The sequence below is a fragment of the Lytechinus pictus genome, chromosome 7, assembly GCF_037042905.1.
Source record: "Lytechinus pictus isolate F3 Inbred chromosome 7, Lp3.0, whole genome shotgun sequence".
Lineage (NCBI taxonomy): Eukaryota > Metazoa > Echinodermata > Echinoidea > Temnopleuroida > Toxopneustidae > Lytechinus > Lytechinus pictus.
This window is the reverse complement of record NC_087251.1, coordinates 8320433-8464611: the sequence shown is the minus strand read 5'-3', so window position 1 is coordinate 8464611 and position 144179 is coordinate 8320433. Positions and strand designations below refer to the sequence as shown.

Sequence of the window (144179 nt, the reverse complement as noted above, 5' to 3'; positions counted from 1 at the left end):
TTATGATGTAATAGGCCTACCACTTTTTAAAGGACAAGTCTCCACCCCAACAAAAAAGTTGATTTGAATAAAAAAAGAAAAATCCAACAGGCATAACAATGAAAATTTCATCAAAATCGGATGTAAAATAAGAAAGTTATAACATTTTTAACCGTTTCGCTTAAATTCACAAAACAGTTACATGCATAATCCTGGCTGGTATGCAAATGATGGGACTGATGACATCACTCACTCACCATTTCTTTTGTATTTTATTACATGAAATATGAAATATTCTAATTTTCTCCTCATTGTCCTGTGAAACATTCCTCCCTGAACATGTGGCATTACCATTGTTATAATATTTTATAGTTCAGTTACGTTGGTCCTTGATGTCAAATTGGTAAAAATTGAAATATTGTCTAATTCAAACAATAAAAAAAAAGAAATAGTGAGTGAGGGACATCATCAACTCTTTCATTTGCATGTGACTAAATTGTGCATATAACTATATTTTGTGAAAAATAAGCGAAACTTTAAAATGTTATGACTTTCTTATTTTACATCCGATTTTAATGAAAATTTCAGCATAACGTTTGTCTGATTTTTCTTTATTGATTCAAATCAACTATTTGAGGTGGACTTGAACTTTAATGAAGGCGTGAACAAAAAATGTTAAATTCATTGATTTTGGTCACTTGGACCATGGGCGGAAATCCCAGGGGGGACAGGGGGGACGTGTCCCCCTACTCAAAATAGTAGGGGGGGCCACAATATCAAATTTCCCCCTACTATTTGTGGTCTTTTATGATGGTAAGAAATACATCATTGAAAAACGAAATAAAACATGTATTTTAGGACGAGATGACCTTACTTTTGGGATGATAACCATTTTTTTTTGCTTGTCAAATTTATTTTCGTCGAAATGACTTTAAATTTGGGGTAATAACCTTTTTTTTTTTTTTTTTTTGCTTGTCAAATTTTCCAGCCCCTTGTCCCCCCCTTAGTACCTTTTGGGAGAGATTTCCGCCCCTGACTTGGACCAAAATTAGGCTCGCTGTATTGTCTGATTTTTGTTAAAAATCAAACTTTAAAATTCCAGGGAATTTCTATGAATGTCGGGAAATTTGGGATTCAGTTTCGTGAAATTTGTTTTGGATATGTGGAAATCGGGGTGGAAATACTGTGATGTTGACACCCAAACCGGCCTTGAAACAGTGAAACGGGTCTTTGAAATTAGACTAGAGATTGTTGAGCACAACTGCACAACAATGCCGAACCTTCTTCACGGGAGTAAAAAAAAAATATATATGTTGAAGAGTTTTTACAAAATTACTGCTGTCATTCAAATCTTTTCATATTTTTAATATTCATATTACAATTTTAATTATTAGATTGAATGACTTTTGACCATTAGATGATTAATATTAAGCAATATTTCTTTCCAAGATTGACCCACCTGTTCTTGTGATAAGGCTAAAGTGGGTCTGACCACGCCCATTCTTCGCGTCTGTCGTTCATTTTGTCAACAAACAACTGGAATGCTCGGATCACACAGCCAGGAAATTGCCCGGGCCGAGAAAGTTGCATTTCTATCTATATTAGTAGGATGGAATCATTTTAAGAGGTAGTTTACAATATGATGTATGATCAAGTGGGCATGCCAATTAAGTATCTGTTTTTTATGAAAAGATAGTTTAAAAAACGTGATGAATGCAGCCGCGTGACCGACCGTGTTTGACTTTGAGTCGTCAGGCCAGGGCTGCAGCTGTGCGAATCCCCGTCTGTGTAGTGCTTGTGCGTGTGCATATTTAATGACCATTTAATTTTAAATGTGTGTTTGCATTTCTGCGGCGGAACACTATGGAACTCTAATATTTTAGATTTAAGAGACGATAGACTGGTTATATGCTACTCTTTTGCGAGTCTAACTCTTGTCCTTTGCATGTGAATTTTGAAGAAATTACACATTCCTCAATATTTTTTCTCCTGTATGCGTACGTGAAGCAATTAAGCCTTGGCATTTTGGCAAAGGGTGGCTTTTGTTTTGCACCCTCGGCCTCCTCCATTACTCCTAAATTTTTCTTTTTGATGGGGTAAAAGGGAAGAAATAATAAAGATGAATTACCACCTTTCTGAAAAATATGCCGGAAAATAGCAAATTTTGATGACAAACAGATAAGGATCAGCCAGGTTCTACTTCGATCGCCGTCAGCGCAGCTACAGCTGAGCGGAAGAACGTGCCAGCCAATCCACTGGCGCCTCCGTTCGCTCAGCTGTAGCTGACGGCAATTAAAGAAGAATCTGGCTGATCCCGATCTGTTTGTTATCAACATACGTTATTTTCCAGCATATTTTTCAGAAAGGTGGTAAGCTGATTGTATTTGATATAAATTTATATTATTTCTTCCTTTTTCCCCTGTCAAAAAGCAAAATTTAGGAGTAATCGAGGAGGTTGCAAAAGTGCACCCTTTCTCCATTGACGCTGTAGTTCAGCGGCGGTTGTTTGCTCCACCATTATGAGGCCAATGGCCGTCATCCGTCTGTGTAGGAGGAGGAAAAAAAAATCAGAAAACTCCTGAAACAGCGGATTTATCAGACTACATGTAGTGTAGACTAGTCTTCACATGGGTCGACATGTAGAGGGCCCGGGGGGGGGGGGGGGGGGGGGGGGGGGCACTCAGTACATAATGCATAGTGGGTATGTGCCGCGGAGGGGACCCCCGTTTTTACACTCAAATTTCCGTTCCAAGGCATAGCATTTTTGTCTTATTGAGAAAAAGAACAAAGAAAGCCGCCCCAAAGCATAGCATTTTCTTCTTATCGAGAAAAAAGAAGAGAGAAATCCGCTCCAAAGCTTCGCAAATTTTCCGTTACGCCGTTCCAGCCGTATTGATCTGCTTCAATGAGCCGCAATTTTGGTGAAAAGCGGCCGCAGAGCGCTGTCCGTCCATCGCATCTGCTTTAGCGCACCCGGCGCCCGTGCCGCCGGGCTAGCTGCATGCACGTATGCCCGTTCCATAGGGATGAAAACGCACTCATTCACAGGCGACCCGTTCCAAGGACCCCCGTTTTCACAAATATTTGTAGTTCCGAAGCCCGTTCCGAGGACCCTCCTTTTTACAATATGCCCGCTCCAAGGCCCCCGTTTTTTGTCTCGCCCGCGGCACATACCCACTACTTTATTGGTCGAGTGCCCCCCCCCCCCCCGGGGTAGAGGGAGGTCTACAAAATATGGGGGTTGGGTGCTCTGACACTAGAAATTAGTGAGGCATCCTCTTTTATATTTGGATTTAACAAAAACTATGAATTGAAATGTTGTAATCATCATCGGTACCTGTACAATTTAACTTTCCCATGTTTAAGAAGATTTATTTTTGACTGTTTCACTTTCCAAAACTTATCATTCAATTGTTTCAGAATACTACGTTCTTATTGAGCATGAATAACATTTAGAGGGTTATTGATAATAGGCATACTCTATTTTTTTTCTTTCACAGTTTTGTATCACCAACAAGTTGATCGTGTTGACTTCAAGTGCATATTCTGTTGGGACATTTTTCAGATCATTCATTATGGATTGCCAAAGAAGTGAGCAACACTTAACTACATCCACCAACTTTCTACAGACTCTTCCGCCAGAGCTAAGCCTATATATCCTTTCCATTGTAGATGTGGAGAGTCTTTGTGCTGCTTCCAAAACATGTAAAAAGTGGAATGATATAATAGAGAACACTGACTACCTGTGGAAACTTCTTTGTCAGGTCCACTGTGAGGACTGGAGAGATGTTGTGGAGGATAGGGCAAGTGGTTTTTCGTGGAAGGTTAGAATAGAATTATCTGATTATTTTCATGGATTCAAATTATTTTTTACCTTTTAGTTAAAGGGGAATCCAGCCTTGGTCATAAAATGTTGTGTTGGGAAGAAGAAAAATAAATTAAACAGAATGGTGAAAGTTTGAAAGAAATCGGACAAGCAATAAGAAAGTTATAGCTGCTTTAAAATTGAGATCACTAATAGTATGTAGATTTCAAATTGGCAACTGGGCCGGGTAAGTAAACTATGACAAGGGGCAAGGACAACTTTCCCATAGGCCATGCACTTTATTATCAGGGATTTGTGGTTTTCTCCTAAGTACCCATTCCCCTTGGGCAGTAATCTAAATATAACCAAGGTAGTATATTGTTTTATGTCATGAAAGAAAATTATAATTTGAAATGAAACTTTTGGGGAAAATGACATTTAGCCATAATATGTATTGGAGTACATGGAAAAGTAGTCATTGCCTTACATCACTATGACATCCCATATGCGGCCAATTTGAAGTCTCCATGGGTATATTGATTACCAATATTTACAACTTTTAAAAAATCATAACTTTCTTGTTGTTTGTCCAATATTGTTCAAACTTTCACCTATCAACTTGTCTGATTTTTCTTTTTCTTATAAAAACAAGTTTTTATGTGGGTTGGATTCCCCTTTAAATAGTTGAAATTAAATCAAAGTCTATACATGTGCATTCATGAGTTATACATAGTCAATTTACAGATTTGTCTGTTTTTTTTGGGGACATATTCTTTATAGATTTCTGTCACTTACATATGTAAAGGAGAAATCATATAAAAGAGACAAATCACAGAAACAGATCAATGAAAGTTTGAGAAAGATTACAGTATGAATAATTAGAAATTTATGAGCTTTTGAGTATTGAGATCACTAATGCCATGTAGGTCCTCCCACTGCAATGTGACCAAGATCTGTGATGTCACACCCATTACTTTCGACAGTATTATATCATGGATTATTGTTTGTCATATTAGAATCAGTAAGAAGAGAAATTTTTTAAATGTAATATGCTGTTTTTAAATAAGTGTGCCCCCCCCCCCTTCGAAAGTCACAACATACATAATGTACAAGTGAGGACTTTTTTTTCTATTAAAAAAGTTTATGTGAGTGAAATACATGTATCCTTCAATTTTAGGTGAAACCCCCTTTTTTTTTGCTTCTCAAATTTTTCTTGGAAAAATACCAGCCCCCCCCCCCCTTTGGAAAATTCTGGATCTGCCCCTGGTTTGGGGGTATATTTCCAGTGTCCAAGTGGGAGAGTTGTACATTTGCAACATCACAGTTCTTATTTGCATTTCCAAAGGGAGGATTTCCATAGCATTAGTGATTACGACATTCAAATGCTGATAACACTCTTATTTCTTGTCCAATTATACTCATACTTTTCACAATCTAAATGTAACCTAACTTCCTCACATTAAGGGTTTCATTCTCCTTTAAGTTGCTACAAGCTATAAAATACAAGTATTTGGAATTTGATGAAGTCCCAAATAGGATTCTGATGTAGATGAGATGCACAGAAGGAAAAATCAAAACAGAAAAAAAGTATTTTGCACAGTGTTCCAGGATGCACGACTTCTTGTCATCAAGATACATGTTGCATTTGTGATTTTTCTATTGTCATATTCTTATTTCTCAACACTCAAGAAAATGAACTTAAAACTTGTACTGACCTAATAATTAATTTATTTCAATGTTTTTGTTATGTGCAGGAAACTTTGCAGCGAAATTTTAAGCATCATGCTATTAGGAGGAAATGGTTGAGAGGGGATTTCAGTAACTTCAAATCCTACGGAGACTTGCCTCCACGAATTATGTGCATCATGGATAAACACCAATGGGGAGAGATATTCGAACTTGAGCTAAAAAGATAATCATCTAGATAATCTGGACATTGTAGAAACCTGTAGTCAATTGCTGCATCAATATCATGTTCAGTGTTCATTGTGATGTCTTATTTTTTTTATATGGATGAGTTATCTATGCCATAACAAACAATCTTGACAGAAGCTCTCAAACAAACAATCTTGACAGAAGCTCTCATTGATACTCATACATGGAAAGATTGTAGTGTATCACTGCTGTTATGATACATGAGTGTATTTTCATTGCTTTATGATGTGTGGAAACTTTAAATAAAACATGCAAATTAGAATTGTATTTAGTAGCCTATCTGTAGTTATGCCTTGAGCAAGCACTGGATTTCCCCTACTCCTGATCCCCTCAAAATAAAGATTTAAGAAATCACAGGTGAGTCGGGGGGAGGGGGAGGGGGGGGGACCCGGGAGCCGTAAATGTCTGATTGTGGGCTGTTAAAACCTTACATCTCAAAACTTAGATATTTCAAGGACAGGTCAGATATTATGTAATGATGGCAGTATCATACACTGTATTGACTGAAAGCAGTCTCCTAATTCATATAAAGAACCCTCTAAGTAAAAGAAGGTTCCCACTTATGTCATAATAAATTCTAAGAAACAGTTTTTTTTTCTGAAATGGCCTCAAAATTTTTAATTTTATGTCATAATAAATTCTAATAAAAAGTTTTTTCTGAAATGGCCTCAAAATTTTTAATTTTGAGATACAGGGTTTTAATAGCCCACCAACAATATGTCAACCTAGTAAAACATAATTTCTGTGGTCTTAAGAGATTTGTCATGCAGATCCACCTACATTTTGGACATACTTCTTGATATATGTATTTTTTGTTCCCACTGTAAAAGATGCATCTTCTGGTCTTATGCTTTTGTTCATGCCCCCCCCCCCTCATGCCACTAAATGTATGTGTTTTATGGATTGCAGATTTTCCAGGCATCGAATGCTTAGGTTTTATGAAGATTGTCAGTGACACAATATTTTATCCTGTAGATATTTTATCTACATGTATGTACTTCCTACTCTCAATTTTATTTGAGTTATTCATGTCTCATATTTTTTAATGTCTTGTTTTTAATTACAGTGTATATTCATATATTTTTTAAAAACTATTTTAACAAAGCATGTTTAACTTGTTTGATAGATATAAAGCCACTTGATATATTTACAATATAATATAAATTATATATATTTAACAATGTGCAATTATTAAAATTATTTTGAACAAAGATATATCATTAATGCTAGCTGATATATATGTCTCTTTTTTTGCCAGTGCTGTTGGCAATTTGATATTTTTTTCTGAATTAAAAACTCAGATTTTACTATGTTGTTTTCTTTTAAATATTAATTATTATAAATTCATGACAATTGACAACTTTAATTGAGATGATATAATAGCAACTTCTTTAAGATATTTCACTTACATGGTGGTGCAAAATCATTTAGTAAAATGGCAGAGAAATTGTTGCCCTGTGATTTTAGCATGTTAGGAGAATTTTGTAGTCACCATTTTAAAGTCAAATTTACACATTTCTTATTAGACTTATAAATATCAATTTGATTAGTTTCATACTTTCATTTCCATTTTGCATGACTACCCCCGCTTGCCATATACATATTTTTCATCCTATTTACACAAATTATTGTTGTTATTTTTTTTTAGGTAAAGGAACTTGTTGTTGTAGTTGCGTTTTGTTCTGAATCATACAAATGTGGGGGTAATCTTGGTATAGAAGGGAGGATGATATTACCCATCTCAATCATGTACCATAAAGGCAGTAAAAACTTCTCTACATGTCATCAATTATGTAAATAGACAATATAAATACATATGGCACAATAAGGTATGTCATATTAGGGAACACTAGAATACAAATAAAATAACATACCTTTTGTTAAGAAAAAGTGTATGTTTCAGGATAGAATGGTACATGTACATTATGTTTGCAGAGTGAACTTATTCACTTGATAGGGTGTTTTTTCCTCATATTTGTGTGGACATTCGTGTGATCAAACAATTTATGATGTCATTTTGCAAAGGGTTTACTCTTAACATATTTTGGGGATTATTTTACACTCAAAATATGTTGAAATACGTATAAATAGCGAATTCTATCGACCAATATTGAGACCGATTTATTTAGTGGTGTGGGTCTGTCATCTCTTCGAACGTGTAATGTTTTCAGGATCTTAAAGGAGAATGAAACCCTTGAAACCAGCTGAATCCATATCAAAGAGAAAAATCAAAGAAACATATTGTTAAAAGTTTGAGAAAGATTGAATAAATAATAAGAAAGTTATGAGCATTTGAATATTGAGATCACTAATGCCATGTAGATCCTCCCATTGGCAATGCGGCCAAGATCTGTGATGTCACACACGTACAACTCCCTCATGATTACTTTAGTACTTATTTCACTTATATTCTCACTTTTATAGAGTCTATCACAAGGTGAGGTGTTCTCTTTATGCATGTTATGAGAGGACAAGTACAGAGGTTTCACAACAATATATCATTGATGAATCGTTTGTCATATATGATTAGAATGAGCAAAAAGAGATGTTTTGGGGTATATTTTCAGTGTCCAAAAGGGGAGAGTTGTTCATCTGTGACATCATAGATCTTGGTCGCATTGCCAATGGGAGGATCTCCATAGCATTAGTGATCTCGACATTCAAATGCTCATAATTCTTCTATTGCTAGTCCTATTTTACTCAAACTTTTGTTGATCTTATTCTTTGATTTTTCTGCTTTCACAAAAGCTAACTTGCTCCAAGAGTTTCATTCTCCTTTAACTTACATGTATGAAAACCCCCCCCCCCCAAAAAAAAAAGGACACATGCATTTATCCATACATGATCCACCCAAAGTGTTGCTTTTGTAGCATCTTCAGAATGTAGTTTTGATTGACACTTTCAAAAAGATAGTCTTGATAAAATGTTTAGCACAAGTAACTCAGTGCATAATTCATGCAAAAAAAGCACCCTAAATTATGATGGTTTAACTCGAATAGAGTATGTAATTTGCAAATATGGGACATCTGCACAAAAATCCTTGTTTAGAGTGTGCAAATTTGGGACATCTGCACAAAAATCCTTGTTTAGAGTGTGCAAATTTGGGACATCTGCACAAGATCTGTGTTTAGAGTGCCCTAGCAGCCTGCCCTTGAATCCTCGTTTAGGGTGCTTTTTTCAGGTCGATACTCGCGGATGATGTCTCTTTAATGGCAGTAACCCTCCCCCTCCCTCCTGGTGTGTACATGTATTCAAATTCATAAAAGATTCAGTTTATAACCTTTTCACATTGGGTAATTCTGGTTCATCAATATTTCTTGTATTATTATCATTGCAACTGTTGATAGTTATGTCATGTTGGGTAATGTTTTGTTGTTTTGTTGGAATACTCCTTAAGTTTGTTATAAACACCAAAACATGTCAGTTGCATAAACCAGGATGTTTGTTACATATAGATATCATTTATCTAAAAAATAGGGATTGGTAATCTGAATTTTTTTTTTAAGTTGGTATTCTGGATGTTTGTAATCTGATAATGGAATGAGGTTACCTTATTTGAAAATGAAATACATTCCATTATTTTGAAGGTTTGATGGTCAGAAAATGAAATAAAGTTTGTCATTGCAAAAATATCTAATGAAACTGTAGGAACCTTACTTTATTTTCAGACTTTTGAACCTGTGGAATAACAAAGCTTTTTTTTCAGATTAATCAACCTTTGAAATATTGAACCACAAGAAATTTAAGAATATTAAACCTTCAAAGTATTGGAATCTTTAGAATAACGAACGTGGAATATCGAGCTGTAGCCGACATTTTACACTGTCATGTATTAATATTCTTCAATAAAATTATATTTTCCAAGTGACTTTAAACTGATGCAAGAATGTTGGCCTTTGATTTTTATTTGTTCAGAATGGTTAAGAATGAATGAATCAAGATTGAGACAATTACTAAGTGAGGAATAAGATGAGAAGTAATAACACACCCAAAAAGAGGGATATGGGAGCACATTTGCCACATGCTTTGTAACATTTTTTTTACCATTGGAATTATTCTTGACATGATGTTGCAAAATCTGTAGCATATAATTTCATGATTTGAAAAGCATAGTAATTTTTACAAATCTTGCAAAATAATTCAGATTTAAGATTTTTCACTCATGTACAGATCTTCAGTATATTATCTGAATTCGGATGTTTTATATCCCAAAATGCAAATTTGACAAAGTAAAGGGGGGTTTTGTCAGTAGGCAATTTATGGTGATGTATATATTTAAAGACAGTTGCTTTAATGCCAAAATATAAATTGCAATTTCTTACATGTAGGAGAACCAAATTTATGAAAAATTTGTTGGATATATTTCTTAGCATGTGTTTCTATATTCATTCAACACATGAATCACAATAATCATAATGCATGAAACATACAAAAATAAATGCTAGAATTACAAATTGGGGCAAAAACACATAGATATTAGCAATAACAAATAATCATGAATGGTATTAGGCCTAACTTTTTTGGGGGAGGGGGTGTTATTTAGTTTTCAAATTGCTTTTATATTCTAATGTCATCTTTGACAAAATTTGTAAGCTCTCATTGCCATGCAGCTTAAAAGTCCCAGTTGTAAGCTGATAAATATTACTCCCGAACAAACAAGAGTATACTATCAATCAGGGATAGAAAATAAGCAAAGTTTTGTTAATTTCATAAAGCAGTTGTCACATGGTGAAATGTAATGAAAGAGTGGATCCCTTAAATGGATACTGACATTTTATACGCTCAGGGATGGTGCTACAGGAGGGGAGGGGGGATCAAGAGAGGTTTTCATGTAGTGAAAACAAAGGTAAACAGAAAGGGAATTAGAAGGAAAACAAGTATGAATGAGACATCATTAGTTGTCTTTCCTCCCCCGCCATATCAACATATAGTGGTGCCATAATATGCAGATACACTTTTCATTTTTTTTTTATTAGTGTTTGCAATATTGAAACATTTACTTGTTTGTTATTGTAACTGCAGATTGTCAGTAAATATTTTTCAATTTTGGGCTTTTAAGCCCCAAAATTTATTAAAATATGTTACAATATTTTAACTTCAAATATTCAGTTAGTGTCATGTTTTACTCTTCTTTGGGATCGAAATATTTCAGATAATAAAATACAAAATAGATAGTGTCACATTTACTTGCATACTGCCTTACTAAGCTGTAGAATGCTATAACTTTCTTTCATAGTAGAGGGGAAATTTTCAGTGATATGCTTGTTTTTATTTTACCTTTTTATCCAGGGGCCGCGGAACGGTTTTCAAAGTGGGGGGGGGGGGCTGACCATGCAAAAAATCACAATCACATGGTAATTTTTACATTTTTGTACACGGTTTTGGAAAAAAGTGGGGGGGGGGGGCTGAAGCCCCCCCAGCCCCCCCCCCCCCCCCCGCTTCCGCGGCCCCTGTTATCACTGACTGGACTTTGCCTTGAAGCATAGAAGTGGATACTATATCAAAGATGAATCAAACGCATTAAAACATTTGTATCTAAAAACTTTATAATTTGTTTAAAAAGGCAAATGTCAGAAAATGAGAAATTCAATCGCACTGTTTTGTTGAAAGTTGAAGATTTTGGTATTGCGTCCTCTTTTGGTTCGAGATATGAGGGATTTTTGCTTCTGCTGACGATGTGTCGGCCAATAAGACGTTATTCAGAGGGTCACGTGATCAATCAGTAGGTCACAGAGAGAGCTCGGCTAGCAACCCAAACTCGCGATGGCCCTCGACTGATAGCGCTGGCGCTGTAACACATGCAAAGCCTATGCTGATTATGCGAACGACCCCGGATCTACGCTAGCTAGCTAGCTGCATGCATGCACTGTGTATACTGCGCTCTGCGGATCGGAGCTGTATGAACGAACGCCGATTGAGTCTGAGTTTTGCGACAGAGGATGTTTTTTTAGGACTATCTACCATCACTTCAGCCCATTTTGAAAGAAATATTTTCGAGGGAGAGCAATGATGGTAATAAGGAACGATTATACATCCCTTTGAGCTCTTTATTGGCGAATTTCCGCGAAAATCAGAGGACAGAAGTCGAGATTGGTGAGATCTTCCGCAATTTCATGCAGCTGAGCTGAACTTGAAGTCAAGACAAGATTTAATTAGACTGAAGTGAAGTCATTCAGACTCAGAACTTGTAACGTTAGGGGATCTGGAGTTTTTGGACATTTTATAAGTATAATAATTCATAAAAACAGCTTGATGAATATGTCATAGTGGATAGAAGTTTGGTAACTACAGTACAGGATTATTCATTTGTAAAATAGGCCTAACCTGCTAACCCTCAGTTAGACTGCCTGTGGAGAAAGAGAAAGAGAGAATGATTGTCATTGACACTTGACTTGACTTGATAGAAGTACATAATTTGAAGAATTATTAAATTGATGCTTGGACTTTCAATGGTCTGGGCAGGGTTTAGCCTCCGTAGTTCTGATGCTCGTTTGCCGAAAATTCAATTCAACTTTAAGGATAGAACTGATAACATTTCAGAAAAGGATTTTTAAATCATCAATGCATCACTTTTGTCCCTGATCTACAGCTGTGAACATTGTGCAATTTTATCATCTTGTTGGGCCACAATGTCATCTGGGTCAACAGCAGTGGACAAGATAGATCCCTTTGCCAAGAAATCTTTACGCAAGGGAAAGCAAAAGAAGTCACAAGGTTCTTCACAATATCGGCTGAGTAACAACACAGATATTCAGCAACTTAGTTTGCTGAAAGGTGAGATTGAATAAATGTATGGTAAGGTGTCCCAAGTCTGCGCAGTGCCCCTTGTCTGGGCAGTATCTTCACAGTTTAAGTTAAGAGAAAAGCCCTCAATTAATTTTTGTATTTAGTGTGGTAAGGTGCCTTGAGTCTGCACAGTGCCCCTTGTTCGCACATATATCTGTGCGATTCCAATAAATGAAGACACGTATGACGTAACGAGTTACTAACGACCACAAACTCTACACCTGCAAATAAAATGGTGGGAAAATATTGAATTTCAGGCATTTCATGTGACGGCCTCAAAATGCAGCCCTTTTTATCAAAATCCTTGAATCGTGTGTAAAGTGAATGGTTGCACAGACATGGGGCACCAAATTTTTATTTAGATTAAAAATGACTGGCCCGAATTTCCCCCCCCCCCCAAATGTTGTTTTTTTTTTTTTCTTACACTGTATATTGCTATTAGATTTTCACCAGATTTATAAAAATTATTTATAAAATTTTATAAAATTTCAGGTTATCAACTGAAATTTTTTGTGGAATAAAGATAAATTCATATTTAATCATACATGCATAGACATGGGGCCCCCTTCATACAGTCCTATGTAAGATTTTAGTACATAATTATTACAAAAGACTTTTTGTATTCATCTGGGCTTCTGGCAGTATAAAAAATGGGGAGCAAATTGAATTGTGATACAAGGAAAATAATTTCTTGACACGGGTCCTAAAGCTACACACACTCATGGTGCATTATAATTAATTGATGACAAAGTATGCACTCTATTGGAGATAACAAATTGACCAGTGTGATTTGAATGATAACTACACTATTGAAAATTTCCATATTAGGGCGTATAGTACATTCATTTGTAGGCTGTAATAATCACAAACACACAAAAAAAATAAGAGATTACCTACATGTACAACTGTTTACAGATTTTTACTTTCTAGTATTTTCCCCCTACAATATCTGAAAACTGAATAGATTAGAGAAATTGTGATATGTAGCAAACATGCTTTTCCCTGCATTACAAACTGATTGCATAGCATTAGGACCCCTTCAAAATCCAGTGGTGAAATCAAGAGGTGTTCAGATATTGTTGATTTTTTTAGTTTATTTTCTTCTTGGGTAGGTCTCATGATCTTAAGAATATTTACCACTACACAATTAAGTAAAACAATCTGAAGTGATGTAGGGGAAGTGAATATTCAAACTGTCATAGTGTTATAAAACAAAGTACAATGCTATATAGACCCCCCCCCCCACCAGCATATTCAATAGTGGGCATATTGGGCAAGGTAAAGAATTGAGGATGTCTGTGGATGCAGGTAATGGAATGGGGGGGGGGGGGGGGTTAGAGTCCAATGTTTGACCACATTTTTCTGACTGGCTGTGGGCATGGTCAGCTACATGTGCATTCTTGTATGTTTTCCTTAGCATCCATGATCATGATTTTCAAACATGCCTGAAAAATTGTATCAGTGTATTATGACAATCTGAACTGGCAATGTACATGTATGTGACTGTCCCTTTGGGTCACTATACCCTCTAATTAACCATTGTAACCATACATGTACGCTTGTGACAGCATCGTGCTGACCAAATAACATACATGTGTAGTGCTGTTACATGGACACAGTGTCCAAGTAGCACTGGTACATATGTACCTTTGGTCCGTAAAGCTTAATTATGGCAATTTAGGTTGACCAAATTGTACCTTTGTTTCTGGTGTCCACCAACCATCACATTTAGTAGATACCAGTATCATACAATTTTGTATTTTATTTTAAATAATAAAAACTATGCTTATTTAGCTGTAGGACTTCACAAGTAAGTGTGCATATTATATTGAATCTTTGTCAACTCAATTGCCATAATTAATTGACTTTTAGGATGTAATTACACATATTTCATACCAATGCTACATGTACATGTACTTGGACATTACATGTACAGTGTATATATATGTCCATTTAAAAAAAATCAACGACTGTTATAACTTATTCTTAATAACAACCTCATATAGAAATTAGTCTTAAATGGCACAAAATTTCCAGTAAAATGTGTGGTGAGCATATAGATTACTGTTTATACTACAGTGTATGTAATTAGTATTGAGTTGTGTTGTCACAATTTCTCTCCCAACTTTGTGGATAGACAGTTTTAGACACATGTAGGCCTACATGAATGGGTATTCACACAGTATAGTCGTGCAGTCACACAATTATTCAGTTACAGACATTGCAAGTGCCTAGCATCATCTTATGGTGCAAATGAAATATGTTCATTGATGTCGAGAATATTTACATTGCTTGCACAATGCAGTGTACTGTAGTGTGTATAGTACATCCAATGAAATGTCAATAATTTTTGAGTGGGCAAGTGAACCAGGTACATGTACATGTACATGCTCTAAATAAACAAGCACAATCTGTATTACATTGTTCTTGTTCACAAAGCTTGCTTTACTATCAGCATGTTTAATTTGCAAGACTGAATCATCAAGAGACAAGACAGTTGCTGAGACACAGAAATATTTGACCACAAGCTTTAAATGTTCAAGATTTGTAGCTTTTGGAGTAATTATAGGTACATGTAATGTACACAACACAGAGCTCCATACACAAAGCTCCATACTTTGGTAATACATGAACATACTGGGCCATTACTGGCCAGTTCTGGCCACCAAAACCGTATTATTTGATTTATGATGGCCTCCAAAATATTACATTAGAAATCAAAACATCAAAAATTAACTTATGATATATGAAAGACAATTGCAAAAAAATAATAGATAAAAATTGGATTAATTTATCTGATATTTCAGACATAGTCTTTTTTCAAGGAATGACAGAATTTGTATAGCATCAAGATAAAAACTAAAAGTAAAATGCCAATAAGATACACGTAAAAGTATGCCCCAAAAGAGACTTGAAGGGCTAGTGTACCCCAAGGAAAGTTGATTTGAATAAAGAAAAAAAACATCAAAGAAGTATAACATGTGGAGCGTTGTGGCCCAGTGGATTAGTCTCCGGACTTTGAAACAGAGGGTCGTGGGTTCGAATCCCAGCCATGGCGTAATTTCCTTCGGCAAGAAATTTATCAACATTGTGCTGCACTTGACCCAGGTGAGGTGAATGGGTAGCCGGTAGGATTTTTCCACTTTCCCTTTTTTTTCTGAATGGAAGACAATGAACCAGGGCGCGACAAACCCGCTTGCCTGGGGCAAGTGAAATGATGTGCAGGCAAGCATTTTTGAAAGGCAATTGCCTGATCAGGCAAGCATAGCAAGTGGTTGTTTTGAAAAAATAAAAATAAAATGAAAGTAAATTTCAACAACTTTTGGAGAAATCACAATTATCGACCAGTTATTTCTCATACAATGTCCCACCATTTAAAAACAGTGGAAACATGTAAAATCAGCACCAATTTACCGATAATTCATCGCCAGGTAACTCGTTCGAAGAACCCTATGGGGGCTGCCATCTTGCATTCTAAAATACATTGTGCACATGCGCTACTATCTTGTGCAACCAAAACCAAAACCCCAAAAGAGAAGCAATCTTATTGGAAAGAGTAAAATTAGAGGAACAATTAAAAAAAGTTTCATCAAAATCGGTTATGAAATAAGCAAGTTATGGGAGTTTGAAAACTCTTGTTGTACTTTCTATGGGGATCCTCAAATTGGCAAACGTGCTTCAAAACGACTGATTTTGTGGACAACTCTCCATTTGTTTTGTACACAAATTTTCATATTTTCCTTTCTTAATATTATCTTTCAAATTACCTCTTGCCTCCTTCTGAGCACAACATATGGCATGGAAAATATAATTCACATCAAATACATAAATGTCAAGGTCAGGAGGTGGTAATGTAAAATATAAGGGGAAATCTGAAAATTTGTGTACAAAACAAATGGAGAGTTGTCCACAAAATCAGCCATTTTTAAGCAGGTTTCCCAATTTACTCCATGTAGTAAATGTTCAGTGGTTGTACCAAATCAACTGAACTAGTTTTACTTCTAATAGAGCAGCAAAAAATAGTTTTTAATCAAGGGGCCTCATTTGCCCCACATCGATGGGGCAAATAAGGCCCCCTGACAACAATGTTAAATACTCATTAAAATTTAAAATGCAAATGAGATTGATTAGTTCTCATATTTCTATTGGGAAATGTACATGTAGGTCTGCTGGAGACCTAGTATTAGACATCCAAATCATACTTCTACTGCAATGCATTAAAAAGAATTTGATATGATTGGAATTATTAAAAAGGTGGCCTTAATTACCCCACTCTCCCCTATTGAACTGTACATGTCATTTTGAAAGTTAGAATGGTGGCTTAGAGGACTTAAATTCCACCATAAGCAAACTTAGCGAGCCTGATTAAGAGTTTGCTATTAGTTACAGTAAACACCTTTTCCATTTTAAAAGTATTTGGTTTGTTACAATAATATACAGTGCGTCCCAGAAAAAACGAAACCGAGATTAAGCGACGATTTATCATAACTTAATCACAAATAAAATAGACAAATGACCTACCAATGTAAAGCTTAGAATCTCCTCTTTCATCTGATATTACTTAGATTATTCCTCATTCACGCATGAGTGAGCAAAAACAATTTGAAGAAAGGATACCAAAAACTCATTTGGCGGGGGGTATCTGAATTTCAAAAAGAAAATCGCATGCCTAAAAAGTTCAATATCTGCTCTTTTATTTGACACCTTAATCACAAAAAATGGTCAAGAAGTAAAAAAGTTATGTTCACTCGAAACAATGCTTGTATTTCCATAATTTCATTAAATAAACGTGTTTTCACCGGTTTCCCACAGAAGCTATCGCATGGTTAACAAATGCATGGCTGATCGTCAACAAAACGGAGTGTCGAGTGAGTTTGAACGCTAGCCTGTAAAACCTCTTCATTTTATGAAATTATTGAAATTCAAGCCTTATTTCAAATAACCAGAACTTTTTTATTTCTTGACCATTTTCTGTAATTGAGGTATCAAATTAAAGAGCAGATATTGAACTTTAAAAAAATGTGGTTTTCTTTTTGAAACACAGATACAGCCCGCCAAATGAATTTTCGGTATCCCCTCTTCAAATTGTTTTTGCTCACTCATGCGTGAATGAGAAATAATCTAAGTAATTTCAGATGAAAGAGGAGATTCTAAGCTTTACAATGGTAGGTAATTTGTCTATTGTTTTTGTGATTAAGTCATGATAAATCATCGATAAATCTCGGTTTCGTTTTTTGTGGGACGCACTGTATTGGCAATAAGTTGGACCTACATGTACATGTAGTGGTCTTAAAGAAGCTGCATTCAAAGACAGCATGGAATTCATCACAAATACTGTCACTCCACAGCGTGCAAATATTGCACTATGCAATATCTTTCATCATAGCATGTGTTATTAAATCTTCCTACTACTACTACTGGAAGATGAGTATTAGCTAGTGTAAATCTGGTCAAATTAATGGCATTATTTCTTGCAGGATTAACAAATATTTTTTGAGAATGAACTTTTTTTTGAAGATTCGAAAATTGACACAAGCACTGGATGTTTCTATAGAAGAATACCAACTTTGAATGAATTGGTCATCTAATCTTTTCTTACCATTAGCTTTCAGCCAGAAAGGGTCATATGACTGAGATGACCATTCAAGTATCACTGAGCATCCTTTGCAATTTTCAGGTCACATGACCAAGGTCAACGAACTTCGGCCTTGGAGGTATTTGTTGAAATGCCGTCCTAACAAGTTTATCGATCTAGTTCATGAAACTTTAATAGACATAAATGTACATGTAAGAGTAATCAAGTATTATTGAACATCTTGTATGAGTTCCAGGTCACATGATCGAGGTCAGGGTCAATGAGCATAGTATTTAATTATGATATGAATTTTTTTGTGAATAATTATTAAATACATGTAGTTGTTTTTAAATTCAATCCCGCTGTTATATTAAAAATGCGTAATGCAGTTGAGACTACAAGATACATTCCACTTGTGAAACCGTTGATTTTTTATGACATCAATGCTTGTTCAATACCCAGGCCCTGGCCCTGAGCGGAAATTGACAATGCGTGCATAGCAGTAGGCTGTGCGATTTTCACTGACATTGATTTACATTTTGTACTCATGGGAATGGAAATAATATTTGTTGAGCAGTAGCATTATGAGATGATATTAAATAGACCTACTTTTTGTCTCGCCCACCAGAGGTGAAGGCGAGACTTAGGGATCCAAATGTCGTCCGTCCGTCACAAAAATAATGACACATAACTCCACAACCGTAAGTCGCTTTTCAACCAAACTTGGATGGTAGATGGACTTGGGGGACCTGCATGTTATGCTGCAGTCAGAGGTCACATGGTAAGGTCAAAGGTCATTTTCAGGTCAACGTTAAAGTTTACATGCAAGACTCTCTTATGACACCTAACTCCGCAACCGTAAGTCGCTTTTCAACCAAACTTGGATGGTAGATGGACTTAGGGGACCTGCATGTTATTGTTTGTTTGTTTGTTTGATCATTTATTTTCCATAATCATATAAAAACAGTTCATTACAATACAAATTAAATACATGCAATAATATACATTCATAAAAGTAAAATACATATAAACAGTTAATACAGAATGCCTTTCAATAAAAACAAGAAAGGGTAATACATGCTAAATCATTTGAAAATGAAAAAAAGGGAAACTAAAATAAGGCCATGTGGTCCTGTAAAATAAGTTCCCTTATATCTATATCTTATACAATAAAATATATTATGTGTTACTGAAAGACATGTTTACAAAAAAAAAAGAAACAAAAATGAAATGTGTCAGAGGAACATCGACAAAAAAAAAATATATATAACAATACATGCACAACTTGGGGTACATGTACATGTCAGTATTTTGATAAAAAGAATGTTTTCAAATGTTTTTTAAATGAGTTTTGGTTATTACAAAGAGAAATATAATTTGGTAATGAATTCCAAATGATTGGTATACTACATCGAGGACATTTTTCTTCATACATAAATAAAACTTTCCAACGATGAAAATTATATCGATTTCTTGTATTGTAATTGTGAACGTTAAGATTTGCAGAGAACATTGTGGAAATGTTATATGGAAGTAGATTGTGAAAATACAAGTAACCCAACACTGCTGTTTGATACTGATATAAATCAGTTATATTCAAAGTTTTGAGTTTTATAAAGAGAGGAGCAGAATGGGCAAGGTAATGGCTGTTGGTGCAAATTCGCAAAGCTTTTTTTTGTAATCTAAATAAGGTGTTTATTTTTAACTTAGTACAATTACCCCAAACGCTGACACAATATGATAAGTATGGTAATATAAGAGCATTATATAATGAAAACAAAGAATGATTTGAAAGATAGTATTTAAGCTTAAATAAAATACCAATACATCTGGATACTTTGCAAATAACATTGTTAACATGGGTATCCCATTTTAAATTACAGTCAATATAGATTCCAAGAAAATTTACAAAATTTACCCTCTTTAGAGGAATGGAGTCAATGGAAATGGTAATATCAGTCAATGTGTTTGAAATATCAGATAAGTTATGTAAAGAAAATATCATGAAATTGGTCTTCTTTTTGTTTATAAGGAGTCTATTAGCTTTAAACCAATTACACACTTTAGTCAATTCGAAATGCTGCAGTCGGAGTTCACATGGTAAGGTCAAAGGTCATTTTCAGGTCAACGTTAAAGTTTACATGCAAGACTCTCTTATGACACCTAACTCTGCAACCGTAAGTCGCTTTTCAACCAAACTTGGATGGTAGATGGACTTGGGGGGACCTGTATGTTATGCTGCAGTCGGAGGTCACATGATAAGGTCAAAGGTCATTTTTAGGTCAACGTTAAAGTTTACATGCAAGACCCTCTTACGACACCTAACTCCGCAACCGTAAGTCACTTTTCAACCAAACTTGGATGGTAGATGGACTTGGGGGACCTGCATGTTATGCTGCAGTCAGAGGTCACATGGTAAGGTCAAAGGACATTTTCAGGTCCACATTAAAGTTTATGTGCAAGGCTCATATGACAAGTGTTATTCCATCCCAGTCATTTCACAATGAAGTTTCGATACAATTCTGTTGCGTGCCCTCGCATATCACGATATTTCTGGTTATTTTCATATTAAAGTGGGCGAGACACAAAATCGCTTTTCCCTTGTGTTAGGATGCAATCTATTACGTCGTAAACTCTGAATAAGTAACAATTCTAACTTTACATGTACACGTACCTCGCACATTCCATTGCAATGCTCAGCAAAAATTACTACGACCAGATCTACATGTATGTCTAGGTCTATTTAGTTGTTTCTAAAGTTAGTCAGTTATTTTACACTGTTTGATATATTCTACATGATGGATTGACTGAAATCAAATTCTACCTTGGTGTAAAAAAATGTTTTATACGATGATCGATTGGGGCACGGTGACAATAAAATGTAATCGTGCACACAGATATTTTCAACTGTACTGTGCTCCAGATAGATGCACGTGCAGTGCAGTCTGGTTTACATCTAGCTACTATGCATGTTGTGGTTGATCTTTTACATCTGAAATATTTTATTGTCTCGCCCACCAGAGGTGAAGGCAAGACTTAGGGATCCAAATGTCGTCCGTCCGTCACAAACCTTATAAATGACACATAACTCCACAACCGTAAGTCACTTTTCAACCAAACTTGGATGGTAAATGGACTTGGGGGACCTGTATGTTATGCTGTAGTCGGAGGTCACATGGTAAGGTCAAAAGTCATTTTCAGGTCAACGTTAAAGTTTACATGCAAGACTCTCTTATGACACCGAACTCCGCAACCGTAAATCACTTTTCAACCAAACTTGGATGGTAGATGGACTTGGGGGACCTGCATGTTATGCTGTAGTCGGAGGTCACATGGTAAGGTCAAAGGTCATTTTCAGGTCAACGTTAAAGTTGACATGCAAGACTCACTTATGACATCGAACTCCACAACCGTAAGTCACTTTTCAACCAAACTTGGATGGTAGATAGACTTGGGGGACCTGCATGTTATGCTGCAGTGGGAGGTCACATGATAAGGTCAAAGGTCATTTTCAGGAAAACGTTAAAGTTCATGTGCAAGACTCTTATCACAAGTGTTATTCCATCCCAGTCATTTCACAATGAAGTTTTTATACAATTCTGTTGCGTGCCCTCACAAATCACGATATTTCTGGATATTTTCATAAGTGGGCGAGACACAAAATCGCTTTTGCCTTGTTAAACAAAATATTAATCGTTATAAGAAAAATTATTTTAATTGTAACTTTATTTTGTATGAAAAAAGAATTCCTCAAATTTTTTAATTTGTCAGAATAATGTGATAGAATTTCAGACAGAATGAGCGAGTCACAACTTTGTCGTTGGTGCATATCGTCTGCTGCTATTCCTGAGCCGATTTGAATTAAGAAATTATTTGGTTCAGACATATTATTTCCCTTGTTTGTTAGTACAGTGTAAGCATTATTTTCAATCTTTTCGTATTATATTTCGAAGTAAATTTGTTGAGTGAGTGAACAGACCCTGCCTGGAAGTGGTCGTGGATTTGATTTTCATTGATTTGGAGATGCAGTTGCATGCAGTTATATCATGCGAGTCGGTAGCAACTCTGCAAGTTCGTCCGACTCACCATCATTGGCGTATTCCGCTAACTATCCTTCATCCACGTCGCTTTGTTGTTCACTAGAGCTTAGGGCTGTTATCGATAACGTCTTTACCACTAGTTTTTATAATCGCTTGTTATTTGCCACTTAGCGATATAGATAAACTTTCATTGTCGATAATACCCGCTATTGTAGGAACACAGTGATTTTCCACGATTTCATGGAATTCACAGTAACAGCCTCTTGAAAGTGGCTTTTCAAACGGAAAATCACGGAAAACGTATTTTTCTTCAAACTGCTCAGAACAGCAACAGAGATTACTCCAAAGTAACAAAATACGAATACCTTCTAGTAGGCCCGTGTTTTACGGTCGTGTACACGTTGTAAACACTGAGAGCGAGTTGTGTTTTCAGTGTTTCCGACATTTCGACACGGACCCGCATCAACATGTCAATATAATATAAAAAGGGGTCTATGTAGCCGCGGTTTTAAAGCTTACCTGAGAAGTTAGAAGTATCAATCCACAAAAATTGGTGCAATTAAAAAGTTTACTCAGCTTAGCAGCGCATTAAATTAATAAAGAATGCAAAAAAAAATCAGTGCAGGGCCCTAGCTAGCGCCGACGTTCGTTGGATGCGCATTTTGCATACTGTACCGTACATGCATGCACAGATCGCTGCAGAATTAAGTGTAACTAAAGTTATCGATTGATTTTCATTATTTTATTGCCAATTTGAGGAGCGTTTCTTCGTAGGCTTGTAGCACATGTGTACGAGCGTATAACACGTAACTGTCGCAATTGGTGATTCTCAAATTGGCTCTGAGTGTGATTGAACAACGCTTTCGAGCTTTCGAGACCGGAGCAGACCCATTTCGTGGTACAAAAACTTAAGTCTCCAGAATGAATGTGGATTAAATTGGCGATTTGGAAGTAAACTCACTCTAGGTTAATTGAAATATATTGACGTATTAGTGATTAAAACATGTGCAGTGTCTGAGAACTAAGAATTAATGTGAGGCTGTGAGCTTATTCACTGACTTTACACTCCCATGCAAGCTTTATGCAGATGCTACCGTGTACACGGTGATGGAATTTAGTACACGTGCACTGACTTGACCATGCGTGTACACGTGTACCCGAAACAGGCCTACCTTCTAGTCACAAAACTCGATCTCACCCCCACTTCGCTATAATCATGACAATCCAAACATCGTGAGTTCGTGACCGCACTCGACTCCATTCAATCGAATGGAAAACATCACAAGCGCAAGTTCAAGTTAGTACCAACTAACGTACGTGTAGAAGGCAGCACAGCAATGTGTTGCTGCCCTCTGTGTTCGAAGATGTACAGCATGATATCAAAATGGCGGATAGGCAAAAGAAGTTCACTGTTTCAGAACGATGTCCAAAAAGCCCCAAAATTATCGATAAAACTTCATCTAACCCTAAAATAATGCTACATGTAATAACATGAAAAGGTGAGGATGTATTTATGCTGAATATGTTTGTTAAAAGATGTTATGTAATCATTTACATCCGATGATCGCGGATTTTAAAGCGTTCTTGGTACAGTGACAGATAAAAATTTTGACCAATTCGAGTATGTGACATCGCTATAATGGATAAAAAATGCGTATTGATTATGTTCTTTTGTTGATAGTTATCGATATCGGTGAGATATTTTTAGCGAGATATCGACAGCCCTAGTGGATGGACTTGATAAAAGTAAAAAAAAATTGTAATCTGGCTTTCATAAACTCTAATGAATTATATATCATAAGAAAAAGAAAAGTATAGTCTCTGTTTTCCATCTAGTTGCAAATTGTTATCGGTCAAGCATGAATGATTATAGTGTGATAATGCATATTTTCATATTTTTTGTGATCATTGAAGCGTAACTCGTAACGCTTCAATGATCATGAATTTTTTCTTATTTTTTGAGAGGACATGCTTTCGTTTCATATAAAATTCAGATCCTTTTCACCTGTTTTATTTATTTTGACAGGAAACGAAATTATAAAAATGAATCTAATTACACCCCTGTACAAAAGTCAATGGGGCAACAGCAGTCAGGCATCAATTCATTTGAAATCATTTATGAAATATGTAATACTGACTAAAATATTAAGAACTGTATATCAAATGAAAGCATAGCATCTCATTTTTCGGGGAAAAAAGGAAATAAGTCATGATCAATGAAGCGTTGCACGCTATGCTCCAATAATCACAGCAAGGTCTGAAAATATGCATTGTTCCATTTAACAATTCATAATGATTCATGTGCATGACTGATCACTATTTGGAAGTAGTTGCAAAATAAAGGCCATACTTTCTTTTCCATTTTTATATTCATTTTGACAGGAAATGAAATATGAAAAACGAATCTAATTACACCCATTTACAAAAGTCAATTAGGCAACACCAGTCTGACATCAATTTGTTTAAAATCATTTACAAACTCTGTAAAACCGACTGAAATATTAAGAATCGTATATCAAATGAAAGCATATCATCTCATCTCTTGGAAAAATAGGAAATAAGTCATGATAAATGAAGCGTGCAACGCTTCAATAATAGCAGCGAGGTGTGAAAATATGCATTATTGCTTTTCATAATTTATAATCGCTCATGCGTGACCGATCACAATTTCCAACTACATGTAGGTGCAAAACAATTCTCGCTTCCCCAAATAGCGTTTTCGCCGAGATCCGGGAAAAATCCCTGTTACGCGCATTGCATTATGGGATAGCTTTTCGGTATTACAACTTCCTGTTCGGAAGTCCAATGCGCTGTTTTGCCATTCAGATCAACAGTGCCGTCATCCACAACACAACGTCGCTTTCGCTCGGAAAGTTCGTGATCACAACCCTCTCTTTCACGATACAGTTTAACGGCCTTTTCTGCTAAAGTCACTAATTCTGCCCGACGCTTTCCATTGCACGGTATTCCTCTGTCAGTAAAGATTTTTTTAAGTTCCGAAACTGATTTTTTATCCATTTTGTGATCGACGAAAAATTGAACGGAATGAATGATGTAGTGTATATATTTAGCGTCTAGTCGAATACGATCGTGATGTCAGGCCGGTCGCTAAATGCAACATTTTAAGATATTCATTTTTTGTTTTATTTTTTTATAACCAAATAAAAACATGAATAAAAATTATTTTCACGTGAAATATATTTTCTATTTTTATTTATAATTCAAATGGAATCAAAACTGACCAAATTAGATAAAAAGTATTAAAATCTGTACATATTACGCTGATTGGCATCGATTTCAGCGTGGTGGAAAACTCAGTATCGCGAACCTCGCGCAAGCATGCATGACTCTGAACCGGAAGTGGTGATGACGACCCGACGGAGTGAAAATTATCCCGTCTCGCGCATTATGAGATTTTTGTTCTTATTTGGGGTAGCGAGAATTGGTATACTTCCCTCTTTATATAATTCATTATATTTTATGATGGCCAACTTAGGAATTTTTTGGTTCCAACATAGTTCATCTTCTCATTTTGCATTGCTGTATTGAGTGTTCAAATAATCCTTGTAGACACTGTAATATGTTGAAACAATTATTTTTAGTACATGTACATGAACTAAGAAAATGCCCAAATTGACAGGATTTTGCAAGATATCTTCAATTGTTTGTATTTGATGATGATTACTAGTTAAATATTACAGATATAGGTGAATACTGATCCCTCATTTATTATTCTTATTTAACCTGAGATAGTGCAATGATAATAGGAGTGGGCTATACATGGGTCAAAAATACTTTTTTTGTAATTTCAATATGACAACAGTTTTTTTTTATTCCTTGTAGTGTATCTCAACATGAAATGACAATATTTTTTGTCTCGGGTCCGAGAAAAAAGTGTGCCGGGCCAAAATCCAAAATGGCCGCCAAAACCCCCCAAAATCACAGTTTTGGCCACAACTTTTTTATTTGGTGGTCAATTTCTCTGGTTTTGGTGTCTATTCATATGTTTTGGGGGGCAGGCAATTTGTTTTTCCTATAATTAGTACTTTTAAACCATTATTTGTAGAGTTGAAAGGTAATTATACCTAAATTTTCCCATTTTTGTAGCCTTTGTTCAGCCAAAAAGTAGGTTTTATCATCTTGGGGTTCTGGGATATTAGATTGTACGAGGTCAACAATAGCAAGCAGCTTCATATAGCTATATTGCTTTTATTCCTCCACTTTGGGTTTTACGGATATTTGTGAAATATATCTTATTAAATAAAAAAATGTCAATTATCCATTCGGGCTATACAGTATACATATGTACAATGTACTGTACATACATACATACTGCACTGCATAAATGCATTGGACACCATGACAGATAACAAGGCTTGTATAAACTATAATGTCATAGAAATGAGCTCTCAGGTTTAGAATTAGATGCCTCAGAAATTGAAGATATGTTTTGTCTCAGAAATTGAGGACATGTTTTGTCAAATATGCTAATTCAGGGGGCGGAGAGAGGTAATTTACACTGTAGCTATTCTGGACCCTGTTGCATAAAAATTTACCATTATGTTAACTTAACTTAATGGTAACTTGCATGCAATCCTCTATTCTGATTGGCTGTTGATCAGCGTTACCATGATAGTAGACCTAGTAGTTACCTGACCCCATAAACATAGGCCAGTTAGACACCAGAACCAGGTTAAAAAAACCCCTCCAAATGAAGAAGATATGGCTAAAAATGTGATGTACGTATATATACATGTTTGTGATATTTACATGTAAGTGTAATTTACGTTGCTGGTTTCACCATGTACATCGGCTGACAAGGAATCAAATTCACAATCTAATTCTAAACCTTTGAAGCTCATTTCTATGACACTATAGTTTATATACAGGCCTTGTCATATGCCATGGTGGTCAATGCATGGATATATGCAGTGTAGTATGTACAGTGCATTGTACACCGTATAGCCCCTATGGATAAATGACATTTTCTTTTATTTGATAAGATATATTTCACAAATATCCGTAAAACCCAAAGTGGAGTAATAAAAGCAATATAGCTACATGAAGCTGCTTGCTATTGTTGACCTCGTACCATCTAATATCCCAGAACCCCAGGATGATAAAACCCACTTTTTGGCTGAAAAAAGGCTACAAAAATGGGGAAATTTAGGTAATATTACCTTTTAACTCTAAAAATAATGGTTTAAAAGTACTAATTATAGGAAAAACATATTGCCTGCCCCCCAAAACATATGAATAGACATCAAAACCAGAGAAATTGACCACCAAATAAAAAAGTTGTGGCCAAAACTGTGATTTTGGGGGGTTTTGGCGGCCATTTTGGATTTTGGCCCGGCACACTTTTTTCTCGGACCCGAGACAAAAAATATTGTCATTTCATGTTGAGATAAGGTAAAAGGAACACAAAAAAACTGTTCCCACAGTAAAACCAAAAATCACCCATTTATAGCCCACTCCTAATGATAATTACTAGTACTAACCAAGTTGACTGTACAGTACAGATAGGCTTTATTGTGTATTAACTGAGAGACATAGAGGACTATACTCTACAGATACAGTATACATTACATGTACATGTAGCTGAGAGAAGAGCAGTGCATATCCTGTGGTGTGCTTTCAGTGCTCCAAATCTCCATCTGATATGGTGTATGTTAATTAGGCACCTCATCGGAATGCACAATATTCATGTATGCTGTACACGTATAGACCTTATAGGAAAAGTAATCCTGTTTGAGAGCACACGTGTGGACTATATGTAGGCTACATAGTCCTTTAAAGAATGAATCTTAGGCCAGGAATATCCAACAATGTAATTCTTTTTCAATAAAACAATAACATGTTATTAATTTACACATGTAAATATCACATCTTCCTCTTCATCATCGGTTTTGCGTCCATGTGGTGCATACATGTACATCTGTACATGTAGCCTATAGTACATGTACATAGTAGCAGAATTCAAGATAACAGATTGGCAAAAAATGTGGAAATTCAAATGTTATTGGGTACACCGTCCTTACTGTAGATCGAAAAGTTGATTTGCCTAGAAAGAATAAAATGAAACATGCATACAATTGATACTGATACTGTGTTGATACTGTGTGCTGATGAGTATTGATGCAAGCGATACAAGCCCAATTTTTCTCTTATAGTTTATGAATTTCCTAATGTTTTCCTCTTTCGTCATCTGGATATTGATTTTCAGCTTTTTATTGTACCATCAGTATCTGCATGCAAAATTGAAGGGCCCTATGGCTTCACTCGATGATTTGTCTGAGGCTTTGCTAGGCATGCATTACATGTATGTGTAGTAGTTGCCAACAATCCATGTATCCACATCCATGCCAACTGTAGCCTATTTTTAGTTTGGTGCAGTATGCTCACTGTATATTGCAAATACACTAGGGAATTAAGTAGAATGCATACACTCCCCCTCAGAAAGTCTTGAAGGCCTCAGTTGTAATGAAATGTGTTCGTTTATTCTGAAACTTCATAATGCACAAATACATCTAGGCCAGTACAGTATACTGTACTCTGCAAGTGAATAAAAAAAAAAAAACATTTGTACATGTAGGCAAAGTCTTGACTAATTTAGGTTATTTGTTTTTTATCTACTTATGAACACACATTTACATTATACATTTACATGTATGCCTACAAGTACAGTACATACATGTACATGTAGGCTATAAAAGTGGTTATTGAATGCTTGTGAAAAAAGACTAGGACTGAATCGTAGAATTTGTTTTTGACTGATAACCGCCCATGATTTGATTGTTGTTTTCTGATATCTAATTTCATCCTGTACAAGGATAGGAAGTATGAAAATTAACTGAAATTCTGGACTCAAGTTCTATGACATTTCTTCCTTCTTTTTACTCAACAAACAATAAAAAAATTAAAATGGGCAGTAAATTGAACTATTCTTTTCTAATTTAATAAAAATATCACTCAGATTCATGGTCATTTGCAAATGTTCAGACAGTTTAACCAGGGAGTGGGTTACATGTAACTACGACACTTTCTTAGGGTTTCAGGTAAACTCTTGTTTACTTTAGAGCGATTTCGAGGTCACCCACAAAATGAAAATGGGCCTGTAAATTTTGCACTGCTCCACTACACCTGCGTATGTCCCGCCATTTGTCCCATAAAGGCGATAAACTTAGTTTTTCAGCTGATAAACTCGAGTTTTATCGCTGAATTTTATCGAGAGCAACTCAGTTTATCATCGAAAAACATTTTTTCATGAAAAACCTAGTTATCGCTTGAAAAACTAAGTTTATTGGTGATAAACTCAGTTTTTCGCCCAAAAACTCAGTTTATTGGTGTACATGTACATATAAAACTAGGTTTTTCAAGTGATAAACTTAGTTTTTTCAATTGAAAATATGAAAAACATAGTTTATTGAATGATAAACTGAGTTTTTTACTTGAAAAACAGAGTTATTTGATAAACAAGCGAATAACCTAGTTTGTCAAATTCGATTAAGTAAGTTTTTCGTACTCAGGATTTTTCCTTGGGGTAAGATGCATACAGATGTAAGAAGAAACTTGAAAGTGAGTGAGCAAAGTGACAGAGCTTGTCATGGGGCACTTCAGCATTTTCCAATATGAAATTAAAGGATTTCGTGCACAATTTTGGTATGTGCCCTTTAAAATTAGAAAATAATGAGTTATGAAAAACAAAACAATGAGACTTTTGTCTAAAATTTGTCAATTTTATAACTGAAAAGTTGAGAAATTTTCACCCCTCAAGGGGCACTACACTACACTTATCATTAGATTTCAAAGTACATTGTAAATGTAAATCCTATGGGAATTACGCTGCTCCTACAGAAACATAAGGGCTCAAATTGCAATTACCTTTCATTTAACAGACTGAAAGTTTTGAACGAACAAGAAAATAAAAGGGACACGTATCAGAAGTAGTGCCTAATCAGAAGTAAATAATGGCATTTAATTGGGGTACTTAATCAGAGATGAAAAGGGGCGCTCTGGAGAAGAATTTTATTTTGACAAAAAGGAGCTAAAAGGAGATAAATTTCTAAGTTTTGAAACCGCATGACACTTACTGACGAAAGTGCCTTCATTGTTAATTTTTCTCTTTGAATAATTAATTTTATTTTTGTCTCGCTTGCATAGCAGAGCGAGACTATAGGCACCTCTTTTCCAATGGCGGTGTCGTCATCAACATTGAAATCTTAACCAAGGTTAAGTTTTAGAAATATCATCATAACGTAGAAAAGATATGGACCTAGTTAATGAAACTTGGACATTAGGTTAATCAAGTATTACTGAAGATCCTGCTTGAGTTTCAAGTCACATGACCAAGGTCAAAGGTCACTTAGGGTCAATGAACTTTGGCCAAATTGGGGGTATCTGCTGAATTACCATCATAACTACATGTATGAAAGTTTATGGATCTGATTTTTAAATTTTGGACATCACATAAGAGTAATCAAGTATCACTGAACATCCTGTGCGAGTTTCAGGTCACATGATTAAGGTCAAAGGTCATTTAAGGTCAGTGAACTTTGGCCAAGTTGGGGGTATTTGTTGAATTACCATCATAACTTTGAAAGTTTACTGGTCTAGTTCTTAAAAATTAGACATGAGAGTAATCAAGTATCACTGAACATCCTGTGCGAATTTCAGGTCACATGATGAAGGTCAAAGGTCAATGAACTTAACCATAACGGGGGTATCTGTTGAATTACCATCATGACTTTGAAAGTTTATGGATCTGATTCATGAAACTTGGACATCACATAAGAGTAATCAAGTATCACTGAACATCCTGTGGGAGTTTCAGGTCACATGATCAAGGTCAAAGGTCATGTAAGGTCAATGAACTTTGGCCAAGTTAGGGGTGTTTGTTGAATCACCATCATAACTTTGATAGTGTTTATTGGTCTAGTTCATAAAAGTTGGACGTAAGAATAATCAAGTATCACTGAACATCCTGTGCTAATTTCAGGTCACATGACCAAGGTCAAAGGTCAATTAACCTTGGCTTTGTGGGGGGGGGGGTATCTGTTGAAATACCATCATAACTTTGAAAGTTTATGGATCTGATTCATGAAACTTGGACATGAGAGTAATCAAGTATCTCTGAACATCCCGTCCGAGTTTCAGGTCACATGACCAAGGTCAAAGGTCAATGGACTTTGGCCATGTGGGGGTATTATTACATTGCTGTCATAACTCTCAAAGTTTATAGATATAGTGTATAAAATGTGGATATAGGGGTAATCGAGTATCACTGACAAATTTTAGGTCACATGATCAAGGTCAAATGTCAAAATGTAGTATTGTATCATTATATGAATGGTGTTTTTTGTAAATAATTATTTTATAGTAGTTTTCAAAGTCAGCACTGCTGCTATATTGAATTGCGTGATGCAGGTGAGACTGCCAGAGGCATTCCACTTGTTTAAGCATTCAATTTCCATGATTTAGTAATTTGGGGGTAATATTAACTTTTCTATTGGAAATTCAGTAAAAAAATTGTAGTCATCTCTTACTCCAAAAATGTATTTAAATCATTAAGAGCTTAAATCATACTGTATGGTTTAATTGATTGACAGAAATTGCATAATTCGTTGAAAAAAAAAGTTTTTAAACAATAAAAAACGTCTTGTTTTTTTTAATTACTATCCTGGACACAAGGGTAATCAAGTATGAATGATTGTTTTGCACACATCTTAGGTCACGTGATCATGGTCAAAGGTCAATGGACATAGTATTTTATAATCATATGAGTGTTTTCTTTTGTGAATAATTGTTCAAGAGCTGTTTTCAAAGTCAGCACTGCTGCACATCGCATTGCGTAATGCAGGCAAGACTGCCAGAGGCGTTCGACTTGTTTGATAGAAAAACCGAGTTAATCGGTGATAAACTGAGTTTATCGCTTTTATGGGACAAATGGCGCGCCATACCTATGTACATACTGGGCAGTATGACCAGTGAAATGCTGGTATTGGTCAGCCTACATGTAGCCTTTTGTGTATGTACATGTACATGTCTACTGTAGATATTCCAAATTAACCTTAGTTTATTTGCTCGAACCAGGAAATGAATTCACTCTAATATATTCACAAAGTTCAAACCAGCCATAGTTACACATGTACTTGTATTTGTGTCTGTTATTGGATTTTTTATTTACGCATGCCAATCTTATAATATGTTTTGGTGGCACGATATTTAGTTCTTTTGCACTGTTTCATGGCCTAACATGCACAGTGAATACTTCTTCATGTATGAATGCATTAGTTTTATGACCATGTCATGCTAGATACATGTCTGTACCATACTACCAAGTCAAATACCAGCATAAATCGAGTGCTGTCATTGTTCACCTGTAACAAGTGCATGATCAGTTCTCAAACAAGCATAACCCTGGTTGTACAAGTATGTATCTCCAATAGCTGCCACTAGTTCTATCTATAGGAAAGCTGCAGTATTTCAAAATACATACAGGTAGCTGTAACATGAAGTACCAATATAGAACTGTAGTAGAAAAAAAAATTATTGGTAATATTTCTTAAAAGCATTGTGCACCTAACTCTCAGTCTATCTTAAAGGAAAATGAAAGGATAGATTTATTATCTGGACATAAGCCGATTACATTTCACTAATTAAAATAAAATTAAAATGAGGCAGAACGGTTTCCTATTTCCCATGATATGCCAAGTCAAAGTTATCAATATTTTGATATTCGAAAGACCCGTGGAGGTCGCCATTTTGCTCATACTCCCCATATCTCCGTGGGGGTTGTGACGTCAGCGACGAACAACTCGGTGTCCGACCCGGCTCGCGCCTGTGATTGCTAGCGTAAAACACATGGGCCAATGCTGATCAGGATGGTATACTGCCAGGCGTATGGCTGAAAAGGAGACAAAATGCAGCTAGCTTTTACCGAATTCACGATCCGCAGAAGAAGCCAGAAATCTCTCTCTAAAAAAAAATGGATAGCTGCTGCTGCTGACCATGCACCGACATGCCTCTACATGCTCTAGCTGTGCTCGTTGAGCGATTTCTTCGGCCGAGTATTGTGGCTCGAAGTCGTAGGCTCTCGGGCTTTCCATTTCAATAAAAACGTCCGCGATAAGTTTTGTTTTATTTAAAATCGACGGTAACCAATAATAAACAACGTTAGATATATAGAAATATAGCACAATCAACAATTTCCCGATATTCAATCAGGATAAATAATCAAACTTCCAACATATAACACGATCACTCGGTTCAGGGTATATGACTGTCCTTACAGTACGTACACAAAGTTAGCTTTGTCAAATTTGCCAATTTGGATATCGTAAATAAATGTGTAAATTTTTTTATCAAAACTCATCAATTTGTGTTTTTAAACCATAAAATTATTTAAATAACTTTTTAATATTTTCAAGTATTTTATATGTATATTTTATTTATTTCTGGTAAAAAAAAGTATCTTTATTATGCGAACTTGGGGGCGGTTTCAGCCCGGATAACTAGCTATGCATTATGCATATGGAAGTACCGGTACTACCGAGAGCAGTTGTTCGTCGCTGACGTCCCAATTTTGAACGAACCCCGCAACAGTGTCGATCTCCATTCAGAGACTTCGAACCTGAAGGAGCCCAACTTTAAAGAGGTAGTACTCAATACTAGAAAATCAGATTGGGGTATAAGTGGATTCATTTTGATTTTCATGTACTTATCAATGATATTTAATATTAAATCTTGGGTTTCATTCCCGGGGGGGGGGGGGCACTCAGTATATAATGCATGGTGGGTATGTGCCGCGGAGGGGACCCCCATTTTTACACTCAAATTTCCGTTCCAAGGCATAGCATTTTTGTCTTATAGAGAAAAAAGAAATCCGCTCCAAAGCTTCGCATATTTCCGTTACGACGTTCCAGCAGCCGTATTGATCTGCTACAATTTTAATGAGCCGCAATTTTGGTGAAAAGCGGCCGCCGCAGAGCGCTGTCTGACCATCGCATCTGCGTTAGCGCACCTGGGGCCTGTGCCGCCGGGCTAGCTGCATGCACATATGCCCGTTCCATAGGGATGAATACGCAATCACACGCAGGCGACCCGTTCCAAGGACCCCGTTTTCACAAACAATTGTCGTTCCGAAGCCCGCTCTGAGGACCCTCCTTTTTACAATAAGCCTGCTCCAAGGCCCCCGTTTTTTGTCTCGCCCGCGGCACATACCCACTACTTTTTTGGTCAAGTGCCCCCCCCCTCCGGGGTTTCATTCTCCTTTAAAGCGACCTTCCATTGACAAATCATGGGGAAATCAAGGCCAATCTAAGAACAGAGAAGGGATTAGAGTCTTTCGACTGCATGCCTGGGGGTGTTATGTAATAGACGCTGGCATGTCCGGGATGTCTAATGTAGGAGAGCAATAGTTAGTAGACTAACCATGGAGCGAGAAGTACACTGTTTTCACTTTGGAACATGTATTTTCACAGAGGATATTTATTTTGGTTTAGCAATCAAGAGACCTGCTAAGAGTCTAGGAATTGGGAATGTTGGAAACTAGAACTGCGACAATCAGAAGTAAATAACGATCACGAGTTAGGTCAAATTTGTGCTGTCCGAACCTTTATCGCATTAGTCCGACGTGCTGTCATGCATGATGGACGGATTATATTATGCAAGTCAATAGGCCTTTTGCAAATTTCGTATTGATTCAATTTCCCCATGATTTGTCAATGGCAGGCCGCTTTAACACAAGTATTTTACTTTTTTGTCTCACCTGCGAAGCAGAGTGATCCGCCCATCGCACGGGACGGACATGTATCATGGTATCACGTTTGGTGTCCGTCCGTTAACTTTTCCTTGTAAATGCGATAACTTCAGTTTAACTGAACCGAAGCTCATATAATTTGGTACGTATTATACTAGCATGGATTCCATGAAGCCTATAGATTTTGAGTTCAAAGGTCACAGTGACATGTTTCCATCTTACCCTTCTGCAGTCCTTGTAAACGTGATTACTTCAGTTTAGCTTAACCTAGGCTCATATAGTTTGGTGTGTATGATACTAGCATGGATTCCAGGAAGTCTATTGATTTTGAGGTCAAAAGGTCCAAGTTCAAGGTCATAGTAGGTGGTTTCAGACCCCCTCGAAGTTCGTCAGTTCCAGGTATTTTCTGATCGGGAAATTTACCCCGATCAGAAAATACCAGGTAATATTGGCAATGTGAAAGCAAATTACGCGTAATCTCCCCGAAAGAAAATACCCACTAAATAGTAGGTACTTGTCAAAATTAGGATAACTTTTCGCAGGTATTTTGGCAATGTGAAAGCAATTTACAGGAACTTTTAGCTCAGCGTGTAGTTGGGTGCGGGCGTCGTGGGTGGCTGCTGAGCTAGTGATTTTGAATCTTGCGCCTTGCTTGCTTATCAGACTATACTGCGCATGCTCGTAACTTCAGGAACTTATCCCAAAAGGCATGTTAACTACAGTTAACTACAATAATGCTGTGATGTTTAGATGAGCCAATACATGTGTGTTAAAAAGTTCATTACTGGCGAGGTGGCACTTGGAGAGAATAGCCAGATTAAGTCATCTCTGCAAATATCTTCCAAGTGATCAGACTACCACCTGCTAATTCCCTCAGTGAAATTGACTTTCATCAGTGTGCCCTGATTTAGAAACTGTATTATTAAGAGGACATGCTTGAGGTGTTGCCCTTTCCCAGGCACATAGCATACTGCAAACTGCCATCTATAACATCAGTTATACTTTGGCAGGCATGGTATTGTATGATATGGTCAAGCTCGTCTTGTGATCAGTTGCATTCTTCGTTCTACAAGTATGCAAAGTGTGAACGTCTGGAGTAGAAATACAGTTAATGTGACAGATCATGATTGTTTAAATCTGTTGGTGATATGCATTTAATGATATGTTCTAGGATGTTACATATAGATTTTCGGAAAAGTGCTACAGAGTCGGGAAGTACTATAACAATGGCAGTTGAAGGAATCTCTCAAATCATTTAAGTGCATTTGCCATTTCCCCTTTTAATAGTAACTCTCGTATCAATTTGTTGACAGTGTACATCAATACGCATGTATGTAAATGTAATGTATGTGTTATTATGGTTACATCTTATTCTGTATTTTATATTTTTCTCTGATCTCTTGTTACAGACACACCCCCTCCAGAACAGCAAGAATTGGTTGTCAAGAAGCTAGAACAGTGCTGCATGGTGTTTGACTTTATGGATGCTGTATCTGAGCTCAGAGGCAAAGAAATCAAAAGAGCAAGTCTCAATGAGCTAGTTGATTACATCACTACTGGGAGGGGAGTCCTCACAGAACCCCTGTATCCAGAGTGCATTCAAATGGTATGTATGAGCCTAAATCATTCAACTGTAGATACATCTTAATGACTAATAAATTGAGCATGTTCAAGATGCTCATGTATATTACTGTATGTGTAGCTTTTGCCCATTAAACTATAGTCACAGGTTCATAGGTCCATACGAATCTCACGGTTCATACAAATTCTCTAGTACGTAGAGATTTGCAGATGGGGCATAGATTCTTACGACCTTCTTCAGAACATGTCAAGACCTTAAGAAACAAAATGATTTTCCGTAATACAGTGGCCCTAGAATTTGTATGTTTTGTAAGAATGCCTTTAGTTATTCTTTCGTCAGACTTGCGGCTGTCTTACAATTTCTGGTGGATGTTTCATAAAGCTGTTCGTAAGATACGAATGACTTTACGCACAACTGGTGATCCTTTCTTGTGCTATGCGATATCCCTATGATGTAATTGAGTTATGACCTAAGAACAGGTTCCAGTCGTGCGTAAAAACGTTCATAACTTTACGAACAGCTTTATGAAACACCCGCCTGCTGTCATAAGATGGTTGTATGTGAAACTGAAGGCACTCTCAAGTTGATTTGTATAAAGATATTACTCAACAGTTGTACAAATTGTGTACCTATGCCTTACCGCCCCTTACGGGTCCCTTGTTAGTGCTTTACAAATGCCAAGAGTCGTTTGTAAGTGTGCTGTACGAATCTCTGTTTGTAAGGCATTCTTACGATCACCATCTCTTTGAATAAATTAAGGCGTTATTACAATAATAAGGATTTAAGGCTTCTAGAATTGTTGTGTCGAAATTTGAACTAAAATTGCTCTGACAGTTGCTCAATATACATGTACTACACATACAGGTACATGTACACTAAAATGTTTGCTCAAAAAAGCCTCCCACTAAGTCTGGTATGCTTACTATGACATGGTACCATTCACAATCAAAACCTATTTTAAACTGTGTACTTGGACACAAATCAAATAAATTAACATTTTTCATATATACATGTATAGGTCAGAAATTGCTCAAACAGAATGTAGTACAATTTCAATTTGCGAGAATTCCTAAATAGTTCATTTATTTTGTGTCATCATTGTTATCAACTAAAGAATGATAAAGATGAACTAAATTTGTAAAGAGACTCATTTCCTTTTCTAAATATATGAGGCTCATGTATGACGATCCTTGAGTAAAGTATGATTATTATTGCACACTTTCATTTGTCCTGGGTGCAACATGTTAAAGTTTTAGTTGAATTCATTAAAGCCTGTCATGAGCTACTTGTATTAACATTTGTTCATGCCTCTAGAGTAGCATTTTTCAAATGTTTTTTTAAGACCCATAAATGGTTCCCTGTGCACATTTTGGACTATGACTTCCTCGTTTTCAGTATTGTATTACATTATGTACAATACATGTACACTATACACCTATTTTGAATGGTAGTTCTGTCAAAAATCACCTAACCGTATTGTAATCAACAAAATGTGAAAAGCCAATCCTTCAGGATATACCAAAGATTATGAAAGTATATTTCGCTATCACTGAAAATGAGTTAAATTCTTATAGGTCTCTTTATACTGGCATTTAATGTATTTTATTGTGTATTATGTTTATTTTTAGATCTCATGTAATATCTTCAGAACATTGCCGCCCAGTGAAAACTCAGATTTCGATCCGGAAGAAGATGAACCAACACTAGAAGCATCATGGCCCCATTTACAGGTACATAAGAATGAAATAATGGTTATATGATATCATTATCTTTTAATAATAAAAAAAAATGTATTGCTAGGTATTTGCAATGCATAGTGTATATTGAAACACTATTCAATTTTAAAGCTCAATGTTATAGCTCTGAAAAGAAATACAGACTTTGGTAGTAGGATGTTTGTAAACCTGTTCAACAGTAACATGGTACACATTATGTCCCCAATTGACTAAAAAGTTTATTGTCTCTATTTTTTTGTTTCCAGGGCAAGCATATGCATACATCAAAATAGTGTGTTGATGGAAACCTCCATAAAATCTGCTAGACTTTGTTTACAACATTAATTATTACAAGTATTGCTTATTTTGATATTTGATTTTTGAGTTGCATTTTTGATATTGGTAATTGATTATGAATAAATTAAGAGTTGGCTACTAACCCCCCTCTCCCCCCAGAACATGGCACATAACAAACTTGACACATTGAAATTCACATATCAGATAATTTACACAAGAGGTACACATCTATACATCAAGTTGACTTTGAGAAATTCAGAAAATGAGAAAATAATGATGAATGACTGGATAAAATTCACTTAAAAACAAAAGACCTCTGACCTCTGCAAAGCAGCTGCTGCATACGGCATGTAAAGTATGAATAGAATAGTTTATGATAACTTAATATATTTTTGTCATGAAAGAGTGTATGAAGTGGTTTGATTGGTGATATATTGAATGCATACAGGTAAAACTGTAGTCAGTTTTTCAAGAAATGGCATTTTATCACAAAATCAAAATTTTATATTTTCACATGTTATTCTTATCAGGGTGCGTCATAAGTTCTTGCCTGATTGCCTACAGCAAGTAAATTCAGATTCAGATTCATTTATTGGTCCATATTAAAAAAACAGAATTTTGTACTCCACTGGCACTATATTATAATATGAAATACATACATAAACACTTATAAATACACATAAATAAACACTTACAAAAATGTTTGTGTTTTGAAATAAAGACAAAAACTACTTGCCCGAATCGGGCAAGCAAAATTCTCACATTGAAATGAAATTTTTTTGTAAAGTTTTCCAATATTTCACAAGCAAAATTACAGAAGAAAAAAAAAACGCACGTTAAAAACTTTCCATTTTAAATTGCAAGCCAGTTTGTGCCATTTTCTTAGATCTATGTACACCATACACACAAAGTCATCATACATAATGTAGCTGGTGGCCGGGCCTGTCGGAGTGGCAGGCAGCAGCTGATTGGTTTTCAGTTGCAGCCGCACTGGCACCTTCCCGATCAAACTCTGAATCAGAGTGAAGTGAACAGTCTCATATGAAAAATATTTTTTCCCAAAATAATCACAAAATCATGAAATTGTTATGATTATGGATTATCAAATTACAGATTTGCTGATGTGCAAAGGCACTCAGTGAAGCACCTTTTTGCCACTCAGCGATATCGATAACCTTTCTTTTGTTGTCGATAATACCCGCTATTATTTAGGGACATGACAGTGATTGTGGGAAACGGATGGCATTCGTGGAAACTGCCTTTTGAAAGTGGCTTTTCAAATGGAAAACCACGGAAAACATATTTTTCCTCAAAATGCACAGAACAGCAACAGAAATTGCTCTAAAATCTCAACAAAACATGAATACTCCCTAGCCACAAAATACGATCTCACTTAGCTATTTTAACCATGACAATCCAAACATCGTGACTGCACTCGACTCCATTCGATCGTATCGAAAAATTCACAAACGCAAGCTCAATTTTAGTGACAAAATAAAACCAAATACCAACTAACGTAGAAGGCAGCACATGGCCGTGTGTTGCTGCCCTCTACGTTCGAAGATGTACAGCAATATATCAAAATGGCGGATAGGCGAAAGTCGTTGACTGCTCAGAATGATGTCCAAAAAGCAACAAAATTATCAATAAAACTTCATCCAACCCTGAAATAATGCTAATACCGTGAAAGGTGAGGATGTATTTATGCTAAATATGTTTGTTAAAAGATGTTATGTAATTATTTACATTCGATGAACATGGATTTTAAAGCATTCTTGGTACAGTGGCAGATACAAATTTTGACCAATGCGAGTATTGTGGCATGGCTAATCAATGCATAAAAAATGTGTATTGATTATGATATCGGTAAGATATTTTTAGCAATATATCGACAGAATTTTCTTACCGATAACAGCACTAAAGTGGCAACAACAAAAAGTTAAGTTATCGTGTCACTGTCATTCATTGACTTTTATCTGATCCAATACAAGTTTATCAAGTATGTATTTTGCTATTTTCACACAACCTGCATTTTGTGTTATTCATTTTTCTGCATGTATTAAAACCAATTTTAATTTCTTTTAATAACTTCCCGTAAGATCCCAAATTTACTTTTTTTATTGTAATGTAAAGATTGCAATTTTTTTCCAGTAGTTAATTTCTCGATTTGCCATGATCATTTCAGTTTGGTTTCATTCTGAACTCAGGGCAGGTTGATAATTGGAAACGAGCAATAGCAAGAATATTGTAAGCAGTATTATTTCATTAAAAAAAATCATGTAAAATTAATGTGATAAAATTCTAAGAATAACTATTCCTAACTTATCTATGATTTTTTCTGCATTTATTTTGTAAATCTCAAACACAAAACAAGGCTTTCTTTTTTTTGTATTTATGTTTTATTGAGTCAAAGTGAAAAAAAAACAAATCAAACATAATATAATATTTACAAGAAATCATAACATCATTGAAAAAATACATATATATGTAATTAAAAATACCCCCCAGAAAAAGCGGAAAGTTTTATGCAATGACACAGAGACTTCTTTTCACAGCAACTTTGATGGCAAGTATTCATATGCTCATAAACAGTAAACAGGATACATACAATGATACACTTTAGACAAGAAGATAACACAAATTAAAATTGAAACTTTCATTTCTTAAAATGAGCCGATAGTCTGTGTCAAGGCTTTTTTAATTAAAGGTGTCCAGACTAAGCTTAGTCCAGTCATCCAACACTTGCATCCTACTAGAATATCTCCCTTTAAATCACATCACAAGATGGGGCAATGCACTTTTAGCCTCATTCTGTATTCTCTGTTTTGATGTTTAATCTATGAAAATTCTCCTTTAGGGGTAGTGTGATATATTGAAAATGTTTCTGTAGAGGCATTGCAGTGATTGCTTTGCCATAAACTAAAGTTCAAAGTTCAATGCACTCCATGTTTAAACTTAGTAAAGTACATCCTCAGATTACAGTTTGAGTGATTGGAAAATGGACTGGACATAAAATTATTCTTGTGAAATGCACAGGGTACTGTTTGATTCCAAACCACTGTGCATTGTGAGTGAATCTTGCATCATGATCAATAAACAATAATGAAATCACCATGCTACTAATTTGAATTATGATCCTACATTATAAATTTCTATATTGTGTTCAATTGTGTTATGCGCCTTGGGCACTCTGCCAAATGGATTTGGCGCATTACAAAGCCCATATATTATTATTATTAATAAATACATATGCCACTTTAAACTGTCATTGCTTAGTATTATCGGTCATGTGTACATTCTTTCCTTATAACCTTTATTTTATTTTCATTCTTTCTCACAGATTGTATACGAATTCTTCCTGAGATTTTTAGAGTCGCCAGAATTCCAACCCAGCATAGCCAAGAAGTACATCGATCAGAAATTTGTGATGCATGTAAGACATAAGTTTATTTATTTCAAAATCATTCTTTTAGTGTTTTTGTTTCTGGTATAGAAATGAAACCCACTTTGAATAAAACATATTTTAAGATGAAGTAATTAGCAATAGAGAAGTATAACAACTCTAGATGTAGGTGGCCAGAATGAATAACTAATTAAAAATGGAAAATAAAAAAGCAAATGAAAAAGCACATGCTTAGGGGGGGGGGGGGGCACCACACCACATCATGCCATTTGTGGCAAACTGCAATCTCAAATATTCAAGTTTATTTTGAAAATTTCACTTATTGATGTATTACATTTAAGAAGTAAGAACTACATATAAAACAAGCAGCCTAGGTACTACCATATAGGAAAGGGTACTACAGGCTTGAGTACCGGGGCCTGATACGGGATATATGTATTTCATTCCATTTTCCAAGCCCATTCAATGGGTCGTATAATTTGCATGGTTATGATGGCTACCCCCAGTATTTAAGGTGAAGCACACAAGTTCTGTCAAATGCAATTTTTGTTATGTTTTTTATTTTTATTTTAGGGGGACTATGTTTAACAAGTTTTTTAGCTTTCATTTTAGGATCCAAATTTATCATCAGATTACATCTTGATTGTTTCATGTTTTATATATTTTGTGTTTTTTATTGAAATAAATACAAATAACTTGAATTGAATGGCAGAATTAATTTTTCCAATAGGGGAGATTTGGGTTATATGGAACATTTTTGACAAAAATGGCTGTAAAATGCAAATAGATTTTATTCAAGAAACAATCAATATATCAGCTTAAAGCATATGTCTAAAGGGCTACAAATGTACCCCATAAAATTCTTTAAATCTATGATGGTTTCTGAAAAAAATCCACCTTGAACAAGACCATCTCAAGTGTTCCAACTTACCCCATACGGGGTAAGTTGGAACATGGTATGGGGTAAGTTGGAATACTGCGTGGTCAATTAAGAATTAAACCGGTACAAAAACTACTTATGGTTTTAGCTTCTTTGCTTATTTTTCAAGTTCAAAATATTGAAGGTGTGTATCCTGATTTGTTGAACTTTATGTTTTCTATTACACATGATATACAGCCACTCAGGCACGCCGACTGTGTAGTAGAATTCTGCATGTTTGTGTGCATTTGATTTTACAAGCAATTAAGTGTATCAGCAATTTCAAGTACTTCTGCATAAAATTTACATGTACATGACATTATTCAGATAATTATTTATACAATGTAGTTTTTGTCTCACCTGCATAGCAGAGTGAGACTATAGGCGCCGCTTTTCCGACGGCGGCGGCGGCGGCGTCAACACCAAATCTTAACCTGAGGTTAAGTTTTTGAAATGACAGCATAACTTAGAAAGTATATGGACCTAGTTCATGAAACTTGGCCATAAGGTTAATCAAGTATTACTGAACATCCTGCCTGAGTTTCATATCACATGATCAAGGTCAAAGGTCATTTAGGGTCAATGAACTTAGACCATGTTGGGGGAATCAACATCAAAATCTGAACCTAAGGTTAAGTTTTTGAAATGTCATCATAACTTAGAAAATATATGGGCCTAGTTCATGAAACTTATACATAAGGTTAATCAAGTATCACTGAACATCCTGCATGAGTTTCACGTCACATGACCAAGGTCAAAGGTCATTTAGGGTCAATGAACTTTGGCCGAATTGGGGGTATCTGTTGAATTACCATCATAACTTTGAAAGTTTATGGATCTGATTCATGAAACTTCGACATAATAGTAATCAAGTATTACTGAATATCCTGTGCAAGTTTCAGGTCACATGATCAAGGTCAAAGGTCATTTAGGGTCAATGAACTTTGGCCAAATTGGGGTATTTGTTGAATTACAGCCATAAATTTGAAAGTGTGTTGGTCTAGTTCATAAAACTTGGACATGAGAGTAATCAAGTATCACTGAACATCCTGTGCGAGTTTCAGGTCACATGATCAAGGTCAAAGGTCATGTAAGGTCAAAGAACTTTGGCCACGTTGGGGGTATTTGTTGAATTGCCATCATATCTCTATAAGTGTATTGGTCTAGTTCATAAAACGTGGAAATACGAGTAACCAAGTATCACTGAACATCTTGTGCGAGTTATAGTAGTTTTCAAAATCAGCACTGCTGCTATATTGAATCGCGTGATGCAGGTGAGAAGGCCAGAGGCATTCCACTTGTTTTTGTCTCACCTGCATAGCAGAGTGAGACTATAGGCGCCGCTTTTCCGACGGCGGCGACGGCGACGGCGGCGTCAACACCAAATCTTAACCTGAGGTTAAGTTTTTGAAATGACAGCATAACTTAGAAAGTATATGGACCTAGTTCATGAAACTTGGCCATAAGGTTAATCAAGTATTACTGAACATCCTGCCTGAGTTTCATGTCACATGACCAAGGTCAAAGGTCATTTAGGGTCAATGAACTTAGACCATGTTGGGGGAATCAACATCAAAATCTTAACCTAAGGTTAAGTTTTTGAAATGTCATCATAACTTAGAAAATATATGGACCTAGTTCATGAAACTTATACATAAGGTTAATCAAGTATCACTGAACATCCTGCATGAGTTTCACATCACATGACCAAGGTCAAAGGTCATTTAGGGTCAATGAACTTTGGCCGAATTGGGAGTATCTGTTGAATTACCATCATAACTTTGAAAGTTTATGGATCTGATTCATGAAACTTGGACATAATAGTAATCAAGTATTATTGAACATCCTGTGCAAGTTTCAGGTCACATGATCAAGGTCAAAGGTCATTTAGGGTCAATGAACTTTGGCCAAATTGGGGTATTTGTTGAATTACAGCCATAAATTTGAAAGTGTGTTGGTCTAGTTCATAAAACTTGGACATAAGAGTAATCAAGTATCACTGAACATCCTGTGCGAGTTTCAGGTCACATGATCAAGGTCAAAGGTCATGTAAGGTCAAAGAACTTTGGCCACGTTGGGGGTATTTGTTGAATTGCCATCATATCTCTATAAGTGTATTGGTCTAGTTCATAAAACGTGGAAATAAGAGTAACCAAGTATCACTGAACATCTTGTGCGAGTTATAGTAGTTTTCAAAATCAGCACTGCTGCTATATTGAATCGCGTGATGAAGGTGAGACGGCCAGAGGCATTCCACTTGTTTACTGTAACTCAGTAGTAAAATGGAAATGGGGGCTGACACTGTATGAAATATAAATAGTGGCTTTCATGACAAATGTATGATGCCAAAATCTCATTACTCATTAGGTAGGGGCAAAGTTGGGGATGATTATAGGAACAAACACCATTAACTGTACTATTTAACAGTACTATTTAACTAAACCAGGGCTGGACTATACTATACAATAAAAATTAAAGGTCAGAACTGAATAAATGAAAAGGTAAATTATGCTAAGAACTAATGAACATTGTTGTCAAACATGAGATACAAACGTGTGGTACCTTACCCAAAAATGCACCTAGCATGTAAACAAAAATACATTGGGTAATTAATTTGGCAACTAATTACTATTACATATATTGCAGATAAGATTTCAAACCAATACATTTGTTGTTCCAAATAGCCCTTTCAATTTTGTGTCAACTAACCCCAGAGGCCCATGTGACATTTATAAGCATTTATAAAAAGGGATTTTACCATGGCATAATATATTAATAACCTTATTTTTTGTAGCTTGGTACAAGTGTCTATTATACCCCCAAACTGGCCAACTTGATCTATAAACTTCTGAGATAAAACATTTCTGAAAGAAAAAAAAGAATTACTCAGAAGGTGAAAAAACAAACATACTTTTCTTACTTCACCAGGCTTGTTTCACATGTGTTGTCTGTAATATGGTAGATGGCTGATGCTAATGGCAATAAACAGAGGGCAGTATTGCATAAAGCCATTTATAGGTATTAAAGAAACTTACAATGTTTCAACTTACCCCGCGTTCCAACTAACCCCAATCTCCCCTACTTTGCAAAACCATTCAATGCTTATGATGGTTGTATCAAAAACCTTGTGGACTGAATATGTTGACAAACACAGCATGTCGTTATGAGGTTTTGATTATTTCACCATTTGGTCAAGAGAGAAGGTGGCGTCTTTCCTAATACCCTGATTTTAAACCCTTACCATTGATTTTAGACATTATGATAATCAAACCTGCTTGTTAACAAACACAAGAGCCAAGCACAAGCTTACTGGGTGGATGGACACATGATACATGCTAGTTTATGTTGTCAATGTAGAATAAAAAATGGCATGCATAAGCTTTTCATAAATGTGTAGTGCTGAGGAGAGTGGAAATTACTTGTGTGCATACATTGTTTCTGCGTTTATGCAAGGCTCCACATTAACTTTTTTTGGTGGTGGCCCGTTCGGGCCACCAAAACCATCAAATAAATTTTTTTTCGTGGCCCGATATTAAAGTTTGGTGGCCCGAAAAATATAAAGAAACACATTAAAAATTAATAAAACAAACTTCTGAAATATTAATTCTGCAGCCACTACCACTAAGTTACTTTCACTTTATCATCTTGTACCGTAAGTAACGGTGTATTAACCGCACCTTTTTCTCGGCGGGATATAAGCAAAAGTCGGGGGTGCGGTTTATACACGGTGACGGGTCTGAGCCCGCCCGCGTAACCCCTCCCGAACATGTAAGAAGTCTGCCAGTTCACAACGCATCGAGTGGCCGGGCGTAGCCGCCCAGTGCAATGTCGTTTAGAGGGGTATGAGCCGCGGGTAATGGGTAGCGATTATTATGATCTTATGATCAAATACTGTCGTAACAAATGCACCCACCTTCATGACACTAATTTCGACTTTATTCTCGATTCAAAGCAGCGGAGTTCCCTGGCTAAGTTCAAAGAGACGCCAAGCATTCTCGGTAATAATTTGTCACAGCTGAGCGCGCGAGAGCCAAGAGCTAGCTTGCGTTGTATTGTGGTTTTAGTGCGACTTAAGCTGGCGCTATTCATTTAATTATACCCCTCAAAAGTCCCGTTTCGAGCCAGCTTATTTTTTTCTTTCCCGTTTGCTTTTCATAAGATACCATGTACACCGTGCACCACGCACAAGATCTAGAGAGACGGCACGAAGCCGTCAAACAACTGGAAAAAATACCAATTTCTTTGTTTCTTGAACCTTCCTGTAATCCCGTATCCAAAATTCATGCTAAGACATCGAATGCTAGACAAATTCTGAAAGTGATTGTGAGGTTGTGATGCAAGAAATGTGAAAGACACAGATCACAATTTGAAAAGATGTACTGGTAGTGGTACCGTATCGAAGTTTGAAATGTACGTACCGGTACATGTACAAGAAAGGCAGTGCTGTGTGTGTGTACACTGTGACTGTGAGGTGAGTGAGTGTGTAAATTGCCAATATTGGCGGGACCTTTCTTTCTTGCTAACATTTGTAGATGAATTGATCAAGAACAGCAGATTTCTACATACTGGTAATCTCTTTGAATACTTTGAAATCTTTAACTTAGTTTTTGTTTCTTCGTACCTCAAACATGCATGTAAATGTGAGAAGGATTTTTTTTTTTTTTTTTTTTTTTTTTTTTTTTTATAGTCCAAAGTTGGGGGTGCGGTTTATACACGGGTGCGGTTAATACACCGTTACTTACGGTATGTAAACCTTGTTTGCTGTTATTTTACTTTGCTAATTGGCTTGTGGTAAAATATAGATTGTTTCTATCATTGTAAAAATGAAATGATTGAAAGAGAATAAATGAATTTTATTGTTCGCAGGTTGTGTGGACTTTTTTTTTAAATCTCCGTATAGACACACACTCATGATGGTAAAGTAAATAAATAGTGCATAGCAAACTCAGATAGATGTACAAAACAATGGTTTTTGTCTCACCTGCATAGCAGAGTGAGACTATAGGCGCCGCTTTTCCGACGGCGGCGGCGGCGGCGGCGGCGTCAACACCAAATCTTAACCTGAGGTTAAGTTTTTGAAATGACAGCATAACTTAGAAAGTATATGGACCTAGTTCATGAAACTTGGCCATAAGGTTAATCAAGTATTACTGAACATCCTGCCTGAGTTTCATGTCACATGACCAAGGTCAAAGGTCATTTAGGGTCAATGAACTTAGACCATGTTGGGGGAATCAACATCAAAATCTTAACCTAAGGTTAAGTTTTTGAAATGTCATCATAACTTAGAAAATATATGGACCTAGTTCATGAAACTTATACATAAGGTTAATCAAGTATCACTGAACATCCTGCATGAGTTTCACATCACATGACCAAGGTCAAAGGTCATTTAGGGTCAATGAACTTTGGCCGAATTGGGGGTATCTGTTGAATTACCATCATAAATTTGAAAGTGTGTTGGTCTAGTTCATAAAACTTGGACATAATAGTAATCAAGTATCACTGAACATCCTGTGCGAGTTTCAGGTCACATGATCAAGGTCAAAGGTCATGTAAGGTCAAAGAACTTTGGCCACGTTGGGGGTATTTGTTGAATTGCCATCATATCTCTATAAGTGTATTGGTCTAGTTCATAAAACGTGGAAATAAGAGTATCCAAGTATCACTGAACATCTTGTGCGAGTTATAGTAGTTTTCAAAATCAGCACTGCTGCTATATTGAATCGCGTGATGCAGGTGAGACGGCCAGAGGCATTCCACTTGTTCATTTCTTCCTCTTTGAATCCTAAAACCTAGATTATGCAGGCCCCAAATCCAGTTGATTTCTGTTTTCTCTTTTGCAGCATATTATAGCAGGAGAAAATCACAGAAAAATATGCTGCAAAATTAGAACAATGCATAAAAGGGGGAAACAAATGAAAATAATTTTCAAAAAGTATATTACAAAAAGAAAACAAAAATAATAAAAGAAATAAGTGAAATAAAACAAAAAAGAAAATGAAGAAAGAAAAAACAAAAAACAGGGAAAAAAAGAAAAGAAAAAATTTAGAGAGAAAAAAAAGAAAAGAAAGTGAAAGAAAAATGAATAAAACAAAATTAATATAAACATAGGGAAAAGGGGAAAATTAAGAAGCCATTACGAATATTTTTTAACAGCTGTGGCCACTCCTAGTACCAATGAGGTCCAACATTACATGTATGGACCTCATAGGGGCAATTCCATGGAAAATGTTCACTTTAGAGAAAAAATGAAGTTTCAGATTTCACTTAAGCAGTCAAATTTTCTTAAAAAGTAATCTATAAAGTCCCATTTTTCAATAGAAAAATCGCAATATTGATAAAATTTTGTAGTTTTTTCCATCATCAAAAAAAAAAAATAGTAAATTGCAAAATGTAAAAAATGTGGCTATTTTCAAACAATTCATGTTTCCTGTCTCTACTAAAAGCAAACAAGGTCCCAGAGGTCTATTTTAACTTTGAATAGTTGATTAATGTTTAAATCAACAGAAAATCATCGTTAGATTTTATGCCATTCATCAATTTTAGAGAAATCTGTCTTCAGATTTGTGTGATTTCTTTACCATTATCAGTGTCATGTCCGTTACGTTTTTCACTTAAAGTTTTCATAGTTTACAGGAAATTTGTCTAAAGTTACTGCAGATTCAGATTCTATGTTAGAATTAAACCCCCTACCATGTGTAGCAATCATCTTCCCTTACCACTTCTCATTTTCATAAAAATGGCGTAACGGACATGACAATTTGCGTAACGGACATGACGCCTTATATATGACAAAAGGCAGCATTTACAAAAACAAAATATTAGGCTCAGTGTCACAGACTAAGGTCAGTCTCAATTGCTTGAGGATAGCTGGATGTAATAACTCCCCAATAACTCCTAGAATCTGCATGTCATTCAAGCTATTTTTAGAAGTTGGTGAATGATGAAAGTTCAGCTCTTGTTCTGGTATATTTTTCTGAGAATTAACGGTATGCAACATAATATTAGGATAAGATGCAGCTAGCTCTGGCAACATACTCAGATCACAATCTGCATCATTTGTGTTTGAACAATACAATTGATTATCTTAGGTGTTTGCACTGACAGTTTGGAGCATGATAAAACTCCAACTTGTGAATTCATGAGATCATTGATGATATTGCTTCAAAGTATCTGACTTTCACCAACCTCTACTTCTTCAGTGATGGCACGGGCTCACATTTAAAAACAAGTTTGTATTCAGATATCTGTGATACATGATGTAGCACTATGAATCCATGAATCTACAGTGGCACTTCTTTGCAATATCACAAAGTAAAGGGGCTGTGAAAGGAATGTGGCGCGATCAATAAATTATGTCATCATAGTATTTTGGTCAGCCATAATCACGATTTGAATGATGTATCTTCATTTGTACACAAGCAGCGCGGACAATGCAACGAAATTAGATACAACCACATTTGTCAGCAAGCAAGATCGTAAGATTTAGAACATCCAAGATTTGATGAAAGGATGATTATACTCAGGATGATATTTATTTTGAATGAAAAAAAATCTCAGAAGCGATTTACAAAAATTCCGATTACCTTTCAACTCATACATCATCGATAATGAAAGACTTGTTTCCAGGTACTGCTATTAAATTCTAAAATACTTTTTAATATCATTTTTTTTTAATCTTAAAACTGACATTAATACTAGTACATATTCTTTATCATGAAATTCATTTCATAATATGTTCATCTTGGATTTATACAGGTCTGGTACATTCTGTTTTCTTCTCACAAAAAATAAGATTTGGTCTTCTCAGTGTGCCGTAGTGGTACGATAAACATTGTATTCTATATAAAATTATCATGTAGGCTATAGCTATTAAATTAATGATACCTGCCAATAATATCTACATATTTTTCTTAAGAATGTTAGTAAAGGTACTTTGCTGTTACATAATTACATTCATTATTCATATTTCTTTCATTTTGAAACTAAGAAGTGCTGATGAAGTTCACTTCGTAAGGGTGTCATGTCCGTTACGCTAGTGTATATTATCAAATAGTAAGCCATGAATAAAAAATAATCTTTTCAAACAACTTTTTCTCCTTTAATTAGGTGTGGCGGATGGTAGTAACTGGAAAATACTCATTATCTGTTGTTAACTGGTGTAAAAGAAATTTTTCTAAATATTTTTTGTTTTATAAATATTGTACGAAAAGACCCCCTCTCAAATTGCAAAATAATAGGAGATATTACAGATTACCAGTTATGATGTGTGTCTCTAACCTCTAGCCTTAACATGTAAACAATTAGACTTGTACCATATCTTGTAATAAAATAATTATATTTCCTTACAAAAAGTGGACGAAACTGTCATGTCCGTTACGCTTCGTGTGTCATGTCCGTTACGCTACATTTTGAGCTACGAATACAGAATGCACTGCAAAACTGTTGTTAAACACCATTTTATGGATAGAGCTTGATCTTAAGGTTAAATTAACACCAAAGTCAGGTGCATGCAATCTAAGAATTCACAGGAATTTTGATAAGCAATAGGAGGTAAAAATGCTTCGTCCATTTCGTGTCATGTCCGTTACGCTCACAAAGAGTGCAATTTCTCCGCAACTGTTCAATGAAACGATTTCAAATTTCATGTGTATGTAACTGATACTTAAAGGTGTCTGATAAGCTCAGTAAAAATTATCAAAAGACTGCTAATTCTACTGTATAAACCTTTGAATTACAAAAATTTGTCTGAACGTCATGTCCGTTACGCTGGAATTGACCATAGGCGACATCAGTAGTATTTTTGGTTAGAAATCTCTGAGAACAGGATATTTATATATTATATCACAAGTACAAGCTATATTCCTTTCTCTTATTTAAATTATAATTTTATAGTGTAAATGCATCGTTAGCAACAACAAAAAATGAAAGAAATGAAGGGGAACTTACATTTTCACGGCTTTTTCCTGATTTTCTGGGCAGCTGCTCTTCTCTTCTGACTCGCGATCGAAGCTGATATGAAGATCACGTGATTCGCGTTCTCGTCAGCTGATCGGTTGGTTATTCTTTTCGTCAGACGTTAATAATATATATTGTATAATGCTAGCATTCATCGCTAATTTAGGTGAAAGAGATTGAAGTTAAACAGCGCCAGGTCGGAATCATAATTATTTTGGAAGAGTGTATTTATACACTCGATGTCATACCTGACGTAGACGGCGCTATTCAACAAATGCACAATCTTCAATATAAAAAATAAAACAGAAAGAACGCCTTGAACACAGGCCAAAATGCCTAACGATTTCTCCACGGCATTAACAACTATCGTAAAGGGCGCTCCATTTATCAATAAAGATGGATGCTAAGCTGTCTATGGCGACAAAATTTGCCGCAAATATTTACGAAGAATTGTGAGAAATGGTCTGAAAATGCAACAAAAGAACCGGTGAGTACCGATTAAACATTATTAAAGTTGTAAATAGATTATACATACCTTGTAGATTTAGTTTTTAAGGTGATATTAGTGCTTAGTTCTAAGCTAGGGAGGCCCAAACGCGCGTGAGTGGAGTCCCAGTTTATTAGCACGGGTAAGTATTGGGGTGTCGCCTAGAGTGGCTGTGGCAACAGTCTATTCTGACTGGAATATAATTAAAAGCCAAGCAAATAATTTTCACTTACCTTCTGGGAATGACACATTTCTATTTTTATATCTTTAGTTTGTATTATTTTATTTTCAGTAGAAACATATTTTTTAATCAGGCATATTCAATGGGAAGGAGTATAAATGGTTTAACCACTGTAAATAAAAATGAAAGAAAAAAAAATAAGAAGAAAACGGCAAAAGTTATATCTGGAAAAAAAGTGAGAAAAGTCCTTCCCTATATTTGCCAAAATGTTGGAAAAATTCACATTTCATATCAATGAAATGCCTTCCCAAAGTATTTACTTTCTCAAGAGTGGTTTAAGAAGTCATTTATAAACAAGAAAGAAAGAAACTGTTTATTTTTTGGTTAGAAAAGACACAGCTTCGAAAGAAACCAAGTATCAACATACATACAAATGCACACGTGGGACTGTGATGTACTTGCCTATGTGTTTTGATGTGTATTAATTCATTTGGAAATCGGTCTTTTGTAGTCAAAAGAGAGGTCATAATTCCTCTTCTTAATGCTTGCAAATAATCAGGGTACACCAAATTTTCGTAATATAGACTGTAGAATGTCATTTCATTGGTGTAAAATGTGACTTTGACTCAGATTTTCAAAGTTTTGTGGAAGATTTCTTAGCAGCAACATTTTTTATCGCAGCTCCCGGAGTCTGAATAGGCTGAGCTAGATCTAGAGCACAGCTGTATGCAGTGGCTTCATGCAAAGCTCACGCCAGCCGGCCGGCCGGCACGGCTGGCTGGATAATAGCTACTGTATGCTATAGCTGTAGCCTAATATGCAAACTTTGTGTGTGTGTATTTGTGTGTAGATCAACAAAAAGGCGCATGACGAACTGGGTTGCAATTTGAACTGTAGAAAGTTGATAAATGCATGCAAATCGGGAGAAAAATTGCGCTACTTATTGAAAATTATTGGTTGCCCGATTCGGGCCACCAAAACTTAACATTTTATCAATAATGGTTGCCCGAGGTGAATTTCTGGTGGCCCCGGGCCACCGGGCCACTGCTAATGTCGAGCCTTGGTTTATGGATACAAATATTTGTCATAATGACTGTACCATCATAAACTAGATATCAAACACACAAAATAAGCAGAGATCAAAGTCTAGGTGAACCCCCCATTATCAGCTATGTCAATATAATCTCAGACGAATTGAATGAGAAATATTGAGGTTTCCCTATAAAGTGCACAGATGGCTTCTTGTATTAAAACTGAACGACCATGGAAGATTGTATGTGTGCATGCAGTATTTGTAGTTACTGCTATTTGGTATATATTGCAGGCTATGTCAGTCAGTACAATACAGGAATATAATGGCATATGAAGACGGTTACATTTCTCTTTAGTAGTGTGGCATCAGTTTATTGAATGCCAATTTTGTTTGTTCAGTCCAAATGTCATGCTAGAAAATCTAATGCCCAAAGCCATTTGTATGCAATACTTCTGCTGACCTTGATCTAGTCATTTTATTCTTCCTTTCTACTCTGACTGAGCTTACTATTGATGTAGTGATGTAGATACCACTTATGATTTTATAACATTGTCTTACATTTGAAGGGTGGGGGTCTTTATAGTTTTATTTAGAATATAAAATTAACAGGAAAATGTATGAATTAGGAATGACATAGATATGTATTGCATGTCATTGATTAGTAGTAACAGATATTTTTCCAACTGTTGATACTTTGTTCAAATTTTATCTTGCTTTTTAAGGCTATATTAAGCCTCCTCTCTCTCTCTTATCAATGTCAGTTATTTTCTTTTTGAAGGTCCGTTTTAAACCCTTAGAAATTTCATAATTAGGTGTACATTTCAGAAAGCTACAAAGATATCGGAAAATAGCATCTTTAAATATTTATCTTTCAAATAGAAACAAACTATGGTCGTTTTCATTTTGTTCGGTATCTTGGCCATCTATAGATTTTCAAGTATATATCATTTACACCTTAAATCCTAACAGTTTCATACACACTCCATGTAGTGACCAACTGCTCTGTGAGGTATAACATGAATTTTCATATTTGTTGCACTTTAGCTGCTGGAACTTTTTGACAGTGAAGATCCAAGGGAGAGAGACTTCCTCAAGACAGTGTTGCATCGAATCTATGGCAAGTTTCTAGGCCTCAGGGCGTTCATCAGAAAACAGATCAACCACATATTCCTCAGGTAAGAAGATAAATGCAAGTTTACTCTTTGTCTTTAAGAAAAAGATAATTAAATAACTTAAAAATTTGTTCCCTAAAGTGGATAACATATATTATGGAAACTGAAGTGAAGTCAACTTTATTAAAATGTTAAAAATTATAATGTACCTCATCCAAACAAAAATTGAAGAGACATGTATGTACATGGAGGAAACAGCATGTTACATGTAGGTGGTTGAGCAGGCGGTCAGACAGTCCATTGCGAATCTTGTGTATCAATTACTTTCACGGCTTTAACCAACTGCTAATGAGACTTGGCACCCATCACACTGGATTCTGGGTGAAGCTTTAATACACCTTCAGGAATATTTCAGGGTGCTCCTGTGTTGCCTTTACCAACACAGCAAATAAATAAATCAATTGAAAAATTCAATTCAGCGATAAATTCAAACATGATGTACTCACTGTCAAAAGACTGAAATTATTCATGTTCACAATTAGTCATCATCACACACACAAAAAAAAAAAAATCTTGCAGACCAGACTCTTTGCTCAGTTTTATGCTTAGTGCTCATGAGACTTGGTACACACATTTCTCTTGGAAGTGAAGTGGTGCATAAACTGTATTGCCATGGCAGGGAATAATTTTCCTGGTAACATATCAGTTTGCTCCACATTTCTTCTTGACTACTACTCAAAATTTCTTTTGTGCAGCAATTTTTTTAACATACGACTGTACATGTACAGAACATAGTTGAAAGTTTGTTTCTTACAAACAGAATTGCTATTTAAAGGACAAGTCCACCCCAACAAAAATTTAATTTGAATAAAAAGAGAAAAATCCAATAAGCAAAACACTGAAAATTTCATCAAAATCGGATGTAAAATAAGAAAGTTATGACATTTTAAAGTTTCGCTTAATTTCACAAAACAGTTATATGCACATCCTGGCTGGTATGCAAATGAGGAGACTGATGATGTCATCCACTCACTATTTCTTTTGTATTTTATTATTTAAAATATGAAATATTCTCATTTTCTCCTCATTGTCAAGTGATACAACGATTGATTCCTCCCTGAACATGTGGAATTAGCATTGTTTAATACTATATGGTTCAGTCAAGTTGGTCTTTATTGTCAAATCTATAAAAAATGAAATATTGTATAATTCAAACAATAAAAAACAAAAGAAATAGTGAGTGAGTGACATCATCGACTCTCTCATTTGGATGTGACTGGCTCGTTCATATAACTATTTTGTTAAAAATAAGCGAAACTTTGAAATGTCATAACTTTTTTATTTTACATCCGATTTTGATGAAATTTTCAGCACTATGCTAGTTCAATTTTTCTCTATTTATTCAAGTCAGCATTTTCCTGGGGTGGACTTGAGCTTTAAGGAGTAAAATGATGCCCTGCATGGTATTGGTTTATCTTGGTGTTGCCATTTTATGTCCACAAAAGACATTGTGATAGGGTGGGAGTACTGTTTTATTTATATTTTCTCCTCAATATATTGAATCCAACTTCACCATGCATAGGACAACGATGCGAGCCTACATGCACATGGACAAATTAATTCTTTATCAGCTTGATAAGCCACCTGCTTTTCAAAAGGGATCACTTTCATACATGTACATGTAGAATCATAGACCATCCTCATGGTAATGAACAACACAAAAAGTGAAATTCATTCATTGTTTTGGAGTGAAATGTTGCCAGTAGCAACCACGATATATATATCTCTGTAAAACTGAAATCCAGATCAATATTCTGGTTAAAAATGTATTTGATTGATAGAAGCAGCTGTTCTTTGATATTGATCATACACGTTATGTGTGTGTATCCATAGAAATGTGTTGTAAAAAAAAAAAAAACGTTTGCTGGGATTTCAGTTTCCATCATAAATATATATACTTGTTGAATAGATTTGTCTCAAACATTATGTCAATTTTGCAGATCTCTGTTTCAACAAAGCAAACAAATTGTCAAGTCAGTCTCCATACAGTCCGACCTCTCTTATCCTAACGCACACTTGCCGAGATTTTTTTTTTTAATTCAATAGTACGTGGGGAAATGAGATTTCAATCTAAACTCAATCCTACACAAACTCACTTTGATTACATATATTTTCCAATATAGTCTACCTACAACCACATTATTTTTCATGAAAATATCTCACCCAAATCACCGAAAGAACTTAGACAAACATTTCATCACGTTCTCTTTTTATTTCCCGGGGAAATAAACAACACATGTCTCGCTAGCTAGCGCTAGGCCTCAATACGGATAGCGCCATCTATCATGTTTGAGCCTACAGTTAGTATAACAATGGCTGACATTGCGAAGCTGCGATACCCGCTGTGATGATCTAATTGTAAAACTTAGTTTCATCGAGTCATTCTCTTTCTTTTGAGCTATGCTCGATGTATACCTCAGTCATTTTAGTAGGTAAATTACCCAAGAGTTTTGGACATCGATCAATTTTATTTCCGTAAAAATACCGCCTCTAAATTTGCACTGACACTGCAGTGAATACTGCCTGTATGCCCACTACAATAGATTACGTGTAGCTACGGCCGTTGGGGAGGCAGCTGCGTGTATTTAATATTGGGTCTTCCAGATCCAGATAAATTCCTAATCCGGATTGGTACTGGTCCCAACGTGTCCGGATAAGAGAGGTCGGACTGTACTTGTAATTGCAAAATGTCTGTGCAGGCAGATACAGCAAATGGCGTATGGGTCAGTATTGTCGGACCATATTAAGCAACCCAATTTCTAGCTAAAGAAAGTTACAAATGCAAGATGGAACTCCATATAAACAGATAACACAGAAAGGTGACCACTAAAGGAAAATGGTTCGAAAGGGGGGAAAGGAGTAGCATTCGTGACAGACAATGGTGTGTTTTAAAATAGATTGGTGACTAATAGCTTGAACAGCCATAAAGTTGTATCTAGAGAAGCTACATCTGATGAAAGAGTTGTTCACACTGAGAAAAAGGGAAAGAAAAAAAAGCTGAATAAAGAAACCAATTCTGAAGAGGTCAAATGGCATAACAGATGGCCAATCATCAGTACGTACAAGTAAACCATGTCCAGTAAAGGTTTGACATACTACATAGGATAAACATTGTTGAGAGATAATACAATATATTAAATATTTTAGTAGAAAAAGCCCCCTAACATGTATGTTTAGGCACATTTTAGGTTGATTATCTAGGTACATACATTTACAAGTAGTATGAACATGGTAGTAAAGAAGCTTTCTAACCCCAAAAGCTGATAAAATTTTAATAGAACATTAAAGAAATCACTCTTTATTGATCATCAAATATATTGGAAATATACTGCCTAACATTTGCAGTGGAAATTGTGACACTGCCAGAAATGGCTTTCAAACAGCTTCTCTTCTGAATGCACTTGATGAATGAAATGCCTGTGAGTGATGTATAGGGAACTTAATTTTTTCCACAGTGTCATTCTGTCAAGTGCCTCTTTTGTGCTTTTTAGAACATTTTGATTTTAGAGTGAGAAAAAGTGTCATTCCACACTTAGGGAATCTGATGTGCTGTTATTATTGAAAAGTAAATGGCTTTGCTAATTTGCTCGTGCAGGAGAAACTAAAAAAACTTGCATTAGAATTTTCTAGTGAAATACTCCCTACTCTCTCCCATTTCTACTAACTTTGCACCAGGGTAGGAATTATTTTTTTTTAGGGGCTACTTTTTTTTTACATTGAGGCTACCACTGAATATCTTAGGGCTATTTTCTAATTCATGGGGCTACTTTTTTTAATCGCATATCAGCAATTACCTTTTGACATTCCGAGACTCACTGTGATGCCTAAACGCTCAGAACATTTTTAACTGTAATTACTGTGTACATGTAAGTTTGCATTTTGGTTGAGGATTTGTTCAAATAGACTCAAGATCACATATATGATATTAACGAAAGGTGTTCACCATATATGAATGTCCAGGCTTGTTTATTCTTTAGTTTTGTCTCAACTTCTGGCACTGGCTCTGGCCGTTTGGCAGAGCCAGGTTGAACTCGAATTAGAAACTTATCCATCTCGCACTCCTACTCGACGATGTCGATAATCAGCGCTGTCACAATCACCAGCTGATCGCATACAATTCTATGCATGCCTAGTACACATAATATACCGTACGATGCATGTGGTCTCGTTACCAGCTGTGCAGTCTAATCGTGCACGCGTACAATACATAAGCCGTGCATCAACAATTCTAAAAAAACCCGTGCTAAAGACTATGCGTACTCCGCATCCCATATTGCATTGCTCGTTTATTTACAATCGCGAAGCTTCCGGTGTTACGGAAGGCTCGGATATTGCATCGACCGTTCAACTTAAAGCTGGCAAGGGCAATATAAAAGATGCGCTTGCTCCGCCGCCGGAGAACGTAATTATGTGAAGTATTTTTTACATTGTCGATGGTATTTTATTGGGGCGATTCTGAAATAAATAGTCGCCCCAAAGCATTGGGTTTTGATAATTTTTAGGGGCGATTTGGGCTGTCATGGGGGCGAAATCGCCCATCGCCCCCGTGTAATTCCGACACTGCTTTGCACATTAAAGGGGAAGTTCACTGTGACGATCAGTGTTTGAATAAAGACAAAATATTACGGTAATAAAAGTTTGACCAAAAAAAATCCATGAAAGAAGAGAGCTGTGAATAGTTTAAACTCTTTTGTATTTATCTTGTCATGATAGGAACAGCCCGGGGGGGGGGGGGGTACTCGAATTATAACATGATACCTATGTGCCGCACTAAAATAAAAAAATGGGGGCTCTGGAACTAAAAATTGGTCCGAAAACAAGGGACCTACGATTTGGAACTGACTACATAAAAAACGGAGGTCACCGGAAATCATTAGATCGGAGCCATAATTGGCAGAGGCTGTGTAAAAAAATGTGCACGTGTCTTGCTAAATTCATATCGGACTAGTGCAAGCTAGCTTCCGGTGCTGAAGCTTCGGCAGCCCAGCGCTATGGCTATGCGCTGATTGAGCTCGCCTCTCTGACCGGCTGAGTGAGTTCATGATAACTTGCACTGGAACGAGAAATCACAAATTTGAGGGTCTTCGGAACGGGGAAAAATAGGAATTTCTAAAGCTTTCTGAATTGGTGATGCTCTCGAACAGAAATTTTGGCTGAAAATGGGGGTCTCAACCGCCGCACATACGTATCATATATTTTTACTTTACCCCCCCCCCATATGCCATGCAGTATTCATTTTTTCTTCAATCCATACATGTAGAGTACAGTATGTTATATGTAGATTGTAAATGTATGTCTTAAAATTTCATGGCGCTGCGATCTTACTCCATACATACATACATTGGCATTAATATGTGAAAAATTTGACCAGAACAGTACCTGGGAGTCTTCCTTTTTGTTTGCTCTCTGTACCTGAGGAGATGCATTGCCATGTATCTCATTTCTAATGGATCAGGTGTGTGCGAGTGGTATTCAAAGTGAATTTGTCAGTATCCAAGGTAACGGCAAAGGCATCTTTGTTCTGTACCCTCCCTCGCTGGCAGCTATTAGTTTCCAAGACTTCTGCCCTATATGTAGGCCTACATGTAGTATGAGTGTCTGAATGGATTACATGTAGTTTGTATGCCAGGGTAACGACCAGTATTTTAATAGTACCGGTAACTTACAAATATTCATTGACAGCATAGAAATGACTCATATCATGTACAGTATGAAGATACATGTATATGCACAAAGGTTATCATGGTGGAATATCATTAGCTTTTTGTTGATTTGATACACAACTAAAATGTGTTCTTGTTTGCTACTTTTTAAATCAGATCCTCGATATTCCCATCAGATATATAGTTCATTCATCTTACATGTACATGTCGTTTTTAAGTTCAACAAATATTTGAATGATAATGTTTTATTTACCCAGGGTAGGCACTATATTTTAATATTAAACTATTTGTACCCTACTCCAATCTAAATGGTGAGTGCCAATCAAGAATGCAGAAGGTTCCATTTTTATAAATCTTTGGTATGACTCACCTGGGGATCAAACCCACGACTTTCTATTCATGAGGCAAATGCTTACAACTGAGCCACCATACAAAGTTTAGAATCTTTACTACTGAGCCACCGTACAAAGTTTATTGTCAAAATTTGATTAGGCTTAACTTGGATTTTCTCATTGAGCACAAGAAAGGGTCACCAGTCCTAAATTAAATTGTGTGTAACTTTTGTACAGTTTATAAAACAACCCCCAAACTTGTTTTTAAGTTGTTTTAAGGGGCCATTCCACATAGAGCAAGACCGCTGAAAGACCTTTCAAAGACCATGAATTTTGGTCGATCTTACAGAGGTCTCTCAATGAACCTACAATGGTCTTTGAGGTCTTACACGAGTCCTGACCAATCTTTCAGCGGTCTTCGTGGTCTTCATGGGCTCCAAAACTTTTTGAAACGGTTCAAAACAGTTTTACAACAGTCTTACAAGAAAATGGTCTTTCAGTGGTCTTTCAGCGGTCTTTCAGCAGTCTTTCGATGAACTTTCAAAGGTCTTAATAGTCTTTCAATGATCTTTCGGCAGTCTCTCAAGATTTTTGCGCAGATCACTGTAAGACTCCTGAGAGATCATTGAAAGATCATTGAAAGACCATTGAAAGACCAGGCAAAGTCCATGGAAAGAATTCTGAAAGATCACTTGTTGCATAAAAGATCTCTGAAAGACCATTGAAAGATCTCTATAAGACTACTCTAAGACCAGTAAGACAAGAAATATCCATCAGTCTTTCAGAGTTCTTTGAGGGGTCTTTCTGAGCCATTCCATAGAGATGACAAATTTCAGTGATCTTGAAGACCGCTGTAAGACCTCATCAATTTTAAGTCTTTCAATGGTCTTTCAACGGTCTCCGTTCTGTGGAATGGGGGCCTAAAGGTGTTCTTTGAGCTGAAAATAATTATATCTGAATAAACAGAGTAAAATTCACTGAGCAGAACGCTGAAATTTTCATCAAAATTTGATTACAAATAACAAAGTTATTGAATTTCAAACTTTAGCAATAGTAACAGTAACATGCATGCCATCATGAATATTCAATACATGTAGGTGGGCTGATGATGTCATGTCCCCACTTTGTTTTTTCTTATGTTATTACAGGAAATTATTATTTTCATACATGTGTATATATATTTCTTCATTGTTGCAACTTCATGATGGTCTTACACATTTTATCAGAATTTTGTCAATCTTTTTTAAAATTCTTTTAGGATAAAATTTGAATAAATATGTTTTCATATTGTAGATACAAAAGAATATGTGAGGATATGACATCAGTGCGCTCATTGCATATTTATGAACACATGCATGGAGGAGCCGTGGTGTGGTTCTGACTCTCGCCTTGTAAACAGAGCAGGGTGCGACATAAGCGCTTGCCCGATTGCCCGGGGCAAGTAAAAGTTAGAGTCGGGCAAGTGTTTTCAAGCAAAGACAAAAACTGATTGCCCGAATCGGGCAAGCAAAATTCTCCTATGGAAATTATATTTTAGAAAGATTCCCCATATTTCACCATCAAAATATAGAAAAGAAAAAGAGACAAAAAAAGCAATATCATTAATTTCTTCTCTCAAAAAAGTTTATAAGTCATGATTCGAATTGCAAAATTTGCGCCATTTTCTGCAATAAACACACAGCTCAGAGACGTACACACACACACAGAATCAATGGCAGTCTAGCATAGCTAGCTAGCGCCTAGTCCACGCAACCGATGCATCATGCATGTAGTCAAGTTTCTACGGAGTACGGTGCTGCACGAACAAAGTTTTTCTCTGGAAGAAATCTCCCACAGAACTGTCAAAATTCACATTTCTTACCAATGAAAATTCTTGTAATGTCCATATTTCCTAAAAGTTGGGCTAGCTCTGTCATTTGTAAGCAGTAAAAGGAGAAATTTTCACTTCTGTTATACTTCAAAAAGATCGAGTTTCGAATGATCGTCTGTATCGCACACACTGAAATACTTTGTTTGACAGTCCCACATATGCATTTGTGTGTATGTTGATAAACGTGGTTTCTGTCGTAACTATTTTTTTTTAGCCAAGGAAATTGATAAATTTTCTTCTTTATTTATGACTGGATAGTTTGAGCTTTTTTCCTCTCTCTTCTTTCTGCCTATCTTTCCTTTTCTTTTCAACCTTTCCTTCTTTTGAATCTCTTTATTTCTTTAAATTTCCTTCCTTCTTTTGCTCATTTTTTCTGTTACTATATAGCTGTCTTTCTTTTTGTAATTCTTTTCTTTCTTCCTTCCATCCAACCTTTGTTTACCTCTTTCTTTAATCCTTCCTTCTTTTTCCCCTTCCTTTCATTCTTTCTTACTCTCTTCCTTCCGACCATCCATTCTTAACCTTTTCTTCCGGTCTTTTTTTCTTCTACTTTCTTCATCCCTTTCATTCTTTCTTTATTTTTTTCCTTCATTCCTTCCTTTCTTTTGTCTTTCATTCTTTCTTTCTCCATCTTTCTTTCTGATTTTCTTTATTTCTGTCTTTCGTTCTTTTGAACTTTTTTTTTTTTGTCATCTTTCTTTTCTTCCTTATTTTTTCTTTCTGCCTTCCTTCATCTCTTTCCTTCACTCCTTCCCTCATTTCTTTCTGTCTTTCGTTCTATCTTTCTTTTATTTCTTTCTTTTTTTCCTTCCTTCCATCTATCATTATACCTTTTCTTTCTTCCTTCTTTCCTTTCTTTCCCTTTTCCTTCCTTCCATCAATCCTTTACCTTTTCTCTTTTCTTTCTTCCTTTCTTTCTTTTTACCTTTTTACCTTTTTTCTTTCATTTTCTTTTTTTATTCGTTCCTTTCTTTCCTTCCTTTCTCTTCCCCTCAGTTTTTTTTCTATTTTTTCTTTCTTTCTTTTTTCTTTCCATCCTTCTTTCCCTTCTTTCTTTCTTCCTTGCTTTCTTTCCATCTTTCTCTTCCCCGCAGCCATTCTCTCTCTCTTTCTTTCTTTTTTTTTCTTTCTTCCTTCCTTAATTTCTTTGTCCTTTCAGTCTTTCTTATTTTTTTTTCTTTCATTCTCTCCCCCTCTCTTAATTTTTTTTTTTTTTTCCTTTGGTTATTTTCAGTGATTTCCCTTTTTTTCATTGTGTGTCCTAGTCCCCTCCAAAATATATGGAAAATATATGAGATTAGGAAATCAATTAAAGAGCATATTGACCATATATTTTGTCATGATGTTCAAGATAAAAATCATAAAAAAATAGGAAATACAACTACAAGGTACATCAGTAGTCTTGTTGAAAAATGTATTTTTAAAGCCGTCAATGGTATGGTATGTAAAACCATAAGGCTACAACTTGTTTTGAAGCAATAAAACTTTGTTTTGTAGGATTTTTTTGGGCAAGTGAAATCTATATTCGGGCAAGTATTTTCCAACTATTTGAAAATTTACTTGCCCGACTGGGCAAGTGCTTCAAAAAAGTTATGTAGCACCCTGCAGAGGGTCGTGTGTTCAAATCCCACCGCGGTCTGGCGTCCTCTGGCAAGGCGTTAATCCAGTTTGCCACTCTCGACCCAGGTGCTAAATGGGTACCTGGTAGGATGTGAAAGTTATTGTAGCTTGTCCAGTACTGTATGCGCCTCACTGGTGACTGACTGGAATACTCCCCAGGGAGTGGAGGATGTGCATACATTGTGTGTCGGAATGACTGATTGAATTGGATGACCGGGGTAATAATATATCTGTAAAGCGCTTAGACACGTCGTTCCGATGTGTTAAGCGCTATATAAAGGCGGAATATTATTATATTCATAAAACTGTTTTACTGAAATAATGCAAAACTTTAAAATGTCTGAACATCAGTGTTCCGTGTGCGATTTTGATCAAATTTTCAGTGATTTGTTTGTCCAATTTTACTTTCTGTTCAAATCATAATTTTTTCATTCTGGAGTACCCCTTTAAAATGACTTTACCTGAAAATAGGTTTCTTAATCATTTTGATCACGTCACCTAAACCTGAAATGATTTTGATGTTCAATGTCGATTACAAGTATCTGTTGGTTGGTTTATACAGACTTCAAGATTATGTCTGAGAAAAAAAGGAAAGTTATGTAATTGGTCTTCAGAGTTTTGTGCCAAATTATGCACACTCATTGTCTTTACTGTATTGTTTTCTATCTTTTACAGATTTATATATGAAACAGAGCACTTTAATGGAGTTGGGGAATTATTAGAAATTCTTGGAAGGTAAGTTATTAGTGTGTATTAAAGACTGCTGTTAACATTCTTGGTGTTTTACATTTAAAAATCATTGCAGTAATAATGTGAATATTGTGTCTATTCAAATTCCCTATATGCATTGAATAAACATGCAAAACCTATATTGATTTGGGCTTTCAGAAAACGGAAAAGGGAAACAAAGAATTTTAAGATCAGTCATGCAAATATCATACATTCTTGTTTTCTTAGGGTTTTTACAACACATGGCTTCTTATTCAAGTTTGATAATTTACATATGTCAATATTTCTGTATTACTATTAAAATAAAACCCATCCTTAATGTGATGCTTATTAAAATCCTCTTTTTTATAATGAGACAGAGCTTTTCCATATTGTAAAAGGGTTCAGTGCTGTACGTTTATAGGACAGGTGCAAGGAAAGGGCAAAGGTTTAGTCTCATGAAGTAGACTTGTACTTTGCATCTATCCAGGGGCCCTGGGGCAGTTAAAGGCAGCTTGGCCGGGAAGGAGAATGGAGCAGCATTGCTGGTAGACAGTCCGATTTATCACATTGGAAAACGGACACCCATTACTTGGCTCATGCTTGTCGGTCGGTCGCATAATTGAATGAAGGCGAAGCCTCTCCTCTGTGTATGCATAGACCAAGCTTTGATTACTTGTCTTACTGTCATGTGTGCCCCTTGCACCGTCGTGACTTGTTGACCGTACAAGTGAGCTGGCTGCTCTCTGCACACCCCAACGTTTGACTTTATCCATCAGCATGCGTCTCAGTTAAATGATGATATATGCTTCTAGATTACTGGCAGTATTACGATTCCAATAGGATATGCTCAGACAAGCATTACGCACAACCTGCTTGAATGTATTACTTCTTACCACAGTGCAGTGGAAGTGTGCTCATTTATGGCGAAATTGCTGGGCCATTTAGATTTTATGCATGCTCTATCAAAATAATAGAGAGCGCTGATATATTATGCATTGATGTATACACTGAAAATCATTATGACCTCGGGAGACATAATATGGCAGTATGCACATACATTTATGTATGCTGTATGAAAAATATTGAATGAATTGTGTGATTATAAACATTTTCTCTGTACTGAAAGAGTGCATTTGAAAAAAAAAATTATCTATAAAATAGTTAGGACTATGTAATGAAATAAAAGCAGATCAAATTGCATAATAACTGCTAGTTGTTGCACTGCCATGTACATGTACACTGATAATATTTTCCTTGCAATAGAAAAAGATGTATATTTAATTTAATGAATCCACTCAGAACTCAGCGATTGAGTGACATTATAGTTAAAACTTAGCTCAATATTACAATACCTGTTCAAAATATGTGTCCTGCTTTCATACCTAATATATTCAACTGCACTGGTTAAAAGGCTATTTTTAAAACATATTTCATTAAGATAGATTCCGTCAACTGAACCAGTATTTATTTCAACTTTGAATGGAAGACATTTGGAAGATGAAGAGCTTTGTATGCAAGTATGTGCAGTTCTATTGGCAGGCTGTTTCAAAATTTTCTTTGTTAAGACTGATCAGTTTTGTGTTAAGTCTTCTTTCAAAAGTTATAAACATTCTTTAAAAGATTCTTCAAGATATACATGTAGTTCCTTACCCCTCTTTTAATGAATTTAAATTAAAAAATGAAAATGATTTTCATAGGGCAGTTACCTTGTAATTTTCATTGACTTTGATGTTTTTTTTTCTTCTATTTTTCTTATTCCTAAATAGTAATATACAATTTTATTTTCTTTTTGCATAGCATTATCAACGGGTTTGCATTACCACTGAAGACAGAACACAAGCAATTCCTTATCAAGGTTCTCATCCCATTACATAAAGTCAAATGTTTGGGTCTATACCATGCACAGGTAGGGATAATTTTTTTCTTATCTGTATTAAACTTAATACCATGGATATGATTTTGTATCTTTTTCCTCAGATTATGTGATTCTCCATTATCAATGGATATTGTTTGATTGTAAAGCGTTGATGGTTTTATATATAAATGATGAACTCTTTATATAAACGCATGAATTTAGAGATCAGGGCCCGGGAACACGAAGGTTAGCGATTAATTGCAAATTTGACAGAAAAATCCTGATTGGTTCCCAGTCAGTCTACTGAGCAAAATGCGCATACAACGATGATCTTGGTAGGCCATTTCATTTAGCGATTAATCGCTAACCTTTGTGTTGCGGAGCCCTTGTGCCCACTTCATAAACAGTTTACTGAAGATGGTTACATGACTTGGCAGTTAATCAAAGTCATGATTTCCATGAAAGTGGCTAGAGTTGTACGTCTTTTATGAAACAGCCCCCTGGCTCAAAGCTTTAGTTAAGTGCTGATAACTTAAAAACTATGATTTTCAAAGTTTGAATTCATTGTCATATGAATAAAAGTTTATCATGAAATGTGTGTTGTGTGAAAGATGCGATCTACAGTAACATCAAATATTTATAGGTAATTTATTATTATAACATAGAAATTGAAATAGGTTGGTCTCTGACAAATTTTTCTTTCTTCTAGGGCCATTAAACCACTTCTTATATATGAAATGAAACAAAATTTCTGGATACGATCTTCAATTTATAGCTTTTACAAAACTTTTCATTTAGAATGATATAATATTGTTCTCAGTAATGACCCTTTACCTGAGCTTTGGACATGCTTTAACTTTAAATACAAAATTGCATTATGGGTTCATATTCTTGTTAAATCTGTGCTTTACACTTAGGTAGTCATATATATGTCAAAACATGTTTTATACTGGACTAAATCCCCAATGTTTACTGGACTTCTCAGACTCCATGCTCATGCTTGAATGGTCAAGTAAACCATTGTACCTTGCATTTCCACATTTTCTGTTGTATATTAGAGTATAAAAACATGTAGGCCCCTATCAGATGCCTTTATTGAAATTTGTCACATTTGGTTCCCTGCAGTATATCAATTTTACAGATATAAACCATGGTTGAAATTTAAACCAGAGTTCAGAGTAGCAACCTCTGACATTAACACAGATAGGACTTTTCTACATAAAATCTACAGGGAAATACAAAAAACAAAAACAAGTCAAATAACCAAACGTTATGTAGTTTTATCATAAAGTATGTTACAATACAACACACACAATTTAAAGAAAGGTTTCAGAACCTTCCTTTTTTTTTCTGTATCTATCATAAAACTTACAAACGAAATATCATGGAATGGTGAAATGCTTTGGGTCTGGACTTGGGCATTCATTCAAGCATTGATTTTCCCCGTTCAATAACACCAGTATTTTGCTGATTTACTGACGTAATTGGATAATGTCTATAGTGGGTGTCAACCTGTCTTGTTTTTGAATATCATACGGCATGTACATTTTTATTCATATCATATATCTTAATTTGTGTTTGTGTCATGTGATTGATATTGTTATTTTTTAGAGAGAAGGCATAGTGTTCACATTTATTTGAATTGGCTTGTAAATTACTTCAATGGGAAAAGTACAAATGACAATACTCATAACTGCTGGTAGTGGATAAACTGCAAAACAATACTACATAGATTTGACATTATTTTAAACTCAGATATTGATATATTTATAGCTTGCTTGTTTATAAAAGTTTGTGTGATATTCTGAATACCAGTTAATATATTTATGATTTATATCAACAATAAATGACATCTTGAGTGGATAAACATTCTTTTGAGCTTGCAAAAAATGAATTTATGTGTACAGGTGTGTATCCTACAGTCATGATTTTATATTCATTAGAAGATGGAAAATAAATTTTGAATCCCTAGAATGATGAATCCCATATTACTTTTGATTATGTAATATTGATTATGTAATACCTTGAGTCCATGTTTGTTGCAATATTTCACCTGCGAAGATGGACCACAGGTATGAAATGTCATTTGAACTTGGTTTAGCTAATTGACCGCCAAAAATAAAGCCAAGTGCGTCATCCAGCAGCTTGAGTTTTCAATCAGGCGATGGGTTAGAACATTTAATTGCTCGCTTAAGATTCAGGGAATCTTACCAGATGTTTTCCCCATTGGCCCCTGCAGTACTGCTCGTGGTAGATCATTTTCTTTTCTATCCATGTCGCATTGATGTCTGTAAACATTAGCAAGGTGCGCATAGTCTTGTGAATGGTGCGTTCTCTCAGCCAGAGCAGTTGGTGTTTACTCTGCGAAGGAAGCCGCCTGACACGTGAGAGGCCTGCATTTGCGTGTGTGCAGAGAATGACATGTTATAGCGCCAGTGGGATGGGACTGGGGGAAGGAACAGTGAACTGTCGCTGTGCATATTTTGACATTTATCTGTGAGGACGCTTGGTGTATTGACAGTGCAAAATGGGAGACTGTTTCCCGGAGAAGTTCCTTGTAGTGCAGAGAACAAAAGAGCAATGGAATTGACCTCAGATGGTCAGCTTCCTTCCTGTACAAAATGAATGAATTATTTGAATTTGAGCTATTATTGGTGAAATTTGCTTCCATTGTTTCATTTTGATTAAAAGCAGGAGATACTGATGAGTGAGAGAGAGAGAAAGAGAGGGATAGTTGATGGTGATGATGATGATATGATGTGGTTACAGGTAACTGCATTTTATTGATTGCATAGCTTGCCTGTGAAGCATTGACACATCTCCAATTTGTCTCATAGTTGTAAAATTTATTATATACATGTCGATCACAGGAGAATGAGATGAAATATTACTATTTAATTACAGGGTCTTATATACGGTACTCACAATAGTTTCAATATTGAAAGTGTAATACCAGTAAGATATTTATAAAAAACAAGCAAAGTAGGTAACCAGGTGCCTTTCAGGGGTCCCTCATCTCTATGCTTCCTATGCTTTGATGTGCAGCCTTTAAACCACAGTGCTGTAAATAATACATCAAGCGATTGTCCCCATTATGTGGCTGGGTAATGCACACAGGGTATTTCTCTAGCATCTGGTTGATTAGACACGATCTAGGATGCTTGTACCCCAGGATGCATCCTAGAACGTGAGTGAACTGTGTGGTAGAATCGGGATGGATCTTTATCCATCCCATACACTATGCATCTTTAATATCACATGTCCTGTCTATCACTATTTTAAGTTGTGTATTACCATATGATTTATCTGGTTGTTTACAAAAAAAATCATCTTGAACGAAACCAACTTGCTCTCATTCAGAATAATGTAGATGTAATAGTAACTGCAAGAATTCTTTGACCTGGACACTTTCTTTCATACTGTAATCCATGATATTAATATCATTACTGTATGGAGCTCCAGGAGGCAAATGAATTAATCTGTAGGATTCATCTCCCTTCTTGTTTCAATCACACTTGATGTGTAAGAATGTAAATTTGCTGCTGATCATGGAGCATCCTGAGTGCTTCACATCAATTTACTATTCCACCCAATGAACAAGTGATGACAGTTGGCTGAAGATTCCATCCATTCACTCCCGTGGGACAATCCCATTGTTATCATTCCATCTTTACATGTGATGGTATAAATAGCATGTTCATGTTTGCCGTTTCCTCTTAGGCCTGTAGCTGATGGATGTTTGTATCTTGAAATTTTCTTTCAACTAAATTTTCTTGTATTAATGTTAATCCGGTGATCATACACAATTTTGAAGTTATCCTTTGAGACATGTTGTTTGAATGTTACGTATTATTTGATTGTCTCGTGCTTTGACCTTTGTAAAATGTCTTCTCTGCTCAAATTTTCTCCATGTAAAAATGCAACGTTGTAAAGAAGTATGTATGTATCACAAAAGTAATCTTTTCAACAAATGTTTTGTATGTTTATTTTGGTATGAAAAGTTGCTATCTCTTCCCCAAAAATATTGTTTCATATATTTCAGTGGTTTCTCATCAATATGTTTTCCAATGATTTTGTTTCTTTTTCAGTTGGCATACTGTGTGGTGCAATTCCTGGAGAAAGATTCAGCTCTTACAGAACAGGTATGGTGTCATTTTTAAATAACATTTTAGACCCCGTTTTCATCTACATCCTTAAACTAGTTTAGTGGCAACTAGTTTGACTTGTAATAGGAACACCCAAAGCAGTCTTGGAATCAATCTTAGACATTCTTCCAAACCAGTTTGGAAGACCATCTCACGATTTGGTTTTTAAGACCGCTTTGCTTCGTTAAACTGGTTTAAGCGTAGATGAGGTTGCGACCATTCTTCGAGAAGTGATCTTCGCATGAAAGTACGAGAGTGTGCATGTTTGGCACGCTACTCAGTACACACACTATGTAGAGTGCCTATGCTGCCGTTTCTAATTCCGTGCGAAACTTGTGACTCCACTGACCGAGAGTGCCCATAGCAACAAGACCACTTTGCGTGAAGTGGTTCTGGAAACCAGTTCTGGACATGGTGATGAGGACGCTAACAAAGTGATTTAAAACTGGATTTAAAGAAACCAGTTTAAGAACATAGATGAGAATGTGGTCTTTAGATTTATCGCTCATTGAATTATATGAGATTTTAATACAGATTACAAGCATATAATTACCATTTGTGAGGGTGACATGGCAACTATTTAATTGAGTTTTAATCTTCCCTACGTCAGTGAGTAAAAAGTCCTGTATATGTTTCAAACAGGGTCGTATTGTGGCACTTTTTTAAAGACGAAAACAATTTTCTACCCATGTAACCTATCTATCGGTGGGTTTGCGCATTCATATATAGAAATGTTTCAATAAGAAAAAATGAAATGAATTATTGAGAGTCTGCTGAGTTTTCCCAAAGCATGCTTCAAAGTTTTTTTTGGTAAACAGATCATGTTCTTGAGATATACTATTATGAATAGACAGGTATAAGATAAAAAAGATAGAGGAAACTATATACTGCATATTCATACCAGAAGCATCACCCAAGTCCTTATCAGATACTCTTTGCTCTTTTAATACAGTAGTGCCTGAATGCTGTTTGAGATCTGATACACAGAATCTTTAGATTTGTCTTCTTTCAAAGGAGATGAAAGGGTATATGCCCTTGTGGTATACTAGTATTTGTCTTTCATGGAAAGGTCATACATACAGAGATGGGGAGACCTAAGAGGGAGCAGAAAACGATAGATGTAAACAGGGCTCCATTTCCCTGCACATATTGTGGTTGAAATGTGAGTTTAATTACATTTGCCATGGCATCATGGAAGAGACCCCAAGAGGGTTTCTTGTCTGTCAGTAATTTGATCCATAATTCCAAGATGTAACTGGCACAGTCAACATAAATTATGCAAGGAGATATATGGCAAAGTGAAATAGTGATGAAATCACCTTCATTGCCTCACAAATAGACCTTGCATGACCAATTTTTAATAGATTGACCAGGGGCTAGATACACTTTTTTAAGGGTGAATAATTATACAATGCATCCCACAAAAGAGGAAACCTGTTTTCAGAGATAGATTTCATGATTATTAAATATGTTTTTACTATAAATTTGATACTCATGGAAAGAGTGGAATCTCATCTCTAATTTGAAACCAACAGCTTAGCAAATCGTTCGCGCAGGGCATATTACAAATAATAAATACTGAGGCATATCAGAAACAATTTGCACAGAAACTCACGGGTGAGTCTGAATCTGTTTTCATTTTAGGATCAGTGAGAGAATCTTAAAGAATACAAGAGAAATGCTAATTAGTCAATCATCGAATAAGCACGTTTGTCATATTACGAACCAATCTTGTCCAATTTTTCTGCGCAACCTGGTTTGACATTAACATTTCAAACTGGTTTTGCTCGTTAATACATGAAGTGTTCGTCTCATACTAGGTATCAAAATAAAGAGGAATAATTTAATTATATGATTATGTAAATTAGATGTCATTGTTCATTTGCCTTTGAAGAAAAGAAATGGATGGGAATCCTGGTTTCCTTTTTTCTTGGATGCTCTGTATTGAGGCCTGTGACTGAAATTACATATCAATTAATTGTTGAAAACTTCAGTACTAAAATGGGAGTATAATGTGAATCAAGTTGTTCTTCAAAATAACCTTTGTGTTTGGCATGTGTCTCAATACTATTGTTTAATGACAGACCATTGCTATTCCTTTGAGAAAACTTTAAAGGTCCCTGGCTAATTTGAAATTTCAGTGAAAATATCTCAGCATTTCAACAAAATTTATTACTCTTTACGTTCTATAGGGTACTTCACATAATGACGGCATTGTGACGTAAATGGCTATTACCATTCCTGAGATTTATGTGGCAGCTGAGAATCATGGAATGGTCACTACATTTTACTGCAAATATTTTCAACATGTTGCAGTCATTTGCATGTGTAAATTAATTATTGGTACATGTGGACTTTTGAAATATCACATATTTCTGTTCCTGGTAAAGATACCTAAAATGAAAAGGGGAAATTTACCCGTCATAAATGCCAACCAACCACACAGGCACTCTTATACACACCAGAATGGTGGCATCAGTGAGCTGAATGTCTCTATACACATTAGCTATCTCAGCTCCAAAGGGCTGCATGTAAAATGCACACCACACTGTAAATGCGTAGATGCATGCATGCATGCATCAAATGCTCAATGGTGCACATATGTATATGGTGCCGGAATCTGTGTGTCGGTCAAATTAGTGCCAACGTGCTACAGCTCGGCCTGTGTTATTGCATTCACAATTCAAGCGAGAATCAATACTGTTGCCAGAGGGGGAGATGTCATGTGCATCTCTTGTTGAGGCACAAGTTCTTACAGCTTTTTTTTTGTTGCTTATTTTTATTATGGCTGCAGTGAAATTGGTTCAATTTCATCTTGATTGAATACCATTATGAGGAAAGAAAATACAAAATGAATATCAATATCGAAGAATGCATTATTTACCCATAATACTGACCATCGTGTGATGAATGGAGGAAAAAACGTTGAATCTGCCTACCACCTTTGTGATGGTGGTGGGGGGGGGGGGAGGAGGTGCTGAAATGCATTAAACTTGATCTTACATAATAACTAATGATGTCATGTTGTTCTTATGAATCACTTGTGAAATCAAAATAGTAAAATCAAAAAGATAGTAAAAGGAAGCAGGCCAAAATTCCATTGACCCAGGATAATTTTTGTGGATCAGACTTCTTCCTCAGTTTTTAACCAATGCTCCTAAAATTTGGCACAAACAATGGTCTTAGGGTAAAGACATGCATGACCCATATTCCCAATGTGTTTGAAATGGGGGGGGGGGGGGGGATCTATCACCTTCAGTGATACTTCAAGTTAACACGATCATAGTTGTTGGGTTTTTTTTCCACCCAAAGCAGTGCTTATAATGAGTTGCAAACTGAAGTGCTCTGTCCAGCCTGTATGATCCCACCTTATAAAGGCATTTGACTTGATATGACAACTAGTCCATAAACCTATGGCTTTTAATAGGTGCTTAGCAACTAATAATGGACTGGCTATTGCCTCATTAGTGAATCCAGGAATCGACATTATTGTGCTATCCATTTGTTTGGAATTGAGTGACAATAATTTTCATGAAGTGTAACTCCTTAATTGACAAATCATGTATACAATTTATTTCCTTAATCTACTTTCAGATTCATATTCCATAATGTAATCACAGATATGTTCTCCTGTATTTAATTTGTGGAAATGGGCTCTATGTAAGAAAGTGTATAGTATACAGGAATTATTTTGACACTTTGCATTAATAGCAGTGTAAAAGAAGTGGGTTAACTTTGCATGAAGTCCGAAAATCCTAACCTGACTATCATAAAATCTCATGAATTTTATATCATATGAAAGAGAAAAGTATATATACTTGTTTATCACCTTGTTGCAAATTATGAACATTCATGCGTGAGTGATCATACATGTACCTGTGAGTGCGATAATGCATATTTTCAAAATTTTCTGTGATCAATAAAGCTAAACTTGCAATGCTGCGATTAATTATTTCATTTTTTTCGAGCGATGATATGATATGCTTTCAATTTATATACATTTCTTAGTATTTTAACCGTAAAAGGACTGGGGGGCCATGATGGCCCCCCCCCCCCCATCTCGACGCTTCGTGCGATATTTTCGAAACGCAAAAAGATAGCGCCGCAAAATTTTATGACTTTTCTTTGAAGTCTCGCTCAACTTTTGAGACCAAAATCGTGACATATGGGTATAGCATCGTGACGTCACATGACTTTTTACAAGACAATGTCATGCCAAAAATTGCTCATTTTTATACTTTGTGTACAAAGTCTATGGGAGATGAAATTCATAAAAGGGTAATTATTTTTCTTTCTAATTGGTCTGCTTAAATAATTTAGGGTTTAATTTAGTTGTTAAATGGTCTGTAATAATTTCCATTGAAAAAAAACAATGAAAAACAAAAGATGAAAAAACAAAGAAATACATAAGAAATTCTAAAAACAAAGAAATACATAAGGAAAAAATTGGCTATCGCAATTTTTCTTTGTGGAAACCTTTAAGTTAGATTGCAAAGATGAGATCTGCAAAAAAAAGAAGAAAATTGATATTGGTGTTTATATTGGCGACTAAAACTTATAAATTTTGTTGGTGAGTCTTACTAAATTTAATGAGTTTTTGTGACAGGAAAGTGGTGAATCAGTGTCCACGGATACCCGAACCCAAAAAATGAAAACCGTTATCCGTCCACGCGGGCAGAAACCGTTCGGATATCCGTTTGGTGGCAGCACTACTTTTCAAGGTCAAAAATATAAATAGGATTGGGTTCTATTGTAATCTACTTGCAGGAAAATAAACAAATCACCTGCATAGAATTTCATTGTATAGGTGAAATAAGATTGAATGTAGGGAGACAAGCCGAATTAGGAACATTTTGTCATGTATATTTTAAATATTTACATGTATGAGTATGACAAATGAATACTCTTTGTTTTGTAAAGAAAAAAAATTGGGGGCAAAATAGAGAATGAGATTATAGTTTACAGTCACAGGCAATTTGGAAATTTACCTCATAGGAATATTTCTAAATTTTGAATTTTATTAGTTCTCTCTGATCCTGTTCCTAATGTCAATAGATTACTATGAAAGACAAAGTACTGAAGATTTAAGATTATTCATTAAATTTTTTGCCATTTCCTTTGGTGATTGATTAAAAAATAAATAAAATAAAGCATGGTTAAGTTAGCTGAATCATGACTTTTAGCAAGAAATTTACATTTATATTGTTTAAGATAATTCATTGGCCCCTAAGCGTTTCTGAAAAAAAGAAGATTTTTTATAAATTTCCTATGGAATTTCATTTCACAATATAGTACAAAGTTCATTCTCATTGTATAAATTGGTGTCATTTCCTTTTATTGGAGTGCAGCAGTGTATGTAATGTGTATGGATACATAATTATATGAGAAGAAATGCTGTTTTGAATATGAAAGTCAGAAGATTGTTCCTAACATCGAATTGCAATAAAGCCTTAAGAATCAGTCAGAATAAATTGGTCACTGCCTATGTACAGTATAAATGGAAAATGAGTTGGGTTGGATCATTCTCTCTCTCTGTTTCTCTTTTATGAAATACTGTACAATACACATACTCTAGGTTTTGAAAAGTAAGCTTTATGAGGGGATTTTCCATAAAATTCCCTACTAGTCATTCCTTGTAGCTTCATATTTCATCTATGAAAGATCAAAGAAAGAAATTCATGATTAACCACAAGCAATCTTGATCATCTTTCCACTAAGTGCTTGATTGGACTTGATTATGAAGATGTGTGGCGTTCCTTTAAGTGGGTTTCTCCAGTTTTGTATGCAGTGAAACTTAATAGTCAACCCTCTAGAATCAGTCGCTAGCTTTTTTTATATTCATTGTCTTCAATTGAGCTCACTGCTGAGCACAGTTAGTCTCAGTTCAGAAACAGTGGTATTCAGAGAAATGCAAAGAAAGGAAGAGAGGGAAGGCAGCCATGAAATTCACTACTTCGGTCTGTCATTTCATATGTACACTGATGCCATCATAAGAATTAAAAGGAGTTTTTTTTTCTTTCATTGAAATCTTTTAATATGTATAATTATATGTTCTATTTGTATAGCACTTTTAGCAATTATTTGAAAGCTCTTTACTAGAATTAACACAAAATTATAATTACAAAATTAGTATACATGAATATTTACTTGTACGCAACGTCAAAATTATTAATTATATCTCCCATTTATACTTTAAAAAAATACATGAATCAATGCTCCTCTTTCTCATTTGCTCCCATTAAGTTACATGTATGTACTGATTGAATATCTCTTAGGCTGTTTCAAATCTATATCAATATTCCAGGGGGGTTTTGTCAGTGGTTCAGTGTATGAATAGGTACATTTCTTCACCATCTTTACATGATATATTTAAAAGCTCCCACCCAATTCTATTCTGTCTGTGTTTGTCTTCCTGCAGGTTGTAACTGGATTACTAAAATATTGGCCAAAGACATGTAGTGCAAAAGAGGTGAGTATACGTTTTTTAAAGTTTGCATGTAAATTCAATAAAAATTGTAGACTAAACCTAACTACCTTTAATCTTTGGTAGTTTTTGTCCCGCCTGCATAGCAGAGCGAGACTATAGGCGCCGCTTTTCCGTCTGCGACGGCGGCAGCGTCGTCAACATTAAAATCTTTACCAAGATTAAGTTTTTGAAATGTCATTATAACTTTGAAATTTTGTGGGTCTAGTTCATGAAACTTAGACATTAGAGCAATTAAGTATTCCTGAACATCCTGTGTGAGTTTCAGGTCACATGACCAAGGTCAAAGGTCATTTAGGGTCAATGAACTTTGATAATGTTGGGGGTATTTGTGGAATTGTCATAACTTTAAAAGTTTATGGATCTAGTTCATGAAACTTTAACATAAGAGTAACCATGTATCCTTGAATATCCTGTGTGCATTTTAGGTCACATGACCAAGATCAAAGGTCATTTAAGGTCAATGAACTTTGGTAGTGTTGAGAGTATTCGTTGAATTGGCATCATGACTTAGAAAGTTTAGGATCTACACATGTAGTTCATGAAACAGACATAAAGGGTTATCAAGTATGTTTTTCACACGTCTTAGGTCACATGATCATGGTCAAAGGTCATGTTGGGTCAATGGACATAGTATTTTATTCCATATGAGTGTTTCCTTTTGTGAATAATTAGTCAATAGCTGTTTTCAAAGTCAGCACTGTTGCTATATTGAATCGCGTAATGCAGACAAGACTGCCGGAGGCGTTCCACTTGTTTTTAAATGTAGTTTTGTAGAGAACAAACATGAATTAGATTGAATTCTTCATTTTATTTACAATGTAAATAAAATGAAGTATTCAATAAAATCCAACAATGTATAATGCATTGTTGGATTTTATGCACAACAGATGAGGGTTTCATTGATATCTTGTCAGTGATTTTACAAACAAAAATGTTCCCGGCCAATTAGTTGCAAGGATTTCAGTGGCCTATAAAACTTGTATAATATCACTGACAAATAACTTGAGGAGGATCCCAAGATATTACATTACAATAAGCCTAAGGACAGTTTCTGATATAGATCATTATGTGGAACAAGTTTAGTCCATTTAGGGTGATCGAAAAATAACACGACACATAGGATATACAAGGTACATGTATTTTAGTAGCTAAAGAAAAGTCGTATTTCGCTCGCTACTTTCAATCCGAGTCCATCGTGGTAAACTTGCCATGGGTGTTGATCCGCTCGCACTTTCTATTCATTATGGGGAGATGGCGCTTTGAATTATTACGTAATACCCCCCCCCCCCCCAGATGAATAGAACTTACTGCGGATCGACACCATTGCATGTTACCCTCTCCCGGTTTTACCCATAGGTATACTGTACAAAAACAGAGGGCAACATTGGCCATACTCCTGTCAGTGCACTTGCACAGTAGGAGCCGACTTTAATTGCTAATTTCAATATTCACAAAATCTGGTTGTGAAGCAACTCAATATAATTATGCACGATATAGCTCTTGGATCAAACTCATACACAAGCTTTTTACGCGTTAAGTGTATGTGCGCGCCATGCATGGTGCACGACTGTGCGGTAACCATTTATGTAACAATTACTTAGCCAGGATTAAATGTATTTTTTTTAAATCCTGAAATCAGAAGTAGTGACAAACAAACTGTCAAATATTAGCTTAAATCACAAATTATACAGCTGTAGGTAATAATGATATTGACTAGCTCCTTTTACGGGAACATCAAATATCTTGCCCTTAAAAGAACCATATTGCCCTCATCTAAAGACCCAGGCCAATATGATTCTGTTGCCGGCAATCTATTTGATGTTCCCCTGTAGGCCATTCGATATTATATAATTGTATAGAAAGACAATTATATCTGTTCTTGACATGTATGCAAATATCAATGAATGCATATCTTTTTATGAGTGGTAATTTTCAATGTTCAGCAATTTGCTAGAAGACTTTGAAAATAAAATTTAATTTGTACCCTGAGATCTAACATCAGGAGTCTAAAAAGTACCTGTTCTAATGATACACTGATGAATATAAATTCCAAATGCTAAATATTTGTTGTGCAAATTATACATGTAATATCAACTATTTACTTGAAGTATATTGTTACAATAATTTTAGGAATAGGTTTTTGTCTCGCCTGCATAGCAGAGCGAGACTGAAGGCGCCGCTTTTCCGACGGCGGCGGCGGCGTCAACATCAAATCTTAACCTAAGGTAAAGTTTTTGAAATGACATCATAACTTAGAAAGTCTATGGACCTAGTTCATGAAACTTGGACATAAGATTAATCAAGTATTACTGAACATCCTGCCTGAGTTTCAGGTCACATGACCAAGGTCAAAGGTCATTTAGGGTCAATGAACTTTGACCATGTTGGGAGAATTATTTTCAAAATCTTAACCGAAGGTTAAGTTTTTGAAATGACATCATAACTTAGAAAGTATATGGACCTAGTTCATGAAACTTGGGCATAAGGTTCATCAAGTAAAATTGAACATCCTGCTTGAGTTTCAGGTCACGTGACCAAGGTCAAAGGTCATTTAGGGTCAATGAACTTTGGTCAAGTTGGGGGTATTTGTTGAATTACCATCATAACTTTGAAAATTTATGGATCTAGTTCATGAAACTTGGACATTAGGTTAATTAAGTACCACTGAATATCCTGTGCGAGTTTCAGGTCACATGACCATGGTCAATGGTCATTTAAGGTCAATGAACTTTGGCCGTGTTGGGGGTATTTGTTAAATTACCATCCTAACTCTGAAAGTTTATGGATCTAGTTCATAAAACTTGGGATATAAGAGTAATCAAGTATCACTGAACATCCCCTGTGAGTTTCAGGTCACAAAACCAAGGTCAAAGGTCAGTTAAGGTCAATAAACTTAGGCAATGTTGGGGTAATTGTTGAATTGCCATCATAACTTTGAAATGTAAAAAGATAGAGTGAATGAAATGTGGACATGGGTGTAGTTGACAAGTCTTAAGTCACCGTTCAAATGTCATTTATGGTCAATGAACATGGTATTATGTCATTATATGAATGGTATTTTTGTGAATGATTATTTTATAGTAGTTTTCAAAGTTAGCACTGCTGCTATATTAAATCGCGTAATGCAGGCGAGACTGCCAGAGGCGTTCCACTTGTTATCCTAGGATTTTATAATTATCTTTAGCTAATCTGGTACATATAGGGGAAGCTGTGGTCGCATTTAAGTGTAAGTAATATTTATTTACGTCAGGAGGAAGCTCATTTGTGGTTGAAAACCAAACTTGTAATACCAGGGATAAACATGAATAATTCCGCTTTGTGTTCCACAGTAGTTGTATGCCAACATTTGGGAATTGTCTTCAATCTTCCCTTATTGCATTCATTGAAAGAAAATGCCTTGAGTAAAAGGCTGAGGTAATATTTAACAACAAAATCAATATTTTGATTCTCACTCCTGTGAAAATAAGAAGGAAATAGAAATGAGATGGGAAAGAATTATTGTAAATAATTATTTCCTTGTCTAACAATGTCTAGAACCTCTATATACATGGCTACATGATTATACCTCTGACATGTCAACATTTTAAAGCTTAGATGTACATAGGTTTTTGAAGAAAAAAAATGATCATGATATTGTCTGTATAATAAAAAGGTCTCCCTTTTCACACTGCAGAATTGAAATAGTTTGAATTTTTATTCTGTGAATAAAATATACCTGCCAGAGAGATTTTGATTTATTTGTACGTATACCTCCTCGGTGAATTTGCTTGTCTTTACTTCTCTGTTTCTCCTCACGAAAGCTCTATCAGGCAGTGTTAATTCCCAATGTATAAATTCAAGGACACAAATGATAATAGTAAAGCAAATTATATTTTTGTGGAAAAAAAGGTGAACTTTAATTAAAATATGTGGGATTGAATGAAGATAGCTTTAGAAAATTAATCTGTGAAAATTTTAATCCTGGATGTATAAAATATGTTTCAGATATGTTTAACCATTTAAAAGTTTTATTAACATAATACATGTACCTAAAATTATGAAGAAAATTAAAAGTGGGAAGAAATTATCTATTAATGAGTTTCCAGTCAACTATCCATTTTGTAGCTTTTTCCTTTTTCCCTTTTTTTTCTACCTGCTTGAGAATATATGGATTTTTCCTTGTCCAAATATAGAGCAAGAGTCAAGCAAAGCATCTCATATTACAGACCTTCTAAATTCTTTATGTGATCAGGTTGAGGCTATTTCTTTGAGATGGCTGGCCTGAAATGAGATCGAATGTAATTGAATTGGGTCTCAGATCACGTTGGAGAAAGATATTTCTAGAAATGGCAAGAAGACAACTTGTTCATCAAACATCTTGTGATTGTGGGTTTGAAGAGAAAAGTGTTTTTTTTTAACTGTGATATACACATTCTGTAAAAACTGGAATCATCGCCTTTTTTTAACCCACAATTTCATGAAATTTGAAGAAAAAAATTGACAAGTACAACCAATTATGAAATTAAATCATAAAAAACACAAATATTGAAGGGTTGCTATAAATGCCTCTTATTATTTTTTTAACATTTTTTTTTTTTACTAGGTAATGTTTCTTGGTGAAATTGAGGAGATTCTAGACGTGATAGAACCAGTCCAGTTTGCCAAGATTCAAGAAATCCTTTTCAAGCAGCTTGCAAAGTGTGTTGCCAGTCCACATTTCCAGGTAAATCTTAATCAATATGATAGAATCACATCACCATCTACTGACTTCATTGTTACTTGGAACTCATCAGATATATAGTGCTAAAAGAGGTTGTTTTTATCCTGTTCAAATATGCCAATTCTGCAATATTATTGTAATATTACCTATTCATATCAGTGAGTGAATTCCAAAATGGTCCTCATGCACAGGTTCCTCTTAGGGACAATTCTTGAAGGGAATCCAAATAGTCCTTCTATATTGGTGGTTGTTATGCAGCTTTGACTGGATTATGTTTAAGTCCCAAAAGAACCATTTGTTCATAATGTCACAATTTTTCTTCTTTAAATTTGTATCCTAATTTGTGAAAACATCCTATTTGAAAAATCATGTTTTTGTTTTATTTAAGAAAATGATCAACCATATCTTGGGAAACATCAATCCTTTTCATCCAGTTCATGGATGCTTCTGTTTTTGTGCATTTCCTCAATAATTGAGGCATAACAAATTTACACTCAACTTCTTTTCATTTCATACCTCATACCGGGGAATAAATCAATCCTGAGAGTCTATTTCATTGGTGCCAGACATTCTTGCAAGAAGAGTCGCGTTTAAAAAGTCTCTAATATGCTCGTGCCATTGGCTGAAAATCAATTTGGGTTTTTTTTTTTTTTAGTTATGTTTAATTGCAACTCTTCCTGCAATGGCCCTCTGATCAAGCAAAGAATTTAAGGGTCAAGTCGTTGTTTAAACATAATGGTTCATCCCTCCTTAGCTTTGTCTGATAAGAATGTTCCAGCACCATTGGTTTACTTTCATTAAATTGGTGTACATCCTTTTTAAAGTTGAAACTTATGAACTCATTTATTTATTTCCCTCAGGTTGCAGAACGTGCCCTGTACTTCTGGAATAATGAGTATGTAGTGAGCTTGATAGAAGAGAACAGCAATGCTGTTATGCCGATAATGTTCCCAAATCTATACAGGATATCCAAAGACCACTGGAATCAGTAAGTCATACTAACCTCTTCAGGGACCTGTTTCATGATAGAAACTCTCGTCAAATTTTCTATCAGCCAATGGAATTGCAGGATGTCAGTAGCTTATGAACATTTGAAAAATTGTGACTATTTAAAAAAAAAATCTCTGTAGGTGAAGGTGGGACTAAGGGATATAAATTATGTCCATCTGCTGTCCATCTCAAATTTCAAAGTTTACTGGGAGGACACTCTCAGGACAAATACCTTCAAACAGGTGCAAGAATGATAACCAAACTTGGGTCATACATGCTCTGGGAGTATTTTCGTGTTATGGTATTGTTGGAGATCACATGCAAAGGTCAACCTTGTGAGTTCATATGTCTGCAAAACTTTACACTAGTTGCTCAGATTACAGCCTACTTGAGTCATAGATGCACAGGACTGGAGAACATTTATGTTATTGTGCTGTCAGTGGACGTAATCATAGGTCACAGAGGTCATGTTCAAGTTTTCCTGCAAGACACTGTACATACATGAACTTGTCAAATGTTGCTGCAATAGCAACCATATTGAGATGATGTACATTAATAGTGGTTAATATGTGATTTTGAATAAGTCAGTGTTACTGTGTGATAGAGAGAAACAGGAAAGACCCTTTGTAATGGCAGGATACACTTTAATCCTTAATGCATCAACAGGGATCATTGTTATTTACATAGCCTATCCACTTCATGGTCATATAACCCTTCAACAGCTCTATAACAGCAGTTTTGATTACAGAATTCAATTGCTGTGCTACTTTAAAGGCATCTAATAAAGGTGATAAAGTAGTGCTGTACATTTTAATTTCCCAATGCATTGAGTGACTGATATCAATGTGGTAGAAGATCTATTGACATTCAGGTAAAGGACACTGACTATTTTCTGGCCGTAGTGCAATTATAAACATAGAAGCCATGGGTCTTCAGCCAGGAATATACATGGCTGCACGTCAGGTTATATTGAGGGTGATATACACAACTTTGCAAACATTCTTCTTTCAGAAAAAAGCATATTTTCACAAAATATAGCATACATGAATAACATAACGTTCGCCTCTAGCGGTCGGCATATTACATGATGTCATCCAGCTACGATCGCAAGCCAAAAATATACATGTATGAATGAAAATACAGTAAGCATTCGCATTGCAAGCCTCCCAATACCCAGCACAACATGGCATCAAAACAAGTGTGCAATTCTCTATCACCACATACCAAAATCGACATAGAATTTCACTTTCGTTTATTTTATTTGAATAATGAAATGCATTTTTGGACGATCTATTTTCTCACTGATATCGCACAAGTAAGCGTACTTTGATTACTTCTCGCTTTTCCGTCAAAATCATACAGAATAGTGCCATAGTCGCATCGTGTTAGAGTTACAGAATCTATTGCTACATGTACAAAGTTAATGGAGTTCCGGGTTTTGGAGCGCACAATGGATATTCAAGAAATAGCAGAATAATTTTCGAATGATACTTGAGTGATCCGATCACAAGCCAAGATCAATGCAAGTGTGGAAAACGTGGCTGGATATCGTTATCGCTATCGATACTTTCAAATATTTTTCGGCCAGATTATTTTTGTGACCACGTGATCTGCACAATGAACCGATCAGCGGTCTCCAAATCGCTGTCATGAGCTTTGCGGAGCTTGGCTGTTTGTGTTACACAGTCATTTGGCATTATTTCAATGTGTTTCAGGGGAGTTGTCTACCAGAATCCAAAATAGCTGTTGCTCAGTAATAAGGAAAAATATGGTTAGATTTCAGTCTATTTTTGGCACATTAGCAGTGGCTCATTTGCAACTGCTGTTACCCCCTATGATGTCATTGTGTGCACCTTGTCATATAAATGACACAAGCAATATGCCCTGGATATCACATCTTGTAGAATACATGTAGAGCATGTACAGAATGTTGGATAACCATATTTCTGTCTCTTGTGGTGGCATTGTCACCGTCTTAATCATGGTTGATTTTTAAGTATGTCTTATCCCTACTTTGAAAGTATTTTTGAGAGGACCTATTTCATTGAAATTGACTTACGGGTATTCAAGTGTTACTGATTAATTGGTACAAACTTCAGGTCACATGATCAAGATCAAAGGTCATTTATGGCCAGTGAATTTTTACCATTTTGTGCTATCAGAGCCTGATCAGTTCGTCATGGACGGACATTTAACAAATTCTGAAAGTTTAAAGACTTGGTGATTTGGTGAAATTTGTCAATTTTGTGTACTAAACATGGATCATTGCAAAGAGTATCACTGAAATTATTAAATGTTTTTAGAATATTGCTGCCATGATTACCTACTAAAGATAGAATCCATTAAATATTCAATGTCATGGATGGACAGGATAGAAATGGGTTTCTACACTTGTCAGTGATCTTTTGTTGTGTCTATCCAAACGAAACGATGCTGACAATTTATTTTCATTGCAGATGTTAAGTTTATAAGTTGACTTCTCTGACATATGTTAGTAATTTTGAAGCTAGCTGTAACTTACACTAGAAGGACACAAAGTTTTGTCACGGATGGACATTCCCAGTGTCACGGATGGACGTTTGGCTTCACAGACGGACATTTTGTGTCACAGATGGGCATTATCCAAATAAAAATTGATATTTCAGCCCAGTACTCACATCACTAATAAACTTGAAAAAATGAAAAAACAAGAAATTTTCTGTGTCCACAGGGCAGATACGTCCCAGCAATAATGCAGTCAGTAAGCATTGCCTTATTCAGTGTGTTGAAACCATTTTGCATGAGCTGTGACCTTTGACTTGCAACTCTAACTTGAACTTTACTTGTATTTTAGTGTCATCTACCTACATACCATTTTTTTTTATTCCGTTAAATATTTATCAAGTTATCACCCCAAAATCATTTTTCATATATAATGAGCTTTGACCTTTTACCTTTTACCAACAGACTCCAAATTTGAACTTGAGTTGTATTTCAGTGTCATCTACCTACATACCAAAATATTTTAAAATTCCGTCGAATATTTATAAACTTATCAGCCAGAAACTGACCGGCATGTATAATGAGCTGTGACTTTTGACCTAAGACTTGAGGACTCCTAATTTAAAAATCACCTACCTTAAACTCTGTCAAATATTTTTAAAATTATCATGCCGAAACAAATTAGGGGGACAGATGGACAGAGCAACAATTCATGCCTCCTCGAGACTTCGTCAGCGGGGGCATGAAAATACTTGTGTGTGAGTGTGTGTTGGGGTATATTTATGAATTACAATACCATTTATTGGGTTTATGTAGTGAAATACCTCCCCAAACTGATAAAACACAATTATAAAATAATTGAATAAGAAATCCCCTACATATACCACTGCAACATAATGCAAATGTCCATCCGTAATAAAATTTTGTTAGTCCGTGACATTATTGAAATTCAACTATCGCATATGAATATTTATTGATCTGGTTTTTATACACGTTTTAGGTCTTCTGCTAGTGAGATAGCTCAGCATGTTTATTGCTCCAGCAATAGAACATAAAACTTTTGAATTTTCTTTCTGTCACGAAGGACCAATTTGCATAAACATGAATATAAAAATGCAGTATGACCATTCCAGGACAAACATTTCCCAATATTTTTTTGCATTTTAGCAAACTGGTGTGTCATCTATAATTACTTTGAAACAAAACTCAAGGTAATCTAATGATTGTCAAAATAGGACCAAGTCAATATTTCTCCAACGCATCCTTCCGTGACAGTGGGTGTTCAACACCTATTTGAAAGTGTGTCATTCCAGTCGCTTTCCGTACTTTACCAAATAAACAAATATGGATTTTAGTAACATTAGATATCAATGAAAGATCCGCCAGTGATTACATCATTTAATATAAAAAATTTACCCCAATGCTCACCTTAACCAATCAGGCTCATCAATATAAAAACTACCAAGAATATGAAAGTAAATTTTTGAGATGATTTTGAAAGCTGAATTCCTAGTCCATGTAACTTACATAGTGGTTAAGTATGGACAAAGATATAGATCTAATTTCAGGACATTAGGCCGATGTCAAATATCACTTAAGGTCAATGAACTGATATCAACTCATGAAAACTTAGCCAAAGTTTTATAATATTTTTATTTTCAAGGTGATTTTGAAATTGTAAGTCTTCATTCTGTTAAACTTGGGTGTAATGTTGGTCAGGTATTATCATTTATTTAATTTTAATGTTGGGTCAAGGTCAAAGGCCAAATCAGAACAGTTAACTTTGATTAAGGATAATATTTTGTTTATTTGTTTGTAAATAAATCAAAGGGAATCTTGTGTGGGATGGTTATTGGATATCCTAAATGTATTAAATGAATAGCATGTTTCCAAGTTAAGGTTAAAGGTAAATTAAGGTCAATAAAAATTGGGTTTTATTATCAAGTAAAGAATTTTTTGTCTAATTATGAAAATTATCATTCATCTAAATTTGTTTTGATATTCTATGAAGCTTATAATTATAAGGAGTCTGTCAAATGTATGTTGCATGTGTACATGTACGTTTTACCTAAAAAACTTTAAAAGGGTGTAATTGTTTCCAAAGATAAAAAGGGGAATAGTGAGGCAAGTTAACAGGACTGTCAGAGCGCTGCTCCTTTATGTTCCTGGACTATTACATTGTATATTCAAGGACTAAATGTCAGAGAGAAAATGTTTGATATTTTAATGTCACAGATTTAACAATCCTGCATTATATGAATAGCATAATGCAAGTGAGATTGCGGAGGCGTTCCTTCTACTTAATCATAAAAAGATCATATGATCTTTCCTGAATGCAAAGCTGTATGAATAGTGATCAATTTGAAGCTATTTACTTGTAATACACACACCCAGTATTCATCATAATTTTTTTTTCCAAATCATCATTTTGTTTCCTAATTCTTTGATGGGAATCAACCACAGTTAGTTTTGCAAAGCCTAACTTGAGTACAGAGATTCATCAAACAGGGTTCCCAGCCCATCAGGGAAATAAGGGAACATTATTTTACTTTTCTAGTCAGGGAAAAATCAGGGAATTTGAAAAAAAATACCACAAATCAGGGGAAAATGCCTCAAATGAGGGAAAAATTAGGGAATTTTGGTCAGCTCAAAAGTCGAAAGCACAAAATTCAGTCAATCTGTTATATTTTGTTGCATATCAAAACACTATCCATTGAATGACTGGTTATGGTGGTTATGGGGTATGGTGGATGGCTGGTATGGGGAGAAGGGAGGCCATTACATGCCTGTGTAATAGTACTAATTAGTTTTACATTATTGTTTCTATACTGAAAATACATTTAATTCACTGCAACAACTTAGAAAACACGCAAAACTGGGAATGGGTTTAAATGATTATCAGGGAATTTTTAAATTTCATCAGGGAAAAATCAGGGAATTTTGTTTTCTTGAAAAGCTGGGAACCCTGATCAAATCAACACTGTCAATGAAAGACTATTTGTTCAGGTATTGGCACCTTATGGCACAAAAAGACAGGGCAGACCCCATTATTCCTTATTGCTAATTATGAAAATCAAAGGGTAGAACCCCTGTATGACGACAGATAACTGTCTATAAATTTTACATGCAGCAGGTTCATCAAATGCGACCCTTATATTTAGACATTGACCGGTTCAATTTGGCAATAACTAGGTGATATTATGTTTAATGTCACTCAAATATGGCATAGTGGCTAGCACAAAATCATTCCAAATTTTGAGTTCTGAATTTGAAATTGAACTCTTTGTATTTTTTTTCTTCCTCTTCCAAGAACAATTGTTGCCTTGGTCTACAATGTACTCAGGACACTGATGGAGATGAATAGCAAACTATTTGATGAACTCACTTCCAGCTATAAGACAGATAGACAAAAGTAAGTGAAAGCTTGTAATGCTAATAACCCATATCATAAAGTCAACCCTTAACCAAACGCATACCAAATCTGATGTTCTGAACTGTATTGTACTTCATCCAAACTCAGGCCTGGGTTAACAAAAGTTTTAGGCATATTTTGTTTAGTTATTTAGTGTTAGAAAGGTCTGATAATGTATGCTATTGTTGGGTGGCAGCTACCATGGAAAGTGACATAATGTCAAAGATGCATCTTCAGCATATCTCTCTTTTCTAATATAATACATGCATTTCAAGTGATGGCAATAGGTAGTAGTGGTTTGAGGGATTTCAGTTCTGTGGTTTTTGTTACTTTAATTATTCGTTTATAGATATTGCAGATTTGATGATTATCATCAAACATCAGATTTGTTTGGCAATTATACCAATGTACTGCATGTTTATGCTGTAACACTAATATACAATATAATACTATTCCAGAGGAAAAAAAATGTATGTAGGTAAGTGCAAAGATATTAGTAATAAGTACCTGATAAAATGGGGATGATGAATATAAAGATTCATTAAGGAATTGATCTTGTTTTTGTCTTTTGTGTCGTATAGGTAAATATATGATCAAAAAGTGTTTTATATGATGATATAGCTTCTATAGACCAGCTGTAATCGTCCTGCTATAAATTTGTATCGCTTTGACATTACACTTATATGATACGGAAAAGGCCAAATTAAAAGCAGTCTTAATTTGAACTATTTACAGAAGGATTGAGAGGATCAATTTGGTGATTTCAATGAAAAGGCCTCTTTTTTGCAAATTGAACTTTGATTTGAACATCATACCCTTTGATCAAGCTAGTCGACCACTTTACTGTATTTCACTAAAGATATATTCATAGTATTCTTTTTCAAAATCTAACTTTTGATGAAATAAGAGATATCCTTTATTCTTTATGAAAAGAGCTTACTAGAATATTTGTTGTACCTTTTGTCTTTTCAGAGAGAAGAAGAAGGAGAAAGAAAGAGATGAACTGTGGAAACGCTTGAGTAAACTTGAAATGAACTATCTAAATAACCAAACCAATAGCAGTTAGACATTGTTGAGTTGTAGAATGTAGACATGGCAGTGGAGATTTGTTGTGAGAACTTGCCGCTGAAATGCCATCAAGGAATCGATCTTCTCTTCTCCATGTTCCCCTCGCTGAGAATGGAAGACATGACTGATGGAAGGAACTTTGATTCCCTGTTGCTGCATCGGGCAAAACCACAGTTTGGGCCAAAAACTCATAGTTTGCTGCTGTTTCAGTGGAAGTGCATGAATGTTGTTCATTATCTTTATATTTATTTCTTATCCAGTTGAGTGTCAATGAACTCAAAATGAGACAGGTAGGCTCTTATGAACCAAAGGATTATTGGAAGTGATGGAAGTTGACTGCATGTCACACCAACTGACGTCGGGTGCATTTAGTGGAGTATATAAAGATGTTAGACTATCAGAGTCTACATTCAAAAGGAGTTGCTCTCTATCTCTCCTATACATCCGTTTCCACAGATAATAAGCATGGATATCCCTGTCACCTTGCTGCTTCTATTAATCGACTAACCTAATGTTTTATGTCTCTTTTATGTGTTGTCGTAGCTTACATCTACTATTGCGAGTAGCAAGAGCTCGTCTGGACTCATATTTTAAGGATTAAAAATGATATGGTCTTTGAAAACTAACATGTATTTTTAATTGATAATGTACTTAAACATTGAAAAGTTTCCTGTTTTACCTGTTACATATTTACTCCTATGGGAGACATCTTTTATATTCCTTCATCCAAACCTCCTGTGGTAGTTTCTTTTCTTTTGCAGTTGATGGGTAATATTTTAGGGGGTTTCTTATTGTACCCCTATAAACAGCTCAGTAGTTAGGACAGATTACTCTGTTGAAAATGCAAATTTGTCTGTGCCTCAAAACAAATTGAATCCCTAAACCTACACTCAAGACCCATTTCATTTACATTTTGATGAGTATTAGGTCAATTGGGTTCGGTGCCATTAAAAAAAAAATTGTTTTATGTTTTTTTTTTGTTATCATTGACGTAATTTAGCAGTAATTGACCCAAAATTTTTAAGAGTTTGTATTGTGTTTAATTATCTGTACAGATAGATTGAATTATTTCCAGACTTATCATACATATTCTTTTTTTAACATCATGTCATTGGTTATGTATGTGACCAGGATTCGTAGTGTTGAAGGAATGATATAGTTTATTAAATTATTATTTTTTTGTAATTTCTATTACAGTAGATACATTATAGGGTTAATAAAGCATCAGAGAGTAATCTTCTTTGTATGGCATGGAAAGGGATACAATTTATATACATATTAATTGTTATTTATAAATATTTGTCAAATATATTTATTTTACTAATTCACTCAATTCAATTATTTGACTGAATTATCTAAATCATTTGTAAAAAAATAATAAGTTTTCCAAAGCAGAAATAAAAGGATTTTGTCAGTAATATGTAGGTTAATTGAATACCATAGAAACAAGATTCACCAATCAAGTAAGCAAAGGCCATTCATCAGAAATATATGTTCCTTTGGTAAGCATTTTATGGTCTTAAAAAGCTCTGTTGGTAGCTTTCTATTGATAGCTAGACATTGTGACTGCATGAATTCATTTTTGCATAGAAAAACAAAATTCTTTGTAAGAATACTTGATCAGATGGGTTAATGTAGTACACCATTCGCTATATAAAATTATTAAAACGACAGTCCGACCTCTCTTATCTGGACACGTTGGGACCAGCACCAATCCGGATAAGGGATTTATCCAGATTTGGGAGACCCAATATTAAATACACGCAGCTGCTGCCTCAGCTCCCCAACTGCGGTAGCTACACGTTATCTATTGTAGTGGGTGTGCGTACAAACAGTATTCACTGCAGTATCAGTGCAAATTATAGGCGGTATTTCTACGGAAATGAAATCGATCGATGGCCAAAACTGTTGGATCATTTACCTGCTTAAATGGTTGAGGTATACATCGAGCATATCTCGAAAGAAAGAGAATGACTTGATGAAACAAAGTTTTACAATTAGATCATCGCGGCGGGTATCGCAGCTTCGCAATGTCAGCCTTTGTTATGACTGTTGGCTCAAACATGATAGATGGCGCTGTCCGTATTGAGGCCAAGTGTTAGCTAGCAAGGCATGTGTTGTTTTTCCCAGGAAACAAAAAGAGAATGTGATGAAATGTTTGCGCTGCGCCCTGATTTACTGGAAAATTATCCTGCCTAAGTTCTTTCGATGATTTGGGTGAGATATTTTCATGAAAAATAATGTTGTATGTAGACTATATTGGAAAATATATGTAATCAAAGTGAGTTTGCGTATAGGATTGATTTGAGATTGAAATCTCATTTCCTCACGTACTAGATTGAATTGAAAAATAATCTCGGCAAGTGTGCGTCCGGATAAGGGGAGGCCGGATAAGAGAGGTTGGACTGTAGTCTATTTCCCTGCACATTACTGATAAACTAAACATTTGGCACTAGCGGTAGAATGAATTATACTTAAACGAGTCAAGTCATTTTAAGAACCCAATGATTGTTCTCATCAAAGACTTATCTATATAATTTTTTATGTGCCAAAAAAAAAGGTTTGGAACATATATTTGAGAGTACAAGAAGTTAGCCCTCTGGAAAATATTTTGTTCAACAAAGCTCAGCAATCATTTTTTTTATTTTATTTTATTTTTTTTAGTGTTCATGGCCTAGACAAGTTGCTCCACCGGAGCTGGTAGTAACACACAGATCTTCAAGTCTTGAAAAATCAGTTATGACATCATTGGTCATGTTGTATGATGTTTATGTTGTATTTGGTCATGAGTTTGGTCTATACAAATTTAGCCAAATTCTGTTGTCAAACTTTTAGAGAATTTGATTAGTCCTCCTAATCTTTGTTTTTTTTTTTTTGGGGGGGGAGGCGGAATGGTGACAAAAGACTTATGCAATGTTTGGCCACCTAATATCCCATTGACCTTGTACACAAAATAATGCTGATCATCATGACACCATGTCTGGACATGCCTTTATTGTTCAATATTAGTTATTTCTAACAGCATCTGAGTTCAATCAGATTACTGCAATGGTTTGTAGTCCTTTACACTTGTGATTATGATTTAAAAGACAGGGTATTTTATTGAGACTACTTGTCATGTAGATTCACCTATTATCACTTGCTTCTCAGAATGTCCAGTTCCTTGTTTGATCGAGCTTGTTATCAATAACACTACTATAATTCTGCGACAAATTTGTTCACTACGAATCAAAGAAGTTGGATGCAGTAGCTTGTAACAGCAGATTGTAATTTTTCATTGATGAGTTTCATGACAAAGGGTCCATGTTTGTACATCTATTACCCACAATGCAACCTCAATTGTTGAATTGCCTGGGTGGAGGTAATAGAAACCATGTGATGTTTGTTTATCTTCACCAAATGATGGTGCAAGGACAATACATCTAAGTAGTTGTGTGTAATTTCTTGTCTGGAGAAAGTAATACCATTCAGAAATATGGATTTGTGTTGACAGCGTGCTTGAGCTGTCTAATATATTTTAAGTGCCATGATCCAAGATGCTTTTATTTTGAAATATTTTGAAAGAATATGGTTCATATATGTTAGAAGTTATGTTGTTTTCCTGATAGTAAGGTAATACAGAGAGGTGTATGTAAGATTAAAGGGGAAGTTCATTCTGACAAAAAGGTTATTGTAAAAATAGTAGAAAAATTATAAAAATAATTGGTGAAGGCTTGAGGGAAACCTATGAAAGATTTAAAAGGTATAGTCCGACCTTTCTTATCCGGACACGTTGGGACCAGCACCAATCCGGATAAGGGATTTATCCCGATCTGGGAGACCCAATATTAAGTATACGTAGCTGCGCCTCCCCAATGATAGCAACACGTAATCTATTGTAGTGGGCTTACACAGACATTATTCACTGCAGTGTCAGTGCATATTATAGGCGTTTTTTTATGGAAATGAAATCGATTGGTTGCCAAAACTCTTGGATAATTTACCTGCTGAAATGATAGAGGAATACATCAAGCATACGTCGAAAGAAAGAATGATTTGACACTAAATTTGAAAATTGGATCATCGCGGCGGGCATCGCAGCTTCGCAAAGTCAGCCATTGTTAGACTGTTGGCTCAAACATGGTAGATGGTGCTGCCTGTATCGAGGCCTAGCACTAGCGAGCGAGACGTTATGTCCCCCCCCCCCCCCCCCCCCGCAAAGAAAAAAAAAGGATGTGATAAGATGGTTGCGCTGTGCCCTGATTTATTGGAAAATTATCCTGCCTTAAGTTCTTTCAGTGATTTGGTAAGATATTTTCATAAAAAAATGTGGTTGTAGGTAAACTATGTTGGAAAATGTATGTAATCAAGTGAGTGAGTAGGAATTTTAATTTTAAATTGAAATCTTATTTCCCCACGTAAAAGATTGAAAAAAATCTTGGCAAGTGTGCGCCCGGACAATAGAGAGAGCCGGATAAGGGAGAGGCCGGATAAGAGATGTCGGACTGTAATTACAATTTTTGATTTTCGGATTGTTTATGTCATATGTAAGCAGCTTCCCATATATCTTGAATGAAATAAAAATCAACAGACAAAGTATTTCACACCCGTTCCTAAAAGAAAAAGGTGTTTAGTCATTATGACCCATTGAAAAATAAAAATTTATGCATCTTATATAACATATGGAGCAGCTGCTCATATATGTCACAAATCTGAAACTTAAATTTATAATAACTTTTTTAAAATCTTTAATGGATTTTCCTCAAAATCTTACAGGTATATTTTATTGTTTTTTTTTCTGGTATGTTTGCAACAAATTTTGTTGTCAGGGTGAACTCCCCTTTAATGCAGCTGCAATAGCTCCATTCTTAGGCCACTCTATTACACATATCTTCTTTAACACGTATACATGTAGGATTCGGTTTAATAGAAGTCACATTAGTTTGAAGGGATTAGACCATTTCGTTAATTTTGTTTCTAAATATAATCTAAGAATATGATTTCTTTTAAATAACTTTGCAGATTGTGACACACCCAAAAATAAATATTTGAATTTTTATGTGAAATTCTATCTCTAAGACTTTTCTAAATTCAGACAATATTCTGATCATTTAGTGTGTAGTGAGCTTAAACTTCCAATTTAAATGGAAAGGTTTGTTGAATTGTAATTCAGCTATTCCTTTATTACTGTGCATATTAATGAAACTTTTACCCAACCACTGAATCTTCTCATTGCTTCAGTATTAAACTGTTTTACTATGAATTCTTTATACTCTATTAGTGTTTTGTTCTCAATTTCATGACTCTGTTGTCATGGATGACTGAGCAGTTGGCTTTTAAAAATAATGTGTAGAAATTGTCATACTAAGCCAGAAATGAAAACAAAAGCATATGCCCAAGGCCTTGCACAGTCATTGGTGTCACTGTCTTCAAATAACTGACTTTAATTCTTTGAAGAAAATGTGACAATTCAAAATTCCATGGAAAAGAAGGGCTCCATTCCATTGAATGTAAATTATGAAATTCTTTCTTTCATGGTAACATTATTTTTATATTCATTGTTAGTCATTTTTTTTTCAAATTATGAAGTCATTTTTTACAAATTGTACCTGGGATATTGATTTCCCCCCCCCAAAAGTTTGACTGTCAATATTTTATTCATCATCTGGTTTCCCTTGTTTCACTTCTAAAGGTTTTATGAATCTGTAGTGAGCAGAAGTTTGAAATTGAAAAATCAATCATCATACAATGAATGAATTTTTTACACATTTTGGGCAAGTCACATATTGAATGATGAAACTAGCTGAAAGTCGAGTATTCCTTTCATCACCAACACAGATAAGTACATCTTAGCATGTGTATTGTAATAAAAAAAAAAAAAAACTTTCCTCTAATGGCATACCAGGCTTATAATACCTGAAGAATTACTAATTTTAATAAAATAATTTAGCAGATTATTCTTCATCTGATTCTGATCAAAATGTATTTTTCTGGTTTATACAATAACTTTAATTGTTGTAACACATGCATATGGCCAAGACCGGTATATAATCCAACTTTTTTAAAGTTATCCTTAACTTGGTACAAGCAGAATTTGACTTCATATGGTCGCTGCTCAGTCATCCATGGCAGGAATTATATGAATGAGATATCTTTAGATAGGAAATCATTCACTTTTTATAGCAAGATGTAGATAATTCACAGTAACACAGTTAAATGTATAAATAAGAAGTTGGGTATACTTTTTTAATGAACAACACTTCTATGTAGTAATTTTTGTATGAAATTAATACTTGTAGGGGAGAGGAGTGAGAGGAATTAAATCAACTTAGATATGGTTCAAACTGTCACTGCCTCTGCAATATAATGCAGCTAAATACAAAAAAAAAAAAAATTGGTGATGTTAATGATGGAAGTTCAGGATTTGATCCAACAGGGAAAGTTATTATGTATTCATATATTTTAACAATATGTTTTATTAGTTGCATATTCTTAGATAAACCAGTAAATTTGTATGTATATATAAGCTGAATATGTACATATATATTCAGTATGATGCAACTTCTAAACTTTTTATTATTTGAAATGTTGGTTATTTATGAATGGCATAAAGATTAAACAGAATTCTAAAATGTAGTGATGTTAATCATGAAAAGGGTTTGAGTATGAATTGGTCCTGTCGCATTTTTGTCAATTTTTGCTGCCCCTTCCCTCTTACTTTACCTCTTAAACAATGGAGGAACGTTTTTATCAGTCTATAAGGGTCAAAGAAACTTTGGAGATATACTTTTGTGTGTGTGTTCTTTTTTTGTGGTGTTGTTTTTTATTTATGTTGTATTTTCTTAATTTATTATTTCTAGGAACCTGCGAAGAATTCAATTTTGGTTATTAGCATGCAACTGACTTTCAATACTTACAAAGCTGTATGAGGTATGTCCCTCATTAGACCTGCTTGTGTGAATATTGATGCTTTGTAAATGGAGAATAAGTTTTGATGAACACCTCGTGTGTAACCGCACATATATCTTATCCACTTTTGGACTCATTCAGATATGATGCCCCAAAACCTCAGCACTTTTTTAAACATAGTTTTCATACATGGTGAGGCAAATTGCATCAATAATGCTAAATTGCTAATCATTGTATGCTTCAAGCCTCAAAAAGTCTGAAATTGCTTTATAGACATCATAAAGATTTTGCTATTATGGTATTGGTTATTTCATAACAATTTTGTTATTACATGAGTCATGTTGAATGGTGTCATCAGATTGTCCAAGCAACTCAGGAATGATTATTTTGAGCCATATTGTTGAGATTTTGCACTAACTATTTTTAATACTTAGTTTGCAGATTTCTGTTAAATGATGCTTGCCTCTGCTATGTATATTTGGATACCTAATATCCTAATGACTGTTTAAAAAAAATGTTGCTGAGTTTCGAGGCACCATGTTTGGACTAGACTTCATACTTTCTAAACAACTATTTCCCATATCTTAACTATTTTGTTGAAATATTTTTCTAACAAATCTTTGATTTCTTTTTTTTTTCATATGATTGAGCAGTAGGCCTGGTATATTTTGTTCAGCTGAGATTGCTGCTAATTATGATGTTCACCAATTCTAGACTTTATGAAATTGTACATATCTTACTTTATTGATTTTTCCTCTTGAGTGGGAAAGTGCAAGCGAATGCTCATTTTTTAATGACGAAAGTAAGTTACCTTTCATGTTCCATCCTCCAAAGTTTTGGGTTGGAAACATTTGGGTGGTCCGTCCATCTCATTTGGTTTTTGTGATATCATCATAACCATTTGACATATCAAATATCATACTGGAATTTACGTTCATTAGGTCAAAATTTACAGGTTGCAGTTGTATGACTAGTTCCTTGTTTCTGTTTTGTCTCTGATCAGAAGTTTAAGTTCAATCGTATCCCATATGCATGCACACATACATGTAAGAAGCAATGATATTAGATTTGGAGCCAATAGTCTATCACTTCAATTACTGTGTCAGCAGTAATACAATACATTCTATAAAGAATGAACTAATTTTATTTGATTCAATGTTCCAATTGAATATTTTGATAATTTTACTCAAATATGCAAAGTATTTCATTTCTGGTGAGGGCACTAAGGCATTTATTATTACTGCCTGCAATTGATAATCCATTAAGCCCTTTATTGCTATAGATGTAATTCAAATAGAATTGCTTGATTATTTGCACTTCATTTTCTTTAGTATGTTTGCTATAAGTACGTTGTTATAAAGCTGTGATAGAGTATCATGTCATGGTCACAAAGTATTCAACTAATCACTATCCTGTCAATATTTTAAAGTGAACTTCAAGTAATCTTTCAAAATCTAGATGAAAAAAGAAAATGTTACTATCTAGAGACATAAAAAGCTAGTTCTTAAAGAGGTGCTTAACATTTGTAAATGATGAGCTATATGGGCACATTGATAACTCTGATCCCAATCATTTCTGTTTATATTTATGTGTGTGTGTGACATGGGAATATGTGTTGTATAAAAAATGAAAAATAACAAAGTATTCACTTAAAGGTTTTTTGCACTAGTGTACAGGTATGGTAAAGCTACGACAGGTAAATTAGATATGTGATAGCAAGAAGCAATTCCTCTTTTGAAAATATAGTGACTAAATTTCTAGCAATTGTATCAGTATGAATATTTTTGTTTTTCTTGGTTCAAGTTGTACAACTTGTTATATCTGTAAATATAGTGTACATTTTGTCTGTATATTCTACTGAGAGAATATCATAGAGATTAAATATTGCAATTTTCCCAGCTTTGAGACAACTATTTCTTTAAATAGGGGGTGTAAGAAAACGTTTGTGCAAGACCTCTGCATATTTGAAATGAATAAATGTTTTGCGCAGATGTCTCTTCCTTTATTTCTTATGGGAGTATTGATATTTTTTTGTTTATCCATATGACGACATATGGAAATGAGTAAAAACAGAAAATGTTAATGTGATGTCTTGAGTTCTTCTTGTATTTTGTAATGCTTAAAATCTGAATGACTGGATGCCCTGATGGCAGTAATGAAAATCATGATGCAGATGATGAGTAGGATAATTACGATGTTGGGATGAGGGTGATTAGGAGGAGCATGACTTTGATGATTATAACGGCCATGGTGATGACAGTGATGATTAGGAGGAATATGATAATGGTGATGATGATATTGGGATGATGATGATCATTAGGAGGATGAGTACTACAATTATCATTTTAGGATGATAATATTAATGATGATGTGCTGTAGATAATGATACACAATACTTAAAAAAGAATCTTTTAACATTGTTTTGTATTTTCTAAGTCCAGGCTGGCGGTGCATTCAGTTCTGATGAAACTTCCAAATCCCTTAAAACACTTCATCATTCGGATTGCCGCTAAGGACATTCCACTTATTTATCCCAGAGAGATAAATAATATAATTCTCTGGGGAGGGTTTCATGAAAGGACTTGTTGGACATTTTTCTGACAAGTCTGACAGTTACCACATTAACGGCTCTCCTCAGCCAATCAAAATCAAGGGAAGTTGTCAGATCTGACAACCTGTCGGACAAAAATCATGATGAAACGCTCCACTGATTTCTCCTCGTCAGTTTGTATATTCATACATTTTGTTATTCCTCTCGTACAATGAAGTCATCGGTGACCTCTCGAAAGCCTAGTCATCATCACCTTCTCACTCTCTCTTGCTCTCTCCCTTTCTCCGCCCCCCCCCCCTCTCTCTCCATCCTACCACTCTCCCTCCATCCACCTGGGCCACGTCTTACAAAGGGTTCCGATTATGCGATCAACCTCGGCTACATGGAAATCCATCAATATGTTTTTTTATCCACAGTAAATTTGCACATTGTCCTTTCTAAACAAAGAGAAGCACATTGAATGTGAAAGAAAACAATGGATGTATGACTATGCATCATATCTAGAAAATATTTTGAACAAGCATGAATTTTAGATATTGGTGGTTGCTGGCTTACTATAGTTAATTGTGATTGATTGGATCAATCCCGGAGCAATCATGACTCTTTGTAAGATGAGGCCCAGATCTCCTCTCTTTTCTCTCAGCTTCATGCCGCCCACCCCCCCCCTCTCCCTCTCTCTCTTGCCAAGTTTATATCAAGATGACAACTTTGGTCTGACTGCTTTTGAAATTACTTTATTGAATAAGGCTCCTTACATTAATTGCTTACTAATCTTTAAAATGTGGAAATGTATATAATTATTGCAATTCAACAAATTTTGCGGACTTGTGTATATTCTTCATTTATAACTACTTAGCTTGGTTTTGGACTTGATTGGACTGAGACTTTACCCTTTTTATCGTAGGAAATAGACAAATGAGCACAACATGCTGTTATTTCAGGAGTCGACAAACTTTTTAAAAAAAACTAATTTCTCCTTATTTTGACGTCATATCTTATCGTCCATTATGAAACTTTTTTCTCTTTGTTCGAAAATGGGCACTGTGTTATCTATTTAAAGTAACTTGAGAACTTCCGATGTTGCCATTAGGCTTCGTATTGCAATCAATTCTAATACACTTCCCTTCAAATAGATCGATATGTAATCTTATCAATGAATACTATTGATCATGATAATGATTTTATTCATCAGTCATTAGAAGTGATAGTAGATTGTGAGCTTCTTTAATCACAATAAGCAAGTCGGTTTGGTGTATCATAAATGGGTCCATCCATACAATCACCTATCTTGTCTAGAGTACTGTTTTCAATGATCGAAACGTAAATTTCCTCGACGTCTGCTTGAGTATATTCTGGATTCGACGCGTATTTGTTAGAAGCCATAACAGCAGCAATACCTTCGAAGAAAGAAAGGAAAATACCATTAAAAAACAAATCAGTCATTGTCAAAATTTTTTAAATGCAAACAATTACAGGGCTTCGTCATATATTATATAACTAACCAACATCCAGTTTATTTGAATATAAATATTGAAAAAATAAGCGTATAGCAAAATACTGACAAATTAACCAAATGTTTGTAATATAGCAAAATATTTCATCTTAACTTTTCACTAAATTTCACGAAAATATTTTGCACACCAGGCGCGTATCCAGGATTTTGCACCCCGAGGGCCAGACCTAATTTTGGTGCCCCCACTCCCGCCAGGCAAACATAGGTGCCAATGCATGTTGAATTATGCTATTTCATAATCACGTGAAAATGTGTGCATGAATAAATATCCATATGTTGTACACCACTTTTTTAAAGGAATAAATGCGACCAGGTAAGTGTTTCATAAAGCCATTTTTAAGTTGAGAGAGACTTTAAGAACGAATCACTGGCAATTTCCACAAGGGGGGGGGGGCACAGCCGGCTCATCCCCCCCTTTTTTGGGCTTGTCAAATTGTTTTGTGGACATTCTAAGCACATTTTATAACCATGAATAGGATGGGTATCTGTGTAAATTGTGCGAGAGCGAAGCACGAGGTAAAAAAAGGTGATATTCTGAATCTGGAATTTCTAAGCACTTTTGGTTATCATGAACAGGATGGGCATCTAACAATGCTTTCAATGCGACCGCCAAACTGTGAAACATGAATTTGGCGCCCGAAAATTTGAATATGAATATGGCGCCCCCTCCCTAGGTTGAACATAAGTTTGGCACCCCGCGACAAACATCAAATTTGCGCCTCAAAGGTCGAATATGAATTTGGTGCCCCCTCCCTAGGTTGAACATGAATTGGCGCCTCAGGACAAACATCAAATTAGTGCTGTGTTGAACATTAATTCGGTGCCCCTAGGTCGAACATTAATTCCGCACCCCCTATGCCAAATATCATTCCGGCGCCCCTATAGTAAGACATTGATTTGGCGCCCCTAAGTTTGGCGGGCCCCTAGGTCGGACATCAATTCGGCGCCCCCCCCCCCATGTTGAACATCAATGCGGCGCCCCTAAGTAAAACATCGATTCAGCCCCCCTAAGTAAAATATCAATTCGGCGCGCCCCTAGGTCGGACATCAATTCGGCCCCCCCCCCCATGTCGAACATTGATTCGGCGCCCCTAACTAAATCATCAATTCAGCGCCCCCTAGATCGGACATCAATTCGGCACCCCCCCCCCCCCCTATGTCGCATCAGATGAACATGGTGAGATAATAATATTTCTGGTTTTCATGAATTCCTAGAAGAGTCAACAAAATGTCGCTTTTTCAAGTCAATATTTATACAAAATTTTAAGCTCGCACTTCGTGCTCGCGTGGTTTGGTTAGTTTGGTTAGAGAGACATTTATGCTCTTCATGAATTCCTAAAAAGATTCTTCAAAATGTCGATTTTTTTGGTCAATGTATACAACAAAAAAATTCCAGCTCTCGCGTGGCGCTTGGATTTCTTGCTTAGTGAGACACATATCGGAAGAATATTAATGTCCCATTTTGAGGTTTGGATTTTACAAATTTTCAGCTCGTTCTTCCCGCTCGCATTATTAGTGAAATTGTGACATTTTTATGAATTCCTCCCAACAGCCTTTATGTTTCTTTTCAGGTCACTATACCTGGCTGTTGAACCATGCACGCCACTGATTGCCTGACTATTCCACTAAAAATGATCACTATTCCTGTAAACTTTTACTTCTTTGTCATCAAATCTACAAAACAGGAATATAATATATTTACTGTATAAATCTATTCCCTCCCCCCAAAAAAAGGGGGTGTGTGAGCATAATTTGCAAATGACCCGTTCGTGCATAACTGATATGTAAAGTCAAGCAAAACTTTCATACGTCATAACTTTCTTCTTTTACATCCTAAATGATGAAATGTTAGTGTATTTGATTTTAATATCTTTATTTAAATCAGTTTACGGTACAATAGGAACCAGGGCCCGTAGGCCCGCACAATATTTTTTTTTTAGTAAAACAGAAATGGATATCTTGAAAGTTGCAGTTTCATAACCTACTGGAGATGAGAACAATTTTTTTTTCATGTAGTAAACAATTTGTCATTAAATCACCCAGATAAATTTCCAACGCTTTGTATAGGCAAAAATTGCAAATGTATCAATAGATTTATTTGTTTTTATTTATTCTGAATTACCATATTTTGGCGTTAAATTCTAGGGAGGATGGTGATTTTCTTAAAGTTTATTTGAATACATAGAGAAAAATCCAACAAGCGTAACGCTCAAAATGTCATCAGAATCGGATGCAAAATAAGAAAGCTCCCCCCCTCCCTCTCTCGTCTTTAGGCACCCCCCCCCCCCCCCCGCCTGATTGGCAAATGGATGGGGCACTTGTCGTTTCATGCCACCATATTCTCCCATGCTCATGAGTGTGCAGATCCCCCTAAAACAATGGAGTACATTATTACCTGCCACATGAGGACAAGACATACTGGTTCCACTCTTAGTAGATGTTGAAGTTGGGGAAGAAATACCACAACTTGTTATGGAGGATCCAGGAGCAAAGATATCAACACATGTACCGTAGTTGGAGAAGTATGATCTCTGGTCATTTACGTCCGTTGCACCCACGGTGATAGCCTATATATAGAAGAATCCATCAACAATCAAGTCAAACAGCACAAAATAAAATAAACTTGAGAATTTTTCATAACAACAAGATGATTTGAACTACCATGTAATGATTTCAAACACTTGCGAAAAGGTTATTATTCGGATGATGATTTCAGTCTACATGCATTCCGTTCAAATTACGACAAGTTCAGATATGAAAACTTGCAGCAGCTTTATTTCCGTTGGATACAGCCAACCTTTAACATAATGAATACTTTAAAAATGCATTTATTAAAGGGGTGTTTTTTCAGTTATGGCCGCGGGCCGCGCGTGCACTCGTTATGGGTATCAAAAACACCGATTAAGACTGGTCAATAGTCAATCGCAGGGTCAAACGTATTAGGGTATTTTTTGTCCAAAGCTTAATTTTAAGACTAGCCAAACGTGTTTAGGGTATGTTTTTTTCCCCCAAAGCTTTTTCCCCGGGGTCATATTCTGGTGAAAACTTGTTAAGGGAGCAAAATGTGTAAATAAAGCCCGCGAAAAACTTGTGTAGTGGGTTATTTTGCACACAGAGAAAAACTCGTTTAGGGGGTGTTTGGAAATAATTTGGCCACGCGTGTGTACAACAATACATTTGACTGCCCCCTCCCCCCCCCCCCCCCGTCATTTTCGAGACAAACCCCCCTCTCCCGTCCTTTACCTTTACCTACTGGGTGATCTGGATCCCATAACTATATACTAAAACTATAATTTACTTCTGGTGCAGAAGCAGGTGACTTCAAGCAAGCATTGCCGTCATTATTGCCAGCAGACACAACCACAATATAGCCAGCATTTCGACAATTCTTAACGGCAGTATTTTGTGCATCAGACTGAGAACCACCGAGAGACATAGAAACTACACCGGGTTTAGTTCCATTGGCAGCAACCCAATTCAAAGCTGAAAATGAAAATAGTGATAAGTATATGAAATCCAAGCTTTATATAACAGGCAAAGGCAAACATCGTGATTCAATTAAATTCAAAATAATTTATTGGAACACTTTCTTTACAGCAAAAACATAGATGCCAATTAAGTTTACATTATTTTCATAAAATACATTTGATATTGAAATGGTTAAGTAGTACAAACTAATTATAATCAAATATAGCCATACAGGTAACAGAGTCACTGAAACTTGATAATATAGGTACACTATGTAAAAGATGCAAGTATACAGTAATATTCTTCATTCTTCTTAGATATCAGAAAGAATGCAATAGCAGCAATAAAAAAGCGAACTTGATAAAATTGAATCGGCTGAAATGGAGAAAGAAAAAGAACAGCCCATATAAGGTGAGAGTAAGAGAGAGAGCGCATGAAAGAGCAGAGAGAAAGGAGGTGAAGGGGAAGATTCACCTTTTCCATATTAGATCATATATCAAATGGCAGGGAAAAAACATAATGGAACTATACATGCACACTGTCTTAATCCCGGGAATGGGGGCTACCCCCCCTCCCTCCCAACTATTCGAAGAGGGAGGGTGGCCTGAACACTGTAAAAAAAATGAAGTGCTAATTTTTGTATAGTGACTACACTACAAGTGCTGACTTTATAGTTTAAATTTGATTTGGGCCTGATTCGACTTGATTTGAATAAAAAGAGAAAAATTCAACAAGCATAACACTGAAAAATTCATCAAAATCGGATGTAAAATAAGAAAGTTATGACATTTTAAAGTTTTGCTTCATTTCACAAAACAGTTATATGCACATCTCGGTCAGTTTACAAATGAGGGAACTGATGACATCACTCACTCACTATTTCTTTTGTATTTTAATATATGAAATATGAAATATTCTTATTTTCTCGTCATTATCATGTGAAATAAAGTTTCATTCCTCCCTGAACACGTGGAATTCCATTATTTTAACATTTTGTGGTTCAGGCAAGGAGGTCCTAATCGTCAAATTCATAAAAATTGAAATATTGTATAATTCAAACAATAAAAAACAAAAGAAATAGTGAGTGAGTGACATCATCGACTCTCTCATTTGGATGTAACTGGCTCGTTCACATAACTTTTTTGTTACAAATAAGCAAAACTTTGAAATGTCATAACTTTCTTATTTTACATCCGATTTTGATGAAATTTTCAGTATTGTGCTTGTCTTATTTTTCTCTATTGATTCAAATCAACATTTTTCTGAGGTGGACTTGACCTTTAATGGAGACAAAAGAAAATCACAAGTGTGAGTACTAAAATGCATAGTGAATGGAATACTGGCTAAAAACACAATTTTAATGAAATATAATATTTAAGATGCAAGTTATGTGTCACATTACGTCAAACCCCCGTTTGGAGAAAGACCGCAGTTCAGATTGCAAACTGCGGTTCTAGACCCCAATTTTCATTTGAAAATCTCAATAACATTTCAAAGACCCGATAAACCCTTCTTGGCCAAGTAATCCCTGTTGTCTCAATTTCACCTCCACAGGCTAGTAAATGAGCGTTGAGCCAAGGACGAAATGATAAACAACAGCTGTGCTATTACGTAAGACTTCTCTGCCTGTAGTACCCAGGACCAAAATCCAATTAAAACCAGTTGGATCTCCAACTGGTTTCAATTGGTTTCAACCGGTTTCAATTGGTTTTAGCTGGAATTTAACAATTTCCAGTTGAAACCAGTTGGGCAACTGGAAATCCTAACTGGAACCAGTTGGGTAACTGGAAATGACTTCCAACTGGAAATGATTTCTAACTGGAACCAGTTGGGTAACTGGAAATCCTAACTGGGACCAGTTGGGCAACTGGAAATCCTAACTTGAACCAGGTAACTGGAAATCCTAACTGGAACCAATTGGGTAACTGGAGATGACTTCTAACTGGAAAGGTGGGTAACTGGAAATGAATTCTAATTGGAACCGGTTGGGTAACTGGAAATTAAAATGGAACCAGTTGGGTAACTGGAAATCCTAACTGGATCCAGATGGGTAACTGGAAATGATTTCCAATTGGTTTCCAATTGGAAATTTTCCAGTTACCCAACTGGATCCAATTGAAACCAGTTAATTTGCATATTATCTGCCAGTGTGCACAGATTAATGTTTTATGAGAATCATCATCATTTACAATGTATCTATTTAATTCTTTTCAATTTTAAGAACCACACTTGTTTCAGATAAGTGTTTAGAATACTAAGCAGTGAAAACCATGTTCACATATGTTATATATTATAATTACAAGAGATTCAAAGATAATTAGTACACCACTAACTGTTACCAAATTACATCAAATAAAAATACCTATATTTGAAGATCTTCCATATAAATATATACATATGAAAGTCTATATTTTATCAATGCCCTTTACATTGGTATTAATAGACATATAACACTGCTTTCGTGTTGGCATGAGCAATAGTTAGTGCAAATGTTAATTAATTTGTAACTAATTAAGTTAATTCCAACTGCAAGTTCCATTTGGATCCAGTTGGAAACCAATTGGTTTCAACTGGTTCCATCAGTTGAAACCAGTTGCCTACAATTGGTTTCAACTGGAACCAATTGAAACCAGTTGCCTCCAATCGGATTTAACTGGTTTTAATAGGGAAATTAGAACAACTGGAACCAATTGAAACCAATTGCCAACTGGTTCCAGTTGCCCAATTGGTTTTAACTGGAACCAATTGTCAACTGGTTTCAATTGGAACCAGTTGTTCCAATTTCCCTATTGAAACCAGTTGGCCAACTGGTTTCAATTGGTTTTTTCCTAATTGGTTTTAACTCGATTTTGGTCCTGGGTAGGACCTTCAGAATGAAATTATTCGATATTCGAATTCAAATGGAGGTTTTCGTCATGATATTATGCTGTATTTTGAAATTCAAAATGGCCGCCATAAATCCATTATACATTATGTACAATGCGAATGGAGAATCTAATTTTCACAAGAATAAATGAGGACCATAAAATGCATGTAATTTGTGTATACGAGTAAAATATTGTCTGAAAACATGTTTTCTGGCAAAACATATCATTTTTTTGTCATGCATGAGATAAATGCTGTAATGTAAAATTCAAAAGGGCCCCTACAGGCCCTAACAGTATTATCTACAATGTAAATGGGGACATGTACTTTTGTAAAGATTTGGATTTGCTTCATGACGAAAACCTCCATTTGAGAACACCATACCCCAATTTCCCTCAATCAATTTTCTTCTCCAAGTACGACAAACCCACTGCCCCAAGCAAGCAATAATATTTAAGTATCAAAACACCTGTTTCTTGACCTCGGTCCGAAGAAAACACAACAGCCCGAGCACAGTCTCTGCAAAGCATACTGTAATTTTATTTACTTACTTTCCTTATTTCGAGGTCAATTTTCTTCGTTCGAAATTGAAAATGGACTAACATTGGATTTCTGAATACAATATGCGCATGGTATCCACTCGTCAATGTAAGTGCCCCCCCCCCCCCCCCCGGGACGATTGAGCACCATATACACGTAATTGTGATCTTTTAGTAAAATACATGACGAAATACCTCCATTTAGGATTGCTATACCCCAAATCGTTTTCACCAATTCTCTTCTCCAACCACTATAATCCCGAAATGCCCTCAAGCAAGAAATTTGAGTATCAAAACACATGTTTCTTGACCTCGGTCTGAAGATAACGCGAGAGCCCAGCACAGCAGGGGGTCACACGGCACGATTGATTGCAACGTGTCTCAGCAAGGAGATAAATCAGATATCACTCTAACTCCTTGGTCTAAGAGCCTGCTATGGAGTTCCGTGTATACACGCGGTGAAGTGCAACTTTTGTTCTTCTTTCTTCCTTCCTTCCTTTCTTTCTTTCTTTCCTTCTTTCTTTCTGTCTGTCTGGCTGTTTTTTTTTTTTGTAGGCCTATTTTTATTCATCCACCCCCTTTTTACACCTCTAAAGAACCTGCATTTGCCAATCATATCTGTAGGCCTATTAATGTCCTTTTCTCAAAGTTGAGGTATATACAAAGAACATTAAAATACACAGGCCAGCTAGCATTATGAATCATAAAGTTTGGATGGCATTTCAATGTTCTATTTATATCAGAACGTTTTATAATTCACAGGCATTATTAGCAGATGATCTTTTCTTTGAGTGTTGTTCTTTCTCTCCATTATTGTTCTTATTTTGTAGGCCTATATCCTGTGTATACGGTAAACCTCCCTCTGAAATACCTTTCTTGGTTTCAGGTTTTCTTTCAGATTTGTTTCCACCCCCCCCCCCTCTCTCTATTTCTCTCTCTCTTGCTCCCGACTGAAAGGACAGGGCGCTAATTTTAATCACCTCATATTAGCAGAGTGACAAATTTTGAACTAGAAAATAAATCAGGCATTTATCACAATCAAATATGGGCATATTCAAATGGGTCGCTTGATCAAAGATAAAAAGGGACACCTTCCCAACTCATCAATCGCCTGAACTCGCTCTCCAACGATGAACATTTTGACTAACAAAAAAATTAGCACAGCATATCTACGTTAAATATTTAATGGTGGAAACTAAAAGTGAAACTATCCAAAACAAACAGTGGAAACGATGCAGCGCACATGTTCAATTTACCGGAGAACCACGTATGGTAAAATGGTACGTTTGCGATTAAAAAGATAGTTACAGTCATAGTTTGTATTCAAATTATGAATAAGACTTTGGGGGTAAAAAAAATAATGATTTCATATTTTTTTACATATCAGCCGCATGATTATTCTACTGTGTATGTTGGTATGCCATTACTTTTTTTTTTTCGAACGTTAGGACTGTATCAATGCGCGAGTGAACGGCATGCATCCATAGAGAAGTATACTAACTACGTTACTAGTATACATCTCTATGCATGCATCCCATATTTTCTTGCTGACGGACAGAAACTATGGGATGCATCGTGTGCGCAGCGCTTTAAGGGCAGTCCCTGCATGCAAAGCATAACCTAATTTTTATTCGCTTATTTTCCTTATTTCGAGGTCGATTTTCTTCGTTCGAAATTGAAAAAGGACTAATATTGGATGTCTGAATACAATATGCCTTTGAAAACGTGATTAAATATCGAAGACAATAATTTAATTCCGAAGTTCCTTCTTCAGGCAGAGAAGTCTTACGTAATAGCACAGCTGTTGTTTATCATTTCGTCCTTGGCTTTACTGGCCTGTGGAGGTGAAATTGAGACAACGGGGATTACCTGGCCAAGATGGGTTTATCGGGGCTTGGAAATGTTCAAATGAGAAATGAGAGTTTCAAACGAATTCTGGGGTCTAGAACCGCAGTTTGCGACCCCAACAGCGGTGGGACAACAAATGGGCTATTTTCGTAATGATTTTCTGAAAACATAATTTTGAACAAGATATATCAGTTCTTCTGTCAGGTAGGTGATAAATATTGTATTTTGAAAGTCAAAATGGCTGCTACAGGCCCCAACAGCATTATGTACAATGTGAATGGGGACAAATGATTTTAACAGATTTTGGCTTTGCTTGACTAAATGGTGTTTTATGAGTGAAATATTGTCTGAAAACATGACTACTACCGAGATATATAATATCATCTAAAATTCAGGTAATAAATGTTATATTTCGAAATTCAAAATGGCCACCATATGCCCCAGAGCTGCCAACCTGAACAAGAGTATTTCAGTATTTTCAAGGCTGAAAATCAGTATTTTAGTGAGGAAATTAGTATTTTCACAGGAGTACCATATGATAACACATACACTGAAACTTAAGAAATCAGTATTTTGCATGAAACCATCAGTATTCTTCTCTATTTTCAGTACTAAATACTGAAAATCAGTATACTTGGCAGCTCTGAATTGCCCTTTCGTGAAAATTATCTGTCCTCATTCAAATTGTACATAATACAATAAGGGCCCATGGCAGCCATTTTCCATTTCAGAATGAAGCGTTTATCACCTTAAAAGAACCAGAATTGATAAACCTCGTTAGGAACCATGGTTTTAGACAATGTTTCACTCATACATCACAATAATGCAATACTTAAAGTCAAGCAAAGCCAAATTCTGTAAAAATGATATGTCCCAAATTAAAGTGTACATACTTTTAGGACCTATGGCAGCCATTTTGAACGTCAAAGTACAGCATTTATTACCTCCACGACCAGTATGTTATATATTTATTTAGAAATCATGTTTAAGATACAAAATTTTCTCATACATCACAGTTACATGCATTTTATGATTCTCACTCTTGTAAAAAGTAGATTCCTTATACGCATGTAACATAATTTAGTTACGGCTTGTATCAGCTATTTTGAATGTCAAAATACAGTATTTATCACTTACATGGCAGAAGAAATGCTATATTTCATAAAAATCATGTTTTCAAATAATGTTTTATCATACAACAGGATTTTATTGATTTCATATTCAAGTAAATCCAAATTCTTACAAAATTACATGTCCCCATTAACATTGATAATACTGTTAGGGCCTTTTGGGGCCATTTTGAATTTCACAATACAGCATTTAATCTCATGCATGACAAAAGAAATGATATGTTTTGCTAGAAAACATGTTTTCAGACATTATTTTACTCAGTGATCACAATTACATGTATTTTATAGCCTGTACTGAAAATTAATTTCTCCAATCGCATTGTACACCGGGGGGGGGGGGGGGCACTTCCGTTGACGAGTGGATACCATGCGCGACCATGCATGGGGTCTCGAAAAGGATCTGTATAAAAAACAGTATGAATAACTATCATGAACTCTTAAATCATGATGTAAGATTGCAAACAGTGAGTTATTGAATGATATTTTCACTATTTCTCATTTATTTTATCACGATGTTCCATCAAGTGAGTAGCTGGAAAGTAATTCCGGCGGCTAGCTCAGCTCTGCGCGCGCTGCACGCCTATACAATTACAATACACACAACACCCAGGCATTGAGTGTACTATGTCGACCCGCAGTTCATGACCATGCAGCGATCCCCTGGCGTCTCTTTCTTCTTTCTTTTTGTCTTTGACTTCATTTTTATATCCTCTGGATCATTTCCACTCATAGCTCATTCCACAGAAAATCTTGAATCAAACGTACTATTCTTCTCGGCCTTCTGAGTTGTTTTCTATATTTAATTACACTAGGGGTCACCGTCACACATACAAACGCAATTTGCAAGTGAGTTGAAGACAGCAAGAAAGGTATGCGGTATGTACGGTATAGCTGCGCCGGAGGGGGGGGGGGCCGTTCGGCACAAAGCAATTCCGCAACCAACTGTGCTTTTTGCAATAGCCGCGTCACACGCGGATAAATATGTCATAATAACACGTCTGCTACGTTATTGACTGGTGAGAAGATCTCGATCAAATTTCATATTATTCGCCTTGAAATTATTCCTTTAGGGTCTATGGTATCATTCTGAGTGAATTTACATATTTGGAATAATAATAGTACGGCCATAAATATACTTTTAATCATTCCCTCTTTGCAAGTTCTCCGGCTCGCAAATACAACTTCAACTGCAGTTTATTCCATTATGACTTGTTTCGCCACGGACACAGTCCCGAAAGAAAACAGGGCATTAAAATCGTCTAAAATCGCTACGAAGAAGAACAATTTTAACAATGTAGGGACATGTTATTGACTATATGACTTTGAATAATTATTACTTCCTTTCAATATCGATCAAATAAAATCAATAGCGATAAAATGAAGTTTTGACACAAAAGTAAATATGAAGGCATACGTGCATAGTACACAAAGCGGCACTGCCTTGTTTACTACACCGGGACCGAATACCCCCCGGTGACGTCACACTCAGAGAACACCTGTCTCGGTAGGCATTGTAGGAGCGAACTCAGGGAAAATGGGTAGGGATAAATCGTTCAAATTCACTATTTTGAAAAACGAAAATGGGGGGTCGAATCACCTCTTAGTATTTGGGGGTTGTAAGGTTGCTATTAATGTAAATATCTCAATATTTGGAATCGTCTTCTTAATTCAACTTTAACAGGTATTGGAAACAAAACGATACTCTTGGCAAATATTCCCCGAAATGAACCCCTAAACAAGTACAGGAATGTTTTATTGTTACGGATCCTTCGGTCGTCGGCTTTACCTTATTTGGTTTAGTACGGCCCCACCTTCTACACCTCGCGCAAATCGGACTCTAAACACGAAGTGTTGGGGCAAAATGGACATCCTTTATAAAACATTTTAATTTTGTTTTATCATTCCCGCAAATTCGACCCTAAACACATAATTTTCCTAGCGAAATAGACACCCTTTTTTCATTATTTTTGTGTTTTTGACACCCTTATCACGTTACGTATGTAACGTGCCCTACCGTGAAAAGGACATCCTTTTTACGTGTTTCTTTGGTCGCGCATGGTATCCACTCGTCAATGTAAGTGGCCCCCCCCGGGATTGTACATAATGTATAATGGGCCTATGGTGGCCATTTTGAATGTCAAAATACTGCATACATCACATAAATTGCATTTATATTTCGTTAAAAATTATGTTTTTTAGCCAGTATTCCACTCGCTTAATATCTTAATACTAGAAAGTATGCATTTTAGTACTCACTCTTGTGATTTTCTTTTGTCCCCATTAACATTGTGCATAATACTAGCTGTCAGGGCATTTGGTGGCTTTTTTAATATTAAAATGCTTTAATTATTACATTCATGACATACCAAATGATACATTTCATTAGCAATCATGTTTTCACCCATTATTTCACAAAAAAATCACAATTACTTGCATTTAGTGCTCACTTTTCTGAAATTTAGTTTTCCCCATTCATATTGTGCATAATATAGAATACAGGGGTCTATGGCAGCCATTTTGAATATCTAGAAAATATTTTTTGTCAAAACTTGTTTTTTCAGAGAGTATTTCACTTTTCAGAGAGTATTTCACTCCTGCAACACAACATACATTTTATAACCAATGTGCGGGCAATTTCATAATTTTCATGGGTAATTTGCATATTGGCAGCCATATTGGATTTTGCCAATTTGCGGAAAAATGCTCAAGGTTACACGAGTGGCATCATTCAGATTCGTAATCAGCACCCTCAAATTGACAAGAAACCATCAAAAAATATTATATATATGAAAAAACAAGGTTTGGTCAATTTTCTATAGGGCCTATCCTGGACTATAAATTAATTAAGCAGACCAATTAGAATGAAAAATAATCACCCTTTTATGAATTTCATCTCCCATAGACTTTGTACACAAAGTATAAAAATGAGCCATTTTCGGCATGACATCGTCTCATAAAAAGTCACGTGGCGTCGCGATGCTATACCCGTATGTCGCGAATTTGGTCTGACTGAAATTTCCACGAGACTCTAAAGAAAAAAGTCAAAAATTTTGCGGCGTTACATTTTTTCGTTTCGGAAATATCGCGCGAAGCATCAAGAGGGGGGGGGGGGGGGCATCACAGCCCCCAGTCCTTTTTGGGTTAAATGAGACAATATATATGGCAATAAAAGGAGAATGAAACCTTTGGAACAAGATAGCTTGTGTGAAAACAGAAAAATCAAAGAAACAGATCAACGAAAGTTTGAGAAAAATCGGACAAAAAAAAATTTTGCATTACCAATGTGAGGATCTCCATAGCATTAGTGATTGCAATATTCAAATGCTCATAACTTTCTCATTATTTGTCTGATTTTTCTCAAACTTTCTTTGTTCTTATTCTTTGATTTTTCTGTTTCGACACTATCCTACTTATTCCAAAGGTTTCATTCCCCTTTAAGTTAGGGTATACACACACATTTTTTAATAGATCATTACCTGCAATGCTGTCACTCTTATAGCCAGAACCCTCACAGTTTAGAGTACGCAGTCCGTAAACATTTGCTTCTGGAGCAACACCGTGAACATTACCTGCGATAGTACCAGCACAGTGAGTTCCATGCCCGTTGCAATCTACCCCCTGAAATAATAACAAGAAAAAATGTATAAACGTTATGTGATCCTATTAAAGTCTTGTGGATGGGGGCGATCATCACACCTAAATGCAGTGGCGTACCGTGGGTCATGGCATGGGGGGGCACCAGCAAAAATGTTGAGTCACTTAGTGGGCGTGCGAAGCGCGCTCAATTGCCAGGTATAGGCCTACTGAGCTAATAAAGACATTTTAAGGACTGTGCCATTAAATTGAAATGTATCTCACTGATCAAATAATGCGGGCGCGAGCTGAAAATTTTTAATATTCAGACCTAAAAAAGGACATAAGAATTTTTTTTTGTAATCATGATACGTCCCTCACATTTAGGCGACTTTTGAAGCTCTATAGCAAAAAATCAAGCACATGGACCCATGTTCATTTTGCATATTTGAAATATCCAGGTGTTGAAGAGTCTATGTGCAATGTATGATGAAAATGACATGGATTTTCAATGTTTGGGAGCAAGACTACGGAACCATCAGCATTTTAGACGGTATCACTTTTTCTTGTTTTCGGCGCATTTCAAGCCAACTCACAATACTTTGGACACTGATAATATGAAAACGAGCACATAGACCTCGTAATTTTAATGTTTTAGCGCCTTTAGAATATATTCCTCTACAAATCTAGAGTATGGTGAAAATGACATGGGTTTTGAATGTTTGGGAGCAGAACTACGGAACCATTAGACATTTTGGACGTATTCGGCGCATTTTGGGCCGTTTCAAGCCAACTAGCAACACTTTGGACACTGATAGTTTAAAAACAAGCACATGGACCCCATATTTTCAATATCTTAATGTCTTCAGAATATATTCCATTACAAATCAAGGGAGTATGATGAAAATAGCATGGATTTTGAATGTTTGGGAGCAGAACTACGGAACCATTCGTAGTTTAGACATTTTGTACGTTTTCGGCGCATTTTGGGCCGATTCAAGCCAACTGGAAACTACTTTGGACACTGATACATGTAGTTTAAAAACAAGCACATGGAGCCCATATTTTTAATGTTTTAACCTCTTCAGAATATATTCTTCTACAAATCTGGAGAGTATGAGGAAAATGACATGGATTTTGAATATTTGGGAGCAAAACTTTGGAACCATTCGTATTTTAGACATTTTAGACGGTAGAACTTTTGCACGTTTTCGGCGGATTTTGGGTTGTTTCAAGCCAACTCGCAACACTGTAGACACTGATAATTTAAAAACGAGCATATGGACCCCATACTTTTATTGTTTTAACGTCCTCAGAATATATTCTTCTACAAATCTGGAGAGTATGAGGAAAATGACATGGATTTTTGATATTTGGGAGCAAAACTTTGGAACCATTCGTATTTTAGACATTTTAGACGGTATTAGAACTTTTGCACGTTTTCGGCGGATTTTGGGTTGTTTCAAGCCAACTCGCAACACTGTAGACACTGATAATTTAAAAACGAGCATATGGACCCCATACTTTTATTGTTTTAACGTCCTCAGAATATATTCTTCTACAAATCTGGAGAGTATGAGGAAAATGACATGGATTTTTGATATTTGGGAGCAGAACTACGGAACCATTCGTATTTTAGACATTTTAGACGGTATTAGACTTTCGCAGAATTTCGGCGGATTTTGGGCTGTTTCAAGACAACTCGCAACACTTTGGACACTGATAGTTTAACAAGTGGAATGCCTCTGGCGGTCTCACCTGCATCACGCGATTCAATATAGCAGCAGTGCTGATTTTGAAAACTATTATAACTCGCACAAGATGTTCAGTGATACGTGGTTACTCTTATTTAAACGTTTTATGAACTAGACCAATACACTTACAGAGATATGATGGTATTTCAACAAATACCCCCAATGTGGCCAAAGTTCATTGACCTTACATGACCTTTGACCTTGATCATGTGACCTGAAACTCGCACAGGATGTTCAGTGATACTTGATTACTCTTATGTCCCAAGTTTCACGAGTCAGATCCATAAACTTTCAAAGTTATGATGGTAATTCAACAGATACCCCCATTATGGCCAAAGTTCATTGACCTTTGACCTTGGTCATGTGACCTAAAATGCGCACAGGATGTTCAGTGATACTTGATTACTCTTATTTAAACGTTTTATGAACTAGACCAATACACTTACAGAGATATGATGGTATTTCAACAAATACCCCCAATGTGGCCAAAGTTCATTGCCCTTACATGACCTTTGACCTTGATCATGTGACCTGAAACTCGCACAGGATGTTCAGTGATACTTGATTACTCTTATGTCCAAGTTTCACGAGTCAGATCCATAAACTTTCTAAGTTATGATGGTAATTCAACAGATACTCCCAATTCGACCAAAGTTCATTGACCCAAAATGACCTTTGACTTTGGTCACGTGACATGAAACTCAGGCAGGATATTCAGTGATACTTGATTAATCTTATGTATAAGTTTCATGAACTAGGTCCATATATTTTCTAAGTTATGCTGTCGTTTCAAAAACTTAACCTCAGGTTAAGATTTGGTGTTGACGCCGCCGTCGGAAAAGCGGCACCTTTAGTCTCACTCTTCTATGCAGGTGAGACGAAACAAGCACATGGACCCCATATTTTCAATATCTTCAGAATATATTCCATTACAAATCAAGGGAGTATGATGAAAATAGCATGGATTTTGAATGTTTGGGAGCAGAACTACGGAACCATTCGTAGTTACAGACATTTTGGACGTTTTCGGCGCATTTTGGGCCGATTCAAGCCAACTGGAAACTAGTTTGGACACTGATAGTTTAAAAACTAGCACATGGAGCCCATATTTTTAATTTTTTAACCTCTTCAGAATATATTCTTCTACAAATCTGGAGAGTATGAGGAAAATGACATGGATTTTGAATATTTGGGAGCAAAACTTTGGAACCATTCGTATTTTAGACATTTTAGACGGTTATAGACTTTTGCACGTTTTCGGCGGATTTGGGGCTGTTTCAAGCCAACTTGCAACACTATAGACACTGATAATTTAAAAACGAGCATATGGACCACACATTTTTAATGTTTTAACATCTTCAGAATATATTCTTCTCCAAATCTAGAGAATAGGATGAAAATCACATGAAATTTTAAGTTTTTGGGAGCAGAACTACGTACGGAACCATTTGCATTTTAGACGTTAATGCACCTTTCTTGTCAAATGAGGGCGCTGCTGACTCCAAATAGATATAGTTTTGCCAATTAAAAGATATTCTCCTACTTTGGAATCCACTTAGTTACATATCCTGAAAGTTTGATGAAGTTTGATGCCATATCGACAGAGTAAAAATGATTTGAACTCATTTGGTGAATTCGTGAGGTCTAGAGAGTCATAATTCTCTAGATTGCGCAACATTTCATATCATTCAAATACGGCGAAATTGAAGTCCCGTAGAAAAATAATATGCACATGAACCTATATTATTTTTTGCATTTTTATAATGCATACCAATGAAAATGACATGGACTTCATTTTAACTGTGAAACCTCCTTAAATCAACAAAAGTAAAAATAATCATACATGATTTTCATTGACTTTGTATATATACGGAATAACGTTTTTGAGCAATTTGGGGTCTGACACGCAATTAAATGTTGCGTAGTTTCGGAACCGCGTACTCGGGCCTCGTAAATTTAGTATCGAAAGATGCGCAAGACTTGAAAAGTAAAAAAGTCGGCTTGCGGCGCGGTCAAAAAATTTCACGCGGCGGCGTAGTTATTAAATTTATTAAGTTAAATACCGTAAGGGTTTTGATTGGATTGATTGATTTATTGATTTCCGTTTCACAATTGTATATAATATGATAAACATAACATGACAAGGTCGAAAATACTATTATATATAACATAATCATAGATTTAAGGAACACCATTCAATAAATAAAGTTACCTAAGATGACATTTATATTTAAAAGTAAATGTAGAACGGAGGGTCTTGTTGAAAAAAAAGCAAAGCTTGTACAAAAGGCAAGCCCCTAACTTAGTTTCATTACAAAATTACAACAAAGAAATATTAGGTCGTAAAATCTATAGAATTTTTTTTGAAAAAATTAACACAAACAATTTTTGCACAATTTACAATAAAACGTCAGTAACTGATGGATCGAGTGAGAAAATATTTTGTTTCATTACGTCAAACCCCCGTTTGGAGAAAGACCGCAGTTCAGATTGCAAACTGCGGTTTAATACCCGAATTTGTGTTTGTAAATCCCAACAAGTGGAATGCCTCTGGCCGTCTCACCTGCATCACGCGATTCAATATAGCAGCAGTGCTGATTTTGAAAACTACTATAACTCGCACAAGATGTTCAGTGATACTTGGTTACTCTTATTTCCACGTTTTATGAACTAGACCAATACACTTATAGAGATATGATGGCAATTCAACAAATACCCCCAACGTGGCCAAAGTTCTTTGACCTTACATGACCTTTGACCTTGATCATGTGACCTGAAACTCGCACAGGATGTTCAGTGATACTTGATTACTATTATGTCCAAGTTTTATGAACTAGACCAACACACTTTCAAATTTATGGCTGTAATTCAACAAATACCCCAATTTGGCCAAAGTTCATTGACCCTAAATGACCTTTGACCTTGATCATGTGACCTGAAACTTGCACAGGATGTTCAGTAATACTTGATTACTATTATGTCCAAGTTTCATGAATCAGATCCATAAACTTTCAAAGTTATGATGGTAATTCAACAGATACCCCCAATTCGGCCAAAGTTCATTGACCCTAAATGACCTTTGACCTTGGTCATGTGATGTGAAACTCATGCAGGATGTTCAGTGATACTTGATTAACCTTATGTATAAGTTTCATGAACTAGGTCCATATATTTTCTAAGTTATGATGACATTTCAAAAACTTAACCTTAGGTTAAGATTTTGATGTTGATTCCCCCAACATGGTCTAAGTTCATTGACCCTAAATGACCTTTGACCTTGGTCATGTGACATGAAACTCAGGCAGGATGTTCAGTAATACTTGATTAACCTTATGGCCAAGTTTCATGAACTAGGTCCATATACTTTCTAAGTTATGCTGTCATTTCAAAAACTTAACCTCAGGTTAAGATTTGGTGTTGACGCCGCCGCCGCCGCCGTCGCCGTCGGAAAAGCGGCGCCTATAGTCTCACTCTGCTATGCAGGTGAGACAAAAATCATTTCCAAGCCCCGATCAACCTAGCCTCTTGTCGAGGCCCTGTCGGCTGCTTTCCAAGCGAACATGGCGAAGCAAGGGAGAGAGCGAAGCAGAGCGCCGCGAGACAGGCTTCGCAAATTAGGAAATCCCTCGCTCCGAAAATAACCCAACAGCCCGAGCGCGGTCCCTGCAAAGCATGCCGCCATTTTCATTCACTTACTTTCCTTATTTCAAGGTCGATTTTCGTCGTTCGAAATTGAAAATGGACTAACATTGAATTTCTGAATACAACATGCCTTTGAAAACGTGATTAAATATTGAATACAATAATTTCATTTCGAAGGTCCTACTACAGGCAGAGAAGTCTTACGTAATAGCACAGCTGTTGTTTATCATTTCGTCCTTGGCTCAACGCTCATAATCTGACCTGTGGAGGTGAAATTGAAACAGCCGGGATTACCTGGCCAAGCGGGGTCGATCAGGTGGGTGTTTCATAAATATGTTCGTAAGTTAAGAGCGACTGGTGATCCTGTCTTGCGGTAAATGGTACACACCATTGGCGATGATCACCAGTCGTTCTTAAAGTCGCTCTTAACTTACGAACAGCTTTATGGAATGGCCCCCTGGGCTTGAAAAGATTTTCAAACGCAAATTGGGGTAAAATACCGCAGTTTGCAATCTGAACTGCGGTCTTTCTCCAAACGGGGGTTTGACGTAATGAAGGCGGGCATTACAAAAATAAAGGAAAACCCGGACGATCTCAGGTTAGGGGTGAAGGTAGTTTATTACCGTGACCGAGTCAACCATGAAGTATGGAACGCCATACAAATCACAAACAAGTAACACGTAGTGGCGTGACCACTTTTTCTCCTTCCCGTGATTATTTGAGGACATACGTTTTATATACACAATTCCAGAAACTTATACAACCCAAAAACTGACAGCCAACTATTGAATTAAAACTTAATACAACTCTACGCCTACATGGCAATATATACATTCACTCATTAACTGAATCAAACTGAGCAACCACTTCAACCTTACTCTTCCTTCTGCAAGTACGAACTGTACTACCATCTTTGAAAAGTAAACTAAGACAACTGCTAATCAAATAGCTTCTTGAAATAAATAAATGGGTTTCAAATAACAACCTAAGATGCACATTGATAGGCAATATTTGGTAACACACCTAAACTCTATATCTGGCTTAAACTTATACTCATTTTATAGATTATACAACTTGTCTTAAACTGTTTCTAGTTCACAAATTTACTATGCCTAACCTATTACATAAACCAATCCGCCAAGTTGGTATAAGATTACAGTCAATTATTAATGCCCAGAAATGGTACACAAACAATATCAAAAAGCATATCATTAGTCAAACAAAATACATACAAGCCTAGATGTCAAACAAAATATAAATACATGTATGAGCTACTAAACAATCAAAATACACAAGTCACCTTGCTCTCTACCATCGCCAAAAGAAAAGATCCGTACACTTTAGACAAATTATTTAAAACATACATGAATAAAAGAAAAAGCCCACAGCAAGACCTACAAACATTTGATAATCAATTTCCATGTGATCAAATATATATTTACTTAAAACAATAAAAAGGAAAAATCTAAGACAAACATACGCATGTCAAAAAGGAGACACAAAGTAAAATAGCAAATAAACATAATTAACCAGTAAAAAAATAACTGCGCAGATTTCAGTGAATTGGCTGGAAAAAGAAATCACTATTATGATACTACATGTAACTGTGCTTAAACAAAATTAATCACTACACTCTGCATAGAGGCACCATGCTATAAAACATGTAAAAGACTGTATCTAAAAAGAACAAAGTGGAAATAACAGGTACCATCAACACCAACAACATATAACATCATAAAAGTCATGTCATAAATGTAAGTGCATTACATAGGCAGTGTCAGAAAGGCAGATAAAATTTATGTAGGAACCATATCAATATTCTCAGTCAAAGCATGGACCTATTACGAATGGACATTCAACGAGAGCTCTTTATGACCACCACCTGTTTCCAGCTGTCAAAATCGCTGTCTAACCCTTAACTTTCTCTTTACGCGGTTTTTACGACGACCGCCCGGGGCGATTGTTTACACAAGCTCCTTTCGGCCAATGATCGTCACCGATCGATCACTGGCCCTCTTTCGACCAAAGACAGTCATGTTTTAGCCCCGATTGCCAATAGGGAAAGTCCCTACATTTACCTAGATTGCAATGCGCGATTCATATCCGGTTTTTCAGTACATTATTTTAGGCTGTCTATAATGTGCGATTGTCGTCTGACCATTTTATGCCCAAATGAAAATCAACTTCTGACCGAAGGTAAGCGTTACTATCGACATCAATACTGTCCGAAAAAGATGCATTTTTAACGTTTTTCCACACATTTCTCCGTCAAATTTCAACTGCTTTTTTGCCGTAGATATACGGATCTGCAAGGTGATGTCAATGCATTTCATGTGCGGTTGTTTGCGATGTACGTAAAAAATATGTTTATGCACGCCTGTTTTCTTGTTTCTGCTATTATTTTCATAGCGCTAACGTTCGCTGCTGTGCGTTGCTTTTGATAAAGTGAACGAACAACATCGCAACGGGTAGGAGCAGCGTACAATTGATTTCCGCTGTCCATCAGTGAGAGCGTGTTTTACGACCGGCTTGATGGGCGTCAGCTGCCAGCGCTCTGTTTATAAAAGGATTAGCTGTGACGGTCTTTGTCCCAAAGGCGGGGGTTCGTTGAATGTCCATTCGTAATAGGTCCATGGTCAAAGAGACATGATAAAAAGGATAATGTTATCACAGTTATCAAAAATATCACACTATAAAAATCAACATACAAGTGCATCCATTAAACAAGCATTGCACAATCTTTCATTCCTACCAATTATCAACAAACGCACCAACCTCGCAACCAAGGTAATGCAAATCAACACAAAATGTAACAAACAACCATCATCAAAGGTCAAATCATAACAGATTAACAATCAGACATAAACCATAAATCTGAAAATAAAATGAATATCTAGCGAGACATGTAAAAGCAAAACAACCGGGAAACAAAGGTTCAAGGTTAAAATTCAAAGTTAATACTTGTGGAAAACAACGTTCGAATCATCAAAGTCCAGATGACAAAAGTAGCAGTCCTTTAGGCCGTCCTGTGGAGGCATCAATCAAGTGGGGTCAAAGTCCAGTAGAATGTGTGGGAGGGGCTCTTCAACGAGGTGAGGCCAATGATCATCATTGACAATTCCTGAATGTCTACTTGGTACAAGATGATCTGGACCTGGGGACGGGCAGCCAGAGTTCCCTCGGACAAAGGATCCAATCCGGCTTCTAGTGAGGGCGGTCGGGGTCCACGGTTCCAAGGGGTAAGACTCCAGGTAAGGTAGGCGTCACAGCAGGTAGGACCAGGCAAGGAAGACAGGCCAAGGTCTAGCACAGAATGATCAGTGAAAGAGGCCTGTCGATGACAATCATAGGTTCTGTCATTAAGAGTGACCATGTGGCTAGTCACTGGAGAAGGCAACGAATGAACGCCCATCACAAGATCGGACTTGCCATTGTACTCGACTAAAGGCTGTCTAGTACAGTGAAGATCTGCATCTCCCGAAAATGGACCAAATGGATCAAGATAGCTACCACGAATGGGGTCAGTAGTTGAAGAAGGAACATTGGCATCAGGAGGATATGTCGGCTTAAGCGTGGCATAGTTGTCATGGTAACGAATGCCGGGAACTGAGCACACGGGCTTAACGACACGAGAGGCGTGCAAGTCGCGATCTATGGACATCGACACGGACCTAGTAGTGACGGGGGCACGTCGGCTATGCATCTCTGGAGATGTCCCATATGAACAGTCAATGCTGGAGTACTCTTTGTAAGTACTCAAAGCGGCTACGGAGTTGTCAGAGAGTCTACATCCGTTCGAGCTGCCATGATACGATTCAACGACTGGTGTGTTGACCGCGAAGAGACCTGTTGTTCGTGTACGATCAACAACATGGTTACGACAGTACGACTCAAATGCTCGTTTGCGACGAGCATAGTAGCTGCGACATGATGTAGCACTGCGAGACGAATCGGAACCGGGAGCGTGTTTGGTACGACTGTCGCGATTCGAATCGGCTATGGTCCTATCGATATCGTATGTAGTATCCGAACGCTTAGGCGAGCAACGATCTGTTCTAAGATTGACTTGCGAGTAACCGTCAGGGAAATACACAACATCAGAGTGCTCAACACCATCGTCATATGACGAACTAACAGGCACAGAGTTATGCTCAGTAATAAAGACCGGAGGACCTGGAACATTTACATGTTCCTCTTGGAACCTGCAAGCAAACCGACAATACACAGCCAAGAAACCAACCGCAACAGGATTGCTGTAAACATCTATAACTGTATCAGGGAGTTCCTAGGCAAGGAGTGTACTTGCAACACAATTTAGTTTGCAATAGACCTCATGATACGTATCTGAGAGATCGTGTTCAGTGTTAGGTATGATGTCATTAGTTATATCTTGTAAGATTTTGACATTGTTGTACCCATGTATAGACATGTTATTGAGATCAACTGACGGATCAACCTCACTTTCATCTACATTCATGGTTTCATGAGAGATGTTGTGACTTATCATTTCACCAGCACTCTCAAGTAAGATGTTATGACATATAATGTCACTTTCACTCATGTCAACTTCATTCTCATGTAAGATGTAATTATCACTCATGTCATCTTCATTCTCATGTAAGATGTTGTCATCAATCACTGTGACACCTTCACTCTCATGTAAGATGTTATCATCACTCATCGTGTCACCTTCATTCTCGTGTAAGATGTTATCATCACTCACCATGTCACCTCCAAACTCATGGAAAATGTCATCATTCACTGTGTCACCTTCACTCTCGCGTAAGATGTTATCATCATTCATTGTGTCGCCTTCATTCTCGTGTAAGGTACGTGTGATCATCATTCATCATGTCACCTTCAGACTCATGTAAAAAGTTATCATCACTCATTGTGTCATCTTCATTCTTTTGTGAGATGTTATCATCACCCATCGTGTCACCTTCATTTTCATGTGAAATGTTATCAGTATCAGTATCACTCATCATGTCACCTTCACACTCATGACAGGTGTTTCCTTCACTCTCATATCCAGAATCATAGTAACCATGGTTACTGATACTGAGGGGTGCACCACACTCAGGTTCACTCACAGTCATGTCACAATGGGAGAACGCTTCGCTCACCAGGCATGCATTGGATGTACATGTATCAACAATTGCACATTCAATCTTGTTCTCAGTCTTGTCATCAAGGCAAACTGTTGGACTATCCGGCTTTCTCTCATGTTTGTGTTGTATTAAGCGGGTTAAGCTACGGTTTGTATGCGGTGGTTGTGTGAGATCTGTAGGCTGGTGTTCATTGAAATCGTGGTAAATGAACTCAAGTCCAAAGTCACCGAATGTTATTAAACCTTTGGAAGGCCTAACAATCACATCGTTGTGCTCCATAAACGGTGCACCGACGAGGATGTCACCTCGGAGACCTAGACCTACAAATGCATCATCTGCAATCACTAAACCATCAAACCATAGATTATAATCTTCGTAAGATAGCACAAAGGACTACTGCCAATCACACTCGACCTGGGAATGGGGAATCCCCCAACCGAAGGAATGTTATCATCAGCATCAGACTCAGAAAAATCAACACTGTCATAATCAGCAACATCAAATTCAATATCACAATGATCAACAACTGATTTGCTGGTTACAGCCCGATAGACCGCGGGTCCGATAGACCGCGGGTCCGATAGCCCGCGGGTCCGATAGACCGCGGGTCCGATAGTCCGCGGGTCCGATAGACCGCGGGTCCGATAGACCGCGGGTCCGATAGTCCGCGGGTCCGATAGACCGCGGGTCCGATAGCCCGCGGTGTGTGTAAAATTATGGTCAGGATATAGGGAGATCCAATGCCATCAAGAGGTCAAAAGGCCAATGATACGAGTCCATTGGGGTTCTATAACGATGACCCAAAGGACAATCGCCCCCTGACATCTACTTCAAGGAAAATATTATCCCCATATTTTATCGTCGGGGACTGTTACCCCCCCCCCCGGAAATTTACCCTCTAGACGCCATACGGAGCCATCGACTTGACGACATGGCGAGATACTTTATCTTGCCATGTCGACTAAATAATGGCGCGATACGTTATCCTGCCAAGTCAGTCCACTTATAAAAAGTTATATGTCAACATAGCGATATATCGGGATTCTCGCCGGGGCTTGTACACTTCATATCTCGCCATGTGGACATATCGACTTGACAAGATAGAATATATCGCTATGTCAAAATAATAAGCGTATTAATTACTTAGGCGGCGGAAGCGGGGGGGGGGACCTTTCCTTCTAATTTTGAGGTGGGGGACGGTCCCCCCTAGATTTTTAGTTGAGAACCTTTTTTTTGCTTGTCAATTTGTTTTCTACGTCCCCCCTAAATTGAGGTGGACCCCCCTAAAATCTTTCTGTTGTCCCCCTAATTTTGGTTTATAACCTTTTTTCTTGTCAAATTTTTTTCAAAATTGGTGGTCCTTCCTATTAATTTTGGTTGATTTGCTTGTCAATTTTTTTACCTGTGTCCATCCCAAAATTTCAGGTGGACCCCCTTAAATTTTTTTGCCTTCCGCCGCCAATGATTAATTAAGACATGGCAAGATAAAATACCACGCCATGTCGTCACGTTAATGGCATTTTCAAGGCTCCATACTAGGGGTAATTATCCGGGGTAATTATCTGGAGGGTAAATTTCCGGGGGGGGGTATCAGTCCCCGCCGGTAAAAATATGGGGATAATATTTTCCTTGAAGTAGTTGTCAGGGGGTGATTGCCCTAATTGGGTTATTGTTATGCAAATTTGACCTGATTTTTGGCGCCCATATGTGTACTTTTCGAAAAATGGCGCCCACTCCCTCCCGGCCAGGCTAACTAAAGTGCCTTAAATGGATTTTGAATTATCTTATAATCACATTTAAAAAAAACCAAAGACCACTTTTTCATGTGTTCTTGAAAAAAAAATCCATGAATATATGATGTAATATCAATGGGAGCGCAAAGCACGAGCGATTTTTTTTTTTTTTTTTTTTTGGGGGGGGGTTCAATTTGGTTTAACTTCTTACCAGAGTAGGCCCTACTAGAGTATTCTGTGAACGGGAGCTGTAGTTCCTGTACTGTTGTGTTAGAATACCCTTCAATAATATTAATGATAACCTCTTGGGAATAATGCAATCTCGAAGCAATCGACTAATTCTCCTCATCAGTGGCGTATTTATTCAGCATGGGTGCACGGGGGGGGGGGATGTGTGGCGAGGGCACCAAGTTAAAAAAAAATAAATGAAATGGGGGGGGGTAGACGTCAAAGAAAATCTGATATTTCATTCTTAAAAACAAATTGAGGTATCTCACAAGGCCTAAATAAATAATGAGAACGCGAAGCGCGATCTGATTTTTTTAAATAGATTTATCATGTATTATATCCTGAAAGCCTAAGTCAGGGGCGGACCCAGCTTCCGCCATCAGGGGGAGGGGCCATTTTTTCACCCATATTTTCCCCGATCGGCCGCTCAAAGTTGATTTTTTTTGTTTCTTTGAAGGGGTTGTCCCAGTGCCGTAATGAGCCAACAATTTCGAGGGGGCTCGATATGGTGTATCGCATAAAATTAATAAGAAGTTGCCAGTGAGCGAAGCGAGCAAGCAAATATGCTGACATTTTTATTACAAAAATACAAGGTTGTGATAGATTTTGACATAATATTTGGAAAATAATATTATATTTCATCCTTATCCCTTTCCTTTTCTCTCTATTTTTTCTTAGTCTTGATTCTCTCTTCTTCTTTTTTTTTTTGGGGGGGGGGCAAAACACCCATGTCCTAACAGTCATTTCCTAGCTTTACTTTATAAGCAACATAAATGTGTAATAATCTCTTAAGCCCTATGTAATCTAAAAATGAAATTTCATGTATTTTGTCCTGAAAATTGAACATTTTGGGCAATGTTTGTGAACCTGAACAGCGTATATAACTAGATAATTACCACGAGCGCGAAGCCGAGCAGAAATGTTAAATATTCGTTCTGGCCTGGTCGAAAAGGGACATGTTAAGGATGTTTTGCAGTTAGCCATTAAGACGATACATATTTCAACGATTAAATAATGCGAGCGCGAAGCGCGAGCTGAACATTTTTGATATTCCAACCTAAAAAGATGAGATTTCAAATCCCCCAATGGGACATTCGATTCATGTTTGTCAATCATGAAAAAGGATGGGTAATTTTTGGTATCTTCCTACAATAATAATGCGAGCGCAAAGCGCGAGCAATTTTTTTTTGATATTCTGATTCGAAACTGGATAATTTTAGCACGTTTTGAATAAGATCAAGCTTTGTATCCTAAAAACATGCGTGCGCGTGTTTTAGAGTTAGACAGAATCCTGGCAATCTGAATACATTTCATTTTTCATCATAAAAATCAATAATGCGAGCGCAGAGCCCGAGCTGAAAATAATATTTGAAATTCCGATATGAAAAGGGTCAATTTAAGCACTGTTTACAGCACTGTGTATATAGGGAAATTTGATAGCACTATATAAATAATGCGAGCGCGAAGCGCGAGCTGATATTTTATTATTTATTTGACCTAGGATCGAGACATTTTAGGCCTAAGGACATTTTGTCATCATATAAGAATGATGACTATCTTCTCTTTGTTTTCCTAAAAATTTATTTCTGAAAAAGGGACAATTTAGTTATAATGAATTTATACAAATTTTATTTCATATTTATTAATCTGTTAAGCCTAATGAGTGTGTGAAATTTGTTGACAGTGCATGAGGCCTGAAAACTGGATATTTTAAGTATTTTTGTAATCATGAATAGGATTCATTGGTTGATATATTTTTAGCAAATAATGCGAGCGCAAATCGCGATCCGGATTTTTCTTTTAATGGGGGGATTTAAGTAGTTTGTTATAAAATTAATATATAGGTATACATAACTCACCAATCAAAACGCGAGCGCACAGCGCTAGCTCATAGGCCTTTATCATTTTTTTTTTATAATCGAGACACCTGAAAAGGTATATTTAGAGAATCTTATATGAAATATAAAAAGACAATACATAGGCCTACTTGGCATATAGTGCGAGCGCACAAAATGTTGCAAATGTTGATTCAAACCATAAAACTGACATTTTCCAGAGCACTTAAAACATAAATTGGTAAATAAAACAAAATAATGAAAGATCGATGTCCGAGCTGAATTATGTTTTGTATATTGATATCAAAACTTGATATTTTAAACTACATATCAGCCTATTGAGCTGTATTTATATACTGACTTAAGAAGGACTAAGGTATAATTCCTATTCTAATTGCTTGTCCTTTTCTCTTCCTTTTTTCTGTTTCTTACCCCTTTTTGCGCCACCATGGGGGGGGGGGCAAAATCTTTGCCCCCTGGATCGACCTATGTATGTTGACTTGAAAAACACTAACACTTACATGTGGGATTGAAGCAGAGGATGCATACCTCATTAATCAAATATTGCGAGCGCGTAGCGCGAGCTGAATTTGACAATAACCCTTTTTTGTGACCCTGAACAGGGTATCTATCTCGCTAAACAGACTTAAAACTCGAAAACATTTTTTTTTCTGTTATCGTAAAAACGGGATATTTTAATTCAGCCGCATTAATTGAAGTTTTTTGGCAGGACATATATTTTACTATAAACAGGCAATGTTGCGTCCCCGGTCGAAAATGAATTTGCATGAAGCCCTCTAAGTTCAAGGTCAATTTGGCGCCCTCGGTTGAACATAAACTTGGCGCCCCCATCATGTGAAATATAACTTTGCACTCCCTCCCCTCTCTGAAACATGTATTTGTTGCATTATGGTCAAAATTCAAATTAGCGCTCCCCTAGTTCGAACATCAATTTGGTGCCCCGCTAGATCGAACATCAATTCGGCGCCCCATAGTTCGAACGTCATTTTGGCGCCATCAAATCGACGTCAAGGTCAACATCTCCCTCTTCCGTTTCCCATCTCCTTTTCTTTCTTTTTTCTTTCTTTTATCCTCATTCCCCTTCCTTCCTTTCTCTTTCTTTCTCTCTTTCTTTCCCCCTCTTCTATCCCCCCTTTCTTCTCTTTCCCCCATCTTTTCTTTCGCCCTTTTCTTCTCTTTTTGCTGTCTTTTCTTTCCCTCTTTTCTCGTTTTTCCTCTCTTCCCACTTACTCTCGCTCTTTTTTCTTCTTCTTTTCCCCCTTTTCCTTACTCCGTTCTTTTCTTTTCCCTCTTCCACTTTTTTTCTCTTTTCCCCTTTACTTCTCCCTTTTTCTTTTTCTTTCCTTCTCCCTTTTTTCTCTTTTAATATTTTTTCTTCTCTCTCTCCCCTTCCTCCCTCTCTCTCTTTCTTCTCTTCTTCCCCTCTTCCTCTCTCTCTCTTTTTTCTTATCTTTCTTCCCATCTTCCTCTCTATTTAAATATTCTTCTCTTCGTTCCTCTTTTTTCCTTCTTTTTCCTCCTTTTCCTATTTTTTCTTCTCTTCCTTTTCCCTCCTCTTTTTTCCCTCTTCTTTCCCCTTTTCTTCTCCCTTTTTTCTTTGTCTTTCCTTTCCCCTTTTTCTTCTCTTCCTTTCTCCTTCTTACTCTCTTTTCTATTCTCTTCTTTTCCCATCTTCCTCTTTCTTTTTTTATTCTCTCCCTTTTCCCCTCTTCCCCCCTCTTTTTTTTTGAGCTGGGGGTGGGGGGGGGGTGAGGCAGTTTCCCCTCGGCCCTCCATGGATCCGCACCTGATAGAACCCCATGGCCTCGTATCATTTGACCTTTGGACCTCTCGATGACATTTGATATATCTGATCATAATTTTACACACACTGCGGACTATCGGACCCGCGGTCTATCGGACCCGCGGACTATCGGACCCGCGGTCTATCGGACCCGCGGTCTATCGGACCCGCGGTCTAACGGACCCGCGGTCTATCGGACCCGCGGTCTATCGGGATGTCCCCGATTTGCTCACCATATTAATGGTACAACCACTTCGTACCTCTACTTGTATGAAGCAATCACTCTCCTGCTGCCCCTGCACGACAGCAGGAAAATGGGGGGCTGGAGCGCGCCGCCTCTTCGACGCATCACCAAAAATGGGCCCGGTCACGGCAATGGCGCATCGCTGCGTTGATGCAAATCCATACATCTTCAGAGGTATGTGGGACTACGATTCACCTAAGAAAAAGAGCTAACCTGACATTATCACGAAAAAGTTACATTCGAGCGCCCGGTCCCACGGATTGGATAAAGTTCCCTAGGTGCCTGGAATAACACTGAGTCGAATGGTCTAGGTTCAGATCCCGACGGTGCCACCACGCCATTACATAAATAAAGGAAAACCCGGACGATCTCAGGTTAGGGGTGAAGGTAGTTTATTACCGTGACCGAGTCAACCATGAAGTATGGAACGCCATACAAATCACAAACAAGTAACACGTAGTGGCGCAGGTACTTTGTCTAATTGCAATTTTAAGAAGAAAAAATTTAAAACAAATAATATACATGTATATGTATTTAATATGAGAGCATATAATACACATATGCACAAAAGCCGAGTATAATTAAATTAGTTATTCAGCTTGACCTGTTGCAACGAGTATTGCAAAAAAAAAATCAGTTTGCGTTTAAAAATATTTACATTAGGGGATTCAAAGGGGTAAAGTAGTCTTTTCTCAGTTAATTGCCATTAGGAATTGCTGCTGGGTAGCATATTTCACCATTCAACAGTACAATATTATTTAAAATTTGAATGAGTCTCAATTAAAGTTTTGGCTGTGTACTTTGCCATTACATGTTTTAGATGATAACACTTTGGAATTTGGTATCAAATTAGTCAATATCAAATGGGCGATTTCCCTATATCACACAACAAAAAATTACTGAAATTAAATGGGTACTCCAGGCTGAAAATAAAATGATTTGAACAGATAAATGTATAACAGACAAACAAAATTCTGACAGTTCTCATCAAAAGAGGACAAAGAATAACAAGGAATAAAACGTTGCATTGTTTCGTTGAAACATGCATGTGTCTTCATAAATATGTAATGAGCAAGTTGATATGGTCATATCCCCACGTATCATTTTGTATTTTATTCTGTGATATTATATTTATTAAAATTTGACCTTCAAGAATAAATCAATCGGATTGAATATTAATGTGTATAAGATAATCACTCCTGCAACCTGTTTTGTTGCAAGAAAGAAAGAGAAAAAAGGAAAGAAAGAAAGAAAGGTATACTCACATCTCCGCCTATAAAGTCATAACCACTTCCAGTAAAAGCACGGCCACCAAAGTCTTCATGGGATGTGTAGATACCGGAGTCTATTACGTAAACATGAGTACCATTTCCAGTACCTGTAAATGAAATACTTCATTACTAAAATATCTGTCAATCTGAACCAAATCCGCAAACATCAGACCGCAAGATTGACAGATATTTTTAGGGTTTACCGTATTGACGGTTGGTCTAATCATCAGATGGGCTAACAACATTCAGGAATTCTCTTTTGGTCTAATAGCCAATAAGTCTAATGACCACTTGGTCTAACAGCCGATTGGTCTAATAGCCAATTGGTCTAATGAGCCAATCGGTCTAATACCCAGTTGGGCTAATCGTCACTTAGTCTAATTTTCATTTGGTCTAATTGCCATTTCGTCTAATGTATTTTATTGTCACTTGGTCTAGTTACATTTGGTCTAATACCAGTTCGTCTTATAGTCGGTTGGTCTAATACTAGTTGGTCTAATACCGTTTGGTCTAATCCTCACTTGGTCCATTAGGCCTATTCATTTGGTCTATATTGCAGTTGGTCCAATGTTCAGTTGGTCTAATCCTCACTTGGTCCATTATACAGTTGGTCTAATGTGCACTTGGTTTAATGTGCAGTTGGTCTAATTTACATTTTGGCTAATTTCCACTTGGTCTAATTTCCACTTCGGCTAATTTCCACTTGGTCTAATTTCGAGATAGTCTAACATTCATTTCGTCTGCATGCCACTTGGTCTAATTCGTAAAGTTTGGTGACTTGTTTTCAACTTTCTGATGAAATTTTAAAAGTTACTTTCCGCGCGCCGGCTTCAAATCTTCACATGCGCGCCCCTCGATATTTGAGTACAGTTAGAGTGACGTGTATTTCCATCCCCAAATTTTGAAAATATGGGAATTTCGAAAAGCCTATGGGGATGAAAAAAAAATATTTGGGGATTAAACAAACTGTTTCAGGGTATTTTTGAAAGGTTTTGGTAAAAACAATAACATTTGCTATTTTTCTGTAAACTAACGCTAATAGGGCCTATATGATCACAGATTTGGAAAAAATAAGATTTTCATTTATCCCCCTCTTTGCATACGATCTACTAGTTAACGGCTGGCTTAACCCAATCAGGGTTCCCAGCTTTTCAAGAAAACAAAAATCCCTGATTTTTCTCTGATGAAGATTAAAATTCCCTGATAACTATTTGAACCCATTCCCAGTTTTTCATGTTTTCTAAGTTGTTGCAGTGAATTACATGTATTATTAATTTTTTTATATACGTGAAGGCCTATTATTATTTTTAATCATATGTACCAGTAGGCCTACTTTTACTGTAGTGAAAGAGGCTACACTAAAATAAAAACCATAACATGTCATTCGATGAATGATGTTTTAATATACAACAAAATATAACAAAGTCTGACTGACTATCGTGCTTTCGACTTTTGAGCCGATGAAAATTCCCTGATTTTGGACTCATTTGAGGCATTTTCCCCTGATTTGAGATAATTCCCTGATTTTTTTTATCTGACTGGAAAAATGTAAAAAAAAAAAAAAACCACCTGATTTCTTTGCTTTCCCTGATGGGCTGGGAACCCTGTCAATCCATTTTAAGGGGCTTATTATATTCAATCGCGTTCGTAATCACTCGCGTCGCGTTGGTAATCACACACATTTTTTATATTTGGCGATTTTTTTTTTCATTTCGGTGCGATTTTTTTCTAACGGTGTCTTCAATGGGACAAACACGCTGGGAAAATAAAATGAAATTGAAATTCGAGTTTCGTTTTTAGCCGGCAAGTGCCTTAAATAAGATGTACTCGACTACTGTTTTAACATAACAAACAAGCAAATCAGCCATGTGGCTCAACTAACTTAGAATAGATCCGGACTTCTACTGTGTCTTATAGGAGGACTCCGAGTCGGAACTTGCCATATCTGCCACATCGATATTACATCGTATCATTCCCATATATGCGGACATGCCTGCATGCAATGGCCCCAAGGCGGCCGGACCCGGCCGCGGTCGGACACGACGTGCATCGGTAGCATGGAGCAAGCTAACGTGAGTCGAGCTGAGTTAGATCCCACGTTACATATGAGGCGCCGATTGTACCAATATTATATAGAACAATTATTTGTTACACAATCATTATTCATTAAATAATAACTATTATTTATATATAATTTACATTCTATTTGTAAATAATTACTATTATATAAAATAACATTTCTAATTATTTATATATAATTCCAAGTAATACTTCATTATTTGTAAATAATAATAGTTCGACATTCTATTATTTATAAATAATGATTATTTATAAATAATGGGATATTCAAACAAAAATGTTATTTATAAATAATGAAACAAGATGAATTTTCATTATTTATAAATAATGGGAAACTCAACAAATTATTTATAAATGAAGAAATGTGCACTGGCATTGTTAATAGATAATTATCATTTACAAATAATAGAAAACTCGACAAACTTATTTATAAATAATAAAGAAACGAATTGCAATTATTCATAAATAATGAAGTATGCAGTGTCATTATTTATAAATAATGAAACACAAAAATTATTATTTATAGATAATGAAAAACAAATAATCATTATTTATAAATAATGGAATGTCGAACTATTATTATTTACAAGTAATGAAGTATTACTTGGAATTATATATAAATAATTAGAAATGTTATTTTATATAATAGTAATTATTTACAAATAGAATGTAAATTATATATAAATAATAGTTATTATTTAATGAATAATGATTATATAACAAATAATTGTTCTATATAATATAATACAATCGGCGCCTCATATATAACGTGGGATCTAACTCAGCTCGACTCACGTTAGCTTGCTCCATGCTACCGATGCACGTCGTGTCCGACCGCGGCCGAGTCCGGCCGCCTTGGGGCCATTGCATGCAGGCATGTCCGCATATATGGGAATGATACGATGTAATATCGATGTGGCAGATATGGCAAGTTCCGACTCGGAGTCCTCCTATAAGACACAGTAGAAGTCCGGATCTATTTTAAGTTAGTTGAGCCACATGGCTGATTTGCTTGTTTGTTATGTTAAAACAGTAGTCGAGTACATTTTATTTTAAGGCACTTAATTGCCGGCTTAAAACGAAACTCGAATTTCAATTTCAATTTATTTTCCCTGCATGTCTGTCCCATCGAAGACACCGTTAAAAAAATTGCACCGAAAAAAAAAAAAATCGCCAAAAATTCAAAACGCGAGTGATTACGAACCCGCACGCGACGCGAGTGATTATAAACTGCCTTTTAAGGAGGAGGCGAAGAAGTAGAACAAAAAAAAACAGAATGAGAAGATAAGATGACTACTGTGGTGATAACTGATAAAGGTCTGCATAGACTATATTATATCCCTTACTTAAGATTGTTGTATTGAGAGTGTACACAAGGATAAAAAGAATAGTTTTACTACGAAAAACGTTTGCCGTGAAATAGTTCATTTTCCTTGCTGACGTCACGCATAGTCCATTTTTTCCCTAGGGAAAAAGTGAACTATACGTTTTTTGACCCCGCCCCCTACCTCGCGATTCGCGAGCTGTGCGGCGCGATGCGAGCAGAGCGCTGCTCAGCCAAACGCCACTCTCCACTGCATGCCACCGGAAACTTTCGGCGAGCTGCACTAACCAGGTGCGCTCGCTGAACAGAGGATCCATACGGCAAGACTTATTATTTTGTCAACTTCTCAATGATTGTTCTATATCGACTTATTAAAAATCGTAAAATGGTATGAGTGTAAGGGATATAAAACAAATATACAATGACCCATTCTCGGAACAGGCTAAAACTATTCGCACTCAGGAACATCACATAGTACTATTCTCCCTCGGGCCGATGGCCCTCGGGAGAATAGTACTATGTGATGTTCCTTCGATGCGAATAGTTTTAGCCAGATCCTCGAGTGTCATTGTATATTTGTATACTATGTTATTACACGTCAGAATGAGTACCAAGATGGTCGCAACTAACCCAATAAACCTGTATAGTGTTATTAAACTCTATCTAACTGGTCTGTTATTTGCCTCCAAACTCTAACTAATGAAATAACTGAACAAAATATTCACAACAAAATTACATGATATAATGGCTTTATAACTTTTGTAATCCCCAAACTGCATAACTATTGCTTATTTTCCATCAAGTTCAAGTATTGTCTGTAATGGTGCATAACAATAATTTAAAATAGGCATATACATGTTTACCCAGTGCTTCCACTTTTCAAAACGAAACCTCCTTGAATTTACTCTGAGAGGTTCCCGGAATTTTACAAATGTTCTCCAGTCTTCCGTAAGATGTTATAATTCTCTTCTATACACACAAGAGAGGAGATGAAATATAGGGCCCAGTACCGTAATGAGTGAAAAAAATTGAGGGGCGAAATATGACGTACCAAAGATGTATCAGGTAAAATAATCTCGGGCGAGCAAAGCGAACGAGCAAAAAATTTTACATTTTCATTACAAAGATCAAATTTTTAGACAGAATTTGACATCATATTCAGAAAACAATATAATTCCTGGAAATGATAACTTCCCCGAAATGATCTTGGAAAATAGCAAAACTTTTCGGGATTTCCTGGATTTTGGAAGATTGGAAGCACTGTTTACCAGATACGTATCCACACAATTAATTACATTATATTTTCATTTCTTTCTTTGTAATAATGTTATTCTGATGAAACCCCGCCTTTCGACCATTATAAGCTACAAAGTCCCCAACATATTGTTCTGTAAAATGTACATGTGGTGATGTAATGATTATGAGAATGATATAATTTTCATCATCATCTATAAAATTACAATCCATGTATAGGCCTAAATATAAGAATTATATTTGATTAGAATAATTCATTCGATGAGCAACTATCTTGTCATCGACAGTCCTTCACGGTGAGGTTTTGCGCCCACAAGCCCTACCCCCGACTCTACCCCTCCAGATCCTGGCGACATGTATTAACTGATGCATAGTATTTATCCATTACCATATTTTGTTAATTCTAGATCACATGAATAATAATGAATGTTATATTAGAATAAATGGTCATTAGACCATTTGGCTATTAGACCATTTGGCAATTAGCCCAACAGGGCATTCAACAAATTAGACCAAGTGGTCATTAGACCATCTGGCTATTAGACCAAGTGGTCAATAGACCATTTGGCTATTAGACCAAGTGGTCATTAGACCAATTGGATATTAGACCAAGCAGAAATTGGACTCAATGGAAATTAGACCAAGTGGAAATTAGATCAAACTGTCATTATACCATGTGACAATTAGACGACCTGATAATTAGACCAAGTGGAAATTAGCCGAAGAAGAAATTAGACAAAATGGTGTTAGACCAACTTGAAATTAGACTAATACCCTGTTTAAACTTAATCGGCATTCGAAACGGCTCGCGGTTCTGAAGCACGAGCCGATGCAGCATCGGCTTTTTCATAGCGTGTAAACGCGAGTAACTTGCATCGGCTCGCTGTTCAGAACCGGCAATTTGCACCACCAAAGTAGTAAGTTCTGAACCACGAGCCAATGCAGAATCGGCTTTTTTACTACGTGTAAACAGAAAGCCGATTCTGCATCGGCAATTTGTGCGCATTTAATTTACTTTACCATTGTGACGTAATTGTTAGCGCACTGATCCAGCGTTGTCTTTATTATGACGTATATTGTTGGTGTGCGTATCATTTCAGGTTTTTGTATGGGCTCGCGGTTCTGAACCGCGAGCTGTAACAACGTGTAAACGCAAACCAAAAGCCGATTCTGCATCGGCTTTTGGTTCTGAACCAAATGCCGATTAAGTGTAAACACAGTAAATATGGCCGGGGGGCCACCTCCATTCACGAGTGGATACCATGCGCGACCATGAGATCTCAAAAAGCACCCTAAACACGTATCTTCCATATTCTGAAAATGCACCCCTTAACAAGTATTGGCGTGTGAATCCATACCCTTAACAAGTATTGGAAACAAAATGATACTATTGGCAAGTATTCCCTGAATTGTACCCCTAAACAAGTATAGCGATATTTCAAACACGGACGTCGGTCGTCGGTTTTACCTTCACCTACATCATTGAGTTTAGTACAGTCCAACTCGCGCAAATCGTACTCTAAACACGTAGTGTTGACTCCTGGGGCAAAAAGTACATCCTTTATAAAACATTCTAGTCTTGATTGTTTATACCCTCGCAAATTTTACCCTAAACACGTAAATTTCCTAGCGAAATACATACCCTTTTTTCATTATTTTAGTGTTTTTGACACCCTTATCATGTAACGTACGTAACGTGCCCTATCTTGAAAAAGACATCCTTTTTATGTGTTTTTTTGGTCGCGCATGGTATCCACTCATCAATGTAAGTGGCCCCCACCCCCTCCCGGACTAAATAAAAATAGCCCAACTGCTCATTAGACGAATTGAATATAAGACCAAGTGGGAATTAGACGAATTGGATATTAGAGAAACTAATTGTAGACGAAATGAGTTTAGACTATGTGAAGTTGGACAAACTGATAAGTAGGCCAAGTGGTATTAGACCATCTGATAATTCACCGTTCCAAGTATGAATGATCGGTGGAACCAAATCCGCTGCTACACCGGCAGCCACAGACTGTGCAGCGCCAGATAGAGTGAGCTCTATCCCTTGTATTGTTGAAAGCTAAACAGGGTAGCAGCAGCTCCCATCTTTTAACATCATTTTAGTCTGACGAAGGAAATATCACTCCTTGGTCTGACGCAACAGGGGTTTTAAGGTTTTAATCCCCGGGAGTGCCACTTCCATTGACGAGTGGATACCATGCGCGATCATGGGGTCTCGAGAAGCACCCTAAACACGTATTTTCCATTTTTTGAAAATGCACCCCTTAACAAGTATTGGCATGTGAAACCCTACCTATAACAAGTATTGGAAACAAAACGATACTCTTGGCAAGTTCCCTGAATTGACCCCCTAAACAAGTACAGCGATATTTTTATTGTTATGTCACGGACGATGTCGGTTTTACCTTTACCCACATCATTGGGTTTAGTACAGCCCCACCTCCCACCTCCCAAATCGTACTCTAAAAACATAGTGTTGATTCTTGAGGCAAAAGTAAATCCTTTTTTTTTTTAGTCTTAATTACACCCTCGCAAATTTGACCCTAAACCCTGGACCCTGGCGAAAATAGATACCCTTTTTTCATTATGTTTGCGTTTTTGACACCCTTATTATGTGCCCTATCTTGAAAAAGACATCCTTTTTACATGTTTTTTGGGTCGCGCATGGTATCCACTTGTCAATATAAGTGAACCCCCCCCCCCCCCGTTTTTTAATCCCGACCTCCCGATTATGAGACGGATGCTCTACCCTCAGAGTCAACACACCGTATAGGCCTATGCTCGATACAATGAATCTTTATTAAAATTATTATCAATACAATGATGAATCCAAATAAATGCTGAAAATCAAAATAAGATATGGGAGAAGAATTAAAATAGAAAAATTGTCATATTTACTAACCGTCAATATTAATATTGCCATCCCCTTTCTTGTCTCTCTGATCTATGCGATCAAGGCCCCACAGGCTGGTTGCCCTATTGTCATCAGCTGTGATGATTTCATCTTCCTCAACATAGGCAACGCCAGGAAGAGAACGCAACTGAAAAGTAAAAGTTGAAATCGTACCCTTCTTGATTAAAATATGTCAAAAATATTTGAGACCACAGAAGTGGACTGAATCAGAAGTTGAAAGTTAAGGAAATGGAGAATAACAAGAACATCAATAACAATTAAGCAGAAAATAAGAATGGGGAGGAGAGGAAGGAGAAAATGGAGAAAAAGAAAAAGCAGAAGAAGAAGAAAGAGGAGAAAATGAATGAATAAAAGAAAGAACTAGGAAAAACAAGTGGAATGCCTCTGGCCGTCTCACCTGCATCACGCGATTCAATATAGCAGCAGTGCTGATTTTGAAAACTACTATAACTCGCACAAGATGTTCAGTGATACTTGGTTACTCTTATTTCCACGTTTTATGAACTAGACCAATACACTTATAGAGATATGATGGCAATTCAACAAATACCCCCAACGTGGCCAAAGTTCTTTGACCTTACATGACCTTTGACCTTGATCATGTGACCTGAAACTCGCACAGGATGTTCAGTGATACTTGATTACTATTATGTCCAAGTTTTATGAACTAGACCAACACACTTTCAAATTTATGGCTGTAATTCAACAAATACCCCAATTTGGCCAAAGTTCATTGACCCTAAATGACCTTTGACCTTGATCATGTGACCTGAAACTTGCACAGGATGTTCAGTAATACTTGATTACTATTATGTCCAAGTTTCATGAATCAGATCCATAAACTTTCAAAGTTATGATGGTAATTCAACAGATACCCCCAATTCGGCCAAAGTTCATTGACCCTAAATGACCTTTGACCTTGGTCATGTGATGTGAAACTCATGCAGGATGTTCAGTGATACTTGATTAACCTTATGTATAAGTTTCATGAACTAGGTCCATATATTTTCTAAGTTATGATGACATTTCAAAAACTTAACCTTAGGTTAAGATTTTGATGTTGATTCCCCCAACATGGTCTAAGTTCATTGACCCTAAATGACCTTTGACCTTGGTCATGTGACATGAAACTCAGACAGGATGTTCAGTAATACTTGATTAACCTTATGGCCAAGTTTCATGAACTAGGTCCATATACTTTCTAAGTTATGCTGTCATTTCAAAAACTTAACCTCAGGTTAAGATTTGGTGTTGACGCCGCCGTCGCCGCCGCCGTCGCCGTCGGAAAAGCGGCGCCTATAGTCTCACTCTGCTATGCAGGTGAGACAAAAACAGAAGGAAAAGAATGGGAAACAAGAAGATAAAAGAACAGGAAAGAAGACATGAACTCATTGAACTGAAGCAGGTTGAGAAGAGAACGAGAATTATGATGAGTGAGAAAAGAATATGAGAAAATTTGAATAGTAGAGGGAGAAATTCTCTCCATACTTACAATGTCCAGACCTCCTTCGGGTACAACGGATACAAAAGCATTGATGAGTTGTATTTTTCTTTTGATGGAAGCAAAGCTACCAGATCTAGCCACACGTGCCATTAAACCCTTTACAGTCGTGTCTATGTTTACACCATCCTGGAAAGATAAATAGAAACTTGATAAAGAATAGAATACAATACCAACTCCCCCAGAAAAAAAAAATTTATACATATTTTTTTAATTGGGAAAGTAACGAGAATGGTGGTGAGAAGTGGCGCCAGAAATTTCTGATCAGACAAGAGTTGACAAGGGCCAACCACACTAAGAACACAAAAATTGAACTTTGAATAACGATACCAAATACTATTTCAAACTTACATGTACGTTGGAGGCAAATAAGAGACATGTAGGCAGTTCTTTAATAACACTATATTTACTGACGTTTGTTAGATTAGCTCCAACATCATCACTAAACCGACATCTCGGTAGCAGCCTGAGTGGTTTTTTTCTAATTCGTCTAATGCCATTTCGTCCAATTGCCAACTCGTCTACTATCATTTGGTCTACCATCAGTTCATCCTCTCACCACATGGTGTACTTCCGTCTAATAACAAGTTGGTCCATTAGCCATTTAGTCCATATACCATTTGGTCTAATTGGACTAAGAGTGAAATTGTGCAAAATGAATGAAAATAAAACAGACATTAGACCAACTGGTTGTGAGACAAAATTGTCATAGACAAAATGGTGATTGGACAGAGGGATGATTGGACCAAATGGTTGTTAGACGAAATGTTGATGGACGGAATGGCATTAGACCAAATGAAAGTAGACCATGTGGTGAGTGGACGAGTTAGTAGTAGACAAATTGGCAATTTACCGCCAGAGGTACTTGGTAGAAGTGGTAACGTGTAAAAACATAATATAGTCTACGCTTGCACACCTTGATCAGTTATCACCACAAATACAACGATAAAAGGTAGAACTCTGCACTCTCAAAAGTTTCACCTGTAAAAGTGTTTTTATTGTGGCATTCTGCAGAAGGTGATATGTTTTTTTTCTTGCAGCCGCTCGCTTTCTAAACCTTTTTTTTTCCTTGGGCCTATCACATAAACGTTTTTATTTAAAATTAACCCATAAAAATCTGGTTAAAAGTGAAAAAAAAAATCATTATTCTTTTAGAACATACAGGGAAAACTCTGACCTACAAGGTTATTCCCGGTAAAATCTGTTATACATTAATAGGTAACATAACCATCTACTGAGACAAGGAATGGCAAACATGCCAAATAAATCGTTAAAGAACTTTAATTCTAGAATTAAAGTTTATCGTATCATAAATGAAATTAAGATCTTGTTCCAACGCAAAATATAATCAAAATTCATTAAATATGCCTCACATGTAAAGAAATTTGAAACATACAATATTTTTGTACACAATGATACATAGAAATATATATGACTATCTGTGGAAACATCATTAGGAAAATGCTGGATAACACATGTACAGTTCTCAAACACAAAATGGGGACTTTAATCTGGACGAATCATCAAAAGTGTCAAGAGTGACTATAATGTTAGCAAGGAATATAAATGTATGCTTTACTATAAAAAGTGATAACCTATCATCATACTACACCATGGGTCTATATAAGATGATTCAATCATCCACCATTTCAGTTGTTGAATTCGTTTACTTTCCCGAACATTCTGTATATTGATAGACTAGCGAGCGTAGCAAGCAAGAAATATGATAAAAATATGTTTGTATTACAAGAATATTGCAATATCCAAATGTCACATTTGGAGACTTCACTGAAAGCATGATTAGTGGCACAAAAATAATATTCTCAATAACCACTTGTGCACAATTTGACACTCCTTTTACTGGAATATTTATGAAGCATGAAGGATTTATCCCCTAAAATATACTTTAAAATGATTAGAATTCATTTGATTGTAATGTCTTTTGAAAACTAGAACTTGCGATAATCAGAAAATTAAGCAGCGAAAAATATACATACCTGTATATATATATATATATATATATATATACAGTGCGTCCCACAAAAAACGAAACCGAGATTTATCAATGATTTATCATAACTTAATCACAAATACAATAGACAAATGACCTACCATTTTAAAGCTTAGAATCTCCTCTTTCATCTGAAATTACTTAGATTATTTCTCATTTACGCATGAGTGAGCAAAAACAATTTGAAAAGGGGATACCAAAAAGTCACTTGGCGGGCCGTATCTGGGTTTTAAAAAGAAAACCACACTTTAAAAAAGTTCAATATCTGGTCTTTAATTTGATACCTCAATTACAGAAAATGGTCAAGAAATAACAAAGTTCTGGTTATTTGAAATAAGGCTTGAATTTCAATAATTTCATAAAATGAAGAGGTTTTACAGGCTAGCGTTCAAACTCACTCGACACTCCATTTTGTTGACGATCAACCATGCATTAAGTCTTTTGTTCCGTGCGATAGCTTCTGTGGGAAACCGGTGAAAACACGTTTATTTAATGAAATTATGGAAATACAAGCATGGTTTCAAAGGTTCATAACTTTTTTACTTCTTGACCATTTTTTGTGATTAAGGTATCAAAGAAAAGAGCAGATATTGAACTTTTTAGTCATGTGAGTTTCTTTTTTGAAATTCAGATACCCCCCGCCAAATGAGTTTTTGGCATCCTTTCTTCTAATTGTTTTTGCTCACTCATGCGTGAATAAGGAATAATCTAAGTAATACCAGATGAAAGAGGAGATTCTAAGCTTTACATTGGTAGGTCATTTGTCTATTTTATTTATGATTAAGTTATGATAAATTATAGCCAAATCTCGGTTTCGTTTTTTCTGGGACGCACTGTATATATATATATACAGTGCGTATAAAAAACAAGTGGAATGCCTCTGGCGGTCTCACCTGCATCACGCGATTCAATATAGCAGCACTGCTGACTTTGAAAACTACTATCACTCGCACAAGATGTTCAGTGATACTTACTCTTATTTCCACGTTTTATGAACTAGACCAATACACTTACAGAGATATAATGGTAATTCAACAAATACCCCCAATGTGGCCAAAGTTCATTGACCTTACATGACCTGTGACCTTGATCATGTGACCTGAAACGTGCACAGGATGTTCAGTGAT

General features: G+C 36.1%; 3 protein-coding genes across 3 annotated transcripts; 2 read left to right on the top strand and 1 right to left on the bottom strand.

Moving 5' to 3' along the window:
- Nucleotides 1–36279: 36279 nt before the first annotated feature.
- LOC129265031 (serine/threonine-protein phosphatase 2A 56 kDa regulatory subunit epsilon isoform-like) lies at nt 36280–42465 on the top strand (the record flags this gene model as incomplete). The annotated part of the gene is made up of 4 exons (XM_064101355.1): nt 36280–36486; nt 38091–38192; nt 41815–41907; nt 42451–42465. Coding segments are annotated over 4 exons (417 nt in total), but the record flags the coding sequence as incomplete, so codon positions are not given.
- A 2558-nt stretch (nt 42466–45023) lies between these two features.
- LOC129265551 (serine/threonine-protein phosphatase 2A 56 kDa regulatory subunit epsilon isoform-like) lies at nt 45024–95205 on the top strand. Its single transcript, XM_064101354.1, has 10 exons — nt 45024–45029; nt 54503–54633; nt 64791–64850; nt 66624–66732; nt 70770–70823; nt 77245–77295; nt 81896–82015; nt 82873–83000; nt 88794–88895; nt 89868–95205. Exons 1-10 carry the CDS (start codon nt 45024–45026, stop codon nt 89959–89961), a joined length of 855 nt encoding a protein of 284 aa, XP_063957424.1. The 3' UTR covers nt 89962–95205.
- Nucleotides 95206–97494: 2289 nt separating this feature from the next.
- Nucleotides 97495–118661, bottom strand: LOC129266049 (aqualysin-1-like). Its single transcript, XM_064101353.1, has 5 exons — nt 118656–118661; nt 114242–114383; nt 104214–104398; nt 103311–103482; nt 97495–100799 (listed from the first exon to the last, which is right to left on the bottom strand). The coding sequence occupies exons 1-5, from the start codon at nt 118659–118661 to the stop codon at nt 100627–100629; spliced, it is 678 nt and encodes a 225-aa protein (XP_063957423.1). The 3' UTR covers nt 97495–100626.
- Nucleotides 118662–144179: the final 25518 nt, after the last annotated feature.

What these genes read in the sequence shown, in the direction of transcription:
- LOC129266049 (XM_064101353.1), bottom strand. An exon ending in TAAGAGTGACAGCATTGCAG is followed by an intron (nt 104,399 to 114,241) that starts GTAATGATCTAT and finishes TTTCATTTTCAG; the next exon opens with CTTTGAATTGGGTTGCTGCC. An exon ending in GTCTTGTCCTCATGTGGCAG is followed by an intron (nt 100,800 to 103,310) that starts GTAATAATGTAC and finishes CTTTCTTCGAAG; the next exon opens with GTATTGCTGCTGTTATGGCT.
- LOC129265551 (XM_064101354.1), top strand. An exon ending in ATCAACCACATATTCCTCAG is followed by an intron (nt 54,634 to 64,790) that starts GTAAGAAGATAA and finishes TATCTTTTACAG; the next exon opens with ATTTATATATGAAACAGAGC. An exon ending in TGGGTCTATACCATGCACAG is followed by an intron (nt 66,733 to 70,769) that starts GTAGGGATAATT and finishes TTTCTTTTTCAG; the next exon opens with TTGGCATACTGTGTGGTGCA.